The 142708-nt window shown below is 48.7% G+C and overlaps 1 protein-coding gene and 3 long non-coding RNA genes across 7 annotated transcripts; 2 read left to right on the top strand and 2 right to left on the bottom strand.

Annotated features, from left to right (window-relative positions):
- Positions 1-31074: 31074 nt before the first annotated feature.
- Positions 31075-32081, bottom strand: LOC149912476 (uncharacterized). Its single transcript, XR_016461412.1, has 3 exons — positions 32008-32081; positions 31613-31694; positions 31075-31132 (listed from the first exon to the last, which is right to left on the bottom strand). It is a non-coding gene; the product is annotated as an uncharacterized LOC149912476 (long non-coding RNA).
- A 28284-nt stretch (positions 32082-60365) lies between these two features.
- On the top strand, positions 60366-107687 carry LOC149912475 (rho GTPase-activating protein 32-like). The gene is made up of 5 exons (XM_090130828.1): positions 60366-60508; positions 60869-60976; positions 61338-61483; positions 61972-62176; positions 107684-107687. The coding sequence occupies exons 1-5, from the start codon at positions 60468-60470 to the stop codon at positions 107685-107687; spliced, it is 504 nt and encodes a 167-aa protein (XP_089986954.1). The 5' UTR covers positions 60366-60467.
- Positions 107688-113423: 5736 nt separating this feature from the next.
- Positions 113424-120510, bottom strand: LOC149912474 (uncharacterized). 4 transcript variants are annotated; one of them, XR_016462094.1, is made up of 6 exons: positions 120336-120510; positions 119259-119423; positions 119023-119126; positions 118110-118230; positions 116120-116210; positions 113424-113833 (listed from the first exon to the last, which is right to left on the bottom strand). It is a non-coding gene; the product is annotated as an uncharacterized LOC149912474 (long non-coding RNA). The 4 variants fall into 4 exon arrangements; XR_016462096.1 differs by lacking the exon at positions 119259-119423 and having other exon boundaries at positions 113425-113833; positions 120336-120509; XR_016462093.1 differs by lacking the exon at positions 120336-120510 and having other exon boundaries at positions 113426-113833; positions 119259-120318.
- A 10476-nt stretch (positions 120511-130986) lies between these two features.
- On the top strand, positions 130987-136572 carry LOC149912473 (uncharacterized). Its single transcript, XR_016461621.1, has 3 exons — positions 130987-131263; positions 133186-133276; positions 136202-136572. It is a non-coding gene; the product is annotated as an uncharacterized LOC149912473 (long non-coding RNA).
- The last annotated feature ends 6136 nt before the right edge of the window (positions 136573-142708 follow it).

The following is a 142708-nucleotide window of genomic DNA, read 5'->3' as shown; positions in this document are numbered from 1 at the left end:
TGCTGGCATCTGCATTGCTGCTGCCATGAGCATGGCAAAGCAGGTAAGGGATTGCTTTTCCTTGTGGGACAGCTGTTAAGCCATTCTGATTCACCCTTTTCATCCACAGCATACATATTTTTCCCACACTGCTGTTTCTATCCAGCAGTGTGCATATGTGCAGTGCTACAGAGGTTGGTGACCCTGCCTGTGGCAGGGAGTTGGAGATTCCTGATCCTTGAGGTTCCTTCCAACCCGGGCCATTCTGTGTGTTGCTGTTGGCACTCTTAAAGGAAAATCCTAGGCCCCAGGTTCTGGCAGTGTGGCAATCTGGCACGGACTCAGCTGTGAATGATCCAAACAGTTTGTTCCAGATTTTAACATCCCTTATATGCATTCACAAGTTTTCTGTCTTGACTTCCCCTTACAGCCGTTAGATGCCAGCAAAACATCCCACAAACACTCCTTACCTCTGTGCACACAGGCACCCATCCAACCAGAGCCATCAGTCATTCCCAGCCATGCGCTCTTCCTCCAATCATGGTCAGCATCACACGGCCGTCACGCAGCTCACTTGACTCAGTTTTTCTCTTCTTTCTGGAGGTGTCCTTGCTTCTCAGCCTTACCTTCTCGTGATGTTTATCTCGCTCTGCAGCTCCTGCTCTGAATAGGCTTTCTTGGATTCCCGCATGACAGGCACAAAATGCAGCCACAGCCCCTGCCACCAAGGTCAGCTCTTCAGCACACATTACCTGAGGAGCACTTGGCAACTCCTGCAACCTGAGCAGTGCCAGGAAGACTGTTTCACTTCTGCTTCTCCTGGCTCAGAAATTCATTTTCCTACCTAGAAAATGGAAAAAGAAAAGAAAGAAAAAAAATCCTGACATAAGCAGACACAATTGATACTATGGAATTCTGGAAGGCAAGGGATTTGCCCTCTATGATGAGAAGTTGAGTGCAAAGAACTCAGAAGAGCCATGAGCAGGTTGTGAACTTGTGGGTAAAATTAGGAAGTGCAGCAGTGCAGGGCTTCTGGAGGTGAGGGTCTGCTACAGCCGCCTGGAAAGAGAGCCTGTTGGTGGGAGCTGCTTACTGCAGCCAGCAGAAGCATCGCACTCACTGACTCTCATCCTGATGGGGGATTCCAGTCAGTCTGGGAAATCAGCATGGCTGGCTGCAAGCAATCTGACAGACTCCTGGAGTGCAGTGAGAATCACTCTGTGGTGCAGGCATTGGGCACAGCAAGCAGAAGGGAAGCATTGCTGGACATGGTGCACACCAGGGGTTACGACAGGAGGCGGTCAGGGCTGCAGTGACCATGCCCTCCTTGAGTTGGTGATCTCAAGGAATGCGGGCCTGGCAGGAAGCAAAGGCAGGAGCCTGAACTTCAGGAGAGCCAGCTGCAGGCTGTTCCAGGAATTCTTTCTCAGAAAAAAACTTGCTCAGGTTGCAGGCTGAGCTGCAGGAGAGGAAGGGGAGGAGGTGCCAGCACGGCTCTGCACGATGCTCTGCCACACTGGGCAGCTTGATCATGGCTCAGCAGTGGGATCAGACGAGGAGAAGGGGAGAAGGAAATCGAGGAAGGGAGGGAGCCATCAGACACAGTCAATAAGTGTCTGTGAAGTCTTGCAAACCAGAGATTCCCAGGTTGTTTCTGCTTTTGCAGCATTTGTGTGCTGCAGGGTGAGCAAAAGGTTCTGCTGCTTGATTCTTCTGCAGGAGCCGCCTAAAAGGGAAATGGCCACTGAGCTGCAGACCAAGCAGTACTGCCTGACGTTGGCCAGGGGGAGCTTCTCCTGCTGCAGTGTGCTGATGACAGGTCTGGAGATGATCTGCAGGGCCAGTTCGTAGATGGGAGCCAGGAAAGGACATGATGGGAGGAGGGAGGTGTTAAGCAACATCCAAGGCATCAAAATGCATCAGAAGGCCCTGAAAAGCATCACAAAGCCACAGCCAGGAAGCTTGGGAGTATCATGAGCAGCATCCAGGATGCGAGAGATTATTTGCTACCATGCCAAATGGTAGCAGAGCTCCCCCTGCAGACATCCCAAAGCCAGACAAAACAGGAACAAACCCGGAGCTGAGCTGCACGCACCCCACAGCCACAGCATTGCAAGCTGGGGTGCCTTGCTGTGTGCTGCATTCATCCCAGTCCGTGTGAATGAAGACTCTGGAGGCAGTCAAGGCGTTGATTGAGCACGAGTGTGCTTTTATTATTATATAAAGGACAGGAGGGTGTGAGAGGTCCACGGCGAAGATGGGACTCATCCTGTCTTGTCATGGAGAGAGTGGCTCAGAGCTCTCAGTGCTGCTGTCCGGTGCCTGGGACTGGAGGTCTGATTGAAAGTCCCCCTGCAAAAGGCTCTGCTCCTCTTCACTGATGCTGACCTGCTCCTGCATGGAGGTGCTGCTGTCGGGGCACTCACACTGTGCTTCAGATGGGCTGCACTGCAGAGACTCTGGGTTAAAATCCACACTTGTGACTGTGGTGTCTGGGAGGCTCAGGTCAGCAACTTCAGCAGAGCCAGGTGTAATGAGAGCATGGACTTCGATGAGCTCCTTCTCTCCATTAATGTTGTTAGATGGAAGGCTGCTATTAGAAATGCAGCAATTTGTGCTTCCTAAGAGCTCTCCACTGATGGAAGCACACAGAGCATCCTCGCTGCTTGCCCTGGATCTTATGGCTTGGCAAGGGCTCGATTCACCTAGAAAGGATACACAGGGGTTAGTGTCAAACTTTCACAAGCTGAATTACGACAGTGGTACTTGATCAGGGGTGAACTGAAGATGTTAGGCAGGGGCTGGAATGCCAGAAGGAGATACAAGTGCAGAGCAAACTTGAATTCTATGTTCCTGAAAAGCAGGGATTTGGAAGCTGCATTTGCACCCTTACCTGCCAGGACTACCACTGCTGTTTCTGAGGGCTGCCTGGCATTGCGCTGCAGTTGGCGTTTGCTGCCAGAGGATGGCTTCCTGAGGCTGAAGCAGCAACACCAACTGCTAGCTGGTGATTCCTCCTTCTTGCTGTGTGGATTTTGTCTGGAGAGAGAAAACAGCCAACGCTGTGAGTCGTGCGTGGTGAAGGGTGAGGGAAGAGCTGCACTGAGCTCTTGGCAGCAGTTGCTTGTTCCTAGCACTGCCTGGTTTCTGCAGGAAAACACAAAAACCCACCCAAACAATGATGCTAGGTGCTGGAAAAGAAAGTCCTCTTTACCTGTCAGATGGAAAGTCGATGACAGTGTGGAATTTGCCCTGCCCAGCTGCAGGGCTTTCTTCCACTTCAATGTCCCTGCTGCTCTCTGTTACCACAGAAGAGGTGCTGTGGCCTCGCCTCTGTGCCTGTGCCTCCTCCAGGCTGAGCAGCTTTGTGGCAGCAGAAGAGACCCCCACAGACTTGGGCCCTGGGAGAGAATTGTGCCCTGTCAGGGAAAAGCACAGGTAAGAGTGAGGATCAGGAAGCAGCAGCACAGCCACCACAGTTCTGGGGGAGGTGCTGTATTTTTCTCAGGCTTGCTTATCCGAGCCACTGGAAGAAGAGGAGCTCAAACTAACCATGTGGGCAGAGGTCTGTTTATGGCAAAGGACACGGTCATCATTAAGAGAGCTCACCCCTAGATAAAAGGGGCAGGGAACTGAGAAAGCTTCGCTGCAACGCTTGCATCAAGCTTCTCCTGCGTGCAAACATAATAATGACAGTTTCCTCCTTGTGAAGTTTGGGCTTGGACATTCTCAGCATCCAGCAACAGGATGCCATACCCTAATGGAAGCCCAGAGGTCTGCTGTCCCCTTGATGGTAAAAGAGTATCTCAGAGGTCCTGGAGAAGGCCTGCATTTGATCAAGGTGTCAGGTCAAGATCAAGCTAATGGAGGAAGACACTCACCTGCTGCATCTGCAATGTCTGCTCCGGATTTGGAGCCGAAGAGGACGTCGGTGTGGTTGATGATGAATTCCACCACATCCGACTGCGTCTGCAGCTCCATGCAGGCAGCTCTTCCGCTGGCGCAGGCAGACTCGTTCTGCTGTGATCTGTAGAAAAGGCAGATTTTAGAAGTCATTTCTCCAAGACCGTTTCCCCGAGTCTGAATTGTTGCAGCCAAAAGCTGTCAGCTGAGGCTCTGGAGACTTCCGCAGTGGGCAATCAGTGATGCCACTGCAGAAATTCCCCTGGATGATCAAGGACACGTCAGTCCCATCTCAACAAGACTGCAGAAATTGTCACCTAGACATTGTGCCCATGGGGATGGAGAACAGCCCAGGCTCCTGCACTTCTGTCAGCCACAGATTTTACAGGAGAAGAGCACATTTGATGGAGAAAAAGGGAGGACTGCTTTTCTTAACTGGAGAACAGAGGAAGTGTTGAAACAGAACCAGAAGTTTACCTTAAGAGGTTTGGAGCCCACACAATGGCTAGGTTCTTGGCATGCATGTTTGTTACCGTGGAGCTCCCAGCCAGACATGCCAAGTGTCTCATCAGGTACTCCAGTGTCCTGGAAAACAAGAGAAGCAAACGTTCAGCACCAACGAGCATGCCGTGCTGCAATTCAGAAAGCAAACCTCCATTCGTGCTACTTCTTGTGATAGCTACTGTCACCGAAGGTGAAGTAGATCCAACTTGACTGAGTGCCACGCTGCAGCACCAAGCCCCAGCACAGCACAGCCGCAGCCATCAGCTGCACCAAGCGTGCCCCCGTGCCCAGGAACTGACCCCATAAAGTAAGCCCATGGAGCCTTCAACCCTTCAGCATACACAGGCATCGTGTTGCCGGCGTGAGACAGAGCCTGGAACCGCATCGTTGCCCTCTGCAATGCAGCAGGGCTGAGCTCAGCAGGCTGAGGGCAGCACTGACCTGTAGTGAGGAGCGGGCAGCTGCTGGATGACGTCCTGCATTCTGAGCAGCCGCTCCTCCTCTGTAGCGGCACCAACAGCATCCTGGAGTAGTGCAGAAAGGGAGCGAGACACCAATCAGGCTAGTACACCACTGCGAGTAAACCTCGTGGGGCTGACAGCAAAAGGGCCTCAGAGCTGGGGCACTGCTGCAGCCATCTGCCAAGAGGCCCAGGAAGAGGGAAATGAAAGACGTGGCCTTGTGCTTACCGAGAACTTGCCGTACAGCTGGTGGGTGAGCAGAGGGTTCGGGAGCTCCCTGAAGTACATCTTGCAGAGGGAGCTCACGCTGTGAATGTCACGGACGGTGAGCTCAGGAATCTGCTCCGACTCAAATTCCTGCCTGGAGAGAGGGACGCAAACCCGGTTGAGCGAGAGGAAGGCAAGCCCAAAGCCACACCAGATGCACTCAGGCTGTGTCAGTCGCAGCACTCTTACCGCAGTCTCTGGATGTTGGACGCGACGCCGGACAGGCGGTATATCCCCTGCACCACGCCGTGCTGCTCAATGAACTCAGCGCAGCTCTGGAGGACCTGGGGGACTGAAGAACACGTGCCAGCCGTCAGTGGAGCTCCTGATTCAAGTCCTGCTGCAGGCTGTGCTTCACATCACATCCACTAAGCCCAGCCAGGCTTGGCTGAAGCAAATACAGATGTGCTTGTCTCTTAGGAGCATCCGCCTCACTTTATCCTTCAGCCATCAACTCCCATTACACGTGTCTCCACGGCTATCAGCCTGCCCCCTGCTAGATATGAGCTCCCTTTCATCTTCTTTAGATGCCCAGCAGAGGAAGATCTCAGGAATGGGCAGCTCCTTACCATCACGACCGGAGTGGAGAAGATGCTCTCCCAGGTCACCGCCAAACACCCTTTCCTTCTCCACCTCCCGCTCGGTCGGTTTCTTTGGGCGGGCCTTCACCAAGGAACGAAGGAAGGTGAGGATCTTGCTGCGTTTCTTGGGCACTGCACAACAAAAGGAAGAAACCAGGTCATTTCAGGTCTGGCTCCGTTGGACGAGGCCGAGCACAGCACATTCTACAGAGCACGTCAGAACGGGAAGAACATTACCAACCAGTACATACAAAAAGGGATTTTCCCCATCTCTGGAGGAGCCCAAGGCCAGGTTGGATGGGGCCCTGGGCAGCCTGATCTAGTCTCACATTAACTGTGGGGGCTGGGAGACCACCCTGAGGCGGGAGGGTTGGAGCATGATTTTCCATGAGGTCCCTTCCATCCCAAGCCATTCTATGAAGATTCTATAGTTTCCCCAAGTCCAATCATAAACACAGGAAGATTGGGCCAAATCTCTGCCCCATGGTGTGCATGAAAGATCATACATCCAGATGACAATGTGGGATGGATAAAGGAGGTATTAAACACGGAACCACCCCAAAAAAGACTCCCTTTTGCTTCCCCACACCATCAAATGTAACATCCCTACCTGGCTTTGGCACAGAGTTGATGAGTGCCTCAGGAATGTTCTTATTAATGAGTTCCACACACTCCCCTGGGAAAAATCCAACCTGTAACAAGAAGAAAAGCCAAATATTGCATGCAGCACTTCTCAGGTCTGAACTGTTAAACCAAAAGCCAGATAACATTTCCCTCGGAACGTGATTGCCTGACACGTTCTAAGACTATCCAGCAGAAAATGGCCATAGTTCACAGCATAAAGGTAACAATTTTTCAACATTTGCAGCCAAAGGCAAGGTCCTCTGACACCGATACAGGGAAACTGTTTATGTCCACTAGGCATCCTGTGCAGGCAGAGCAGCTCTAAGCTGAGATTCCTGCCTTTACTGAAGTTGCACTCTCCAGTCTGAAGCTTGTGCCTACCTGGAAGCCGAGCTTGCCTCTCCACCAGGGGGTCAGCTCCTTTGGTGGCATGTCGATGACACACACGATGTCTCCCACCTGCAAGAGATTGCAACGTCAATCCCAGCTTCAGCACGGCTGGGAGGAAAGCACAGCTCAAATGACTGCATTCTTCTGCACTGCCAAACATCGCCGAGCATGAGAGCACTTGCACCAGTGCTGCTCTGAAGGCATTTGCCACTGTAGAATTGAACAACAAGGAACGCCTTGAACTGCTTACCTCAAAGGAGAGTTCATCCGCTGCCTGGGCAACGTATCTCTTAATAGCATGGGCAGCAGCAATAGCTGGAACATTCACAGGTGCCACCTCATGGTCCAGCAGGGGCTTCCCCTTGTTCTCAGTCTGAAACAGAGAGCACAGGCCACGGTGAGGAGCTGGGAACCAACAAGGAGGATTTCAAGGTGAGGAGCACATCTGCAGAGAAAGCTGCAGGAAATGCACTCGGTCCTTATCGTGGGCACTTCAGAAGGAACTGCAAGTCTAATAACGGCTGTTTCTCTCCCTGGTGTGCTGCAGGCACACGCCAGCAAAGATGCATCTCTCCCCATCCAGACTAATCAGCAATGGCACTGACGCAGACAGGTGGCCTTGTCCATTTTGCCCCCTCCTTTCCTGCGCTCTTTGTGCAGGAAGGCTGACTGTTTAAGATGCTAGGAGACCGTGAAGAGGGAAACCAAAGCTACGGCTGCAGTTACAAGGTGCAAACAGTGCCATTGCAAGCACCAAGCAGCTCTCTTGAGCAGTCCAACCAACAGCGAGGCCAAACAGAGCAGAGAATGATTGTTGTTTCTGCAGCCATTTCAAGGGAAAAGTCAGTAGAGGACAAACACAACAGCCGAGATGGCTAAGGTACTTTTAAAAACTTGCCACGCTTGCACTACTGTCTTGCCACAGAGGAGCTCTCTTGGAAAGCAGGAGAGCACATCTGCGGCTCACTCTGCTGGCTGCAGTCAGGGAACAAAGACCAATCAGAGCTTCATACTCTACCTCTGTCCATGCCAGGTCAGGCCCACAGCTGATCTCGCTGCACGCCACAGCCATCAGCGTAGGTGTGACAAGCTGGAACTGAAAAGAAACACACTTTTATGTTCTCTGTTCACATCTCTGCTGTGCTCCCTACAGTTGTCGGGCACACTCACACAGCCCAAGCACGCCTGCTGGTGTCCCTGGTGATGCTGTGCAGCTCTGCACAAGCTGGGGCTGGGACTCTTTGCCTAAGGGATTGGTTTCCTGTAGACCAGCTGGTCACAGCACCACAGACAGCATCCTTCTGAGGGCTGAGCTGCAGAGCACGTGGAGAAAACCCACACGTGACCAGCGTCCCATCAAAGCTGGATGAGGCTGTGTTACTAAACACGGGGCGTCACGGGCTGCTAAAGCATGTGGGGGGACAAACCATGGCAGGTACCTGGCAAGAGATCAGAATGAGGGAGAGAAATATCACGAATCCGCAGCCGTTCCTTGTCACTTTGCTCTGATCTTCCACGAGCAAAAGCTGCAGCAGGGAAGCAGGCAGAGGGTGGAGAGAGGAGAGAGAAAGAGCAGGTCAGTTTGCTTCCACGGTTTAGCAAAGACTACGAGGGGAAAACCAAAATCTGCCCTCCCTCAACTTAAAAACTTAAGTTTTCAACTTAAAACCATTTCCCCTTGTCCTGCTGTTATCTACCCTTTCAAAGAGTTGGTTCCCTCCTCTTTTTAGGCTCCCTTTAGGTACTGAAGGCTGCCATGAGGTCACCCCACAGCCTTCTTTTCTCCAGGCTGAACAAGCCCAGCTCGCTCAGCCTGTCTTTGCAGGGGAGGTGCTCCAGTCCCCTGATCATCTTTGTGGCTCGCCTCTGGACCCTCTCCAACAGCTCCCTGTCTTTCTGGACACTGTACAGCAGCTGGGGCCTCACAAGAGCAGAGCAGGGGGGGACGATCACCTCCCTGTCCCTCATGGCCACCCCTCTGCTGATGGAGATAATGTGATCCTATGAGCTCCGCCAGCCAGCAGTTCTCAGCACTCACTGTCCCCCCGTCTCTCCCACACTGTCTCAGCTTACCTACAAGGTGCTGCACAGGACGGTGTGAAGACAAAGGGACGCAGTCGGTGCACAAGTGCAACAAGCGAGCTGCTCAGTCAGAGCTCCAGCGCTCCAATGAAGGGACGCAGCACGCACTGCTCCTCCCCTCATTCTAGCCCTTATGACATCACTGAGGGCCACCAGGCTGCTCCACCACGACGGACAGGGTGGGGAGGCAAGACCAGTCACAAGGGCAGAAGATTCCAACAGCCCAGCCCAACGTTCTGGAATCAGGGGCTGCTTGGAATTCTACCCCAGCCAAATCCTGGAGAAGCTGGCACGGGGTCGTCATGACCAAAGCGCAGGACCTGGCGCTTGCTCTTGTTGAGCCTCGCACAACTGGCCTCAGTGCATCCCTCTGGAGGGCCTTCCTGCCCTCAGCCAGATGGACGCTTCCTCCCAGCAGCGTACCTTGCAGTGCTGGGCCCATGTCAAATCCACACTAGAGTGGGTTTTGTTACATTCAAGGGCATGTTGCAGCACCCATCTATTTCACCTGGAAGGAAATAAAGCAGGAGATGGGAGAAACACAGAACTACTGCCAGACTGCTTTATCCCTTTCTCAGCCCAACTTCCCTTGCCTCATCCCCTACCCCAACTCCTGGATGATGCCCACGGGCTGATAGTTGGATCTCAAATCCATAGGACTCCTTTCACAGGACTCCATCAAAAAGGCTGTCACACTTGTTCCGTACACTCACACTGACCCAGCAGTGGTATCACAGTCACTTAACACACACACAACAACCAAACCCCGAGCATGCACATCCCTTCCTGCGTGACTGCAGCCCACAGCTCCCCTTCACACCTCCGTGGATCTCTGGTGTTTTACACTGATGCAGCCTCGCTGCAGCTCCGTGGCTGTCACACAAGGCCTGCAGGACCTCTTTCTCTGCAAACCCCGTCTGCAGGCATTGGTTCACGAGGTTCACCTCCTGCCCTCCTGAGCAAAAACAAGCACTAAGAACAAGAGCAAAGCACGCTGGACTCGACCTGGCTGGATCCCCAACCCTCAGTCCTGTCAGACGGACCCTGGTGTGGAGACTCATCCCCAAAGCCTGGCTGGACATCAGCACAGGCATCGTTCTTCAAACGCCCCATCCAAGCAGCAAGGGATCAAAGCGTTGGCACAGCTGAAACAGAAATGCTGTGTGAATTTCCTGTTAGCACTGAGCAGGAACAAATCTACCGCTGAGCAGCAGGATGTGAGACAAGCAGCAGAAGACACCCAACCTGCAGAACCAGCTCGTTTGGGGTCGGTCCAGATGTTTGTCTGCTCCCTTCCCTGGCCCAGGCCAAGCTTCTGAGCTGCTCCTCCTTTGTGCAGGGGGAAATGGTGCAGATGCCATGTGGTGGCTATGCACAGCATGCCTTTCGCTTGCTTTTCCTCTCTCCATCTTCCATCTTCCATTAAAAAACAGCATCTCAAACCTTTCCTTGCTAAAAAAAAAAATCACTTAGTTAAAAAAGAACTGGCAGACTTGCTTTTTAAACTACCTTACTTATGGAGCTTTATCCTTTAAAGCAGAAGCTCACCAATCAAGGAGCTACTTTAGACACCTCAGCCTGCAGAGAAAAGTGATTCCTCTGCGTCTGCAGACTTTGCACACATTTCCAGGTGCAGCAGTCAGCCCAGTTCTCAGCACAGCTTTACCAACCACAGAAATCCAGCTGATTTTTTCTCTCTTTTAAACACTGCACTGCTGCAAGAAGCAAGGATTAAAACCACAGAATCAAGAACTGGGCTTGGAAGGGACCTCCAGAGATCACTGAGTCCAACCCCTGCACAACGGGCTCCCTACAGCTGGCTGCACAGCTGGGCGTCCAGGCGGCTCTGGAACATCTCCAGAGAAGGAGAACCCACAGCCTCCCTGGGCAGCCTGTTCCATGCTCACCGTGAAGAAGTTCCTGCTCTTACAAAGAAGGAAAATAGGACACTTGTTGGGACGGAGGTCACAGAAATCTCCAACCAACAACCATTGCCCTCCAAAACTGTTAGATCTTTAGACGTATAAGAACGATGTAAGAGTTCTTTCTTACTGGTATCTGATACTGCGAGTTTAGGATATTTTCCTAAGAATAGTGATAAAAAAAGATATGATAAGGGGCTGCTGGATGCACATCCCCCTTTCAGTTTGTTCAGAAGCTGTTGCTGCTCAGGGCTCCATGTGAAATCATTCTCCTTTTGGGTCACTCAATAGAGAAGGTTTACAATCACACTAAGAAAGCTCTTGTTTCCTTTTTGCTGGTCGGTGAAGACATAGCAGTTATTTTGTTATCCACGGGAATCTGACAATGTACATCTTGCCGTTTTATTCCTGTTATCTCAATGTCCTGTCCATGCTTGATGTCCATAATGAAAACTGGCTTTTGGAGGGATTTGGATCCTTTTCTTCCCTTTCTCAGAAGCTTCTCCTGCTCTGTTGCCCACACGATGATGCCATCCATGTACTGCAGGTGTTCAGGAGCTCCCACTGTTGCAGCTCAGCCCGAATCAACCCATGACAAATGGCAGGGCTGTGTTTCCATCCCTCGGGCAGTCGATTCCAGGCGCACTGGATGCGCCTCCAAGTAAAAGCAAACTGTGTCCTGCACTCTGCTGCCAGAGGGACTGAGAAAAATGCTTGTAATGTATTCTTGAACAGCACTATTTCCTTTAAGATTTATATGTTTAGATATGAAAAGAGAATTTGGACAGTATTTCATGATGAGAGAATCTTATATGGCAAAACAGAATTACAAAAATCTGACAATACTGTAAAATGCCAGTGTAAGAATGTGGCTTTGATTTTTTTTTTTTTCTTTTTTTTTCTTCTTTTGTCTTTTTTGAAATGCTGAGTGTACCATTAATTCAAGACAAGAATTTTGTTTGTAAGTCGATCTCTATAACTGTTCTTGGCATCATTCTGTAGGATGAACTAGATACATGGAATTTGGCACTGGCTCCCCAGGGCAGTGGTTTGGCACTGAGCTGACAAAGGCCAAAGAGCATTTGCACAATGCTCTCAGACACTGGGCTTGACCCATAGGAGGTCCGGTGTGGAACCAGGAGGTGGAATACATGATCCTCGAGGTCCCTTCCAAATAAAGATATTCCATCATCCTCTAATACTTATATTCCCAAGTCCTGTACACAGTGCTCAGGTGCTTAATTGAAAGGTTCCATGAAACAGTGAGGTATCTATGTCCCTTTACCACTCAGTTATTCAATTTGCCACATGGATCTTTTATCCAGTCACATTAAAAAACCCCTCAAAGTATTTCCTTCAGTCTTCCATTCTGATAGAGCTTTCTGGAGCAAATAAAGAGTTGCAACTCAGAATGTCCACACCTCCCTTCCTGCACCCTGCATACTTTTTTCATTGTACTGTGATTACGTACCATTCTATTGTCACCCTCATTCTGTCATTATCTAGGCAGTTTACTGCCATTAAATTTTCCAGCAACAGATGCCCACAAGTACAGCCAGCCTGGACTTATTTCCAATACTTATCTTGGTCCTGATGTCCTTGTAGGAGCTGGGACATTTCTCCATCTCAGCAGCAGAGGGCAGGAGGGGTCCAAGGTGAGGGCACGCTCTCCTCTATTTTTCTGGCACTCAAAGACAAAGGGAACAAGAAAACCAGATGTGTTTCCCTGCCCATGGCAAACACCAGCCTTTCCATCCTTACAGTCCTTCCTGCCATCAGCAGAGACATTTTGCTTTCTTGTGCCACTTCATCCCTTTAGCATCTGGCATTCTAACAAAAAAGTACTTACAAGGAATTTTAATATTTTCATATTAAATGTCAGAATTGGAACCATTATGTTTACCAAATATTTAAAACGTTCAACCCAGTGAGAAGTGAATTGATGTTGTATTTAGCATTCAGATAAGAACTTGTAAAGGAAGTAAAAAGTGCTGCTTTCATAAACTACAGTCTCATTGTCAAGCCTTGCGCTGTCTCAGCAGATTATTACAGAATGTTCATTCAAGCAGGAATTAAGAGATGCGTCTGAATTGATAAGAACAACGAATAATTAAGAAAGCTTGACTGCAGTCTGCTTGAGGATTCCAGTCTGAAGTGTGTTCCACCTGATGACAACTGGGAATGTCTTTCTCTCACCATTAGAACCATTGCACCTCTGACTAAACACATAGCTAATCACCACTGAAAACCTAGGTGCAATTTCTGCAGTGCACAGACCAACTACGTGTTGATTAACATTCAGAGAGATTGTGCAGGTGTCCTTTTAGGAACTGGCCTACAGTATGCTAAGAGGGATGGATGTGGGGACATTAGGATCACGTGCCCTCTGCCTTTTAAGACAGCCCCAGCAGACCAGGTCAGCAGGCTGAAGAGCTGCGTGGGTCACCAGGGCTCAGAGACTTCACTCGGCCATCTGAAAGTGGAGGGACTTCAGCCCAAGCTGCCCTTTTCCATGCAGGCAAGGAGGCCAAGAGAAGGTGGATCGGCACGGTTCTGGTGCAGACAGGGGCTGCAGTGTGAGCAGGCCTACACAGACAAGGCTGTGCCCACACAGAGTGACAGCAGCTTTCGCTGTGAGCAGATTCCCAGGGGGCCTGAGCCATGGCAGTTCTTGATGGCAGCATGTTCCAATCAGCCCTGGAAGTCTTCTCTGGACGTCTGTCGCATTCTGGAATCCACACTGAGGACGCAGTCGCTGTGTCAGAGCAGCTGGCAGAGTCACGGGGAACCGTGACGTAGTTGGCCCAGGGAGCAACAACAAGGCCTGCACTGCTCAGCCAGCCCAGGCCAAAGGGGAGCACGAGAGAGAGCAGAGGAGAGAGGGGGGGAAAGAGGGCCAGGAAGGAAAGGCCTGTGCCTGAATGGACGTGTAGCAGCAGCTGCTGACAGCAAACTCGGTGATGGCAGGGGCACAGCAGAGCAGTGCAATGCTGGCAGCTTCCTGTGTCTTTCACACAGGCACTGCAGACATGGCCAGCACTGGGAGATCAGCAGAACTGCTGCACACCTCTGCCAGCCCAGGCCAGAGGAGTGCAGAACAGTGAGCTGCTGCTGAGGGGAGAGAGGATGGCCTGAGAGCTGACCTGAGAGGCAGGGCTGGCTGTGTTACAGCAGCCTCTGTGTCCTCCTCCTGTGTCTGTGAGGGCCAGAGGGCCAGAAGAGAACATGCCCAGCCAACGAAGCCCTGCTGTCCTCTGCTGCTCAGCTGGAGAGATGTTCCGCCTTCCTGAAGGACGCTGATCCAAAGGGAAGGAATCAAAGGAAGTCCAGGCTGGCTGTCCTTGTGGGCATCAGCTGCTGGCAGCTGCCTCTGTGCTGCCATGGGCAGGGCACAGCACACACAGTGTTTGCAGTTCCCTGTGTGACACTGGCCCTGGTGACCTGACAGCCATAGGGAGACAAGAGAAAGAGCTGCCTCCCTCTGCCAGATGAGGCAAAGGTGAGAATCCCAGAATCACAGCATGGCCCGGGTTGGAAAGGAGCTCAAGGTTCATGAATCTCCAACCCTTGGCTCTCCAAGGGTGCACAGGGGGCTTTGTTCTCCCTGTGGTGCAGCTTCAGTGCCAACTCACAGCTGAGCTGGTTGGCACACTGTGACAGCCTGCCGCTCTGAAGCTCTTGGGGCAGTGCTCAGTTCTTTCTGAAGTACTCTGGAAAATGCTGCTTCTCCTTCACCAAGTCTGTTTCCAGACAGACGTCTTTTTCTCCTCTGTACACACAAACAGTATCTTGTAACTCCCTGGCACAGTGCTCAGAAGTGATACTTCTGGAAGCACGTCAGAGAAAAGTGGCCTTGTCCCAGTGGACTTTCAGAGCAGATGAGAACAAGTCTTGGTTGACGGCTTTCTTCTGCTTCTGGAACTGCACAGGCAGGTTGTGTGTTGTCATACTTTATGCCAGAGTGCCAAACTGAAGCAGTTTCTGCAACCTCTTTTTTTCATACTTGTCACTCTTTGCTATTTCTGAGACCTTAACTTAGTCATTTTTAATGCGCTCTCATCTAAACTACTGTGTCCTCCAGTGTCAGTGTTGTATGAATCAGGACAGTGGGATTTCATCAGTGAAAGGATTCTGCTCTAATGACTGTCATTCTAAAGCTGATATTGTTTCTACCGCATCAGGCTTGCATTGAGCATCTTTGATCAACAGAGAAATCAGAAAAATTGCTTTTCCTATTGCAGTTTCCTTTTAACTAGTGATGAAAGCTGTCAGTTTATTTTTGGCACCAGAAATCCTGGGATGCAACCAGGTTAGATAAGAAGTGAAACTGAGTCAACAGTAAAGGAACATAGATGAGATAGCATCACACAGCTCTGGAAAAGATGTTCCAGCTCTGTGTCTACCTACACCTTCAGGAGATGAAAAGTACTGGCTTACTGAGGTGTCCTGGGTTGCAGGTTCTGTTAGTCTCCGTTTTTGGAAGAGCTGCTTGCAATAAATATCTGCAGGCTTTCACTGAAATTGTCCTCTGCTTTAATTTGTAATCTTAGTTTCACCAATGCTTTCCAATATTATTTTCGTATGAGTGCAGATACATGGGATAGGATTTAAAGTTTTTATGGTGCTGCTGTATAATTTTCTGTGGTCATCATAAGCCAATAAAAAAAATAAATGGTGATTAGGCAATCTATTTTCAACCTGTGGCACGTGTCAAAACAATGAAATTCCTTGCAGGAAGACAATATTGCTATACAATAATGTGGCTATCCAAAACTGTTAATTATACTTGATGAGCTGGAGATAATCCTGAAATGCGGGACTTTGATCTTAGCCAAGAAAAATAAACCGTATTATCATTCTTAAATTGGCAGCTGCTATCAAAAGCCTGTGTCTTATTTCCCTTTTAGTAACACTGGCTAAATCAGAGAAAGTGATAAAAGAATTTCATGATTGCAGCTTAGGGATTCTTTCCCACTTGACCAGAAGTAATCAATGTCCAAAAATGTCTGTAAATACTTTTTCTATCTTATTTTGCCAGATGAATTGATATTTGAGATGAATGGCAAAAACATTTTGCGTACATAGATAAGCAATGCAAATTTGCTGGATTGTTTTAGAGAAAAAAGCTCCGGTTATCTGATCGTTTCCATGCAGAAATAAGATTTACAGAAAAATTGTCATTATTATTATTCATGCATGAATAAGTTCAAAAAAGAGATGTGGGGGATGATGTTTCAATTCCAGCTGATTGTAGGAAGGACTGTCAGGATGGAAAGGCTAGTGTCTGCCATGGGCAAAGAAACACTTCTGATTTTCATGTTCCCTTTGTCTTTGAGTGCAAGAGGCCATGAGGAGAGAGTGCCCTAAACTTGGACCCTTTTTGACCATTGCAGCAGAGATGGAGAAGTGTTCAGCCTTCTAGAAGGACTTCAGGACAAAGATATGTAATGAAAATAAGTCCAGGCTGGCTGTCCTTGTGGGCATCAGCTGCTGGCATCTGCATTGCTGCTGCCATGAGCATGGCAAAGCAGGTAAATATTGATTTTCCTTATGTGACACAGGAGCTCTTGACTTGAAAGCTAGAGGGATGCAATAGAAAGAGCTGCAACCTCTGCCAGACATGGCTAACTTGAGTGGGATGTTGTTTCAATTAGTGCTGATGTCAGGAAGACTGTAAGGATGGAAAGGCTGGTGTTTGCCATGGGCTGGGAAACACATCTGGATTTCATTTTCTCTTTGTGTGCCAGAAAAAGAGCAGAGTGTGCCCTCACCTTGGACCCCTACTGCCCTCTGCTGCTCGGAGGGAGAATGGCCAAGCTTGTAGAAGGACATCAGGACAAAGATATGTAATGAAAATAAGTCCAGGCTGGCTGTCCTTGTGGGCATCAGCTGCTGGCATCAGCACTGCTGCTGCCATGAGCATGGCAAAGCAGGTAAAAGGTTTCTTTTCCTTGTGTGACACAGGATCTCTTGACTTGAAAGCTAGGGGGATGCAATAGAAAGAGCTGCAACCTCTGCCAGACATGGCAAAGGTGAGTGGGATGTTGTTTCAGTTGCTGCTAATGTCAGGAAGGACTGTAAGGATGGAAAGACTGGTGTTTGGCATGGGCAGGGAAACACATCTGGTTTTCATTTTCTCTTTCTCTTTGAGTGCCAGATAAACAGGGGAGAGTGTGCCCTCACCTTGGACCCATCCTGCCCTCTTCTGCTGAGATGGAGAAATGTTCCAGCTTCTAGAAGGACATCAGGACAAAGAGATGTAATGAAAATTAGTCCAGGCTGGCTGTCCTTGTGGGCATCAGCTGCTGGCATCTGCATTGCTGCTGCCATGAGCATGGCACAGCAGGTAAAAGATTGCTTTTCCTTGTGTGACACAGGAGCTCTTGACTTGAAAGCTAGAGGGATGCAATAGAAAGAGCTGCAACCTCTGCCAGACATGGCAAAGGTGAGTGGGATGTTGTTTCAATTAGTGCAGATGTCAGGAAGGACTGTAAGGATGGAACGGCTGGTGATTGCCATGGGCATGGAAGCACATCTGGTTTTCATTTTCTCTTTCTCTTTGAGTGCCAGATAAACAGGGGAGAGTGTGCCCTCACCTTGGAGCTCTCCTGCCCTCTGCTGCTCAGAGGGAGAATGGCCAAGCTTCGAGAAGGACATCAAGACAAAGATATGTAATGAAAATAAGTCCAGGCTGGCTGTCTTTGTGGGCATCAGCTGCTGGCATCTGCACTGCTGCTGCCATGAGCATGGCAAAGCAGGTAAAAGATTGCTTTTCCTTGTGTGACACAGGAGGTCTTGACTTGAAAGCTAGAGGGAAGCAATAGAAAGAGCTGCAACCTCTGTCTGACATGGCAAAGGTGAGTGGGATGTTGTTTCCATTGCTGCTGATGTCAGGAAGGACTGTCAGGATGGAAAGTCTGGTGTTTGCCATGGGCAGGGAAACACATCTATTTTCATTTTCTCTTTCTCTTTGAGTGCCAGATAAACAGGGGAGAGTGTGCCCTCACCTTGAACCCCTACTGCCCTCTGCTGCTCAGAGGGAGAATGGCCAAGCTTCTAGAAGGACATCAGGACAAAGATATGTAATGAAAATAAGTCCAGGCTGGCTGTCCTTGTGGGCATCAGCTGCTGGCATCAGCATTGCTGCTGCCATGAGCATGGCACAGCAGGTAAAAGATTGCTTTTCCTTGTGTGACACAGGAGCTCTTGACTTGACAGCTAGAGGGATGTAACAGAAAGAGCTGCAACGTCTGCCAGACATGGCAAAGGTGAGTGGGATGTTGTTTCCATTGCTGCTGATGTCAGGATGGACTGTAAGGATGGAAAGTCTGGTGTTTCCCATGGGCAGGGAAACACATCTGGTTTTCATTTTCTCTTTCTCTTTGAGTGCCAGATAAACAGGGGAGAGTGTGCCCTCACCTTGGAGCTCTCCTGCCCTCTGCTGCTCAGAGGGAGAATGGCCAAGCTTCTAGAAGGACATCAAGACAAAGATATGTAATGAAAATTAGTCCAGGCTGGCAGTCCTTGTGGGCATCAGCTGCTGGCATCTGCATTGCTGCTGCGATGAGCATGGCAAAGCAGGTAAAAGATTGCTTTTCCTTGAGTGACACAGGAGCTCTTGACTTGAAAGCTAGAGGGATGCAATAGAAAGAGCTGCAACCTCTGCCAGACATGGCAAAGGTGAGTGGGATGTTGTTTCCATTGCTGCTGATGTCAAGAAGTACTGTAAGGATGGAAAGGCTGGTGTTTGCCATGGGCAGGGAAACACATCTGGTTTTCATTTTCTCTTTCTCTTTGAGTGCCAGATAAACAGGGGAGAGTGTGCCCTCTCCTTGGACCCCTACTGCTCTCTGCTGCTCAGAGGGAGAATGGCCAAGCTTCTAGAAGGACATCAGGACAAAGATATGTAATGAAAATAAGTCCAGGCTGGCTGTCCTTGTGGGCATCAGCTGCCGGCATCTGCATTGCTGCTGCCAAGAGCATGGCACAGCAGGTAAAAGATTGCTTTTCCTTGTGTGACACAGGAGCTCTTGACTTGAAAGCTACAGGGATGCAATAGAAAGAGCTGCAACCTCTGCCAGACATGGCAAAGGTGAGTGGGATGCTGTTTCATTTGCTGATGATGTCTGGAAGGACTGTAAGTATGGATAGGCTGGTGATTGCCATGGGCTGGGAAACACATCTTGTTTTCATTTTCTCTTTCTCTTTGAGTGCCAGATAAAGAGCAGAGTGTGCCCTAACCTTGGAACACTCCTGCCCTCTTCTGCTGAGATGGAGAAATGTTCCAGCCTGTAGAAGGACATCAGGACATAGATATGTAATGAAAATAAGTCCAGGCTGGCTGTCCTTGTGGGCATCAGCTGCTGGCATCTGCATTGCTGCTGCCATGAGCATGGCAAAGCAGGTAAAAGATTGCTTTTCCTTGTGTGACACAGGAGCTCTTGACTTGAAAGCTACAGGGATGCAATAGAAAGAGCTGCAACCTCTGCCAGACATGGCAAAGGTGAGTGGGATGTTGTTTCAATTAGTGCTGAAGTCAGGAAGACTGTAAGGATGGAAAGGCTGGTGTTTGCCATGGGCTGGGAAACACATCTGGTTTTCATTTTCTCTTTCTCTTTGAGTGCCAGATAAACAGGGGAGAGTGTGCCCTCACCTTGGACCCATCCTGCCCTCTTCTGCTGAGATGGAGAAATGTTCCAGCTTCTAGAAGGACATCAGGACAAAGATATGTAATGGAAATAAGTCCAGGCTGGCTGTCCTTGTGGGCATCAGCTGCTGGCATCTGCATTGCTGCTGCCATGAGCATGGCACAGCAGGTAAAAGATTGCTTTTCCTTGTGTGACACAGGAGCTCTTCACTTGAAAGCTAGAGGGATGCAATAGAAAGAGCTGCAACCTCTGCCAGACATGGCTAACTTGAGTGGGATGTTGATTCAATTATTGCTGATGTCAGGAAGGACTGTAAGGATGGAAAGGCTGGTGTTTGCCATGGGCTGGGAAAAACATCTATTTTCATTTTCTCTTAATCTTTCAGTGCTAGGTAAATAGAGGAGAGTGTGCCCTCACCTTGGCCCCCTCCTGCCCTCTTCTGCTGAGATGGAGAAATGTTCCAGCTTCTAAAAGGACATCAGGACAAAGATATGTAATGAAAATAAGTCCAGGCTGGCTGCCCTTGTGGGCATCAGCTGATGGCATCTGCATTGCTGCTGCCATGAGCATGGCAAAGCAGGTAAAAGGTTGCTTTTCCTTGTGTGACACAGGAGATCTTGACTTGAAAGCTAGAGGGATGCAATAGAAAGAGCTGCAACCTCTGCCAGACATGGCAAAGGTGAGTGGGATGTTGTTTCAGTTGCTGCTAATGTCAGGAAGGACTGTAAGGATGGAAAGGCTGGTGTTTGCCATGGGCAGGGAAAAACATCTGGTTTTCATTTTCTCTTTCTCTTTGAGTGCCAGATAAACAGGGGAGAGTGTGCCCTCACCTTGGATCCATCCTGCCCTCTTCTCCTGAGATGGAGAAATGTTCCAGCTTGTAGAAGGACATCAGGACAAAGATATGTAATGAAAATAAGTCCAGGCTGGCTGTCCTTGTGGGCATCAGCTGCTTGTATCTGCACCGCTGCTGCCAAGAGCATGGCAAAGCAGGTAAAAGATTGCTTTTCCTTGAGTGACACAGGAGCTCTTGACTTGAAAGCTAGAGGGATGCAATAGAAAGAGCTGCAACCTCTGCCAGACATGCAAAGGTGAGTGGGATGTTGTTTCAATTAGTGCTGAAGTCAGGAAGACTGTAAGGATGGAAAGGCTGGTGTTTGCCATGGGCTGGGAAACACATCTGGTTTTCATTTTCTCTTTGAGTGCCAGAAAAACAGGAGAGTGTGCCCTCACCTTGGATCCCTCCTGCCCTCTTCTGCTGAGGTGGGGAAATGTTCCAGCTTCTAGAAGGACCTCAGGACAAAGATATGTAATGAAAATAAGTCCAGGCTGGCTGTCCCTGTGGGCATCAGCTGCAGGCATCTGCATTGCTGCTGCCATGAGCATGGCAAAGCAGGTAAATGGTTGCTTTTCCTTGTGTGACACAGGAGCTCTTGACTTGAAAGCTAGAGGGATGCAATAGAAAGAGCTGCAACCTCTGGCAGACATGGCAAAGGTGAGTGAGATGTTGTTTCAATTAGTGCTGATGTCAGGAAGACTGTAAGGATGTAAAGGCTGGTGTTTGCCATGGGCAGGGAAACACATCTTGTTTTCATTTTCTCTTTCTCTTTGAGTGCCAGATAAACAGGGGAGAGTGTGCCCTCACCTTGGAACTCTCCTGCCCTCTTCTGCTGAGGTGGGGAAATGTTCCAGCTTCTAGAAGGACATCAGGACAAAGATATGTAATGAAAATAAGTCCAGGCTGGCTGTCCTTGTGGGCATCAGCTGCTGGCATCTGCATTGCTGCTGCCAAGAGCATGGCACAGCAGGTAAAAGATTGCTTTTCCTTGTGTGACACAGGAGCTATTGACTTGAAAGCTACAGGGATGCAATAGAAAGAGCTGTAACCTCTGCCAGACATGGCAAAGGTGAGTGGGATGCTGTTTCATTTGCTGATGATGTCTGGAAGGACTGTAAGTATGGATAGGCTGGTGATTGCCATGGGCTGGGAAACACATCTTGTTTTCATTTTCTCTTTCTCTTTGAGTGCCAGATAAAGAGCAGAGTGTGCCCTAACCTTGGAACACTCCTGCCCTCTTCTGCTGAGATGGAGAAATGTTCCAGCTTCTAGAAGGACATCAGGACAAAGATATGTAATGAAAATAAGTCCAGGCTGGCTGTCCTTGTGGGCATCAGCTGCTGGCATCTGCATTGCTGCTGCCATGAGCATGGCACTGCAGGTAAAAGATTGCTTTTCCTTGTGTGACACAGGAGCTCTTGACTTGAAAGCTAGAGGGATGCAATAGAAAGAGCTGCAACCTCTGCCAGACATGGCAAAGGTGAGTGGGATGTTGTTTCAATTACTGCTGAAGTCAGAAAGACTGTAAGGATGGAAAGGCTGGTGTTTGCCATGGGCAGGGAAACACATCTGGTTTTCATTTTCTCTTTCTCTTTGAGTGCCAGATAAACAGGGGAGAGTGTGCCCTCACCTTGGACCCATCCTGCCCTCTTCTGCTGAGATGGAGAAATGTTCCAGCTTCTAGAAGGACATCAGGACAAAGATATGTAATGGAAATAAGTCCAGGCTGGCTGTCCTTGTGGGCATCAGCTGCTGGCATCTGCATTGCTGCTGCCATGAGCATGGCACAGCAGGTAAAAGATTGCTTTTCCTTGTGTGACACAGGAGCTCTTCACTTGAAAGATAGAGGGATGCAATAGAAAGAGCTGCAACCTCTGCCAGACATGGCAAGGGTGAGTGGGATGTTGTTTCAGTTAGTGCTGATGTCAGGAAGGACTGTAAGGACGGAAAGGCTGGTGTTTGCCATGGGCTGGGAAAAACATCTATTTTCATTTTCTCTTAATCTTTCAGTGCTAGGTAAATAGAGGTGAGTGTGCCCTCACCTTGGCCCCCTCCTGCCCTCTTCTGCTGAGATGGAGAAATGTTCCAGCTTCTAAAAGGACATCAGGACAAAGATATGTAATGAAAATAAGTCCAGGCTGGCTGCCCTTGTGGGCATCAGCTGATGGCATCTGCATTGCTGCTGCCATGAGCATGGCAAAGCAGGTAAAAGGTTGCTTTTCCTTGTGTGACACAGGAGCTCTTGACTTGAAAGCTAGAGGGATGCAATAGAAAGAGCTGCAACCTCTGCCTGACATGGCAAAGGTGAGTGGGATGTTGTTTCAGTTGCTGCTAATGTCAGGAAGGACTGTAAGGATGGAAAGGCTGGTGTTTGCCATGGGCAGGGAAAAACATCTGGTTTTCATTTTCTCTTTCTCTTTGAGTGCCAGATAAACAGGGGAGAGTGTGCCCTCACCTTGGACCCATCCTGCCCTCTTCTGCTGAGATGGAGAAATGTTCCAGCTTGTAGAAGGACATCAGGACAAAGATATGTAATGAAAATAAGTCCAGGCTGGCTGTCCTTGTGGGCATCAGCTGCTGGCATCTGCACTGCTGCTGCCAAGAGCATGGCAAAGCAGGTAAAAGATTGCTTTTCCTTGTGTGACACAGGAGCTCTTGACTTGAAAGCTAGAGGGATGCAATAGAAAGAGCTGCAACCTCTGCCAGACATGGCAAAGGTGAGTGGGATGTTGTTTCAATTAGTGCTGAAGTCAGGAAGACTGTAAGGATGGAAAGGCTGGTGTTTGCCATGGGCAGGGAAACACATCTGGTTTTCATTTTCTCTTTGTTTTTGTGTGCCAGAAAAAGAGGAGAGTGTGCGTGCTTTCTACCCCTCTTGCCCTCTTCTGCTGAGATGGAGAAATTTCCCAGGTTCTACAAGGACATCAGGACAAAGATATTTAGTGAAAATAAGTCCAGGCTGGCTGTCCTTGTGGGCATCAGCTGCTGTCTTCTGCATTGGTGTTGCCATGAGCATGTCACAGCAGGTAAGGGATTGCTTTTCCTTGTGGGACAGCTGTTAAGCCATTCTGATTCACCCTTTGCATCCACAGCATACAGTTTTTTCCCACACTGCTGTTTCTATCCAGCAGTATGCATATGTGCAGTGCTACAGATGTTGGTGGTCCTGCCTGTGGCAGGGGGTTGGAGATTCCTGATCCTTGAGGTCCCTTCCAACCCGGGCCATTCTGTGTGTGTGTGTGTGACTGGCTAAACACCAATTGTTGCTAGCTCAGCAGGTATACTGCTAATTATTGAACGTCTGACAGCTGCTTATCAACACTTGGCCACTATTTCTGGACACCTGCTCATCCCTGAAGAGAGAGAAGTTTGGAAGGAGGACAGAGGGGAGTCTCTTGATGCCTGCCTGTTGCATCCCAACCTGCCCACAGAGTGAGTCAGTTCGGCCTTGTGTGGAGGCCCTGGCTTCTTTGGAGTCTGTTTTTCTTTTGCTGAGCTTCTCCTGTCCAAACAGAATGGCCTTACAACATGCTTTCTGGTCCTTAATACTAAACCCATGCAATTTGTAACTATTACAGTTCTGTAAGTGAGAATTGATCACACGATTGAACAACTGTATTTCTAAAATATGTTATGAAATAACTTCTTTTTACTAATACTAATACTAATAAAGTCTTTCTACTTTTTCAAACTGTTTCTAAGGGCAAATTACAAAACACATCGTGCTGTACTGCTTCAGAGCAATCCCACATTTGATAGCCAGTGCAGAAACAACATTCCATCCTACAGCATTAGCTAGTTCAGAGGTACCAGACGTGTATCTGGATGTGGCTGTTGTGCATAACTGGGGCTGAGGGATCAGAAGTGACAGCTCCACTCTTGGAGACCACAGAACTAAAATGGAAAGATAAAATAGTTGCAGGGCAATTGTTCTCTGTGCCTGAAGCAGGGACCGATTTATGGGGGAGAGATTTAACAGTTAAATGAGGATTACAGCTGCAAGTCTGTGAAACAGATATCAGGTGTCAATGAATGTGTTATCAGCTGTGATGAAGAAGAAATGAATCCAAAGGTGTGGGCAGGGGAAGGAAATCGGGGTGGACTCACAATTTTCCCTTACAAAGAACTGCCCAAGGAGGGAGTGGAGCTGTGAAACAGCAACAATATCCCATAGCCTTAGAAGGGAGAGTGGGTCTAAAAGCTGTAACACAGACACTGGTTAAGGATGGTCTTCTGGAACCTTGTCTGTGGCCTTATAACACCCCAATCCTGTCGGCACGGAAGGCAGACGGCACGTATCGGCTGGTGCAAGATGTAAGGAAATGACTGAACCCGTTCTCAAAAGACAGCCTGTGGTTCCTAACCCCTATACCCTAATGAGTCAGATCCCACACGGACAGCAGTGGTTTGGTGTGAGAGACCTCACAGATGCTTTCCGGACAGCCTTTGGACTCAGAGAGAAATGGCTGCGTTTGTATGAGGACACACTGTAATCCTATCGTGATTCGTGATGATACTGTAGATACTGGAACTCCTGCTAATCCTTGTCTTTGCAGCATTTGAAGCAAGCAACTGGTGCTGCTGTCATGCAGAAAGCTCCCTTCCAACCACTCAGCAAGCATTTGGATGAGACAGCTTCCTGCTGGGAGCCCTCCGACATCACTGCTGCCTCCTCCAGAACCATACCTGCAGATGCTTCAGAGCTCTTCAGCATGGACTTCCTTCCTCCCATCAGCAGCTGCTCCTGCACTGACCTTCATTCACACTGGGATACCATCTGCTTCCAGCAGGAGCTGACCTGCGAGACAGAGAAAGGAAACGTGGGATGAGCACCAATGCAGAAGCACAAGGCTGTGTCACCACCACGTCTTGCAGCCTTGGGAAGTCAGCTGCAACTGCAGCCTTGGTCAGAATTACAACGGGCACCGTAAATTAAGTGTGACCTCTGAAGTTGTTGCCATGATCAGAAATAGACGCTGAAATCGCTCACATAACTGTCGGTGGTTCCCTCCAAATTCTTTTGCTTTGGGGAACAGATGGACTCGGAATGGAAGGACACGAGAAAAATGACATCTGTTTGAGCTCAGCAGACTTGAGAGGTGGGCCTGGGTGAACCTCATGAGGTTCAGCACAGCCAAGTGCAAGGTTTGGCATTTGGGCCGGAGGAATCCCAGGCATTCTTTTGTCATCGTGGTGGTTTCCAATAGACCCCAACAATGAGACATCAGGTCGCCGTGTGGGCTCCTGGGTGACACTGCCATTTCCCAGCCATTGCAGCCTAGGGGCAAATAAAGTAAAATACTTCAGAAAGATCTCACACTGATTGCATATTTTACTGTTCTTTTACACAAAACAGAAGGAGAGGGCAGCAGATGCATACAGCTGCATCAACACCCAGGCTGCTAAAGGAATGGAAAGACAGAAACATCAAATATCAATGCCTTATTCTAATGCAAGGAGGGAAGCTTCTATCAATGTTACTTTTTATCATTTAAAATGAGCAGTTGGCACTCTTAAAGGAAAATCCTAGGCCCCAGGTTCTGACAGTGTGGCAATCTGGACTCAGCTGTGACTGATCCAAACAGTCTGTTCCAGATTTTAACATCCCTTCTATGCATTCACAAGTTTTCTCTCTTGACTTCCCCTTACAGCCGTTAGATGCCAGCAAAACATCCCACAAACACTCCTTACCTCTGTGCACACAGGCACCCATCCAACCAGAGCCATCAGTCATTCCCAGCCATGCGCTCTTCCTCCAATCATGGTCAGCATCACACGGCCGTCACGCAGCTCACTTGACTCAGTTTTTCTCTTCTTTCTGGAGGTGTCCTTGCTTCTCAGCCTTACCTTCTCGTGATGTTTATCTCGCTCTGCAGCTCCTGCTCTGAATAGGCTTTCTTGGATTCCCGCATGACAGGCACAAAATGCAGCCACAGCCCCTGCCACCAAGGTCAGCTCTTCAGCACACATTACCTGAGGAGCACTTGGCAACTCATGCAACCTGAGCAGTGCCAGGAAGACTGTTTCACTTCTGCTTCTCCTGGCTCAGAAATTCATTTTCCTACCTAGAAAATGGAAAAAGAAAAGAAAGAAAAAAAATCCTGACATTAGCAGACACAATTGATACTATGGAATTCTGGAAGGCAAGGGATTTGCCCTCTACGATGAGAAGTTGAGTGCAAAGAACTCAGAAGAGCCATGAGCAGGTTGTGAACTTGTGGGTAAAATTAGGAAGTGCAGCAGTGCAGGGCTTCTGGAGGTGAGGGTCTGCTACAGCCGCCTGGAAAGAGAGCCTGTTGGTGGGAGCTGCTTACTGCAGCCAGCAGAAGCATCGCACTCACTGACTCTCATCCTGATGGGGGATTCCAGTCAGTCTGGGAAATCAGCATGGCTGGCTGCAAGCAATCTGACAGACTCCTGGAGTGCAGTGAGAATCACTCTGTGGTGCAGGCATTGGGCACAGCAAGCAGAAGGGAAGCATTGCTGGACATGGTGCACACCAGGGGTTACGACAGGAGGCGGTCAGGGCTGCAGTGACCATGCCCTCCTTGAGTTGGTGATCTCAAGGAATGCGGGCCTGGCAGGAAGCAAAGGCAGGAGCCTGAACTTCAGGAGAGCCAGCTGCAGGCTGTTCCAGGAATTCTTGGACGAGATCCTCTGGACAACTGTTTGTAGGGGCAAAGGGATGGAAAAGAGCTGGTCACTTTCTCAGAAAAAAACTTGCTCAGGTTGCAGGCTGAGCTGCAGGAGAGGAAGGGGAGGAGGTGCCAGCACGGCTCTGCACGATGCTCTGCCACACTGGGCAGCTTGATCATGGCTCAGCAGTGGGATCAGACGAGGAGAAGGGGAGAAGGAAATCAAGGATGGGAGGGAACCATCAGACACAGTCAATAAGTGTCTGTGAAGTCTTGCAAACCAGAGATTCCCAGGTTGTTTCTGCTTTTGCAGCATTTGTGTGGTGCAGGGTGAGCAAAAGGTTCTGCTGCTTGATTCTTCTGCAGGAGCCGCCTAAAAGGGAAATGGCCACTGAGCTGCAGACCAAGCAGTACTGCCTGACGTTGGCCAGGGGAGCTTCTCCTGCCGCAGTGTGCTGATGACAGGTCTGGAGATGATCTGCAGGGCCAGTTCATAGATGGGAGCCAGGAAAGGACATGATGGGAGGAGGGAGGTGTTAAGCAACATCCAAGGCATCAAAATGCATCAGAAGGCCCTGAAAAGCATCACAAAGCCACAGCCAGGAAGCTTGGGAGTATCATGAGCAGCATCCAGGATGCGAGAGATTATTTGCTACCATGCCAAATGGTAGCAGAGCTCCCCCTGCAGACATCCCAAAGCCAGACAAAACAGGAACAAACCCGGAGCTGTGCTGCATGCACCCCACAGCCACAGCATTGCAAGCTGGGGTGCCTTGCTGTGTGCTGCATTCATCCCAGTCCGTGTGAATGAAGACTCTGGAAGCAGTCAAGGCGTTGATTGAGCACGAGTGTGCTTTTATTATTATATAAAGGACAGGAGGGTGTGAGAGGTCCACGGTGAAGATGGGACTCATCCTGTCTTGTCATGGAGAGAGTGGCTCAGAGCTCTCAGTGCTGCTGTCCGGTGCCTGGGACTGGAGGCCTGATTGAAAGTCCCCCTGCAAGAGGCTCTGCTCCTCTTCACTGATGCTGACCTGCTCCTGCATGGAGGTGCTGCTGTCGGGGCACTCACACTGTGCTTCAGATGGGCTGCACTGCAGAGACTCTGGGTTAAAATCCACACTTGTGACTGTGGTGTCTGGGAGGCTCAGGTCAGCAACTTCAGCAGAGCCAGGTGTAATGAGAGCATGGACTTCGATGAGCTCCTTCTCTCCATTAATGTTGTTAGATGGAAGGCTGCTATTAGAACTGCAGCAATTTGTGCTTCCTAAGAGCTCTCCACTGATGGAAGCACACAGAGCATCCTCGCTACTTGCCCTGGATCTTATGGCTTGGCAAGGGCTCGATTCACCTAGAAAGGATACACAGGGGTTAGTGTCAAACTTTCACAAGCTGAATTACGACAGTGGTACTTGATCAGGGGTGAAGATTTAGGCACGGGATTGAACGCTAGAAAGAGATACATGTGCAGAGCAAGCTTGAATTGTATGTTCCTGAAAAGCAGGGATTTGGAAGCTGCATTTGCACCCTTACCTGCCAGGACTACCACTGCTGTTTCTGAGGGCTGCCTGGCATTGCGCTGCAGTTGGCGTTTGCTGCCAGAGGATGGCTTCCTGAGGCTGAAGCAGCAACACCAACTGCTAGCTGGTGATTCCTCAGTCTTGCTGGGTGGATTTTGTCTGGAGAGAGAAAACAGCCAATGCTGTGAGTCGTGCGTGGTGCAGGGTGAGGGAAGAGCAGCACTGAGCTCTTGGCAGCAGTTGCTTGTTCCTAGCACTGCCTGGTTTCTGCAGGAAAACACAAAAACCCACCCAAACAATGATGCTAGGTGCTGGAAAAGAAAGTCCTCTTTACCTGTCAGATGGAAAGTCAACGACGGTGTGGAATTTGCCCTGCCCAGCTGCAGGGCTTTCTTCCACTTCAATGTCCCTGCTGCTCTCTGTTACCACAGAAGAGGTGCTGTGGCCTCGCCTCTGTGCCTGTGCCTCCTCCAGGCTGAGCAGCTTTGTGGCAGCAGAAGAGACTCCCACAGACTTGGGCCCTGGGAGAGAATTGTGCCCTGTCAGGGAAAACCACAGGTAAGAGCGAGGATCAGAAAGCAGCAGCACAGCCACCACAGTTCTGGGGGAGGTGCTGTATTTTTCTCAGGCTTGCTTATCCGAGCCACTGGAAGAAGAGGAGCCCAAAATAACCATGTGGGAAGAGGTGTGTTTATGGCAAAGGACATGGTCATCATTAAAAGCAGCTTACTGTATCAAAATAGGCAAGGAAAAACCCAAGGAAATGGGGGCAGGGAACTGAGAAAGCTTCGCTGCCACACTTGCATCAAGCTTTTCCTGCGTGCAAACCATAATAATGACGGTTTCCTCCTTGTGAAGTTTGGGCTTGGACATTCTCAGCATCCAGCAACAGGATGCCATACCCTAATGGAAGTCCAGAGGTCTGCTGTCCCCTTGATGGTAAAAGAGTATCTCAAACATCCTGGAGAAGGCCTGCATTTGGTCAAGGTGTCAGGTCAAGATCAAGCTAATGGAGGAAGACACTCACCTGCTGCATCTGCAATGTCTGCTCCGGATTTGGAGCCGAAGAGGACGTCGGTGTGGTTGATGATGAATTCCACCACATCCGACTGCGTCTGCAGCTCCATGCAGGCAGCTCTTCCGCTGGCGCAGGCAGACTCGTTCTGCTGTGATCTGTAGAAAAGGCAGATTTTAGAAGTCATTTCTCCAAGACCGTTTCCCCGAGTCTGAATTGTTGCAGCCAAAAGCTGTCAGCTGAGGCTCTGGAGACTTCCGCAGTGGGCAATCAGTGATGCCACTGCAGAAATTCCCCTGGATGATCAAGGACACGTCAGTCCCATCTCAACAAGACTGCAGAAATTGTCACCTAGACATTGTGCCCGTGGGGATGGAGAACAGCTCAGGCTCCTGCTCTTCTGTCAGCCACAGATTTTACAGAAGAAGAGCACATTTGATGGAGAAAAAGGGAGCACTGTTTTTTTTTTTAATGGAGAACAGATGTAAGTGTTGTGTTGAAACAGAACCAGAAGTTTACCTTAAGAGGTTTGGAGCCCACACAATGGCTAGGTTCTTGGCATGCATGTTTGTTATACTGGAGCTCCCAGCCAGACACGCCAAGTGTCTCATCAGATACTCCAGAGTCCTGGAAAACAAGAGAGGCAAACGTTCAGCACCAACGAGCATGCCGTGCTGCAATTCAGAAAGACAAAGGCTGGAACCGCATCGTTGCCCTCTGCAATGCAGCAGGGCTGAGCTCAGCAGGCTGAGGGCAGCACTGACCTGTAGTGAGGAGCGGGCAGCTGCTGGATGACGTCCTGCATTCTGAGCAGCCGCTCCTCCTCTGTAGCGGCACCAACAGCATCCTGGAGTAGTGCAGAAAGGGAGCGAGACACCAATCAGGCTAGTACACCACTGCGAGTAAACCTCGTGGGGCTGACAGCAAAAGGGCCTCCGAGCTGGGGCACTGCTGCAGCCATCTGCCAAGAGGCCCAGGAAGAGGGAAATGAAAGACGTGGCCTTGTGCTTACCGAGAACTTGCCGTACAGCTGGTGGGTGAGCAGAGGGTTCGGGAGCTCCCTGAAGTACATCTTGCAGAGGGAGCTCACGCTGTGAATGTCACGGACGGTGAGCTCAGGAATCTGCTCCGACTCAAATTCCTGCCTGGAGAGAGGGACGCAAACCCGGTTGAGCGAGAGGAAGGCAAGCCCAAAGCCACACCAGATGCACTCAGGCTGTGTCAGTCGCAGCACTCTTACCGCAGTCTCTGGATGTTGGACGCGACGCCGGACAGGCGGTATATCCCCTGCACCACGCCGTGCTGCTCAATGAACTCAGCGCAGCTCTGGAGGACCTGGGGGACTGAAGAACACGTGCCAGCCGTCAGTGGAGCTCCTGATTCAATCGTGCTGCAGGCTGTGCTTCACATCCTATCCACTAAGCCCAGCCAGGCTTGGCTGAAGCAAATACAGATGTGCTTGTCTCTTAGGAGCATCCGCCTCACTTTATCCTTCAGCCATCAACTCCCATTACACGTGCCTCCACTGCTATCAGCCTGCCCCCTGCTAGATATGAGCTCCCTTTCATCTTCTTTAGATGCCCAGCAGAGGAAGATCTCAGGAATGGGCAGCTCCTTACCATCACGACCGGAGTGGAGAAGATGCTCTCCCAGGTCACCGCCAAACACCCTTTCCTTCTCCACCTCCCGCTTGGTCGGTTTCTTTGGGCGGGACTTCACCAAGGAACGAAGGAAGGTGAGGATCTTGCTGCGTTTCTTGGGCACTGCACAACAAAAGGAAGAAACCAGGTCATTTCAGGTCTGGCTCCGTTGGACGAGGCCGAGCACAGCACATTCTACAGGGCACGTCAGAACGGGAAGAACATTACCAACCAGTACATACAAAAAGGGATTTTCCCCATCTCTGGAGGAGCCCAAGGCCAGGCTGAATGGGGCCCTGGGCAGCCTGATCTAGTCTCACATTAAATGTGGGGGCTGGGAGACCATCCTGAGGCAGGAGGGTTGGAGCATGATGATCCCTGAGGTTCCTTTCCATCCCAAGCCATTCCATGAGTATTCTATAGTTTCCCCAAGTCCAGTCATAAACCCAGGAGGATTGGGCCAAATCTCTGCCCCATGGTGTGCATGAAGAATCATCAACCCAGAGGACAATGTGGGATGGATAAAGGAGGTACTAAACATGGAACATACCCCCAAAAAGACTTCATTTTGCTTTCCCACACCATCAAATGTAACATCCATACCTGGCTTTGGCACAGAATTGATGAGTGCCTCAGGAATGTTCTTATTAATGAGTTCCACACACTCCCCTGGGAAAAATCCAACCTGTAACAAGAAGAGAGGCCAACTATTGCATGCAGCACTTCTCAGGTCTGAACTGTTAAACCAAAAGCCACGTAACATTTCCCTCGGAACGTGCTTGCCTGACGTTCCATAAGACTATCCAGCAGAAAATGGCCATAGTTCACAGCATAAAGGTAATAATTTTTCAACATTAGCAGCCAAAGGCAAGGTCCCTTGACACCGACACAGGGAAACTGTTTATGTCCACTAGGCATCCTGTGCAGGCAGAGCAGCTCTAAGCTGAGATTCCTGCCTTTACTGAAGTTGCACTCTCCAGTCTGAAGCTTGTGCCTACCTGGAAGCCGAGCTTGCCTCTCCACCAGGGGGTCAGCTCCTTTGGTGGCATGTCGATGACACAGATGATGTCTCCCACCTGCAAGAGATTGCAACGTCAATCCCAGCTTCAGCACGGCTGGGAGGAAAGCACAGCTCAAATGACTGCATTCTTCTGCACTGCCAAACATCGCCGAGCGTGAGAGCACTTGCACCAGCGCAGCTGTGAAGGCATTTGCCACTGTAAAATAGAGCATGGAACGCCTTGAACTGCTTACCTCAAAGGAGAGTTCATCCGCTGCCTGGGCAATGTGTCTCTTAATAGCATGGGCAGCAGCAATAGCTGGAATGTTCACAGGTGCCACCTCATGGTCCAGCAGGGGCTTCCCCTTGTTCTCAGTCTGAAACAGAGAGCACAGGCCACGGTGAGGAGCTGGGAACCAACAAGGAGGATTTCAAGGTGAGGAGCACATCTGCAGAGAAAGCTGCAGGAAATGCACTCGGTCCTTATCGTGGGCACTTCAGAAGGAACTGCAAGTCTAATAACGGCTGTTTCTCTCCCTGGTGTGCTGCAGGCACACGCCAGCAAAGATGCATCTCTCCCCATCCAGACTAATCAGCAATGGCACTGACGCAGACAGGTGGCCTTGTCCATTTTGCCCCCTCCTTTCCTGCGCTCTTTGTGCAGGAAGGCTGACTGTTTAAGATGCTAGGAGACCGTGAAGAGGGAAACCAAAGCTACGGCTGCAGTTACAAGGTGCAAACAGTGCCATTGCAAGCACCAAGCAGCTCTCTTGAGCAGTCCAACCAACAGCGAGTCCAAACAGAGCAGAGAATGATTGTTGTTTCTGCAGCCATTTCAAGGGAAAAGTCAGTAGAGGACAAACACAACAGCCGAGATGGCTAAGGTACTTTTAAAAACTTGCCACGCTTGCACTACTGTCTTGCCACAGAGGAGCTCTCTTGGAAAGCAGGAGAGCACATCTGCGGCTCACTCTGCTGGCTGCAGTCAGGGAACAAAGACCAATCAGAGCTTCATACTCTACCTCTGTCCATGCCAGGTCAGGCCCACAGCTGATCTCGCTGCACGCCACGGCCATCAGCGTAGGTGTGACAAGCTGGAACTGAAAAGAAACGCACTTTTATGTTCTCTGTTCACATCTCTGCTGTGCTCCCTACAGCTGTCGGGCACACTCACACAGCCCAATTTCTGAGCCAGGAGAAGCAGAAGTGAAAGAGTCTTCCTGGCACTGCTCAGGTTGCAGGAGTTGCCAAGTGCTCCTCAGGTAATGTGTGCTGAAGAGCTGACCTTGGTGGCAGGGGCTGTGGCTGCATTTTGTGCCTGTCATGCGGGAATCCAAGAAAGCCTATTCAGAGCAGGAGCTGCAGAGCGAGATAAACATCACGAGAAGGTAAGGCTGAGAAGCAAGGACACCTCCAGAAAGAAGAGAAAAACTGAGTCAAGTGAGCTGCGTGACGGCCGTGTGATGCTGACCATGATTGGAGGAAGAGCGCATGGCTGGGAATGACTGATGGCTCTGGTTGGATGGGTGCCTGTGTGCACAGAGTTAAGGAGTGTTTGTGGGATGTTTTGCTGGCATCTAACGGCTGTAAGGGGAAGTCGAGAGAGAAAACTTGTGAATGCATAGAAGGGATGTTAAAATCTGGAACAGACTGATTGGATCATTCACAGCTGAGTCCGTGCCAGATTGCCACACTGCCAGAACCTGGGGCCTAGGATTTTCCTTTAAGAGTGCCAACTGCTTATTTTAAATGATAAAAAGTAACATTGAAAAAAGCTTCCCTCCTTGCATTAGAATAAGGCATTGATATTTGATGTTTCTGTCTTTCCATTCCTTTAGCAGCCTGGGTGTTGATGCAGCTGCATGCATCTGCTGCCCTCCCCTTCTGTTTTGTGTAAAAGAACAGTAAAATATGCAATCAGTGTGAGATCTTTCTGAAGTATTTTACTTTATTTGCCCCTAGGCTGCAATGGCTGGGCAATGGCAGTGTCACCCAGGAGCCCACATGGCGACCTGATGTCTCATTGTTGGGGTCTATTGGAAACCACCACGATGACAAAAGAATGCCTGGGATTCCTCCGGCCCAAATGCCAAACCTTGCACTTGGCTGTGCTGAACCTCATGAGGTTCACCCAGGCCCACCTCTCAAGTCTGCTGAGCTCAAACAGATGTCATTTTTCTCGTGTCCTTCCATTCCGAGTCCATCTGTTCCCCAAAGCAAAAGAATTTGGAGGGAACCACCGACAGTTATGTGAGCGATTTCAGCGTCTATTTCTGATCATGGCAACAACTTCAGAGGTCACACTTAATTTACGGTGCCCGTTGTAATTCTGACCAAGGCTGCAGTTGCAGCTGACTTCCCAAGGCTGCAAGACGTGGTGGTGACACAGCCATGTGCTTCTGCATTGGTGCTCATCCCACGTTTCCTTTCTCTGTCTCGCAGGTCAGCTCCTGCTGGAAGCAGATGGTATCCCAGTGTGAATGAAGGTCAGTGCAGGAGCAGCTGCTGATGGGAGGAAGGAAGTCCATGCTGAAGAGCTCTGAAGCATCTGCAGGTGACAGCAGCACCAGTTGCTTGCTTCAAATGCTGCAAAGACAAGGATTAGCACGAGTTCCAGTATCTACAGTATCATCACGAATCACAATAGGATTACAATGTGTCCTCATACAAACGCAGCCATTTCTCTCTGAGTCCAAAGGCTGTCCGGAAAGCATCTTTGAGGTCTCTCACACCAAACCACTGCTGTCCGTGTGGGATCTGACTCATTAGGGTATAGGGGTTAGGAACCACAGGCTGTCTTTTGAGAACGGGTTCAGTCATTTCCTTACATCTTGCACCAGCCGATACGTGCCGTCTGCCTTCCGTGCCGACAGGATTGGGGTGTTATAAGGCCACAGACAAGGTTCCAGAAGACCATCCTTAAGCACTGTCTGTGTTACAGCTTTTAGACCCACTCTCCCTTCTAAGGCTATGGGATATTGTTGCTGTTTCACAGCTCCACTCCCTCCTTGGGCAGTTATTTGTAAGGGAAAATTGTGAGTCCACCCCGATTTCCTTCCCCTGCCCACACCTTTGGATTCATTTCTTCTTCATCACAGCTGTTAACACATTCATTGACCCCTGATATCTGTTTCACAGACTTGCAGCTGTAATCCTCATTTAACTGTTAAATCTCTCCCCCATAAATCGGTCCCTGCTTCAGGCACACAGAACAATTGCCCTGCAACTATTTTATCTTTCCATTTTAGTTCTGTGGTCTCCAAGAGTGGAGCTGTCACTTCTGATCCCTCAGCCCCAGTTATGCACAACAGCCACATCCAGATACACGTCTGGTACCTCTGAACTAGCTAATGCTGTAGGATGGAATGTTGTTTCTGCACTGGCTATCAAATGTGGGATTGCTCTGAAGCAGTACAGCACCATGTGTTTTGTAATTTGCCCTTAGAAACAGTCTGAAAAAGTAGAAAGACTTTATTAGTATTAGTAAAAAGAAGTTATTTCATAACATATTTTAGAAATACAGTTGTTCAATCATGTGATCAATTCTCACTTACAGAACTGTAATAGTTACAAATTGCATGGGTATAGCATTAAGGACCAGAAAGCATGTTGTAAGGCCATTCTGTTTGGATAGGAGAAGCTCAGCAAAAGAAAAACAGACTCCAAAGAAGCCAGGGCCTCCACACAAGGCCGAAGTGACTCACTCTGTGGGCAGGTTGGGATGCAACAGGCAGGCATCAAGAGACTCCCCTCTGTCCTCCTTCCAAACTTCTCTCTCTTCAGGGATGAGCAGGTGTCCAGAAATAGTGGCCAAGTGTTGATAAGCAGCTGTCAGATGTTCAATAATTAGCAGTATACCTGCTGAGCTAGCAACAATTGGTGTTTAGCCAGTCACACACACACACATAGAATGGCCCGGGTTGGAAGGGACCTCAAGGATCAGGAATCTCCAACTCCCTGCCACAGGCAGGACCACCAACATCTGTAGCATTGCATATATGCACACTGCTGGATAGAAACAGCAGTGTGGGAAAAAACTGTATGCTGTGGATGCAAAGGGTGAATCAGAATGGCTTAACAGCTGTCCCACAAGGAAAAGCAATCCCTTACCTGCTGTGACATGCTCATGGCAACACCAATGCAGAAGCTAGCAGCTGATGCCCACAAGGACAGCCAGCCTGGACTTATTTTCACTACATATCTTTGTCCTGATGTCCTTGTAGAACCTGGGACATTTCTCCATCTCAGCAGAAGAGGGCAAGAGGGGTAGAAAGCATGCACACTCTCCTCTATTTTTCTGGCACTCAAAGAGAAAGAGAAAATGAAAATCAGCTGTGTTTCCCTGCCCATGGCAAACACCAGCCTTTCCATCCTTATAGTCCTTCATGTCATCAGCACTAATTGAAACAACATCCCACTCACCTTTGCCATGTCTGGCAGAGGTTGCAGCTCTTTCTATTGCATCCCTCTAGCTTTCAAGTCAAGAGCTCCTGTGTCACACAAGGAAAAGCAATCATTTACCTGCTGTGCCATGCTCATGGCAGCAGCAATGCAGATGCCAGCAGCTGATGCCCACAAGGACAGCCAGCCTGGACTTATTTTCATTACATAACTTTGTCCTGATTTCCTTCTAGAAGCTTGGACATTTCTCCCTCTGAGCAGCAGAGGGCAGGATGGGTCCAAGGTGAGGGCACACTCTGCTCTTTATCTGGCACTCAAAGAGAAAGAGAAAATGAAAACCAGATATTTTTCCCTGCCCATGGCAAATACCAGCCTTTCCATCCTTACAGTCCTTCCTGTCATCAGCACTAATTGAAACAACATCCCACTCACCTTTGCCATGTCTGGCAGAGGTTGCAGCTCTTTCTATTGCATCCCTCTAGCTTTCAAGTCAAGAGCTCCTGTGTCACACAAGGAAAAGCAATCTTTTACCTGCTGTGCCATGCCCATGGCAGCAGCAATGCAGATGCCAGCAGCTGATGCCCACAAGGACAGCCAGCCTGGACTTATTTTCATTACATATCTTTGTCCTGATGTCCTTCTAGAAGCTCTAACATTTCTCAGCAGCAGCAGAGGAGGGCAGGAGGGGTCCAAGATGAGGGCACACTCTGCTCTTTATCTGGCACTCAAAGAGAAATAGACAATGAAAACAAGATGTGTTTCCCAGCCCATGGCAAACACCAGCCTTTCCATCCTTACAGTCCTTCCTGACATCAGCACTAATTGAAACAAGATCCCACTCACCTTTGCCATGTCTGGCAGAGGTTGCAGCTCTTTCTATTGCATCCCTCTAGCTTTCAAGTCAAGAGCTCCTGTGTCACACAAGGAAAAGCAATCTTTTACCTGCTGTGCCATGCTCATGGCAGCAGCAATGCAGATGCCAGCAGCTGATGACCACAAGGACAGCCAGCCTGGACTTATTTTCATTACATATCTTTGTCCTGATGTCCTTCTAGAAGCTGGAACATTTCTCCATCTCAGCAGAAGAGGGCAGGAGGGGTCCAAGGTGAGGGCACACTCTGCTCTTTATCTGGCACTCAAAGAGAAAGAGAAAATGAAAACCAGATATGTTTCCCAGCCCATGGCAAACACCAGCCTTTCCATCCTTACAGTCCTTCCTGCAATCATCAGCAATGGAAACAACATCCCACTCACCTTTGCCATGTCTGGCAGAGGTTGCAGCTCTTTCTATTGCATCCCTCTAGCTTTCAAGTCAAGAGCTCCTGCGTCACACAAGGAAAAGCAATCTTTTACCTGCTGTGCCATGCTCATGGCAGCAGCAATGCAGATGCCAGCAGCTGATGCCCACAAGGACAGCCAGCCTGGACTTATTTTCATTAGATATCTTTGTCCTGATTTCCTTCTAGAAGCTCGGACATTTCTCCCTCTGAGCAGCAGAGGGCAGGAGGGGTCCAAGGTGAGGGCACACTCTGCTCTTTAACTGGCACTCAAAGAGAAAATGAAAACCAGATGTGTTTCCCTGCCTATGGCAAACACCAGACTTACCATCCTTACAGTCTTCCTGACTTCAGCAGCAACTGAAACAACATCCCACTCACCTTTGCCATGTCTGGCAGAGGTTGCAGCCCTTTCCATTGCATCCCTCTAGCTTTCAAGTCAAGAGCTCCCGTGTCACACAAGGAAAAGCAATCTTTTACCTGCTGTGCCATGCTCATGGCAGCAGCAATGCAGATGCCAGCAGCTGATGCCCACAAGGACAGCCAGCCTGGACTTGTTTTCATTACATATCCTTGTCCTGATGTCCTTCTAGAAGCTGGGACATTTCACCATCTCAGCAGCAGAGGGCAGGATGGGTCCAAGGTGAGGGCACACTCTGCTCTTTAACTGGCACTCAAAGAGAAAGAGAAAATGAAAACCAGCTGTGTTTCCCTGCCCATGGCAAACACCAGCCTTTCCATCCTTACAGTCCTTCCTGACATCAGCACTACTTGAAACAACATCCCACTCACCTTTGCCATGTCAGTCAGAGGTTGCAGCTCTGTCTATTGCATCCCTCTAGCTTTCAAGTCAAGAGCTCCTGTGTCACACAAGGAAAAGCAATCTTTTACCTTCTTTGCCATGCTCATGGCAGCAGCAATGCAGATGCCAGCAGCTGATGCCCACAAGGACAGCCAGCCTGGACTTATTTTCATTACATATCTTTGTCCTGATTTCCTTCTAGAAGCTTGGACATTTCTCCCTCTGAGCAGCAGAGGGCAGGAGGGGTCCATGGTGAGGGCACACTCTGCTCTTTATCTGGCACTCAAAGAGAAAGAGAAAATGAAAACCAGCTCTGTTTCCCTGCCCATGGCAAACACCAGCCTTTCCATCCTTACAGTCCTTCCTGACATCAACACTAATTGAAACAACATCCCACTCACCTTTGCCATGTCTGGCAGAGGTTGCAGCTCTTTCTATTGCATCCCTCTAGCTGTCAAGTCAAGAGCTCCTGTGTCACACAAGGAAAAGCAATCTTTTACCTGCTTTGCCATGCTCATGGCAGCAGCAATGCAGATGCCAGCAGCTGATGCCCACAAGGACAGCCAGCCTGGACTTATTTTCATTACACATCCTGGTTCTGATGTCCTTCTAGAAGCTGGAACATTTCTCCATCTCAGCAGAAGAGGGCAGGAGGGGTCCAAGGTGAGGGCACTCTCTCCTCTTTTTCTGGCACACAAAGACAAAGAGAAGATGAAAACCAGATGTCTTTCCCTGCCCATGGCAAACACCAGCCTTTCCATCCTTACAGTCCTTCCTGACATCAGCAGCAACTGAAACAACATCCCACTCACCTTTGCCATGTCTGGCAGAGGTTGCAGCTCTTTCTATTGCATCCCTCTAGCTTTCAAGTCAAGAGCTCCTGTGTCACACAAGGAAAAGCAATCTTTTACCTGCTGTGCCATGCTCATGGCAGCAGAAGTCCAGATGCCAGCAGCTGATGCCCACAAGGACAGCCAGCCTGGACTTATTTTCATTACATATCTTTGTCCTGATGTCCTTCTACAAGCTGGAACATTTCTCCCTCTGAGCAGCAGAGGGCAGGATGGGCCCAAGTTGAGGGCACACTCTGCTCTTTATCTGGCACTCAAAGAGTAAGAGAAATTTGAAAACCAGCTGTGTTTCCCTGACCATGGCAAACACCAGCCTTTCCATCCTTACAGTCCTTCCTGCAATCATCAGCAATGGAAACAACATCCCACTCACCTTTGCCATGTCTGGCAGAGGTTGCAGCTCTTTCTATTGCATCCCTCTAGCTTTCAAGTCAAGAGCTCCTGTCACACAAGGAAACGCAATTTTTACCTGCTGTGCCATGCTCATGGCAGCAGCAATGCAGATGCCAGCAGCTGATGCCCACAAGGACAGCCAGCCTGGACTTATTTTCATTACATATCCTTGTCCTGATATCCTTCTAGAAGCTGGGACATTTCACCATCTCAGCAGCAGAGGACAGGATGGGTCCAAGGTGAGGGCACACTCTGCTCTTTAACTGGCACTCAAAGAGAAAGAGAAAATGAAAACCAGATGTGTTTCCCTGCCCATGGCAAACACCAGCCTTTCCATCCTTACAGTCCTTCCTGACATCAGTAGCAACTGAAACAACATCCCACTCACCTTTGCCATGTCTGGCAGAGGTTGCAGCTCTTTCTATTGCATCCCTCCAGCTTTCAAGTCAAGAGCTCCTGTGTCACACAAGGAAAAGCAATCTTTTACCTGCTGTGCCATGCTCATGGCAGCAGCAATGCAGATGCCAGCAGCTGATGCCCACAAGGACAGCCAGCCTGGACTTATTTTCATTACACATCCTTGTTCTGATGTCCTTCTAGAAGCTGGAACATTTCTCCATCTCAGCAGAAGAGGGCAGGAGGGGTCCAAGGTTAGGGCACACTCTGCTCTTTATCTGGCACTCAAATAGAAAGAGAAAATGAAAACCAGATGTGTTTCCCAGCCCATGGCAAACACCAGCCTTTCCATCCCTACAGTCCTTCCTGCAATCATCAGCAATGGAAACAACATCCCACTCACCTTTGCCATGTCTGGCAGAGGTTGCAGCTCTTTCTATTGCATCCCTCTAGCTTTCAAGTCAAGAGCTCCTGTGTCACACAAGGAAAAGCAATCTTTTACCTGCTGTGCCATGCTCATGGCAGCAGCAATGCAGATGCCAGCAGCTGATGCCCACAAGGACAGCCAGCCTGGACTTATTTTCATTACATATCCTTGTCCTGATGTCCTTCTAGAAGCTGGAACATTTCTCCATCTCAGCAGAAGAGGGCAGGAGGGGTCCAAGATTAGGGCACACTCTCCTCTTTTTCTGGCACACAAAGACAAAGAGAAGATGAAAACCAGATGTCTTTCCCTGCCCATGGCAAACACCAGAATTTCCATCCTTACAGTCCTTCCTGACATCAGCACTAATTGAAACAACATCCCACTCACCTTTGCCATGTCTGGCAGAGGTTGCAGCTCTTTCTATAGCATCCCTCTAGCTTTCAAGTCAAGAGCTCCTGTGTCACACAAGGAAAAGCAATCTTTTACCTGCTGTGCCATGCTCATGGCAGCAGAAGTCCAGATGCCAGCAGCTGATGCCCACAAGTACAGCCAGCCTGGACTTGTTTTCATTACATATCTTTGTCCTGATTTCCTTCTAGAAGCTGGGACATTTCTCCATCTCAGCAGAAGAGGGCAAGAGGGGAAGAAAGCACGCACATTCTCCTCTATTTTTCTGGCACTCAAAGAGAAAGAGAAGATGAAAACCAGCATTGTTTCCCTGCCCATGGCAAACACCAGCCTTTCCATCCTTAAAGTCCTTCCTGACATCAGCAGCAACTGAAACAACATCCCACTCACCTTTGCCATGTCTGGCAGAGGTTGCAGCTCTTTCTATTGCATCCTTCTTGCTTTCAAGTCAACAGAGTCTATGTCACTCAAGGAAAAGCAATCTTTTACCTGCTGTGTCATGCTCATGGCAGCAGCAATGCAGATGCCAGCAGCTGATGCCCACAAGGACAGCCAGCCTGGACTTATTTTCATTACATATCTTTGTCCTGATGTCCTTCTAGAAGCTTGGCCATTCTCCCTCTGAGCAGCAGAGGGCAGTAGGTGTCCAAGGTGAGGGCACACTCTGCTCTTTTTCTGGCACACAAAGAGAAAATGAAAACCAGATGTGTTTCCCAGCCCATGGCAAACACCAGCCTTTCCATCCTTACAGTCCTTCCTGACTTCAGCACTAATTGAAACAACATCCCACTCACCTTTGCCATGTCTGGCAGAGGTTGCAGCTCTTTCTATTGCATCCCTCTAGCTTTCAAGTCAAGAGCTCCTGGGTCACTCAAGGAAAAGCAATCTTTTACCTGCTGTGCCATGCTCATAGCAGCAGAATTCCAGATGCCAGCAGCTGATGCCCACAAGGACAGCCAGCCTGGACTTATTTTCATTACATATCTTTGTCCTGATGTCCTTCTAGAAGCTGGGACAATTTTCCATCTCAGCAGAATAGGGCAGGAGAGTTCCAAGGTGAGGGCACACTCTCCCCTGTTTATCTGGCACTCAAAGAGAAAGAGAAACTGAAAACCAGATGTGTTTCCCTGCCCATGGCAAACACCAGCCTTTCCATCCTTACACTCCTTCCTGACATCAGCAGCAATGGAAACAACATCCCACTCACCTTTGCCATGTCTGGCAGAGGTTGCAGCTCTTTCTATTGCATCCCTCTTGCTTTCAAGTCAACAGAGACTGTATCACACAAGGAAAAGCAATCTTTTACCTGCTGTGCCATGCTCATGGCAGCAGCAGTGCAGATGCCAGCAGCTGATGCCCACACGGACAGCCAGCCTGGACTTATTTTCATTACATATCTTTGTCCTGATGTCCTTCTAGAAGCTGGAACATATCTCCATCTCAGCAGAAGAGGGCAGGAGGGTTCCAAGGTGAGGGCACACTCTGCTCTTTTTCTGGCACACAAAGAGAAAATGAAAACCAGCTGTGTTTCCCTGCCCATGGCAAACACCAGACTTTCGATCCTTACAGTCCATCCTGACATCAGCACTAATTGAAACCACATCCCACTCACCTTTGCCATGTCTGGCAGAGGTTGCAGCTCTTTCTATTGCATCCCTCTAGCTTTCAAGTCAAGAGCCCCTGTGTCACACAAGGAAAAGCAATCTTTTACCTGCTTTGCCATGCTCATGGCAGCAGCAGTGCAGATGCCAGCAGCTGATGCCCACACGGACAGCCAGCCTGGACTTATTTTCATTACATATCTTTGTCCTGATGTCCTTCTAGAAGCTGGAACATTTCTCCCTCTGAGCAGCAGAGGGCAGGACGGGTCCAAGTTGCAGGCACACTCTCCTCTTTTTCTGGCACAGAAAGAGAAAATGAAAATAGATGTGTTTCCCAGCCCATGGCAAACACCAGCCTTTCCATCCTTACAGTCTTCCTGTCATCAGCACTAATTGAAACAACATCCCACTCACCTTTGCCATGTCTGGCAGAGGTTGCAGCTCTTTCTATTGCATCCCTCTAGCTTTCAAGTCAAGAGCTCCTGTGTCACACAAGGAAAAGAAACCTTTTACCTGCTTTGCCATGCTCATGGCAGCAGCAATGCAGATGCCAGCAGCTGATGCCCACAAGGGCAGCCAGCCTGGACTTATTTTCATTACATATCTTTGTCCTGATGTCCTTCTAGAAGCTTGGACATTTCTCCCAATGAGCAGAAGAGGGCAGGATGGGTCCAAGGTGAGGGCACACTCTCCTCTTTTTCTGGCATACAACGAGAAAATGAAAAGCAGATGTGTTTCCCTGCCCATGGCAAACACCAGCCTTTCCATCCTTACAGTCCTCCTGACTTCAGCACTAATTGAAACAACATCCCACTCACCTTTGCCAAGTCTGGCAGAGGTTGCAGCTCTTTCTATTGCATCCCTCTAGCTTTCAAGTCAAGAGCTCCTGGGTCACTCAAGGAAAAGCAATCTTTTACCTGCTTTGCCATGCTCATGGCAGCAGCAGTGCAGATGCCAGCAGCTGATGCCCACAAGGACAGCCAGCCTGGACTTATTTTCATTACATATCTTTGTCCTGATGTCCTTCTAGAAGCTCTAACATTTCTCCATCTCAGCAGAAGAGGGCAGGATGGGTCGAAGGTGAGGGCACACACTCCCCTGTTTATCTGGCACTCAAAGAGAAAGAGAAAATGAAAACCAGATGTGTTTCCCTGCCCATGGCAAACACCAGCCTTTCCATCCTTACAGTCCTTCCTGACATCAGCACTAATTGAAACAACATCCCACTCACCTTTGCCATGTCTGGCAGAGGTTGCAGCTCTTTCTATAGCATCCCTCTAGCTTTCAAGTCAAGAGCTCCTGTGTCACACAAGGAAAAGCAATCTTTTACCTGCTGTGCCATGCTCATGGCAGCAGAAGTCCAGATGCCAGCAGCTGATGCCCACAAGTACAGCCAGCCTGGACTTGTTTTCATTACATATCCTTGTCCTGATTTCCTTCTAGAAGCTGGGACATTTCTCCATCTCAGCAGAAGAGGGCAAGAGGGGAAGAAAGCACGCACATTCTCCTCTATTTTTCTGGCACTCAAAGAGAAAGAGAAGATGAAAACCAGCATTGTTTCCCTGCCCATGGCAAACACCAGCCTTTCCATCCTTAAAGTCCTTCCTGACATCAGCAGCAACTGAAACAACATCCCACTCACCTTTGCCATGTCTGGCAGAGGTTGCAGCTCTTTCTATTGCATCCTTCTTGCTTTCAAGTCAACAGAGTCTATGTCACTCAAGGAAAAGCAATCTTTTACCTGCTGTGTCATGCTCATGGCAGCAGCAATGCAGATGCCAGCAGCTGATGCCCACAAGGACAGCCAGCCTGGACTTATTTTCATTACATATCTTTGTCCTGATGTCCTTCAAGAAGCTTGGCCATTCTCCCTCTGAGCAGCAGAGGGCAGTAGGTGTCCAAGGTGAGGGCACACTCTGCTCTTTTTCTGGCACACAAAGAGAAAATGAAAACCAGATGTGTTTCCAAGCCCATGGCAAACACCAGCCTTTCCATCCTTACAGTCCTTCCTGACTTCAGCACTAATTGAAACAACATCCCACTCACCTTTGCCATGTCTGGCAGAGGTTGCAGCTCTTTCTATTGCATCCCTCTAGCTTTCAAGTCAAGAGCTCCTGGGTCACTCAAGGAAAAGCAATCTTTTACCTGCTTTGCCATGCTCATGGCAGCAGCAATGCAGATGCCAGCAGCTGATGCCCACAAGGACAGCCAGCCTGGACTTATTTTCCTTACATATCTTTGTCCTGATGTCCTTCTAGAAGCTGGGACAATTTTCCATCTCAGCAGAATAGGGCAGGAGAGTTCCAAGGTGAGGGCACACTCTCCCCTGTTTATCTGGCACTCAAAGAGAAAGAGAAACTGAAAACCAGATGTGTTTCCCTGCCCATGGCAAACACCAGCCTTTCCATCCTTACACTCCTTCCTGACATCAGCAGCAATGGAAACAACATCCCACTCACCTTTGCCATGTCTGGCAGAGGTTGCAGCTCTTTCTATTGCATCCCTCTTGCTTTCAAGTCAACAGAGACTGTATCACACAAGGAAAAGCAATCTTTTACCTGCTGTGCCATGCTCATGGCAGCAGCAGTGCAGATGCCAGCAGCTGATGCCCACACGGACAGCCAGCCTGGACTTATTTTCATTACATATCTTTGTCCTGATGTCCTTCTAGAAGCTGGAACATATCTCCATCTCAGCAGAAGAGGGCAGGAGGGTTCCAAGGTGAGGGCACACTCTGCTCTTTTTCTGGCACACAAAGAGAAAATGAAAACCAGCTGTGTTTCCCTGCCCATGGCAAACACCAGACTTTCGATCCTTACAGTCCATCCTGACATCAGCACTAATTGAAACCACATCCCACTCACCTTTGCCATGTCTGGCAGAGGTTGCAGCTCTTTCTATTGCATCCCTCTAGCTTTCAAGTCAAGAGCCCCTGTGTCACACAAGGAAAAGCAATCTTTTACCTGCTTTGCCATGCTCATGGCAGCAGCAGTGCAGATGCCAGCAGCTGATGCCCACACGGACAGCCAGCCTGGACTTATTTTCATTACATATCTTTGTCCTGATGTCCTTCTAGAAGCTGGAACATTTCTCCCTCTGAGCAGCAGAGGGCAGGACGGGTCCAAGTTGCAGGCACACTCTCCTCTTTTTCTGGCACAGAAAGAGAAAATGAAAATAGATGTGTTTCCCAGCCCATGGCAAACACCAGCCTTTCCATCCTTACAGTCTTCCTGTCATCAGCACTAATTGAAACAACATCCCACTCACCTTTGCCATGTCTGGCAGAGGTTGCAGCTCTTTCTATTGCATCCCTCTAGCTTTCAAGTCAAGAGCTCCTGTGTCACACAAGGAAAAGAAACCTTTTACCTGCTTTGCCATGCTCATGGCAGCAGCAATGCAGATGCCAGCAGCTGATGCCCACAAGGGCAGCCAGCCTGGACTTATTTTCATTACATATCTTTGTCCTGATGTCCTTCTAGAAGCTTGGACATTTCTCCCAATGAGCAGAAGAGGGCAGGATGGGTCCAAGGTGAGGGCACACTCTCCTCTTTTTCTGGCATACAACGAGAAAATGAAAAGCAGATGTGTTTCCCAGCCCATGGCAAACACCAGCATTTCCATCCTTACAGTCCTCCTGACTTCAGCACTAATTGAAACAACATCCCACTCACCTTTGCCAAGTCTGGCAGAGGTTGCAGCTCTTTCTATTGCATCCCTCTAGCTTTCAAGTCAAGAGCTCCTGGGTCACTCAAGGAAAAGCAATCTTTTACCTGCTTTGCCATGCTCATGGCAGCAGCAGTGCAGATGCCAGCAGCTGATGCCCACAAGGACAGCCAGCCTGGACTTATTTTCATTACATATCTTTGTCCTGATGTCCTTCTAGAAGCTCTAACATTTCTCCATCTCAGCAGAAGAGGGCAGGATGGGTCGAAGGTGAGGGCACACACTCCCCTGTTTATCTGGCACTCAAAGAGAAAGAGAAAATGAAAACCAGATGTGTTTCCCTGCCCATGGCAAACACCAGCCTTTCCATCCTTACAGTCCTTCCTGACTTCAGCACTAATTGAAACAACATCCCACTCACCTTTGCCATGTCTGGCAGAGGTTGCAGCTCTTTCTATTGCATCCCTCTAGCTTTCAAGTCAAGAGCCCCTGTGTCACACAAGGAAAAGCAATCTTTTACCTGCTTTGCCATGCTCATGGCAGCAGCAGTGCAGATGCCAGCAGCTGATGCCCACACGGACAGCCAGCCTGGACTTATTTTCATTACATATCTTTGTCCTGATGTCCTTCTACAAGCTGGAACATTTCTCCCTCTGAGCAGCAGAGGGCAGGATGGGTCCAAGTTGCAGGCACACTCTCCTCTTTTTCTGGCACAGAAAGAGAAAATGAAAATAGATGTGTTTCCCTGCCCATGGCAAACACTAGACTTTCCATCCTTACAGTCTTCCTGACTTCAGCACTAATTGAAACAACATCCCACTCACCTTTGCCATGTCTGGCAGAGGTTGCAGCTCTTTCTATTGCATCCCTCTAGCTTTCAAGTCAAGAGCTCCTGTGTCACACAAGGAAAAGCAATCTTTTACCTGCTTTGCCATGCTCATGGCAGCAGCAATGCAGTTGCCAGCAGCTGATGCCCACAAGGACAGCTAGCCTGGACTTATTTTCATTACATATCTTTGTCCTGATGTCCTTCTAGAAGCTGGAACATTTCTCCCTCTGAGCAGCAGAGGGCAGGAGTGTTCCAAGGTTAGGGCACACTCTGCTCTTTATCTGGCACTCAAAGAGAAAGAGAAAATGAAAACAAGATGTGTTTCCCAGCCCATGGCAAACATCAGCCTTTCCATCCTTACAGTCTTCCTGAAATCAGCACTAATTGAAACAACATCCCACTCACCTTTGCCATGTCTGGCAGAGGTTGCAGCTCTTTCTATTGCATCCCTCTAGCTTTCAAGTCAAGAGCTCCTGTGTCACACAAGGAAAAGCAATCTTTTACCTGCTTTGCCATGCTCATGTCACAGAAGTCCAGATGCCAGCAGCTGATGCCCACAAGGACAGCCAGCCTGGACTTATTTTCATTACATATCTTTGTCCTGATGTCCTTCTAGAAGCTGGAACATTTCTCCATCTCAGCAGAAGAGGGCAGGATGGGTCCAAGGTGAGGGCACACTCTCCCCTGTTTATCTGGCACTCGAAGAGAAAGAGAAAATGAAAACCAGATGTGTTTCCCTGCCCATGGCAAACACCAGACATTCCATCCTTACAGTCCTTCCTGACATCAGTAGCAACTGAAACAACATCCCACTCACCTTTGCCATGTCTGGCAGAGGTTGCAGCTCTTTCTATTGCATCCCTTTAGCTTTCAAGACAAGAGCTCCTGTGTCACACAAGGAAAAGCAATCTTTTACCTGCTTTGCCATGCTCATGGCAGCAGCATTGGAGATGCCAGCAGCTGATGCCCAAAGGGACAGCCAGCCTGGACTTATTTTCATTACATATCTTGGTCCTGATGTCCTTCTACAAGCTGGAATATTTCTCCATCTCAACAGAAGCGGGCAGGAGGGATCCAAGGTTAGGGCACACTCTGCTCTTTATCTGGCACTCAAAGAGAAAGAGAAAATGAAAACCAGATGTGTTTCCCTGCCCATGGCAAACACCAGCCTTTCCATCCCTACAGTCCTTCCTGACATCAGCAGCAACTGAAACAACATCCCACTCACCTTTGCCATGTCTGGCAGAGGTTGCAGCTCTTTCTATTGCATCCCTCTAGCTTTCAAGTCAAGAGCTCCTGTGTCACACAAGGAAAAGCAATCTTTTACCTGCTGTGCCATGCTCTTGGCAGCAGCAATACAGATGCCAGCAGCTGATGCCCACAAGGGCAGCCAGCCTGGACTTATTTTCATTACATATCTTTGTCCTGATGTCCTTCTAGAAGCTGGAACATTTCTCCCTCTGAGCAGCAGAGGGCAGGAGAGTTCCAAGGTGAGGGCACACTCTCCCCTGTTTATCTGGCACTCAAAGAGAAAGTGAAAATGAAAACAAGATGTGTTTCCCAGCCCATGGCAAACACCAGCCTTTCCATCCTTACAATCCTTCCTGACATCAGTAGCAACTGAAACAACATCCCACTCACCTTTGCCATGTCAGGCAGAGGTTTCAGCTCTTTCTATTGCATCCCTCTAGCTTTCAAGTCAAGAGCTCCTGTGTCACACAAGGAAAAGCAATCTTTTACCTGCTTTGCCATGCTCATGGCAGCAGCAATGCAGATGCCAGCAGCTGACGCCCACAAGGGCAGCCAGCCTGGACTTATTTTCATTACATATCTTTGTCCTGATGTCCTTCTAGAAGCTTGGACATTTCTTCCTCTTAGCAGCAGAGGGCAGGAGAGTTCCAAGGTGAGGGCACACTCTCCTCTATTTACCTAGCACTGAAAGATTAAGAGAACAAGAAAATAGATGTTTTTCCCAGCCCATGGCAAACACCAGACATTCCATACTTACAGTCCTTCCTGACATCAGCAGAAATGGAAACAACATTCCACTCACCATTGCCATGTCAGGCAGAGGTTGCAGCTCTTTCTATTGCATCCCTCTAGCTTTCAAGACAAGAGCTCCTGTGTCACACAAGGAAAAGCAATCTTTTACCTGCTTTGCCATGCTCATGGCAGCAGCAATGCAGATGCCAGCAGCTGATGCCCACAAGGACAGCCAACCTGGACTTATTTTCATTACATATCTTTGTCCTGAAGTCCTTCTAGAAGGTTGAACACTTCTCCATCTCTGCTGCAATGGTCAAAAAGGGTCCAAGTTTAGGGTACACTCTCCTCATGGCCTCTTCCACTCAAAGACAAAGGGAACATGAAAACCAGAAGTGTTTCGTTTCCCATGCAGACACTAGCCTTTCCATCCTGACAGTCCTTCCTACTATCACCTGGAATTGAAACAACATCCCCCACATCTCTTTTTTGAACTTATTCATGCATGAATAATAATAATGAGAATTTTTCTGTAAATCTTATTTCTGCATGGAAACGATCTGATAACCAGAGCTTTTTTCTCTAAAACAACCCAGCGAATTTGCATTGCTTATCTATGTACGCAAAATGTTTTTGCCATTCATCTCAAATATCAATACATCTGGCAAAATAAGATAGAAAAAGTATTTACAGACATTTTTGGACATTGATTACTTCTGGTCAAGTGGGAAAGAATCCCTAAGCTGCAATCATGAAATTCTTTTATCACTTTCTCTGATTTAGCCAGTGTTACTAAAAGGGAAATAAGACACAGGCTTTTGATAGCAGCTGCCAATTTAAGAATGATAATAAGTTTTATTATTCTTGGCTAAGATCAAAGTCCCGCATTTCAGGATTATCTCCAGCTCATCAAGTATAATTAACAGTTTTGGATAGCCACATTATTATATAGCGATATTTTCTTCCTGCAAGGAATTTCATTGTTTTGACACGTGCCACAGGTTGTTAATAGATTGCCTAATTACCATTTATTTTCTTTATTTGCTTATGATGACTACAGAAAATTATGCAGCAAAAACATGAAAACTTTAAATCCTATCCCATGTATCTGCATTCATACGAAAATAATATTGGAAAGCATTGGTGAAACTAAGATTACAAATTAAAGCAGAGGACAATTTCAGTGAAAGCCTTCAAGTTTTACAGCTCTGCCCATTTCAAACCCCTGAAGACATCCACAAGTACAAGACAAGTATGAAAAAAAAAGAAGTTGCAGAAACTGCTTCAGTTTGGCACTCTGGCATAAAGTATGACAACACACAACCTGCCTGTGCAGTTCCAGAAGCAGAAGAAAGCCGTCAACCAAGACTTGTTCTCATCTGCTCTGAAAGTCCACTGGGACAAGGCCACTTTTCTCTGACGTGCTTCCAGAAGTATCACTTCTGAGCACTGTGCCAGGGAGTTACAAGATACTGTTTGTGTGTACAGAGGAGAAAAAGACGTCTGTCTGGAAACAGACTTGGTGAAGGAGAAGCAGCATTTTCCAGAGTACTTCAGAAAGAACTGAGCACTGCCCCAAGAGCTTCAGAGCGGCAGGCTGTCACAGTGTGCCAACCAGCTCAGCTGTGAGTTGGCACTGAAGCTGCACCACAGGGAGAACAAAGCCCCCTGTGCACCCTTGGAGAGCCAAGGGTTGGAGATTCATGAACCTTGAGCTCCTTTCCAACCCGGGCCATGCTGTGATTCTGGGATTCTCACCTTTGCCTCATCTGGCAGAGGGAGGCAGCTCTTTCTCTTGTCTCCCTATGGCTGTCAGGTCACCAGGGCCAGTGTCACACAGGGAACTGCAAACACTGTGTGTGCTGTGCCCTGCCCATGGCAGCACAGAGGCAGCTGCCAGCAGCTGATGCCCACAAGGACAGCCAGCCTGGACTTCCTTTGATTCCTTCCCTTTGGATCAGCGTCCTTCAGGAAGGCGGAACATCTCTCCAGCTGAGCAGCAGAGGACAGCAGGGCTTCGTTGTCTGGGCATGTTCTCTTCTGGCCCTCTGGCCCTCACAGACACAGGAGGAGGACACAGAGGCTGCTGTAACACAGCCAGCCCTGCCTCTCAGGTCAGCTCTCAGGCCATCCTCTCTCCCCTCAGCAGCAGCTCACTGTTCTGCACTCCTCTGGCCTGGGCTGGCAGAGGTGTGCAGCAGTTCTGCTGATCTCCCAGTGCTGGCCATGTCTGCAGTGCCTGTGTGAAAGACACAGGAAGCTGCCAGCATTGCACTGCTCTGCTGTGCCCCTGCCATCACCGAGTTTGCTGTCAGCAGCTGCTGCTACACGTCCATTCAGGCACAGGCCTTTCCTTCCTGGCCCTCTTTCCCCCCCTCTCTCCTCTGCTCTCTCTCGTGCTCCCCTTTGGCCTGGGCTGGCTGAGCAGTGCAGGCCTTGTTGTTGCTCCCTGGGCCAACTACGTCACGGTTCCCCGTGACTCTGCCAGCTGCTCTGACACAGCGACTGCGTCCTCAGTGTGGATTCCAGAATGCGACAGACGTCCAGAGAAGACTTCCAGGGCTGATTGGAACATGCTGCCATCAAGAACTGCCATGGCTCAGGCCCCCTGGGAATCTGCTCACAGCGAAAGCTGCTGTCACTCTGTGTGGGCACAGCCTTGTCTGTGTAGGCCTGCTCACACTGCAGCCCCTGTCTGCACCAGAACCGTGCCGATCCACCTTCTCTTGGCCTCCTTGCCTGCATGGAAAAGGGCAGCTTGGGCTGAAGTCCCTCAACTTTCAGATGGCCGAGTGAAGTCTCTGAGCCCTGGTGACCCACTCAGCTCTTCAGCCTGCTGACCTGCTCTGCTTGGGGTGCCTTAAAAGGCAGAGGGCACGTGATCCTAATGTCCCCACATCCATCCCTCTTAGCATACTGTAGGCCAGTTCCTAAAAGGACACCTGCACAATCTCTCTGAATGTTAATCAACACGTAGTTGGTCTGTGCACTGCAGAAATTGCACCTAGGTTTTCAGTGGTGATTAGCTATGTGTTTAGTCAGAGGTGCAATGATTCTAATGGTGAAAGAAAGACATTCCCAGTTGTCATCAGGTGGAACACACTTCAGACTGGAATCCTCAAGCAGACTGCAGTCAAGCTTTCTTAATTATTCGTTGTTGTTATCAATTCAGACGCATCTCTTAATTCCTGCTTGAATGAACATTCTGTAATAATCTGCTGAGACAGTGCAAGGCTTGACAATGAGACTATAGTTTATGAAAGCAGCACTTTTTACTTCCTTTACAAGTTCTTATCTGAATGCTAAATGCAACATCAATTCACTTCTCACTGGGTTGAACGTTTTAAATATTTGGTAAACATAATGGTTCTAATTCTGACATTTGATATGAAAATATTAAAATTCCTGTGTTAGAGTACTTTTTTGTTAGGATGCCAGATGCTAAAGGGATGAAGTGGCACAAGAAAGCAAAATGTCTCTGCTGATGGCAGGAAGGACTGTAAGGATGGAAAGGCTGGTGTTTGCCATGGGCAGGGAAACACATCTGGTTTTCTTGTTCCCTTTGTCTTTGAGTGCCAGAAAAATAGAGGAGAGCGTGCCCTCACCTTGGACCCCTCCTTCCCTCTGCTGCTGAGATGGAGAAACGTCCCACCTCCTACAAGGACATCAGGACAAAGGTAAGTATTGGAAATAAGTCCAGGCTGGCTGTACTTGTGGGCATCTGTTGCTGGAAAATTTAATGTCAGTAAACTGCCTAGATAATGACAGAATGAGGGTGACAATAGAATGGTACGTAATCACAGTGCAATGAAAAAAGTATGCAGGGTGCAGGAAGGGAGGTGTGGACATTCTGAGTTGCAACTCTTTATTTGCTCCAGAAAGCTCTATCAGAATGGAAGACTGAAGGAAATACTTTGAGGGGTTTTTTAATGTGACTGGATAAAAGATCCACGTGGCAAATTGAATAACTGAGTGGTAAAGGGACATAGATACCTCACTGTTTCATGGAACCTTTCAATTAAGCACCTGAGCACTGTGTACAGGACTTGGGAATATAAGTATTAGAGGATCATGGAATATCTGTATTTGGAAGGGACCTCGAGGATCATGTATTCCACCTCCTGGTTCCACACCGGACCTCCTATGGGTCAAGCCCTGTGTCTGAGAGCATTGTGCAAATGCTCTTTGGCCTTTGTCAGCTCAGTGCCAAACCACTGCCCTGGGGAGCCAGTGCCAAATTCCATGTATCTAGTTCATCCTACAGAATGATGCCAAGAACAGTTATAGAGATCGACTTACAAACAAAATTCTTGTCTTGAATTAATGGTACACTCACCATTTAAAAAAAAAAAAAGAAAAAAAAAAATCAAAGCCACATTCTTACGCTGGCATTTTACAGTATTGTCAGATTTTTGTAATTCTGTTTTGTCATATAGGATTCTCTCATCGTGAAATAATGACCAAGTTCTCTTTTCAGATCTAAACATACAAATGCTAAAGGCAGCAGTGCTGTTCAAGAGTACATTACCAGCTCAAACACTGCTTTGGCTATAAAACTGAAGGCAGTCAGGAATTTTATCAAGGAGTTAGCATGTAAGTGTAGATTTAAAAGCAACCTGTATTGTTACTTAGAGTTTGATATAGTGTAATCCAATGCACAGTACTTGTAACATGTGTTTTACAAAATGCTTTGCAATGTAGGCATCTATTAAGATAAATGCTGCAAGTTCTAATATGTCCATGACCTTTTCAAACTGTTCCTTACTCCTACACATCACTACGAGTAGTTCTTCTGTCAGGAAGGATCACATGAGTAATTAACCTGTGACCTTAAGTTTGGAATTAAATGCATACAGTGGAAGTAAGAGCTGTGGGTTATTTTGCTCTTTCAGTGTTGAACAGCCGAGGTGTTTTGTTTTGGAGGGTGGATGGTGATGGGACACGTGGGGAATGGCTTTAAACTGAGACGAGGGGTGTTGAGGTTTAGGTTGGATGTGAGGAGGAAGTTTTTCAGCCAGAGGGTGGTGAGGCACTGGAACAGGTTGCCCAGGGAGGCTGTGGATGCCCCATCCCTGCAGGCATGCAAGGCCAGGCTGGATGTGGCTCTGGGCAGCCTGGGCTGCTGGTTGGCAGGTTAGAAACCCAGCATGACTTTATTGCAGCCCTGGGTGCAGGGGGATCACTGCTCCTAGCATGCACACAGAAGAGCTGGAGCACACAGGTGATGTACATTCCACTTGTGAACATTCCTGCAATTCCAGAGAGCGTGCGCCTGTTCCAATCACTGCTGCACAGATTAAAAACTGATTGCAGATGAGCTGTTTTGGTATGGGATTCTTGCAAACGGTCTGCAGTGGCTGTGTGATTCCTCGGGGAGTTGCTCTCCAGCCCAAAGGTCATGTCCTAAGTCGACCAGATCCCGTTTGTGTCCAGAAATGGCTGACAACAGATCAGCTGCTGGTCAAGTTTCTAACATCACACTGGCCTTGCTCCAGTGTCTGTGTCATCAGCCCCAGCACATACGGTGCACCTCTTCAAGGCTTTGCAACACTGAGACTCTGCACTTGGGCTCCAGACATCCTGCTGCACCAAGAGGTTATTCTAGCTTTGGTATCTTGCAACTTTGTATATAACTACATCACTGTAATCATAAATGTCTAGGAGCATGGAGATGGAGAAATGAATCTTCCTGTAATTCTCTGTACTGCAGCCCCGTGGTTGTCAACACCTAATGCAATATTGAAATTTCAGTTGAGAAATTGAAAGCTAACCCTAAAAAAAAACATCTAAATTTGTTATTGAAATCACACTAAGGATCAATAAATCCAAATGCTTCTAGCATAACCACGATTACAGGCAGTGTTTAGACAAGCTCTTACAGGAAAACCATGAACACAAGGCTAAAGAGAGACTAAGTGATGCACTCTGCAGGAATACTCATGGAAGTCTTCACAGTGCAGGAGTCTGATCTGATTACAGATGCTGTGCTTTAAGTACCCCTTATCATATCTTTTTTTTCACTGTTGTGCAGGGGTTGGACTCAGTGATCTCTGGAGGCTGGAGATGCTGTTTGCTAATGGAAGATGGAGATAGGAAAAGCAAGTAAAAGGCATGCTGTGCATAGCCACCACATGGCATCTGCACCATTTCCCCCTGCACCAAGGAGGAGCAGCTCACAAGCTTGGCCTGGGCCAGGGAAGGGAGCAGACAAACATCTGGACCGACCCCAAACGAGCTGGTTCTGCAGGTTGGGTGTCTTCTGCTGCTTGTCTCACATCCTGCTGCTCAGCGGTAGATTTGTTCCTGCTCAGTGCTAACAGGAAACTCACACAGCATTTCTGTTTCAGCTGTGCCAACGCTTTGATCCCTTGCTGCTTGGATGGGGCGTTTGAAGAATGATGCCTGTGCTGATGTCCAGCCAGGCTTTGGGGATGAGTCTCCACACCAGGGTACGACTGACAGGACTGAGGGTTGGGGATCCAGCCAGGTCGAGTCCAGTGTGCTTTGCTCTTGTTCTTAGTGCTTGTTTTTGCTCAGGAGGGCAGGAGGTGAACCTCGTGAACCAATGCCTGCAGACGGGGTTTGCAGAGAAAGAGGTCCTGCAGGCCTTGTGTGACAGCCACGGAGCTGCAGCGAGGCTGCATCAGTGTAAAACACCAGAGATCCACGGAGGTGTGAAGGGGAGCTGTGGGCTGCAGTCACGCAGGAAGGGATGTGCATGCTCGGGGTTTGGTTGTTGTGTGTGTGTTAAGTGACTGTGATACCACTGCTGGGTCAGTGTGAGTGTACGGAACAAGTGTGACAGCCTTTTTGATGGAGCCCTGTGAAAGGAGTCCTATGGACTTGAGATCCAACTATCAGCCCGTGGGCATCATCCAGGAGTTGGGGTAGGGGATGAGGCAAGGGAAGTTGGGCTGAGAAAGGGATGAAGCAGTCTGGCAGCAGTTCTGTGTTTCTCCCATCTCCTGCTTTATTTCCTTCCAGGTGAAATAGATGGGTGCTGCAACATGCCCTTGAATGTAACAAAAGCCACTCTAGTGTGGATTTGACATGGGCCCAGCACTGCAAGGTACGCTGCTGGGAGGAAGCGTCCATCTGGCTGAGGGCAGGAAGGCCCTCCAGAGGGATGCACTGAGGCCAGTTGTGCGAGGCTCAACAAGAGCAAGCGCCAGGTCCTGCGCTTTGGTCATGACGACCCCGTGCCAGCTTCTCCAGGATTTGGCTGGGCTAGAATTCCAAGCAGCCCCTGATTCCAGAACGTTGGGCTGGGCTGTTGGAATCCTCTGCCCTTGTGACTGGTCTTGCCTCCCCACCCTGTCCGTCGTGGCGGAGCAGCCTGGTGGCCCTCAGTGATGTCATAAGGGCTAGAATGAGGGGAGGAGCAGTGCGTGCTGCGTCCCTTCATTGGAGCGCTGGAGCTCTGACTGAGCAGCTCGCTTGTTGCACTTGTGCACCGACTGCGTCCCTTTGTCTTCACACCGTCCTGTGCAGCACCTTGTAGGTAAGCTGAGACAGTGTGGGAGAGACGGGGGGACAGTGAGTGCTGAGAACTGCTGGCTGGCGGAGCTCATAGGATCACATTATCTCCATCAGCAGAGGGGTGGCCATGAGGGACAGGGAGGTGATCGTCCCCCCCTGCTCTGCTCTTGTGAGGCCCCAGCTGCAGTACAGTGTCCAGAAAGACAGGGAGCTGTTGGAGAGGGTCCAGAGGCGAGCCACAGAGATGATCAGGGGACAGGAGCACCTCCCCTGCCAAGACAGGCTGAGGGAGCTGGGCTTGTTCAGCCTGGAGAAAAGAAGGCTGTGGGGTGACCTCATGGCAGCCTTCAGTACCTAAAGGGAGCCTAAAAAGAGGAGGGGAATCAACTCTTTGAAAGGGTAGATAACTGCAGAACAAGGGGAAATGGTTTTAAGTTGAAAACTTAAGTTTTTAAGTTGAGGGAGGGCAGATTTTGGATTTTCCCTTGTAATCTTTGCTAAACCGTGGAAGCAAACTGACCTGCTCTTTCTCTCTCCTCTCTCCACCCTCTGCCTGCTTCCCTGGTGCAGCTTTTGCTCGTGGAAGATCAGAGCAAAGTGACAAGGAACGGCTGCGGATTTGTGAGATTTCTCTCCCTCGTTCTGATCTCTTGCCAGGTACCTGCCATGCTTTGTCCCCCCACATGCTTTAGCAGCCCGTGACGCCCCGTGTTTAGTAACACAGCCTCATCCAGCTTTGATGGGACGCTGGTCACGTGTGGGTTTTCTCCACGTGCTCTGCAGCTCAGCCCTCAGAAGGATGCTGTCTGTGGTGCTGTGACCAGCTGGTTTTATGGAAAGCAATCCCTTAGGCAAAGAGTCCCAGCCCCAGCTTGTGCAGAGCTGCACAGCATCACCAGGGACACCAGCAGGCGTGCTTGGGCTGTGTGAGTGTGCCCGACAGCTGTAGGGAGCACAGCAGAGATGTGAACAGAGAACATAAAAGTGTGTTTCTTTTCAGTTCCAGCTTGTCACACCTACGCTGATGGCTGTGGCGTGCAGCGAGATCAGCTGTGGGCCTGACCTGGCATGGACAGAGGTAGAGTATGAAGCTCTGATTGGTCTTTGTTCCCTGACTGCAGCCAGCAGAGTGAGCCGCAGATGTGCTCTCCTGCTTTCCAAGAGAGCTCCTCTGTGGCAAGACAGTAGTGCAAGAGTGGCAAGTTTATAAAAGTACCAGAGCCATCTCGGGTGTTGTGTTTGTCCTCTACTGACTTTTCCCTTGAAATGGCTGCAGAAACAACAATCATTCTCTGCTCTGTTTGGCCTCGCTGTTGGTTGGACTGCTCAAGAGAGCTGCTTGGTGCTTGCAGTGGCACTGTTTGCACCTTGTAACTGCAGCCGTAGCTTTGGTTTCCCTCTTCACGGTCTCCTAGCATCTGAAACAGCCAGCCTTCCTGCACAAAGAGCGCAGGAAAGGAGGGGGCAAAATGGACAAGGCCACCTGTCTGCGTCAGTGCCATTGCTGATTAGTCTGGGTGGGGAGAGATGCATCTTTGCATTGCCTGGCGTGTGCCTGCTGCACACCAGGGAGAGAAACAGCCGTTATTAGACTTGCAGTTCCTTCTGAAGTGCCCATGATAAGGACCGAGTGCATTTCCTGCAGCTTTCTCTGCAGATGTGCTCCTCACCTTGAAGTCCTCCTTGTTGGTTCCCAGCTCCTCACCGTGGCCTGTGCTCTCTGTTTCAGGCTGAGAACAAGGGGAAGCCCCTGCTAGACCATGAGGTGGTACCTGTGAATGTTCCAGCTATTGCTGCTGCCCATGCTATTAAGAGATACGTTGCCCAGGCAGCGGATGAACTCTCCTTTGAGGTAAGCAGTTCAAGGCGTTCCTTGTTGCTCAATTTTACAATGGCAAATGCCTTCAGAGCTGCACTGGTGCAAGTGCTCTCAGGCTCGGCGATGTTTGGCAGTGCAGAAGAATGCAGTCATTTGAGCTGTGCTTTCCTCCCAGCTGTGCTGAAGCTGGGATTGACGTTGCAATCTCTTGCAGGTGGGAGACATCGTGTGTGTCATCGACATGCCACCAAAGGAGCTGACCCCCTGGTGGAGAGGCAAGCTCGGCTTCCAGGTAGGCACAAGCTTCAGACTGGAGAGTGCAACTTCAGTAGAGGCAGGAATCTCAGCTTAGAGCTGCTCTGCCTGCACAGCATGCCTAATGGACGTAAACAGTTTCCCTGTGTCGGTGTCAGAGGACCTTGCCTTTGGCTGCAAATGTTGAAAAATTATTACCTTTATGCTGTGAACTATGGCCATTTTCTGCTGGATAGTCTTATGGAACGTCAGGCAAGCACGTTCCGAGGGAAATGTTACGTGGCTTTTGGTTTAACAGTTCAGATCTGAGAAGTGCTGCATGCAATAGTTGGTTTCTCTTTTCTTCTTGTTACAGGTGGGATTTTTCCCAGGGGAGTGTGTAGAACTCATTAATAAGAACATTCCTGAGGCACTCATCAACTCTGTGCCAAAGCCAGGTAGGGATGTTACATTTGATGGTGTGGGGAAGCAAAATGAAGTCTTTTTTGGGGTGTGTTCCATGTTTAGTACCTCCTTTATCCATGCCACATTGTCCTCTGGGTTGATGATTCTTTATGCACACCATGGGGCAGGGATTTGGCCCAATCCTCCTGTGTTTATGACTGGACTTGGGGAAACTATAGAACTCTCATGGAATGGCTTGGGATGGAAGGAACCTCATGGATCATCATGCTCCAACCCTCCCGCCTCAGGATGGTCTCCCAGCCCCCACAGTTTATGTGAGACTAGATCAGGCTGCCCAGGACCCCATCCAACCTGGCCTTGGGCTCCTCCAGAGATGGGGAAAATCCCTTTTTGTATGTACTGGTTGGTAATGTTCTTCCCGTTCTGACGTGCTCTGTAGAATGTGCTGTGCTCGGCCTCGTCCAACGGAGCCAGACCTGAAATGACCTGGTTTCTTCCTTTTGTTGTGCAGTGCCCAAGAAACGCAGCAAGATCCTCACCTTCCTTCGTTCCTTGGTGAAGGCCCGCCCAAAGAAACCAACCGAGCGGGAGGTGGAGAAGGAAAGGGTGTTTGGCGGTGACCTGGGAGAGCATCTTCTCCACTCCGGTCGTGATGGTAAGGAGCTGCCCATTCCTGAGATCTTCCTCTGCTGGGCATCTAAAGAAGATGAAAGGGAGCTCATATCTAGCAGGGGGCAGGCTGATAGCCGTGGAGACACGTGTAATGGGAGTTGATGGCTGAAGGATAAAGTGAGGCGGATGCTCCTAAGAGACAAGCACATCTGTATTTGCTTCAGCCAAGCCTGGCTGGGCTTAGTGGATGGGATGTGAAGCACAGCCTGCAGCACGATTGAATCAGGAGCTCCACTGACGGCTGGCACGTGTTCTTCAGTCCCCCAGGTCCTCCAGAGCTGCGCTGAGTTCATTGAGCAGCACGGCGTGGTGCAGGGGATATACCGCCTGTCCGGCGTCGCGTCCAACATCCAGAGACTGCGGTAAGAGTGCTGCGACTGACACAGCCTGAGTGCATCTGGTGTGGCTTTGGGCTTGCCTTCCTCTCGCTCAACCGGGTTTGCGTCCCTCTCTCCAGGCAGGAATTTGAGTCGGAGCAGATTCCAGAGCTCACCGTCCGCGACATTCACAGCGTGAGCTCCCTCTGCAAGATGTACTTCAGGGAGCTCCCGAACCCTCTGCTCACCCACCAGCTGTACGGCAAGTTCTCGGTAAGCACAAGGCCACGTCTTTCATTTCCCTCTTCCTGGGCCTCTTGGCAGATGGCTGCAGCAGTGCCCCAGCTCGGAGGCCCTTTTGCTGTCAGCCCCACGAGGTTTACTCGCAGTGGTGTACTAGCCTGATTGGTGTCTCGCTCCCTTTCTGCACTACTCCAGGATGCTGTTGGTGCCGCTACAGAGGAGGAGCGGCTGCTCAGAATGCAGGACGTCATCCAGCAGCTGCCCGCTCCTCACTACAGGTCAGTGCTGCCCTCAGCCTGCTGAGCTCAGCCCTACTGCATTGCAGAGGGCAACGATGCGGTTCCAGGCTCTGTCTCACGCCGGCAACACGATGCCTGTGTATGCTGAAGGGTTGAAGGCTCCATGGGCTTACTTTATGGGGTCAGTTCCTGGGCACGGGGGCACGCTTGGTGCAGCTGATGGCTGCGGCTGTGCTGTGCTGGGGCTTGGTGCTGCAGCGTGGCACTCAGTCAGGTTGGATCTACTTCATCTTCGGTGACAGTAGCAATCACAAGAAGTAGCATGAATGGAGGTTTGCTTTCTGAATTGCAGCACGGCATGCTCGTTGGTGCTGAACGTTTGCCTCTCTTGTTTTCCAGGACACTGGAGTTCCTGATGAGACACTTGGCGTGTCTGGCTGGGAGCTCCACCATCACAAACATGCATGCCAAGAACCTAGCCATTGTGTGGGCTCCAAACCTCTTAAGGTAAACTGCTGGTTCTGTTTCAACACAACGCTTACATCTGTTCTCCATTAAAAAAAAAAACAGTGCTCCCTTTTTCTCCATCAAATGTGCTCTTCTCCTGTAAAATCTTTGGCTGACAGAAGAGCAGGAGCCTGAGCTGTTCTCCATCCCCACGGGCACAATGTCTAGGTGACAATTTCTGCAGTCTTGTTGAGATGGGACTGACGTGTCCTTGATCATCCAGGGGAATTTCTGCAGTGGCATCACTGATTGCCCACTGCGGAAGTCTCCAGAGCCTCAGCTGACAGCTTTTGGCTGCAACAATTCAGACTCAGGGAAACGGTCTTGGAGAAATGACTTCTAAAATCTGCCTTTTCTACAGATCACAGCAGAACGAGTCTGCCTGCGCCAGCGGAAGAGCTGCCTGCATGGAGCTGCAGACGCAGTCGGATGTGGTGGAATTCATCATCAACCACACCGACGTCCTCTTCGGCTCCAAATCCGGAGCAGACATTGCAGATGCAGCAGGTGAGTGTCTTCCTCCATTAGCTTGATCTTGACCTGACACCTTGACCAAATGCAGGCCTTCTCCAGGATGTTTGAGATACTCTTTTACCATCAAGGGGACAGCAGACTTCTGGACTTCCATTAGGGTATGGCATCCTGTTGCTGGATGCTGAGAATGTCCAAGCCCAAACTTCACAAGGAGGAAACCGTCATTATTATGGTTTGCACGCAGGAAAAGCTTGATGCAAGTGTGGCAGCGAAGCTTTCTCAGTTCCCTGCCCCCATTTCCTTGGGTTTTTCCTTGCCTATTTTGATACAGTAAGCTGCTCTTAATGATGACCGTGTCCTTTGCCATAAACACACCTCTTCCCACATGGTTATTTTGAGCTCCTCTTCTTCCAGTGGCTCGGATAAGCAAGCCTGAGAAAAATACAGCACCTCCCCCAGAACTCTGGTGGCTGTGCTGCTGCTTTCTGATCCTCGCTCTTACCTGTGGTTTTCCCTGACAGGGCACAATTCTCTCCCAGGGCCCAAGTCTGTGGGGGTCTCTTCTGCTGCCACAAAGCTGCTCAGCCTGGAGGAGGCACAGGCACAGAGGCGAGGCCACAGCACCTCTTCTGTGGTAACAGAGAGCAGCAGGGACATTGAAGTGGAAGAAAGCCCTGCAGCTGGGCAGGGCAAATTCCACACAGTCATCGACTTTCCATCTGACAGGTAAAGAGGACTTTCTTTTCCACCACCTAGCATCATTGTTTGGGTGGGTTTTTGTGTTTTCCTGCAGAAACCAGGCAGTGCTAGGAACAAGCAACTGCTGCCAAGAGCTCAGTGCTGCTCTTCCCTCACCCTGCACCACGCACGACTCACAGCATTGGCTGTTCTCTCTCTCCAGACAAAATCCACCCAGCAAGACTGAGGAATCACCAGCTAGCAGTTGGTGTTGCTGCTTCAGCCTCAGGAAGCCATCCTCTGGCAGCAAACGCCAACTGCAGCGCAATGCCAGGCAGCCCTCAGAAACAGCAGTGGTAGTCCTGGCAGGTAAGGGTGCAAATGCAGCTTCCAAATCCCTGCTTTTCAGGAGCATAGAATTCAAGCTTGCTCTGCACATGTATCTCTTTCTAGCGTTCAATCCCGTGCCTAAATCTTCACCCCTGATCAAGTACCACTGTCGTAATTCAGCTTGTGAAAGTTTGACACTAACCCCTGTGTATCCTTTCTAGGTGAATCGAGCCCTTGCCAAGCCATAAGATCCAGGGCAAGTAGCGAGGATGCTCTGTGTGCTTCCATCAGTGGAGAGCTCATAGGAAGCACAAGTTGCTGCAGTTCTAATAGCAGCCTTCCATCTAACAACATTAATGGAGAGAAGGAGCTCATCGAAGTCCATGCTCTCATTACACCTGGCTCTGCTGAAGTTGCTGACCTGAGCCTCCCAGACACCACAGTCACAAGTGTGGATTTTAACCCAGAGTCTCTGCAGTGCAGCCCATCTGAAGCACAGTGTGAGTGCCCCGACAGCAGCACCTCCATGCAGGAGCAGGTCAGCATCAGTGAAGAGGAGCAGAGCCTCTTGCAGGGGGACTTTCAATCAGGCCTCCAGTCCCAGGCACCGGACAGCAGCACTGAGAGCTCTGAGCCACTCTCTCCATGACAAGACAGGATGAGTCCCATCTTCACCGTGGACCTCTCACACCCTCCTGTCCTTTATATAATAATAAAAGGAATCTTGTGCTCAACCAACGCCTTGACTGCCTCCAGAGTCTTCATTCACACGGACTGGGATGAATGCAGCACACAGCAAGGCACCCCAGCTTGCAATGCTGTGGCTGTGGGGTGCATGCAGCTCAGCTCCGGGTTTGTTCCTGTTTTGTCTGGCTTTGGGATGTCTGCAGGGGGAGCTCTGCTACCATTTGGCATGGTAGCAAATAATCTCTCGCATCCTGGATGCTGCTCATGATACTCCCAAGCTTCCTGGCTGTGGCTTTGTGATGCTTTTCAGGGCCTTCTGATGCATTTTGATGCCTTGGATGTTGCTTAACACCTCCCTCCTCCCATCATGTCCTTTCCTGGCTCCCATCTACGAACTGGCCCTGCAGATCATCTCCAGACCTGTCATCAGCACACTGCGGCAGGAGAAGCTCCCCCTGGCCAACGTCAGGCAGTACTGCTTGGTCTGCAGCTCAGTGGCCATTTCCCTTTTAGGCGGCTCCTGCAGAAGAATCAAGCAGCAGAACCTTTTGCTCACCCTGCAGCACACAAATGCTACAAAAGCAGAAACAACATGGGAATCTCTGGGTCTGCAAGACTTCACAGACACTCACCGGCTGTGTCTGATGGTTCCCTCCCATCCTTGATTTCCTTCTCCCCTTCTCCACGTCGAATCCCACTGCTGAGCCATGATCAACCTGCCCAGTGTGGCAGAGCATCGTGCAGAGCCGTGCTGGCACCTCCTCCCCTTCCTCTCCTGCAGCTCAGCGTGCAACCTGAGCAAGTTTTTTTCTGAGAAAGTGACCAGCTCTTTTCCATCCCTTTGCCCCTACAAACAGTTGTCCAGAGGATCTCGTCCAAGAATTCCTGGAACAGCCTGCAGCTGGCTCTCCTGAAGTTCAGGCTCCTGCCTTTGCTTCCTGCCAGGCCCGCATTCCTTGAGATCACCAACTCAAGGAGGGCATGGTCACTGCAGCCCTGACCGCCTCCTGTCGTAACCCCTGGTGTGCACCATGTCCAGCAATGCTTCCCTTCTGCTTGCTGTGCCCAATGCCTGCACCACAGAGTGATTCTCACTGCACTCCAGGAGTCTGTCAGATTGCTTGCAGCCAGCCATGCTGATTTCCCAGACTGACTGGAATCCCCCATCAGGATGAGAGTCAGTGAGTGCGATGCTTCTGCTGGCTGCAGTAAGCAGCTCCCACCAACAGGCTCTCTTTCCAGGCGGCTGTAGCAGACCCTCACCTCCAGAAGCCCTGCACTGCTGCACTTCCTAATTTTACCCACAAGTTCACAACCTGCTCATGGCTCTTCTTAGTTCTTTGCACTCAACTTCTCATCATAGAGGGCAAATCCCTTGCCTTCCAGAATTCCATAGTATCAATTGTGTCTGCTAATGTCAGGATTTTTTTTCTTTCTTTTCTTTTTCCATTTTCTAGGTAGGAAAATGAATTTCTGAGCCAGGAGAAGCAGAAGTGAAACAGTCTTCCTGGCACTGCTCAGGTTGCAGGAGTTGCCAAGTGCTCCTCAGGTAATGTGTGCTGAAGAGCTGACCTTGGTGGCAGGGGCTGTGGCTGCATTTTGTGCCTGTCATGCGGGAATCCAAGAAAGCCTATTCAGAGCAGGAGCTGCAGAGCGAGATAAACATCACGAGAAGGTAAGGCTGAGAAGCAAGGACACCTCCAGAAAGAAGAGAAAAACTGAGTCAAGTGAGCTGCGTGACGGCCGTGTGATGCTGACCATGATTGGAGGAAGAGCGCATGGCTGGGAATGACTGATGGCTCTGGTTGGATGGGTGCCTGTGTGCACAGAGTTAAGGAGTGTTTGTGGGATGTTTTGCTGGCATCTAACGGCTGTAAGGGGAAGTCAAGAGAGAAAACTTGTGAATGCATAGAAGGGATGTTAAAATCTGGAACAGACTGTTTGGATCAGTCACAGCTGAGTCCAGATTGCCACACTGTCAGAACCTGGGGCCTAGGATTTTCCTTTAAGAGTGCCAACTGCTCATTTTAAATGATAAAAAGTAACATTGATAGAAGCTTCCCTCCTTGCATTAGAATAAGGCATTGATATTTGATGTTTCTGTCTTTCCATTCCTTCAGCAGCCTGGGTGTTGATGCAGCTGTATGCATCTGCTGCCCTCTCCTTCTGTTTTGTGTAAAAGAACAGTAAAATATGCAATCAGTGTGAGATCTTTCTGAAGTATTTTACTTTATTTGCCCCTAGGCTGCAATGGCTGGGAAATGGCAGTGTCACCCAGGAGCCCACACGGCGACCTGATGTCTCATTGTTGGGGTCTATTGGAAACCACCACGATGACAAAAGAATGCCTGGGATTCCTCCGGCCCAAATGCCAAACCTTGCACTTGGCTGTGCTGAACCTCATGAGGTTCACCCAGGCCCACCTCTCAAGTCTGCTGAGCTCAAACAGATGTCCTTTTTCTCGTGTCCTTCCATTCCGAGTCCATCTGTTCCCCAAAGCAAAAGAATTTGGAGGGAACCACCGACAGTTATGTGAGCGATTTCAGCGTCTATTTCTGATCATGGCAACAACTTCAGAGGTCACACTTAATTTACGGTGCCCGTTGTAATTCTGACCAAGGCTGCAGTTGCAGCTGACTTCCCAAGGCTGCAAGACGTGGTGGTGACACAGCCTTGTGCTTCTGCATTGGTGCTCATCCCACGTTTCCTTTCTCTGTCTCGCAGGTCAGCTCCTGCTGGAAGCAGATGGTATCCCAGTGTGAATGAAGGTCAGTGCAGGAGCAGCTGCTGATGGGAGGAAGGAAGTCCATGCTGAAGAGCTCTGAAGCATCTGCAGGTATGGTTCTGGAGGAGGCAGCAGTGATGTCGGAGGGCTCCCAGCAGGAAGCTGTCTCATCCAAATGCTTGCTGAGTGGTTGGAAGGGAGCTTTCTGCATGACAGCAGCACCAGTTGCTTGCTTCAAATGCTGCAAAGACAAGGATTAGCACGAGTTCCAGTATCTACAGTATCATCACGAATCACGATAGGATTACAATGTGTCCTCATACAAACGCAGCCATTTCTCTCTGAGTCCAAAGGCTGTCCGGAAAGCATCTTTGAGGTCTCTCACACCAAACCACTGCTGTCCGTGTGGGATCTGACTCATTAGGGTATAGGGGTTAGGAACCACAGGCTGTCTTTTGAGAACGGGTTCAGTCATTTCCTTACATCTTGCACCAGCCGATACGTGCCGTCTGCCTTCCGTGCCGACAGGATTGGGGTGTTATAAGGCCACAGACAAGGTTCCAGAAGACCATCCTTAAGCACTGTCTGTGTTACAGCTTTTAGACCCACTCTCCCTTCTAAGGCTATGGGATATTGTTGCTGTTTCACAGCTCCACTCCCTCCTTGGGCAGTTATTTGTAAGGGAAAATTGTGAGTCCACCCCGATTTCCTTCCCCTGCCCACACCTTTGGATTCATTTCTTCTTCATCACAGCTGTTAACACATTCATTGACCCCTGATATCTGTTTCACAGACTTGCAGCTGTAATCCTCATTTAACTGTTAAATCTCTCCCCCATAAATCGGTCCCTGCTTCAGGCACACAGAACAATTGCCCTGCAACTATTTTATCTTTCCATTTTAGTTCTGTGGTCTCCAAGAGTGGAGCTGTCACTTCTGATCCCTCAGCCCCAGTTATGCACAACAGCCACATCCAGATACACGTCTGGTACCTCTGAACTAGCTAATGCTGTAGGATGGAATGTTGTTTCTGCACTGGCTATCAAATGTGGGATTGCTCTGAAGCAGTACAGCACCATGTGTTTTGTAATTTGCCCTTAGAAACAGTTTGAAAAAGTAGAAAGACTTTATTAGTATTAGTAAAAAGAAGTTATTTCATAACATATTTTAGAAATACAGTTGTTCAATCATGTGATCAATTCTCACTTACAGAACTGTAATAGTTACAAATTGCATGGGTATAGCATTAAGGACCAGAAAGCATGTTGTAAGGCCATTCTGTTTGGATAGGAGAAGCTCAGCAAAAGAAAAACAGACTCCAAAGAAGCCAGGGCCTCCACACAAGGCCGAAGTGACTCACTCTGTGGGCAGGTTGGGATGCAACAGGCAGGCATCAAGAGACTCCCCTCTGTCCTCCTTCCAAACTTCTCTCTCTTCAGGGATGAGCAGGTGTCCAGAAATAGTGGCCAAGTGTTGATAAGCAGCTGTCAGATGTTCAATAATTAGCAGTATACCTGCTGAGCTAGCAACAATTGGTGTTTAGCCAGACACACACACACACACAGAATGGCCCGGGTTGGAAGGGACCTCAAGGATCAGGAATCTCCAACTCCCTGCCACAGGCAGGACCACCAACATCTGTAGCATTGCATATATGCACACTGCTGGATAGAAACAGCAGTGTGGGAAAAAACTGTATGCTGTGGATGCAAAGGGTGAATCAGAATGGCTTAACAGCTGTCCCACAAGGAAAAGCAATCCCTTACCTGCTGTGACATGCTCATGGCAACACCAATGCAGAAGCTAGCAGCTGATGCCCACAAGGACAGCCAGCCTGGACTTATTTTCACTACATATCTTTGTCCTGATGTCCTTGTAGAACCTGGGACATTTCTCCATCTCAGCAGAAGAGGGCAAGAGGGGTAGAAAGCATGCACACTCTCCTCTATTTTTCTGGCACTCAAAGAGAAAGAGAAAATGAAAATCAGCTGTGTTTCCCTGCCCATGGCAAACACCAGCCTTTCCATCCTTATAGTCCTTCCTGTCATCAGCACTAATTGAAACAACATCCCACTCACCTTTGCCATGTCTGGCAGAGGTTGCAGCTCTTTCTATTGCATCCCTCTAGCTTTCAAGTCAAGAGCTCCTGTGTCACACAAGGAAAAGCAATCTTTTACCTGCTGTGCCATGCTCATGGCAGCAGCAATGCAGATGCCAGCAGCTGATGCCCACAAGGACAGCCAGCCTGGACTTATTTTCATTACATAACTTTGTCCTGATTTCCTTCTAGAAGCTTGGACATTTCTCCCTCTGAGCAGCAGAGGGCAGGATGGGTCCAAGGTGAGGGCACACTCTGCTCTTTATCTGGCACTCAAAGAGAAAGAGAAAATGAAAACCAGATATTTTTCCCTGCCCATGGCAAATACCAGCCTTTCCATCCTTACAGTCCTTCCTGTCATCAGCACTAATTGAAACAACATCCCACTCACCTTTGCCATGTCTGGCAGAGGTTGCAGCTCTTTCTATTGCATCCCTCTAGCTTTCAAGTCAAGAGCTCCTGTGTCACACAAGGAAAAGCAATCTTTTACCTGCTGTGCCATGCCCATGGCAGCAGCAATGCAGATGCCAGCAGCTGATGCCCACAAGGACAGCCAGCCTGGACTTATTTTCATTACACATCCTGGTTCTGATGTCCTTCTAGAAGCTGGAACATTTCTCCATCTCAGCAGAAGAGGGCAGGAGGGGTCCAAGGTGAGGGCACTCTCTCCTCTTTTTCTGGCACACAAAGACAAAGAGAAGATGAAAACCAGATGTCTTTCCCTGCCCATGGCAAACACCAGCCTTTCCATCCTTACAGTCCTTCCTGACATCAGCAGCAACTGAAACAACATCCCACTCACCTTTGCCATGTCTGGCAGAGGTTGCAGCTCTTTGTATTGCATCCCTCTAGCTTTCAAGTCAAGAGCTCCTGTGTCACACAAGGAAAAGCAATCTTTTACCTGCTGTGCCATGCTCATGGCAGCAGAAGTCCAGATGCCAGCAGCTGATGCCCACAAGGACAGCCAGCCTGGACTTATTTTCATTACATATCTTTGTCCTGATGTCCTTCTACAAGCTGGAACATTTCTCCCTCTGAGCAGCAGAGGGCAGGATGGGCCCAAGTTGAGGGCACACTCTGCTCTTTATCTGGCACTCAAAGAGTAAGAGAAATTTGAAAACCAGCTGTGTTTCCCTGACCATGGCAAACACCAGCCTTTCCATCCTTACAGTCCTTCCTGCAATCATCAGCAATGGAAACAACATCCCACTCACCTTTGCCATGTCTGGCAGAGGTTGCAGCTCTTGCTATTGCATCCCTCTAGCTTTCAAGTCAAGAGCTCCTGTCACACAAGGAAACGCAATTTTTACCTGCTGTGCCATGCTCATGGCAGCAGCAATGCAGATGCCAGCAGCTGATGCCCACAAGGACAGCCAGCCTGGACTTATTTTCATTACATATCCTTGTCCTGATATCCTTCTAGAAGCTGGGACATTTCTCCATCTCAGCAGCAGAGGACAGGATGGGTCCAAGGTGAGGGCACACTCTGCTCTTTAACTGGCACTCAAAGAGAAAGAGAAAATGAAAACCAGATGTGTTTCCCTGCCCATGGCAAACACCAGCCTTTCCATCCTTACAGTCCTTCCTGACATCAGTAGCAACTGAAACAACATCCCACTCACCTTTGCCATGTCTGGCAGAGGTTGCAGCTCTTTCTATTGCATCCCTCCAGCTTTCAAGTCAAGAGCTCCTGTGTCACACAAGGAAAAGCAATCTTTTACCTGCTGTGCCATGCTCATGGCAGCAGCAATGCAGATGCCAGCAGCTGATGCCCACAAGGACAGCCAGCCTGGACTTATTTTCATTACACATCCTTGTTCTGATGTCCTTCTAGAAGCTGGAACATTTCTCCATCTCAGCAGAAGAGGGCAGGAGGGGTCCAAGGTTAGGGCACACTCTGCTCTTTATCTGGCACTCAAATAGAAAGAGAAAATGAAAACCAGATGTGTTTCCCAGCCCATGGCAAACACCAGCCTTTCCATCCCTACAGTCCTTCCTGCAATCATCAGCAATGGAAACAACATCCCACTCACCTTTGCCATGTCTGGCAGAGGTTGCAGCTCTTTCTATTGCATCCCTCTAGCTTTCAAGTCAAGAGCTCCTGTGTCACACAAGGAAAAGCAATCTTTTACCTGCTGTGCCATGCTCATGGCAGCAGCAATGCAGATGCCAGCAGCTGATGCCCACAAGGACAGCCAGCCTGGACTTATTTTCATTACATATCCTTGTCCTGATGTCCTTCTAGAAGCTGGAACATTTCTCCATCTCAGCAGAAGAGGGCAGGAGGGGTCCAAGGTGAGGGCACACTCTCCTCTTTTTCTGGAACACAAAGAGAAAATGAAAACCAGATGTGTTTCCCTGCCTATGGCAAACACCAGAATTTTCCATCCTTACAGTCTTCCTGACTTCAGCAATAATTGAAACAACATCCCACTCACCTTTGCCATGTCTGGCAGAGGTTGCAGCCCTTTCCATTGCATCCCTCTAACTTTCAAGTCAAGAGCTCCTGTGTCACACAAGGAAAAGCAATCTTTTACCTGCTGTGCCATGCTCATGGCAGCAGCAATGCAGATGCCAGCAGCTGATGCCCACAAGTACAGCCAGCCTGGACTTCTTTTCATTACATATCTTTGTCCTGATTTCCTTCTAGCAGCTGGAACACTTCTCCATCTCAGTAGAAGAGGGCAGGAGGGGTCCAAGTTGAGGGCACACTCTGCTCTTTATCTGGCACTCAAAGAGAAAGAGAAAATGAAAACAAGATGTGTTTCCCAGCCCATGGCAAACACCAGCCTTTCCATCCTTACAGTCCTTCCTGACATCAGTAGCTACTGAAACAACATCCCACTCACCTTTGCCATGTCTGGCAGAGGTTGCAGCTCTTTCTATTGCATCCCTCCAGCTTTCAAGTCAAGAGCTCCTGTGTCACACAAGGAAAAGCAATCTTTTACCTGCTGTGCCATGCTCATGGCAGCAGCAATGCAGATGCCAGCAGCTGATGCCCACAAGGACAGCCAGCCTGGACTTATTTTCATTACATATCCTTGTCCTGATGTCCTTCTACAAGCTGGAACATTTCTCCATCTCAGCAGAAGAGGGCAGGAGGGGTCCAAGGTTAGGGCACACTCTGCTCTTTATCTGGCACTCAAAGAGAAAGAGAAAATGAAAACCAGATATGTTTCCCAGCCCATGGGAAACACCAGCCTTTCCATCCTTACAGTCCTTCCTGACATCATCAGCAATGGAAACAACATCCCACTCACCTTTGCCATGTCTGGCAGAGGTTGCAGCTCTTTCTATTGCATACCTCTAGCTTTCAAGTCAAGAGCTCCTGTGTCACACAAGGAAAAGCAACCTTTTACGTGCTTTGCCATGCTCATGGCAGCAGCAATGCAGATGCCAGCAGCTGATGCCCACAAGGACAGCCAGCCTGGACTTATTTTCATTACATATCTTTGTCCTGATTTCCTTCTAGAAGCTCGGACATTTCTCCCTCTGAGCAGCAGAGGGCAGTAGGGGTCCAAGGTGAGGGCACACTCTGCTCTTTAACTGGCACTCAAAGAGAAAATGAAAACCAGATGTGTTTCCCTGCCTATGGCAAACACGAGACTTTCCATCCTTACAGTCTTCCTGACTTCAGCAGCAACTGAAACAGCATCCCACTCACCTTTGCCATGTCTGGCAGAGGTTGCAGCCCTTTCCATTGCATCCCTCTAGCTTTCAAGTCAAGAGCTCCCGTGTCACACAAGGAAAAGCAATATTTTACCTTTTTGCCATGCTCATGGCAGCAGCAATGCAGATGCCAGCAGCTGATGCCCACAAGGACAGCCAGCCTGGACTTATTTTCATTACACATCTTTGTTCTGATGTCCTTCTAGAAGCTGGAACATTTCTCCATCTCAGCAGAAGAGGGCAGGAGGGGTCCAAGATTAGGGCACACTCTCCTCTTTTTCTGGCACACAAAGACAAAGAGAAGATGAAAACCAGATGTCTTTCCCTGCCCATGGCAAACACCAGAATTTCCATCCTTACAGTCCTTCCTGACATCAGCAGCAACTGAAACAACATCCCACTCACCTTTGCCATGTCTGGCAGAGGTTGCAGCTCTTTGTATTGCATCCCTCTAGCTTTCAAGTCAAGAGCTCCTGTGTCACACAAGGAAAAGCAATCTTTTACCTGCTGTGCCATGCTCATGGCAGCAGCAATGCAGATGCCAGCAGCTGATGCCCACAAGGACAGCCAGCCTGGACTTATTTTCATTACATATCCTTGTCCTGATGTCCTTCTAGAAGCTGGAACATTTCTCCATCTCAGCAGCAGAGGACAGGATGGGTCCAAGGTGAGGGCACACTCTGCTCTTTAACTGGCACTCAAAGAGAAAGAGAAAATGAAAACCAGATGTGTTTCCCTGCCCATGGCAAACACCAGCCTTTCCATCCTTACAGTCCTTCCTGACATCAGTAGCTACTGAAACAACATCCCACTCACCTTTGCCATGTCTGGCAGAGGTTGCAGCTCTTTCTATTGCATCCCTCCAGCTTTCAAGTCAAGAGCTCCTGTGTCACACAAGGAAAAGCAATCTTTTACCTGCTGTGCCATGCTCATGGCAGCAGCAATGCAGATGCCAGCAGCTGATGCCCACAAGGACAGCCAGCCTGGACTTATTTTCATTACATATCCTTGTCCTGATGTCCTTCTACAAGCTGGAACATTTCTCCATCTCAGCAGAAGAGGGCAGGAGGGGTCCAAGGTTAGGGCACACTCTGCTCTTTATCTGGCACTCAAAGAGAAAGAGAAAATGAAAACCAGATGTGTTTCCCAGCCCATGGCAAACACTAGCCTTTCCATCCCTACAGTCCTTCCTGCAATCATCAGCAATGGAAACAACATCCCACTCACCTTTGCCATGTCTGGCAGAGGTTGCAGCTCTTTCTATTGCATCCCTCCAGCTTTCAAGTCAAGAGCTCCTGTGTCACACAAGGAAAAGCAATCTTTTACCTGCTGTGCCATGCTCATGGCAGCAGAAGTCCAGATGCCAGCAGCTGATGCCCACAAGTACAGCCAGCCTGGACTTGTTTTCATTACATATCCTTGTCCTGATTTCCTTCTAGAAGCTGGGACATTTCACCATCTCAGCAGCAGAGGGCAGGATGGGTCCAAGGTGAGGGCACACTCTGCTCTTTAACTGGCACTCAAAGAGAAAGAGAAAATGAAAACCAGCTGTGTTTCCCTGCCCATGGCAAACACCAGCCTTTCCATCCTTATAGCCCTTCCTGACATCAGCACTAATTGAAACAACATCCCACTCACCTTTGCCATGTCTGGCAGAGGTTGCAGCTCTTTCTATTGCATCCCTCTAGCTTTCAAGTCAAGAGCTGCTGTGTCACACAAGGAAAAGCAATCTTTTACCTTCTTTGCCATGCTCATGGCAGCAGCAATGCAGATGCCGGCAGCTGATGCCCACAAGGGCAGCCAGCCTGGACTTCTTTTCATTACATATCTTTGTCCTGATGTCCTTCTAGAAGCTCTAATATTTCTCAGCAGCAGCAGAGGAGGGCAGGAGGGGTCCAAGGTGAGGGCACATTCTGCTCTTTATCTGGCACTCAAAGAGAAAGAGAAAATGAAAACCAGATGTGTTTCCCAGCCCATGGCAAACACCAGCCTTTCCATCCTTACAGTCCTTCCTGACATCAGCAGCAACTGAAACAACATCCCACTCAACTTTGCCATGTCTGGCAGAGGTTGCAGCTCTTTCTATTGCATCCCTCTAGCTTTCAAGTCAAGAGCTCCTGTGTCACACAAGGAAAAGCAATCTTTTACCTGCTGTGCCATGCTCATGGCAGCAGCAATGCAGATGCCAGCAGCTGATGCCCACAAGGATAGCCAGCCTGGACTTATTTTCATTACATATCTTTGTCCTGATGTCCTTCTAGAAGCTGGAACATTTCTCCATCTCAGCAGAAGAGGCCAGGAGGGGTCCAAGGTGAGGGCACACTCTGCTCTTTATCTGGCACTCAAAGAGAAAGAGAAAATGAAAACCAGATGTGTTTCCCAGCCCATGGCAAACACCAGCCTTTCCATCCTTACAGTCCTTCCTGCAATCATCAGCAATGGAAACAACATCCCACTCACCTTTGCCATGTCTGGCAGAGGTTGCAGCTCTTTCTATTGCATCCCTCTAGCTGTCAAGTCAAGACCTCCTGTGTCACACAAGGAAAAGCAATCTTTTACCTGCTGTGCAATGCTCATGGCAGCAGCAATGCAGATGCCAGCAGCTGATGCCCACAAGGACAGCCAGCCTGGACTTATTTTCATTACATATCCTTGTCCTGATGTCCTTCTAGAAGCTGGAAAATTTCTCCATCTCAGCAGAAGAGGGCAGGAGGGGTCCAAGGTGAGGGCACACTCTGCTCTTTATCTGGCACTCAAAGAGAAAGAGAAAATGACAACCAGATGTGTTTCCCTCCACATGGCAAACACCAGACTTTCCATCTGTACAGTCCTTCCTGACATCAGCAGCAACTGAAACAACATCCCACTCACCTTTGCCATGTCTGGCAGAGGTTGCAGCTCTTTCTATTGCATCCCTCTAGCTGTCAAGTCAAGACCTCCTGTGTCACACAAGGAAAAGCAATCTTTTACCTGCTGTGCAATGCTCATGGCAGCAGCAATGCAGATGCCAGCAGCTGATGCCCACAAGGACAGCCAGCCTGGACTTATTTTCATTACATATCCTTGTCCTGATGTCCTTCTAGAAGCTGGAAAATTTCTCCATCTCAGCAGAAGAGGGCAGGAGGGGTCCAAGGTGAGGGCACACTCTGCTCTTTATCTGGCACTCAAAGAGAAAGAGAAAATGACAACCAGATGTGTTTCCCTCCACATGGCAAACACCAGACTTTCCATCTGTACAGTCCTTCCTGACATCAGCAGCAACTGAAACAACATCCCACTCACCTTTGCCATGTCTGGCAGAGGTTGCAGCTCTTTCTATTGCATCCCTCTAGCTGTCAAGTCAAGACCTCCTGTGTCACACAAGGAAAAGCAATCTTTTACCTGCTGTGCCATGCTCATGGCAGCAGCAATGCAGATGCCAGCAGCTGATGCCCACAAGGACAGCCAGCCTGGACTTATTTTCATTACATATCCTTGTCCTGATGTCCTTCTACAAGCTGGAACATTTCTCCATCTCAGCAGAAGAGGGCAGGAGGGGTCCAAGATTAGGGCACACTCTCCTCTTTTTCTGGCACACAAAGGGAAAATGAAAACCAGATGTCTTTCCCTGCCCATGGCAAACACCAGCCTTTCCATCCTTACAGTCCTTCCTGACATCAGCAGCAACTGAAACAACATCCCACTCAACTTTGCCATGTCTGGCAGAGGTTGCAGCTCTTTCTATTGCATCCCTCTAGCTTTCAAGTCAAGAGCTCCTGTGTCACACAAGGAAAAGCAATCTTTTACCTGCTGTGCCATGCTCATGGCAGCAGCAATGCAGATGCCAGCAGCTGATGCCCACAAGGATAGCCAGCCTGGACTTATTTTCATTACATATCTTTGTCCTGATGTCCTTCTAGAAGCTGGAACATTTCTCCATCTCAGCAGAAGAGGCCAGGAGGGGTCCAAGGTGAGGGCACACTCTGCTCTTTATCTGGCACTCAAAGAGAAAGAGAAAATGAAAACCAGATGTGTTTCCCAGCCCATGGCAAACACCAGCCTTTCCATCCTTACAGTCCTTCCTGCAATCATCAGCAATGGAAACAACATCCCACTCACCTTTGCCATGTCTGGCAGAGGTTGCAGCTCTTTCTATTGCATCCCTCTAGCTGTCAAGTCAAGACCTCCTGTGTCACACAAGGAAAAGCAATCTTTTACCTGCTGTGCAATGCTCATGGCAGCAGCAATGCAGATGCCAGCAGCTGATGCCCACAAGGACAGCCAGCCTGGACTTATTTTCATTACATATCCTTGTCCTGATGTCCTTCTAGAAGCTGGAAAATTTCTCCATCTCAGCAGAAGAGGGCAGGAGGGGTCCAAGGTGAGGGCACACTCTGCTCTTTATCTGGCACTCAAAGAGAAAGAGAAAATGACAACCAGATGTGTTTCCCTCCACATGGCAAACACCAGACTTTCCATCTGTACAGTCCTTCCTGACATCAGCAGCAACTGAAACAACATCCCACTCACCTTTGCCATGTCTGGCAGAGGTTGCAGCTCTTTCTATTGCATCCCTCTAGCTGTCAAGTCAAGACCTCCTGTGTCACACAAGGAAAAGCAATCTTTTACCTGCTGTGCCATGCTCATGGCAGCAGCAATGCAGATGCCAGCAGCTGATGCCCACAAGAACAGCCAGCCTGGACTTATTTTCATTACATATCTTTGTCCTGATGTCTTTCTAGAAGCTTGGCCATTCTCCCTCTGAGCAGCAGAGGGCAGGAGAGCTCCAAGGTGAGGCCACACTGTCCCCTGTTTATCTGGCACTCAAAGAGAAAGAGAAAATGAAAACCAGATGTGTTTCCCTGCCCATGGCAAACATCAGCCTTTCAATCCTTACAGTACTTCCTGACATCAGCAGCAATGGAAACAACATCCCACTCACCTTTGCCATGTCTGGCAGAGGTTGCAGCTCTTTCTATTGCATCCCTCTAGCTTTCAAGTCAAGAGCTCCTGTGTCACACAAGGAAAAGCAATCTTTAACCTGCTTTGCCATGCTCATGGCAGCAGCAGTGCAGATGCCAGCAGCTGATGCCCACAAGGACAGCCAGCCTGGACCTATTTTCATTACATATCTTTGTTGTGATGTCCTTCTAGAAGCTGGAACATTTCTCCACCTTAGCAAAAGAGGGCAGGAGGGGTCCAAGGTGAGGGCACACTCTCCTCTTTTTCTGGCACACAAAGAGAAAATGAAAACCAGATGTGTTTCCCAGCCCATGGCAAACACCAGCCTTTCCATCCTTACAGTCTTCCTGACTTCAGCTCTAATTGAAACAACATCCCACTCACCTTTGCCATGTCTGGCAGAGGTTGCAGCTCTTTCTATTGCATCCCTCTAGCTTTCAAGTCAAGAGCTCCTGTGTCACACAAGGAAAAGCAATCTTTTACCTGCTGTGCCATGCTCTTGGCAGCAGCAATGCAGATGCCAGCAGCTGATGCTCACAAGGACAGCCAGCCTGGACTTATTTTCATTACATATCTTTGTCCTGATGTCCTTCTAGAAGCTGGAACATTTCTCCATCTCAGCAGAAGAGGGCAGGATGGGTCCAAGGTGAGGGCACACTCTCCCCTGTTTATCTGGCACTCAAAGAGAAAGAGAAAATGAAAACCAGACGTGTTTCCCAGCCCATGGCAAACACCAGCCTTTCCATCCTTACAGTCTTCCTGACTTCAGCACTAGTTGAAACAACATCCCACTCACCTTTGCCATGTCTGCCAGAGGTTGCAGCTCTTTCTATTGCATCCCTCTAGCTTTCAAGTCAAGAGCTCCTGTGTCACACAAGGAAAAGCAATCTTTTACCTGCTGTGCCATGCTCTTGGCAGCAGCAATGCAGATGGCAGCAGCTGATGCCCACAAGGACAGCCAGCCTGGACTTATTTTCATTACATATCTTTGTCCTGATGTCCTTCTAGAAGCTAGAACATTTCACCATCTCAGCAGAAGAGGGCAGGAGGGTTCCAAGGTGAGGGCACACCCTGCTCTTTATCTGGCACTCAAAGAGAAAGAGAAAATGAAAACCAGATGTGTTTCCCTGCCCATGGCAATCACCAGCCTTTCCATCCTTACAGTCTTCCTGTCATCACCACTAATTGAAACAACATCCCACTCACCTTTGCCATGTCTGGCAGAGGTTGCAGCTCTGTCTATTGCATCCCTCTAGCTTTCAAGTCAAGAGCTCCTGTGTCACACAAGGAAAAGCAACCTTTTACCTGCTTTGCCATGCTCATGGCAGCAGCAATGCAGATGCCAGCAGCTGATGCCCACAAGGGCAGCCAGCCTGGACTTATTTTCATTACATATCTTTGTCCTGATGTCCTTCTAGAAGCTTGCACATCTCTCCATCGCAGCAGAAGAGGGCAGGAGGGGTCCAAGATGAGGGCACACTCTCCTATTTTTCTGGCAAAAAAAGACAAAGAGAAGATGAAAACCAGATGTCTTTCCCTGCCCATGGCAAACAACAGCCTTTCCATCCTTACAGTCCTCCCTGACATCTGCACTAATTGAAACAACATCCCACTCACCTTTGCCATGTATGGCAGAGGTTGCAGATCTTTCTATTGCATCCCTCTAGCTTTCAAGTCAAGAGCTCCTGTGTCACTCAAGGAAAAGCAATCTTTTACCTGCTGTGCCATGCTCATGGCAGCAGCAATGCAGATGCCAGCAGCTGATGCCCAGAAGGACAGCCAGCCTGGACTTATTTTCATTACATATCTTTGTCCTGATGTCTTTCTAGAAGCTTGGCCATTCTCCCTCTGAGCAGCAGAGGGCAGGAGAGCTCCAAGGTGAGGCCACACTGTCCCCTGTTTATCTGGCACTCAAAGAGAAAGAGAAAATGAAAACCAGATGTGTTTCCCTGCCCATGGCAAACATCAGCCTTTCAATCCTTACAGTACTTCCTGACATCAGCAGCAATGGAAACAACATCCCACTCACCTTTGCCATGTCTGGCAGAGGTTGCAGCTCTTTCTATTGCATCCCTCTAGCTTTCAAGTCAAGAGCTCCTGTGTCACACAAGGAAAAGCAATCTTTTACCTGCTTTGCCATGCTCATGGCAGCAGCAGTGCAGATGCCAGCAGCTGATGCCCACAAGGACAGCCAGCCTGGACCTATTTTCATTACATATCTTTGTTGTGATGTCCTTCTAGAAGCTGGAACATTTCTCCACCTTAGCAAAAGAGGGCAGGAGGGGTCCAAGGTGAGGGCACACTCTCCTATTTTTCTGGAAAAAAAGACAAAGAGAAGATGAAAACCAGATGTCTTTCCCTGCCCATGGCAAACACCAACCTTTCCATCCTTACAGTCTTGCTGACATCAGCTCTAATTGAAACAACATCCCACTCAAGTTAGACCTGTCTGGCAGAAATTGCAGCTCTTTCTATTGCATCCCTGTAGCTTTCAAGTCAAGAACTCCTGTGTCACACAAGGAAAAGCAACCTTTTACCTGCTGTGCCATGCTCATGGCAGCAGCAATGCAGATGCCAGCAGCTGATGCCCACAAGGACAGCCAGCCTGGACTTATTTCCATTAAATATCTTTGTCCTGATGTCCTTCTAGAAGCTGGAACATTTCTCCATCTCAGCAGAAGAGGGCAGGATGGTTCCAACGTGAGGGCACACTCTCCCCTGTTTATCTGGCACTCAAAGAGAAAGAGAAAATGAAAACCAGACGTGTTTCCCAGCCCATGGCAAACACGATACTTTCCATCCTTACAGTCTTCCTGACTTCAGCACTAATTGAAACAACATCCCACTCACCTTTGCCATGTCTGCCAGAGGTTGCAGCTCTTTCTATTGCATCCCTGTAGCTTTCAAGTCAAGAGCTCCTGTGTCACACAAGGAAAAGCAATCTTTTACCTGCGGTGCCATGCTCTTGGCAGCAGCAATGCAGATGGCAGCAGCTGATGCCCACAAGGGCAGCCAGCCTGGACTTATTTTCATTACATATCTTTGTCCTGATGTCCTTCTAGAAGCTGGAACATCTCTCCATCGCAGCAGAAGAGGGCAGGAGGGTTCCAAGGTGAGGGCACACTCTCCCCTGTTTATCTGGCACTCAAAGAGAAAGAGAAAATGAAAACCAGATGTGTTTCTCCGCCCATGGCAAACACCAGACTTTCCATCCTTACAGTCCTTCCTGACATCAGCACTAATTGAAACCACATCCCACTCACCTTTGCCATGTCTGGCAGAGGTTGCAGCTCTTTCTATTGCATCCCTCTAGCTGTCAAGTCAAGAGCTCCTGTGTCACACAAGGAAAAGCAATCTTTTACCTGCTGTGCCATGCTCATGGCAGCAGCAATGCAGTTGCCAGCAGCTGATGCCCACAAGGCCAGCCAGCCTGGACTTATTTTCATTACATATCTTTGTCCTGATGTCCTTCTACAAGCTTGGCCATTCTCCCTCTGAGCAGCAGAGGGCAGGAGAGTTCCAAGGTGAGGGCACACTCTCCCCTGTTTATCTGGCACTCAAAGATAAAGAGAAAATGAAAACAAGATGTGTTTCCCAGCCCATGGCAAACACCATCCTTTCCATCCTTACAGTCTTCCTGACATCAGCACTAATTGAAACAACATCCCACTCACCTTTGCCATGTCAGGTAGAGGTTGCAGCTCTTTCTATTGCATCCCTCTAGCTTTCAAGTCAAGAGCTCGTGTGTCACACAAGGAAAAGCAATCTTTTACCTGCTGTGCCATGCTCATGGCAGCAGCAATGCAGTTGCCAGCAGCTGATGCCCACAAGGGCAGCCAGCCTGGACTTATTTTCATTACATATCTTTGTCCTGATGTCCTTCTAGAAGCTTGGACATTTCTCCCTCTGAGCAGCAGAGGGCAGGAGAGTTCCAAGGTGAGGGCACACTCTCCTCTATTTACCTAGCACTGAAAGATTAAGAGAAAATGAAAACCAGATGTTTTTCCCAGCCCATGGCAAACACCAGACTTTCCATCCTTACAGTCCTTCCTGACATCAGCACTAATTGAAACAACATCCCACTCACCTTTGCCATGTCTGGCAGAGGTTGCAGCTCTTTCTATTGCATCCCTCTAGCTTTCAAGTCAAGAGTTCCTGGGTCACACAAGGAAAAGCAACCTTTTACCTGCTTTGCCATGCTCATGGCAGCAGCAATGCAGATGCCTGCAGCTGATGCCCACAGGGACAGCCAGCCTGGACTTATTTCCATTACATATCTTTGTCCTGATGTCCTTCTACAAGCTGGAAGATTTCTCCATCTCAGCAGAAGATGGCTGGATGGCTTCAAGGTGAGGGCACACTCTCCCCTGTTTATCTGGCACTCAAAGAGAAAGAGAAAATGAAAACCAGATGTGTTTCCCTGCCCATGGCAAACACCAGCCTTTCCATCCTTACAGTCCTCCCTGACTTCAGCAGCAACTGAAACAACATCCCACTCACCTTTGCCATGTCGGGCAGAGGTTGCAGCTCTTTCTATTGCATCCCACTAGCTTTCAAGTCAAGAGCTCCTGTGTCACACAAGGAAAAGCAATCTTTTACCTGCTTTGCCATGCTCATGGCAGCAGCAATGGAGATGCCTGCAGCTGATACCCACAAGGACAGCCAGCCTGGACTTATTTTCATTACATATCTTTGTCCTGATGTCCTTCTAGAAGCTTGGACATTTCTCCCTCTGAGCAGCAGAGGGCAGGAGAGTTCCAAGGTGAGGGCACACTCTCCTCTATTTACCTAGCACTGAAAGATTAAGAGAAAATGAAAACCAGATGTGTTTCCCAGCCCATGGCAAACACCAGCCTTTCCATCCTTACAGTCCTTCCTGACATCAGCACTAATTGAAACAACATCCCACTCACCTTTGCCATGTCTGGCAGAGGTTGCAGCTCTTTCTATTGCATCCCTCTAGCTTTCAAGTCAAGAGCTCCTGGGTCACACAAGGAAAAGCAACCTTTTACCTGCTGTGCCATGCTCATGGCAGCAGCAATGCAGATGCCTGCAGCTGATGCCCACAGGGACAGCCAGCCTGGACTTATTTTCATTACATATCTTTGTCCTGATGTCCTTCTACAAGCTGGAACATTTCTCCATCTCAGCAGAAGATGGCTGGATGGCTTCAAGGTGAGGGCACACTCTCCCCTGTTTATCTGGCACTCAAAGAGAAAGAGAAAATGAAAACCAGATGTGTTTCCCTGCCCATGGCAAACACCAGACTTTCCATCCTTACAGTCCTCCCTGACTTCAGCAGCAACTGAAACAACATCCCACTCACCTTTGCCATGTCTGGCAGAGGTTGCAGCTCTTTCTATTGCATCCCTCTAGCTTTCAAGTCAAGAGCTCCTGTGTCACACAAGGAAAAGCAATCTTTTACCTGCTGTGCCATGCTCATGGCAGCAGCAATGCAGATGCCAGCAGCTGATGCCAACAAGGACAGCCAGCCTGGACTTATTTTCATTACATATCTTTGTCCTGATGTCCTTCTACAAGCTGGAACATTTCTCCATCTCAGCAGAAGAGGGCAGGAGTATTCCAAGATTAGGGCACACTCTGCTCTTTATCTGGCACTCAAAGAGAAAGAGAAAATGAAAACCAGATGTGTTTCCCTGCCCATGGCAAACACCAGCCTTTCCATCCTTACAGTCTTGCTGACATCAGCACTAATTGAAACAACATCCCACTCACCTTTGCCATGTCTGGCAGAGGTTGCAGCTCTTTCTATTGCATCCCTCTAGCTTTCAAGTCAAGAGCTCCTGTGTCACACAAGGAAAAGCAATCTTTTACCTGCTGTGCCATGCTCTTGGCAGCAGCAATGCAGATGCCAGCAGCTGATGCCCACAAGGACATCCAGCCTGGACTTATTTTCATTACATATCTTTGTCCTGATGTCCTTCTAGAAGCTCTAACATTTCTCAGCAGCAGCAGAGGAGGGCAGGAGGGGTCCAAGGTGAGGGCACACTCTCCCCTGTTTATCTGGCACTCAAAGAGAAAGAGAAAATGAAAACAAGATGTGTTTCCCTGCCCATGGCAAACACCAGCCTTTCCATCCTTAAAGTCTTCCTGACATCAGCACTAATTGAAACAACATCCCACTCACTTTTGCCATGTCTGGCAGAGGTTGCAGCTCTTTCTATTGCATCCCTCTAGCTTTCAAGTCAAGAGCTCCTGGGTCACACAAGGAAAAGCAACCTTTTACCTGCTTTGCCATGCTCATGGCAGCAGCAATGCAGATGCCAGCAGCTGATGCCCACAAGGACAGCCAGCCTGGACTTATTTTCATTACATATCTTTGTCCTGATGTCCTTCTACAGGCTGGAACATTTCTCCATCTCAGCAGAAGAGGGCAGGAGTATTCCAAGGTTAGGGCACACTCTGCTCTTTATCTGGCACTCAAAGAGAAAGAGAAAATGAAAACCAGATGTGTTTCCCTGCCCATGGCAAACACCAGTCTTTCCATCCTTACAGTCCTTCCTGACATCAGCAGCAACTGAAACAACATCCCACTCACCTTTGCCATGTCAGGTAGAGGTTGCAGCTCTTTCTATTGCATCCCTCTAGCTTTCAAGTCAAGAGCTCCTGTGTCACACAAGGAAAAGCAACCTTTTACCTGCTTTGCCATGCTCATGGCAGCAGCAATGCAGATGCCTGCAGCTGATGCCCACAGGCACAGCCAGCCTGGACTTATTTTCATTACATATCTTTGTCCTGATGTCCTTCTACAAGCTGGAAGATTTCTCCATCTCAGCAGAAGATGGCTGGATGGCTTCAAGGTGAGGGCACACTCTCCCCTGTTTATCTGGCACTCAAAGAGAAAGAGAAAATGAAAACCAGATGTGTTTCCCTGCCCATGGCAAACACCAGCCTTTCCATCCTTAAAGTCTTCCTGACATCAGCAGCAACTGAAACAACATCCCACTCACCTTTGCCATGTCTGCCAGAGGTTGCAGCTCTTTCTATTGTATCCCTCTAGCTTTCAAGTCAAGAGCTCCTGTGTCACACAAGGAAAAGCAATCTTTTACCTGCTGTGCCATGCTCATGGCAGCAGCAATGCAGATGCCAGCAGCTGATGCCCACAAGGACAGCCAGCCTGGACTTATTTTCATTACATATCTTTGTCCTGATGTCCTTCTACAAGCTGGAACATTTCTCCATCTCAGCAGAAGAGGGCAGGAGTATTCCAAGGTTAGGGCACACTCTGCTCTTTATCTGGCACTCAAAGAGAAAGAGAAAATGAAAACCAGATGTGTTTCCCTGCCCATGGCAAACACCAGCCTTTCCATCCTTACAGTCCTTCCTGACATCAGCACTAATTGAAACCACATCCCACTCACCTTTGCCATGTCTGGCAGAGGTTGCAGCTCTTTCTATTGCATCCCTCTAGCTGTCAAGTCAAGAGCTCCTGTGTCACACAAGGAAAAGCAATCTTTTACCTGCTGTGCCATGCTCATGGCAGCAGCAATGCAGTTGCCAGCAGCTGATGCCCACAAGGCCAGCCAGCCTGGACTTATTTTCATTACATATCTTTGTCCTGATGTCCTTCTACAAGCTTGGCCATTCTCCCTCTGAGCAGCAGAGGGCAGGAGAGTTCCAAGGTGAGGGCACACTCTCCCCTGTTTATCTGGCACTCAAAGAGAAAGAGAAAATGAAAACAAGATGTGTTTCCCAGCCCATGGCAAACACCATCCTTTCCATCCTTACAGTCTTCCTGACATCAGCACTAATTGAAACAACATCCCACTCACCTTTGCCATGTCAGGTAGAGGTTGCAGCTCTTTCTATTGCATCCCTCTAGCTTTCAAGTCAAGAGCTCGTGTGTCACACAAGGAAAAGCAATCTTTTACCTGCTGTGCCATGCTCATGGCAGCAGCAATGCAGTTGCCAGCAGCTGATGCCCACAAGGGCAGCCAGCCTGGACTTATTTTCATTACATATCTTTGTCCTGATGTCCTTCTAGAAGCTTGGACATTTCTCCCTCTGAGCAGCAGAGGGCAGGAGAGTTCCAAGGTGAGGGCACACTCTCCTCTATTTACCTAGCACTGAAAGATTAAGAGAAAATGAAAACCAGATGTTTTTCCCAGCCCATGGCAAACACCAGACTTTCCATCCTTACAGTCCTTCCTGACATCAGCACTAATTGAAACAACATCCCACTCACCTTTGCCATGTCTGGCAGAGGTTGCAGCTCTTTCTATTGCATCCCTCTAGCTTTCAAGTCAAGAGTTCCTGGGTCACACAAGGAAAAGCAACCTTTTACCTGCTTTGCCATGCTCATGGCAGCAGCAATGCAGATGCCTGCAGCTGATGCCCACAGGGACAGCCAGCCTGGACTTATTTCCATTACATATCTTTGTCCTGATGTCCTTCTACAAGCTGGAAGATTTCTCCATCTCAGCAGAAGATGGCTGGATGGCTTCAAGGTGAGGGCACACTCTCCCCTGTTTATCTGGCACTCAAAGAGAAAGAGAAAATGAAAACCAGATGTGTTTCCCTGCCCATGGCAAACACCAGCCTTTCCATCCTTACAGTCCTCCCTGACTTCAGCAGCAACTGAAACAACATCCCACTCACCTTTGCCATGTCGGGCAGAGGTTGCAGCTCTTTCTATTGCATCCCACTAGCTTTCAAGTCAAGAGCTCCTGTGTCACACAAGGAAAAGCAATCTTTTACCTGCTTTGCCATGCTCATGGCAGCAGCAATGGAGATGCCTGCAGCTGATACCCACAAGGACAGCCAGCCTGGACTTATTTTCATTACATATCTTTGTCCTGATGTCCTTCTAGAAGCTTGGACATTTCTCCCTCTGAGCAGCAGAGGGCAGGAGAGTTCCAAGGTGAGGGCACACTCTCCTCTATTTACCTAGCACTGAAAGATTAAGAGAAAATGAAAACCAGATGTGTTTCCCAGCCCATGGCAAACACCAGCCTTTCCATCCTTACAGTCCTTCCTGACATCAGCACTAATTGAAACAACATCCCACTCACCTTTGCCATGTCTGGCAGAGGTTGCAGCTCTTTCTATTGCATCCCTCTAGCTTTCAAGTCAAGAGCTCCTGGGTCACACAAGGAAAAGCAACCTTTTACCTGCTGTGCCATGCTCATGGCAGCAGCAATGCAGATGCCTGCAGCTGATGCCCACAGGGACAGCCAGCCTGGACTTATTTTCATTACATATCTTTGTCCTGATGTCCTTCTACAAGCTGGAACATTTCTCCATCTCAGCAGAAGATGGCTGGATGGCTTCAAGGTGAGGGCACACTCTCCCCTGTTTATCTGGCACTCAAAGAGAAAGAGAAAATGAAAACCAGATGTGTTTCCCTGCCCATGGCAAACACCAGACTTTCCATCCTTACAGTCCTCCCTGACTTCAGCAGCAACTGAAACAACATCCCACTCACCTTTGCCATGTCTGGCAGAGGTTGCAGCTCTTTCTATTGCATCCCTCTAGCTTTCAAGTCAAGAGCTCCTGTGTCACACAAGGAAAAGCAATCTTTTACCTGCTGTGCCATGCTCATGGCAGCAGCAATGCAGATGCCAGCAGCTGATGCCAACAAAGACAGCCAGCCTGGACTTATTTTCATTACATATCTTTGTCCTGATGTCCTTCTACAAGCTGGAACATTTCTCCATCTCAGCAGAAGAGGGCAGGAGTATTCCAAGATTAGGGCACACTCTGCTCTTTATCTGGCACTCAAAGAGAAAGAGAAAATGAAAACCAGATGTGTTTCCCTGCCCATGGCAAACACCAGCCTTTCCATCCTTACAGTCTTGCTGACATCAGCACTAATTGAAACAACATCCCACTCACCTTTGCCATGTCTGGCAGAGGTTGCAGCTCTTTCTATTGCATCCCTCTAGCTTTCAAGTCAAGAGCTCCTGTGTCACACAAGGAAAAGCAATCTTTTACCTGCTGTGCCATGCTCTTGGCAGCAGCAATGCAGATGCCAGCAGCTGATGCCCACAAGGACATCCAGCCTGGACTTATTTTCATTACATATCTTTGTCCTGATGTCCTTCTAGAAGCTCTAACATTTCTCAGCAGCAGCAGAGGAGGGCAGGAGGGGTCCAAGGTGAGGGCACACTCTCCCCTGTTTATCTGGCACTCAAAGAGAAAGAGAAAATGAAAACAAGATGTGTTTCCCTGCCCATGGCAAACACCAGCCTTTCCATCCTTAAAGTCTTCCTGACATCAGCACTAATTGAAACAACATCCCACTCACTTTTGCCATGTCTGGCAGAGGTTGCAGTTCTTTCTATTGCATCCCTCTAGCTTTCAAGTCAAGAGCTCCTGGGTCACACAAGGAAAAGCAACCTTTTACCTGCTTTGCCATGCTCATGGCAGCAGCAATGCAGATGCCAGCAGCTGATGCCCACAAGGACAGCCAGCCTGGACTTATTTTCATTACATATCTTTGTCCTGATGTCCTTCTACAGGCTGGAACATTTCTCCATCTCAGCAGAAGAGGGCAGGAGTATTCCAAGGTTAGGGCACACTCTGCTCTTTATCTGGCACTCAAAGAGAAAGAGAAAATGAAAACCAGATGTGTTTCCCTGCCCATGGCAAACACCAGTCTTTCCATCCTTACAGTCCTTCCTGACATCAGCAGCAACTGAAACAACATCCCACTCACCTTTGCCATGTCAGGTAGAGGTTGCAGCTCTTTCTATTGCATCCCTCTAGCTTTCAAGTCAAGAGCTCCTGTGTCACACAAGGAAAAGCAACCTTTTACCTGCTTTGCCATGCTCATGGCAGCAGCAATGCAGATGCCTGCAGCTGATGCCCACAGGCACAGCCAGCCTGGACTTATTTTCATTACATATCTTTGTCCTGATGTCCTTCTACAAGCTGGAAGATTTCTCCATCTCAGCAGAAGATGGCTGGATGGCTTCAAGGTGAGGGCACACTCTCCCCTGTTTATCTGGCACTCAAAGAGAAAGAGAAAATGAAAACCAGATGTGTTTCCCTGCCCATGGCAAACACCAGCCTTTCCATCCTTAAAGTCTTCCTGACATCAGCAGCAACTGAAACAACATCCCACTCACCTTTGCCATGTCTGCCAGAGGTTGCAGCTCTTTCTATTGTATCCCTCTAGCTTTCAAGTCAAGAGCTCCTGTGTCACACAAGGAAAAGCAATCTTTTACCTGCTGTGCCATGCTCATGGCAGCAGCAATGCAGATGCCAGCAGCTGATGCCCACAAGGACAGCCAGCCTGGACTTATTTTCATTACATATCTTTGTCCTGATGTCCTTCTACAAGCTGGAACATTTCTCCATCTCAGCAGAAGAGGGCAGGAGTATTCCAAGGTTAGGGCACACTCTGCTCTTTATCTGGCACTCAAAGAGAAAGAGAAAATGAAAACCAGATGTGTTTCCCTGCCCATGGCAAACACCAGCCTTTCCATCCTTACAGTCCTTCCTGACATCAGCACTAATTGAAACCACATCCCACTCACCTTTGCCATGTCTGGCAGAGGTTGCAGCTCTTTCTATTGCATCCCTCTAGCTGTCAAGTCAAGAGCTCCTGTGTCACACAAGGAAAAGCAATCTTTTACCTGCTGTGCCATGCTCATGGCAGCAGCAATGCAGTTGCCAGCAGCTGATGCCCACAAGGCCAGCCAGCCTGGACTTATTTTCATTACATATCTTTGTCCTGATGTCCTTCTACAAGCTTGGCCATTCTCCCTCTGAGCAGCAGAGGGCAGGAGAGTTCCAAGGTGAGGGCACACTCTCCCCTGTTTATCTGGCACTCAAAGAGAAAGAGAAAATGAAAACAAGATGTGTTTCCCAGCCCATGGCAAACACCATCCTTTCCATCCTTACAGTCTTCCTGACATCAGCACTAATTGAAACAACATCCCACTCACCTTTGCCATGTCAGGTAGAGGTTGCAGCTCTTTCTATTGCATCCCTCTAGCTTTCAAGTCAAGAGCTCGTGTGTCACACAAGGAAAAGCAATCTTTTACCTGCTGTGCCATGCTCATGGCAGCAGCAATGCAGTTGCCAGCAGCTGATGCCCACAAGGGCAGCCAGCCTGGACTTATTTTCATTACATATCTTTGTCCTGATGTCCTTCTAGAAGCTTGGACATTTCTCCCTCTGAGCAGCAGAGGGCAGGAGAGTTCCAAGGTGAGGGCACACTCTCCTCTATTTACCTAGCACTGAAAGATTAAGAGAAAATGAAAACCAGATGTTTTTCCCAGCCCATGGCAAACACCAGACTTTCCATCCTTACAGTCCTTCCTGACATCAGCACTAATTGAAACAACATCCCACTCACCTTTGCCATGTCTGGCAGAGGTTGCAGCTCTTTCTATTGCATCCCTCTAGCTTTCAAGTCAAGAGCTCCTGGGTCACACAAGGAAAAGCAACCTTTTACCTGCTTTGCCATGCTCATGGCAGCAGCAATGCAGATGCCTGCAGCTGATGCCCACAGGGACAGCCAGCCTGGACTTATTTTCATTACATATCTTTGTCCTGATGTCCTTCTACAAGCTGGAAGATTTCTCCATCTCAGCAGAAGATGGCTGGATGGCTTCAAGGTGAGGGCACACTCTCCCCTGTTTATCTGGCACTCAAAGAGAAAGAGAAAATGAAAACCAGATGTGTTTCCCTGCCCATGGCAAACACCAGCCTTTCCATCCTTACAGTCCTCCCTGACTTCAGCAGCAACTGAAACAACATCCCACTCACCTTTGCCATGTCGGGCAGAGGTTGCAGCTCTTTCTATTGCATCCCACTAGCTTTCAAGTCAAGAGCTCCTGTGTCACACAAGGAAAAGCAATCTTTTACCTGCTTTGCCATGCTCATGGCAGCAGCAATGGAGATGCCTGCAGCTGATACCCACAAGGACAGCCAGCCTGGACTTATTTTCATTACATATCTTTGTCCTGATGTCCTTCTAGAAGCTTGGACATTTCTCCCTCTGAGCAGCAGAGGGCAGGAGAGTTCCAAGGTGAGGGCACACTCTCCTCTATTTACCTAGCACTGAAAGATTAAGAGAAAATGAAAACCAGATGTTTTTCCCTGCCCATGGCAAACACCAGACTTTCCATCCTTACAGTCCTTCCTGACATCAGCACTAATTGAAACAACATCCCACTCACCTTTGCCATGTCTGGCAGAGGTTGCAGCTCTTTCTATTGCATCCCTCTAGCTTTCAAGTCAAGAGCTCCTGGGTCACACAAGGAAAAGCAACCTTTTACCTGCTGTGCCATGCTCATGGCAGCAGCAATGCAGATGCCTGCAGCTGATGCCCACAGGGACAGCCAGCCTGGACTTATTTTCATTACATATCTTTGTCCTGATGTCCTTCTACAAGCTGGAAGATTTCTCCATCTCAGCAGAAGATGGCTGGATGGCTTCAAGGTGAGGGCACACTCTCCCCTGTTTATCTGGCACTCAAAGAGAAAGAGAAAATGAAAACCAGATGTGTTTCCCTGCCCATGGCAAACACCAGACTTTCCATCCTTACAGTCCTCCCTGACTTCAGCAGCAACTGAAACAACATCCCACTCACCTTTGCCATGTCTGGCAGAGGTTGCAGCTCTTTCTATTGCATCCCTCTAGCTTTCAAGTCAAGAGCTCCTGTGTCACACAAGGAAAAGCAATCTTTTACCTGCTGTGCCATGCTCATGGCAGCAGCAATGCAGATGCCAGCAGCTGATGCCAACAAGGACAGCCAGCCTGGACTTATTTTCATTACATATCTTTGTCCTGATGTCCTTCTACAAGCTGGAACATTTCTCCATCTCAGCAGAAGAGGGCAGGAGTATTCCAAGATTAGGGCACACTCTGCTCTTTATCTGGCACTCAAAGAGAAAGAGAAAATGAAAACCAGATGTGTTTCCCTGCCCATGGCAAACACCAGCCTTTCCATCCTTACAGTCTTGCTGACATCAGCACTAATTGAAACAACATCCCACTCACCTTTGCCATGTCTGGCAGAGGTTGCAGCTCTTTCTATTGCATCCCTCTAGCTTTCAAGTCAAGAGCTCCTGTGTCACACAAGGAAAAGCAACCTTTTACCTGCTTTGCCATGCTCATGGCAGCAGCAATGCAGATGCCTGCAGCTGATGCCCACAGGCACAGCCAGCCTGGACTTATTTTCATTACATATCTTTGTCCTGATGTCCTTCTACAAGCTGGAAGATTTCTCCATCTCAGCAGAAGATGGCTGGATGGCTTCAAGGTGAGGGCACACTCTCCCCTGTTTATCTGGCACTCAAAGAGAAAGAGAAAATGAAAACCAGATGTGTTTCCCAGCCCATGGCAAACACCAGACTTTCCATCCTTACAGTCCTCCCTGACTTCAGCAGCAACTGAAACAACATCCCACTCACCTTTGCCATGTCTGGCAGAGGTTGCAGCTCTTTCTATTGCATCCCTCTAGCTTTCAAGTCAAGAGCTCCTGTGTCACACAAGGAAAAGCAATCTTTTACCTGCTGTGCCATGCTCATGGCAGCAGCAATGCAGATGCCAGCAGCTGATGCCAACAAGGACAGCCAGCCTGGACTTATTTTCATTACATATCTTTGTCCTGATGTCCTTCTACAAGCTGGAACATTTCTCCATCTCAGCAGAAGAGGGCAGGAGTATTCCAAGATTAGGGCACACTCTGCTCTTTATCTGGCACTCAAAGAGAAAGAGAAAATGAAAACCAGATGTGTTTCCCTGCCCATGGCAAACACCAGCCTTTCCATCCTTACAGTCTTGCTGACATCAGCACTAATTGAAACAACATCCCACTCACCTTTGCCATGTCTGGCAGAGGTTGCAGCTCTTTCTATTGCATCCCTCTAGCTTTCAAGTCAAGAGCTCCTGTGTCACACAAGGAAAAGCAACCTTTTACCTGCTTTGCCATGCTCATGGCAGCAGCAATGCAGATGCCTGCAGCTGATGCCCACAGGCACAGCCAGCCTGGACTTATTTTCATTACATATCTTTGTCCTGATGTCCTTCTACAAGCTGGAAGATTTCTCCATCTCAGCAGAAGATGGCTGGATGGCTTCAAGGTGAGGGCACACTCTCCCCTGTTTATCTGGCACTCAAAGAGAAAGAGAAAATGAAAACAAGATGTGTTTCCCTGCCCATGGCAAACACCAGCCTTTCCATCCTTAAAGTCTTCCTGACATCAGCAGCAACTGAAACAACATCCCACTCACCTTTGCCATGTCTGCCAGAGGTTGCAGCTCTTTCTATTGTATCCCTCTAGCTTTCAAGTCAAGAGCTCCTGTGTCACACAAGGAAAAGCAATCTTTTACCTGCTGTGCCATGCTCATGGCAGCAGCAATGCAGATGCCAGCAGCTGATGCCAACAAGGACAGCCAGCCTGGACTTATTTTCATTACATATCTTTGTCCTGATGTCCTTCTACAAGCTGGAACATTTCTCCATCTCAGCAGAAGAGGGCAGGAGTATTCCAAGATTAGGGCACACTCTGCTCTTTATCTGGCACTCAAAGAGAAAGAGAAAATGAAAACCAGATGTGTTTCCCTGCCCATGGCAAACACCAGCCTTTCCATCCTTACAGTCTTGCTGACATCAGCACTAATTGAAACAACATCCCACTCACCTTTGCCATGTCTGGCAGAGGTTGCAGCTCTTTCTATTGCATCCCTCTAGCTTTCAAGTCAAGAGCTCCTGTGTCACACAAGGAAAAGCAATCTTTTACCTGCTGTGCCATGCTCTTGGCAGCAGCAATGCAGATGCCAGCAGCTGATGCCCACAAGGACAGCCAGCCTGGACTTATTTTCATTACATATCTTTGTCCTGATGTCCTTCTGCAAGCTGGAAGATTTCTCCATCTCAGCAGAAGATGGCTGGATGGCTTCAAGGTGAGGGCACACTCTCCCCTGTTTATCTGGCACTCAAAGAGAAAGAGAAAATGAAAACCAGATGTGTTTCCCTGCCCATGGCAAACACCAGCCTTTCCATCCTTAAAGTCTTCCTGACATCAGCAGCAACTGAAACAACATCCCACTCACCTTTGCCATGTCAGGCAGAGGTTGCAGCTCTTTCTATTGTATCCCTCTAGCTTTCAAGTCAAGAGCTCCTGGGTCACACAAGGAAAAGCAATCTTTTACCTGCTGTGCCATGCTCATGGCAGCAGCAATGCAGATGCCTGCAGCTGATGCCCACAGGCACAGCCAGCCTGGACTTATTTTCATTACATATCTTTGTCCTGATGTCCTTCTACAAGCTGGAAGATTTCTCCATCTCAGCAGAAGATGGCTGGATGGCTTCAAGGTGAGGGCACACTCTCCCCTGTTTATCTGGCACTCAAAGAGAAAGAGAAAATGAAAACCAGATGTGTTTCCCTGCCCATGGCAAACACCAGACTTTCCATCCATACAGTCCTTCCTGACATCAGCAGCAATGGAAACAACATCCCACTCACCTTTGCCATGTCTGGCAGAGGTTGCAGCTCTTTCTATTGCATCCCTCTAGCTTTCAAGTCAAGAGCTCCTGTGTCACACAAGGAAAAGCAATCTTTTACCTGCTGTGCCATGCTCTTGGCAGCAGCAATGCAGATGCCAGCAGCTGATGCCCACAAGGACAGCCAGCCTGGACTTATTTTCATTACATATCTTTGTCCTGATGTCCTTCTACAAGCTGGAACATTTCTCCGTCGCAGCAGAAGAGGGCAGGAGAGTTCCTAGGTGAGGGCACACTCTTTTCTATTTATCTAGCATTGAAGGATTAAGACAAAATGAAAAGCAAATGTTTTTCCCTGCCCATGGCAAACACCAGACTTTCCATCCTTACAGTCCTTCCTGCCATCAGCACTAATTGAAACAACATCCCACTCACCTTTTCCTAATCTGGCAGGGAGGTGATGCTCTTTCTAATATACCCCTCTTGCTTTGAATTCACCAGTGCTTGTGTCACACAAGGAAATGCAACATTCCAGCTGTTCTGCCATTCCCATAGCAACAACTATGCAGATGCGAGCAGCTGATGCCCACAAGGACAGCCAGCCTGGACTTATTTTCATTACATATCTTTGTCCTGAATTCCTTCTAGAAGGTTGAACACTTCTCCATCTCTGCTGCAATGGTCAAAAAGGGTCCAAGTTTAGGGCACTCTCTCCTCATGGCCTCTTCCACTCAAAGACAAAGGGAACATGAAAACCAGAAGTGTTTCTTTGCCCATGGCAGACACTAGCCTTTCCATCCTGACAGTCCTTCCTACAATCACCTGGAATTGAAACAACATCCCCCACATCTCTTTTTTGAACTTATTCATGCATGAATAATAATAATGAGAATTTTTCTGTAAATCTTATTTCTGCATGGAAACGATCTGATAACCAGAGCTTTTTTCTCTAAAACAATCCAGCGAATTTGCATTGCTTATCTATGTACGCAAAATGTTTTTGCCATTCATCTCAAATATCAATACATCTGGCAAAATTGTATAGAAAAAGTATTTACAGACATTTTTGGACATAGATTACTTCTGGTCAAGTGGGAAAGAATCCCTAAGCAGCAATCATGAAATTCTTTTATCACTTTCTCTGATTTAGCCAGTGTTACTAAAAGGGAAATAAGACACAGGCTTTTGATAGCAGCTGCCAATTTAAGAATGATAATATCTTTTGTTATTCTTGGCTAAGATCAAAGTCCTGCATTTCAGGATTATCTCCAGCTCATCAAGTATAATTAACAGTTTTGGATAGCCACATTATTATATAGCAATATTGTCTTCCTGCAAGGAATTTCATTGTTTTGACACGTGCCACAGGTTGTTAATAGATTGCCTGATTACCATTTATTTTTTATATTGGCTTATGATGACCACAGAAAACTATACAGCAGCACCATAAAAACTTTAAATCCTATCAGATGTATCTGCATTCATACGAAAATAATATTGGAAAGCATTGGTGAAACTAAGATTACAAAATAAAGCAGGGGACAATTTCAGTGAAAGCCTGCAGGTTTCACAGCTCTGCCCATTTCAACCCCCTGAAGACATCCACGGGTTTCCTGCTGTGGGACACAGGCACTCACCTGCAGCTCAGCACTGCCTGCTCATGCCTGCGCACACCTTCAGGCTGGAACCAAGGAAATCCTCAGCAAAGACATCAGTACACTTTTGTTATGATGACTTTCATAAAGAAGCATCAAATATTTCTTCACGAGAAATACTGCAAGTCCCTTTGACACTAGCCCTTATTTTAAATGTTTAGATTTGTGCTTCATTCAGGCGTGCTGTCACTCCCAAAAAGATTTTTATTCTTTTTCATTCTGAGGAACACAGTGATTTCTGCCTTGTTTACTGACTGTAGGCACAGCAATACTCCTGCACCTTCAGGGAAACAGCAAATCCATCTCTTTCACACCCTACTTCTATCAAGCTCATTCACCTTACAAGGTATTTATTGCAAGCAGCTCTTCCAAAAATGGAGATTAACAGAACCTGCAACCCAGGACACCTCAGTAAGCCAGTACTTTTCCTCTCCTGAAGATGTAGGTAGACACAGAGCTGGAACATCTTTTCCAGAGCTGTGTGATGCTATCTCATCTATGTTCCTTTACTGTGCACTCAGTTTCACTTCTTATCTAACCTGGTTGCATCCCAGGATTTCTGGTGCCAAAAATAAACTGACAGCTTTCATCACTAGTTAAAAGGAAACTGCAATAGGAAAAGCAATTTTTCTGATTTCTCTGTTGATGAGAGATGCTTCATGCAAGCCTGATGCGGTAGAAACAATATCAGCTTTAGAATGACAGTCATTAGAGCAGAATCCTTTCACTGATGAAATCCCACAGTCCTGATTCATACAACACTGACACTGGAGGACACAGTAGTTTAGATGAGAGCGCATTAAAAATGACTAAGTTAAGGTCTCAGAAATAGCAAAGAGTGACAAGTATGAAAAAAAGAGGTTGCAGAAACTGCTTCAGTTTGGCACTCTGGCATAAAGTATGACAACACACAACCTGCCTGTGCAGTTCCAGAAGCAGAAGAAAGCCGTCAACCAAGACTTGTTCTCATCTGCTCTGAAAGTCCACTGGGACAAGGCCACTTTTCTCTGACGTGCTTCCAGAAGTATCACTTCTGAGCACTGTGCCAGGGAGTTACAAGATACTGTTTGTGTGTACAGAGGAGAAAAAGACGTCTGTCTGGAAACAGACTTGGTGAAGGAGAAGCAGCATTTTCCAGAGTACTTCAGAAAGAACTGAGCACTGCCCCAAGAGCTTCAGAGCGGCACGCTGTCACAGTGTGCCAACCAGCTCAGCTGTGAGTTGGCACTGAAGCTGCACCACAGGGAGAACAAAGCCCCCTGTGCACCCTTGGAGAGCCAAGGGTTGGAGATTCATGAACCTTGAGCTCCTTTCCAAGCCGGGCCATGCTGTGATTCTGGGATTCTCACCTTTGCCTCATCTGGCAGAGGGAGGCAGCTCTTTCTCTTGTCTCCCTATGGCTGTCAGGTCACCAGGGCCAGTGTCACACAGGGAACTGCAAACACTGTGTGTGCTGTGCCCTGCCCATGGCAGCACAGAGGCAGCTGCCAGCAGCTGATGCCCACAAGGACAGCCAGCCTGGACTTCCTTTGATTCCTTCCCTTTGGATCAGCGTCCTTCAGGAAGGCGGAACATCTCTCCAGCTGAGCAGCAGAGGACAGCAGGGCTTCGTTGTCTGGGCATGTTCTCTTCTGGCCCTCTGGCCCTCACAGACACAGGAGGAGGACACAGAGGCTGCTGTAACACAGCCAGCCCTGCCTCTCAGGTCAGCTCTCAGGCCATCCTCTCTCCCCTCAGCAGCAGCTCACTGTTCTGCACTCCTCTGGCCTGGGCTGGCAGAGGTGTGCAGCAGTTCTGCTGATCTCCCAGTGCTGGCCATGTCTGCAGTGCCTGTGTGAAAGACACAGGAAGCTGCCAGCATTGCACTGCTCTGCTGTGCCCCTGCCATCACCGAGTTTGCTGTCAGCAGCTGCTGCTACACGTCCATTCAGGCACAGGCCTTTCCTTCCTGGCCCTCTTTCCCCCCCTCTCTCCTCTGCTCTCTCTCGTGCTCCCCTTTGGCCTGGGCTGGCTGAGCAGTGCAGGCCTTGTTGTTGCTCCCTGGGCCAACTACGTCACGGTTCCCCGTGACTCTGCCAGCTGCTCTGACACAGCGACTGCGTCCTCAGTGTGGATTCCAGAATGCGACAGACGTCCAGAGAAGACTTCCAGGGCTGATTGGAACATGCTGCCATCAAGAACTGCCATGGCTCAGGCCCCCTGGGAATCTGCTCACAGCGAAAGCTGCTGTCACTCTGTGTGGGCACAGCCTTGTCTGTGTAGGCCTGCTCACACTGCAGCCCCTGTCTGCACCAGAACCGTGCCGATCCACCTTCTCTTGGCCTCCTTGCCTGCATGGAAAAGGGCAGCTTGGGCTGAAGTCCCTCAACTTTCAGATGGCCGAGTGAAGTCTCTGAGCCCTGGTGACCCAGCAGGGACAGAGAGGTGATTGTTCCCCTCTACTCTGCTCTTGTGAGGCCCCATCTGGAATACTGCATCCAGGTCTGGAGCCCCCAGTACAAGAAAGACAGGGAGCTGCTGGAGAGGGTCCAGAGGAGGGCCACGAAGATGATCAGGGGACAGGAGCACCTCCCCTGTGATGACAGGCTGAGGCAGCTGGGCTTGTTCAGCCTGGAGAAAAGAAGGCTGCGGGGTGACCTCATTGCAGCCTTTCAGTACCTAAAGGGAACCTACAAACAGGAGGGAAATCAACTCTTTGAAAGGGTGACAGCAGGACAAGGGGAAATGGTTTTAAGCTGAGGGAAGGGAGATTTAGGTTGGACATCAGGGGAAATTCTTTACGGAGAGAGTGGTGAGTTACTGGAACAGGATGCCCAGGGAGGTTGTGGATGCCCCGTCCCTGGAGGTGTTCAAGGCCAGATTGGATGGGGCCCTGGGCAGCCTGGTCTAGCTTTAGGTGGAATGGTTGGTGGCCCTGCGTGTGGCAGGGGGGTTGGAGATTCATGATCCTTGAAGTCCCTTCCAACCCTGGCAATTCTGTGATTCTGTGATTCTGTGACCCACTCAGTTCTTCAGCCGGCTGACCTGGTCTGCTGGGGCTGTCTTAAAAGGCAGAGGGCACATTATCCTAATGTCCCCACATACATCCCTCTTAGCATACTGTAGTCCAGTTCCTAAAAGGACACCTGCACAATCTCTCTGAATGTTAATCAACAGGTAGTTAGTTTTCACTGGTGATTCGCTATGTGTTTAGTCAGAGGTGCAATGATTCTAATTGTGAGAGAAAGAAATTCCCAGTTGTCATCTGGTGGAACTCACTTCAGACTGGAATTGTACTTGTGGGCATCTGTTGCTGGAAAATTTAATGGGAGTAAACTGCCTAGATAATGACAGAATGAGGGTGACAATAGAATGGTACGTAATCACAGTACAGTGGAAAAAGTATGCAGGGTGCAGGAAGGGAGGTGTGGACATTCTGAGTTGCAACTCTTTATTTGCTCCAGAAAGCTCTATCAGAATGGAAGACTGAAGGAAATACTTTGAGTGTTTTTTTAATGTGACTGGAAAAAAGATCCACGTGGCAAATTGAATAACTGGGTGGTAAAGGGACATAGATACCTCACTGTTTCATGGAACCTTTCAATTAAGCACCTGAGCACTGTGTACAGGACTTGGGAATATAAGTATTAGAGGATGATGGAATATCTTTATTTGGAAGGGACCTCGAGGATCATGTATTCCACCTCCTGGTTCCACACCGGACCTCCTATGGGTCAAGCCCTGTGTCTGAGAGCATTGTGCAAATGCTCTTTGGCCTTTGTCAGCTCAGTGCCAAACCACTGCCCTGGGGAGCCAGTGCCAAATTCCATGTATCTAGTTCATCCTACAGAATGATGCCAAGAACAGTTATAGAGATCGACTTACAAACAAAATTCTTGTCTTGAATTAATGGTACACTCACCATTTATAAAAAAAAAAAAAAAAAAAAAAAAAAAAGAAAGAAAGAAAAAGAAAAAGAAAAAAGAAGAAAAAAAAAGAAAAAAAAATCAAAGCCACATTCTTACGCTGGCATTTTACAGTATTGTCAGATTTTTGTAATTCTGTTTTGTCATATAAGATTCTCTCATCATGAAATAATGACCAAATTCTCTTTTCAGATCTAAACATACAAATGCTAAAGGCAGCAGTGCTGTTCAAGAGTACATTACCAGCTCAAACACTGCTTTGGCTATAAAACTGAAGGTAGTAAGCAATTTTATCAAGGAGTTAGAAGAAAACATGTAAGTGTAGATTTAAAAGCAACCTGTATTGTTACTTAGAGTTTGATATAGTGTAATCCAATGCACAGTACTTGTAACGCGTGTTTTACAAAATGCTTTGCAATGTAGGCATCTATTAAGATAAATGCTGCAAGTTCTCATATGTCCATGACCTTTTCAAACTGTTCCTTACTCCTACACATCACTACGAGTAGTTCTTCTGTCAGGAAGGATCACATGAGTAATTAACCTGTGACCTTAAGTTTGGAATTAACTGCATACAGTGGAAGTAAGAGCTGTGGGTTATTTTGCTCTTTCAGTGTTGAACAGCCGAGGTGTTTTGTTTTGGAGGGTGGACAGTGATGGGACAAGTGGGGAATGGCTTTAAACTGAGACGGGGGCTGTTGAGGTTTAGGTTGGATGTGAGGAGGAAGTTTTTCAGCCAGAGGGTGGTGAGGCACTGGAACAGGTTGCCCAGGGAGGCTGTGGATGCCCCATCCCTGCAGGCATCCAAGGCCAGGCTGGATGTGGCTCTGGGCAGCCTGGGCTGCTGGTTGGCAGGCTAGAAAGCCCACAGGACTTTATTGCAGCCCTGGGTGCAGGGGGATCACTGCTCCTAGCATGCACACAGAAGAGCTGGAGCACACAGGTGATGTACATTCCACTTGTGAACATTCCTGCAATTGCAGAGAGCGTGCGCCTGTTCCAATCACTGCTGCACAGATTAAAAACTGATTGCAGATGAGCTGTTTTGGTATGGGGTTCTTGCCAACGGTCTGCAGTGGCTGTGTGATTCCTCGGGGAGTTGCTCTCCAGCCCAAAGGTCATGTCCTAAGTCGACCAGATCCCGTTTGTGTCCAGAAATGGCTGACAACAGATCAGCTGCTGGTCAAGTTTCTAACATCACACTGGCCTTGCTCCAGTGTCTGTGTCATCAGCCCCAGCACATACGGTGCACCTCTTCAAGGCTTTGCAACACTGAGACTCTGCACTTGGGCTCCAGACATCCTGCTGCACCAAGAGGTTATTCTAGCTTTGGTATCTTGCAACTTTGTATATAACTACATCACTGTAACCATAAATGTCTAGGAGCATGGAGATGGAGAAATTAATCTTCCTGTAATTCTCTGTACTGCAGCCCCGTGGTTGTCAACACCTAATGCAATATTGAAATTTCAGTTGAGAAATTGAAAGCTGTCCCTAACAAAAAAACATCTGCATTTGTTATTGAAATCACACTAAGGATCAAGAAATCCAAATGCTTCCAGCATAACCACGATTACAGGCAGTGTTTAGACAAGCTCTTACAGGAAAACCATGAACACAAGGCTAAAGAGAGACTAAGTGATGCACTCTGCAGGAATACTCAGGGAAGTCTTCACAGTGCAGGAGTCTGATCTGATTACAGATGCTGTGCTTTAAGTACCCCTTATCATATCTTTTTTTTCACTGTTGTGCAGGGGTTGGACTCAGTGATCTCTGGAGGCTGGAGATGCTGTTTGCTAATGGAAGATGGAGAGAGGAAAAGCAAGTAAAAGGCATGCTGTGCATAGCCACCACATGGCATCTGCACCATTTCCCCCTGCACCAAGGAGGAGCAGCTCACAAGCTTGGCCTGGGCCAGGGAAGGGAGCAGACAAACATCTGGACCGACCCCAAACGAGCTGGTTCTGCAGGTTGGGTGTCTTCTGCTGCTTGTCTCACATCCTGCTGCTCAGCGGTAGATTTGTTCCTGCTCAGTGCTAACAGGAAACTCACACAGCATTTCTGTTTCAGCTGTGCCAACGCTTTGATCCCTTGCTGCTTGGATGGGGCGTTTGAAGAAGGATGCCTGTGCTGATGTCCAGCCAGGCTTTGGGGATGAGTCTCCACACCAGGGTCCGTCTGACAGGACTGAGGGTTGGGGATCCAGCCAGGTCGAGTCCAGTGTGCTTTGCTCTTGTTCTTAGTGCTTGTTTTTGCTCAGGAGGGCAGGAGGTGAACCTCGTGAACCAATGCCTGCAGACGGGGTTTGCAGAGAAAGAGGTCCTGCAGGCCTTGTGTGACAGCCACGGAGCTGCAGCGAGGCTGCATCCGTGTAAAACACCAGAGATCCACGGAGGTGTGAAGGGGAGCTGTGGGCTGCAGTCACGCAGGAAGGGATGTGCATGCTCGGGGTTTGGTTGTTGTGTGTGTGTTAAGTGACTGTGATACCACTGCTGGGTCAGTGTGAGTGTACGGAACAAGTGTGACAGCCTTTTTGATGGAGCCCTGTGAAAGGAGTCCTATGGATTTGAGATCCAACTATCAGCCCGTGGGCATCATCCAGGAGTTGGGGTAGGGGATGAGGCAAGGGAAGTTGGGCTAAGAAAGGGATAAAGCAGTCTGGCAGTAGTTCTGTGTTTCTCCCATCTCCTGCTTTATTTCCTTCCAGGTGAAATAGATGGGTGCTGCAACATGCCCTTGAATGTAACAAAACCCACTCTAGTGTGGATTTGACATGGGCCCAGCACTGCAAGGTACGCTGCTGGGAGGAAGCGTCCATCTGGCTGAGGGCAGGAAGGCCCTCCAGAGGGATGCACTGAGGCCAGTTGTGCGAGGCTCAACAAGAGCAAGCGCCAGGTCCTGCGCTTTGGTCATGACGACCCCGTGCCAGCTTCTCCAGGATTTGGCTGGGGTAGAATTCCAAGCAGCCCCTGATTCCAGAACGTTGGGCTGGGCTGTTGGAATCTTCTGCCCTTGTGACTGGTCTTGCCTCCCCACCCTGTCCGTCGTGGTGGAGCAGCCTGGTGGCCCTCAGTGATGTCATAAGGGCTAGAATGAGGGGAGGAGCAGTGCGTGCTGCGTCCCTTCATTGGAGCGCTGGAGCTCTGACTGAGCAGCTCGCTTGTTGCACTTGTGCACCGACTGCGTCCCTTTGTCTTCACACCGTCCTGTGCAGCACCTTGTAGGTAAGCTGAGACAGTGTGGGAGAGACGGGGGGACAGTGAGTGCTGAGAACTGCTGGCTGGCGGAGCTCATAGGATCACATTATCTCCATCAGCAGAGGGGTGGCCATGAGGGACAGGGAGGTGATCGTCCCCCCCTGCTCTGCTCTTGTGAGGCCCCAGCTGCAGTACAGTGTCCAGAAAGACAGGGAGCTGTTGGAGAGGGTCCAGAGGCGAGCCACAGAGATGATCAGGGGACTGGAGCACCTCCCCTGCAAAGACAGGCTGAGGGAGCTGGGCTTGTTCAGCCTGGAGAAAAGAAGGCAGTGGGGTGACCTCATGGCAGCCTTCAGTACCTAAAGGGAGCCTAAAAAGAGGAGGGGAATCAACTCTTTGAAAGGGTAGATATCAGCAGGTCAAGGGGAAATGGTTTTAAGTTGAAAACTTAAGTTTTTAAGTTGAGGGAGGGCAGATTTTGGTTTTTCCCTTGTAGTCTTTGCTAAACCGTGGAAGCAAACTGACCTGCTCTTTCTCTCTCCTCTCTCCACCCTCTGCCTGCTTCCCTGCTGCAGCTTTTGCTCGTGGAAGATCAGAGCAAAGTGACAAGGAAAGGCTGCGGATTTGTGAGATTTCTCTCCCTCGTTCTGATCTCTTGCCAGGTACCTGCCATGCTTTGTCCCCCCACATGCTTTAGCAGCCCGTGACGCCCCGTGTTTAGTAACACAGCCTCATCCAGCTTTGATGGGACGCTGGTCACGTGTGGGTTTTCTCCACGTGCTCTGCAGCTCAGCCCTCAGAAGGATGCTGTCTGTGGTGCTGTGACCAGCTGGTCTACAGGAAACCAATCCCTTAGGCAAAGAGTCCCAGCCCCAGCTTGTGCAGAGCTGCACAGCATCACCAGGGACACCAGCAGGCGTGCTTGGGCTGTGTGAGTGTGCCCGACAGCTGTAGGGAGCACAGCAGAGATGTGAACAGAGAAAATAAAAGTGTGTTTCTTTTCAGTTCCAGCTTGTCACACCTACGCTGATGGCTGTGGCGTGCAGCGAGATCAGCTGTGGGCCTGACCTGGCATGGACAGAGGTAGAGTATGAAGCTCTGATTGGTCTTTGTTCCCTGACTGCAGCCAGCAGAGTGAGCCGCAGATGTGCTCTCCTGCTTTCCAAGAGAGCTCCTCTGTGGCAAGACAGTAGTGCAAGAGTGGCAAGTTTATAAAAGTACCAGAGCCATCTCGGGTGTTGTGTTTGTCCTCTACTGACTTTTCCCTTGAAATGGCTGCAGAAACAACAATCATTCTCTGCTCTGTTTGGCCTCGCTGTTGGTTGGACTGCTCAAGAGAGCTGCTTGGTGCTTGCAATGGCACTGTTTGCACCTTGTAACTGCAGCCGTAGCTTTGGTTTCCCTCTTCACGGTCTCCTAGCATCTTAAACAGCCAGCCTTCCTGCACAAAGAGCGCAGGAAAGGATGTGGCAAAATACACAAGGCCACCTGTCTGCGTCAGTGCCATTGCTGATTAGTCTGGATGGGGAGAGATGCATCTTTGCATTGCCTGGCGTGTGCCTGCTGCACACCAGGGAGAGAAACAGCCGTTATTAGACTTGCAGTTCCTTCTGAAGTGCCCATGATAAGGACCGAGTGCATTTCCTGCAGCTTTCTCTGCAGATGTGCTCCTCACCTTGAAATCCTCCTTGTTGGTTCCCAGCTCCTCACCGTGGCCTGTGCTCTCTGTTTCAGGCTGAGAACAAGGGGAAGCCCCTGCTAGACCATGAGGTGGCACCTGTGAATGTTCCAGCTATTGCTGCTGCCCATGCTATTAAGAGATACGTTGCCCAGGCAGCGGATGAACTCTCCTTTGAGGTAAGCAGTTCAAGGCGTTCCTTGTTGCTCAATTTTACAATGGCAAATGCCTTCAGAGCTGCACTGGTGCAAGTGCTCTCAAGCTCGGCGATGTTTGGCAGTGCAGAAGAATGCAGACATTTGAGCTGTGCTTTCCTCCCAGCTGTGCTGAAGCTGGGATTGACGTTGCAATCTCTTGCAGGTCGGAGACATCGTGTGTGTCATCGACATGCCACCAAAGGAGCTGACCCCCTGGTGGAGAGGCAAGCTCGGCTTCCAGGTAGGCACAAGCTTCAGACTGGAGAGTGCAACTGCAGTAAAGGCAGGAATCTTAGCTTACAGCTGCTCTGCATGCACAGGATGCCTAATGGACGTAAACAGTTTCCCTGTGTCGGTGTCAGGGGACCTTGCCTTTGGCTGCAAATGTTGAAAAATTATTACCTTTATGCTGTGAACTATGGCCATTTTCTGCTGGATAGTCTTATGGAACGTCAGGCAAGCACGTTCCGAGGGAAATGTTATGTGGCTTTTGGTTTAACAGTTCAGACCTGAGAAGTGCTGCATGCAATAGTTGGCTTCTCTTCTTGTTACAGGTGGGATTTTTCCCAGGGGAGTGTGTGGAACTCATTAATAAGAACATTCCTGAGGCACTCATCAACTCAGTGCCAAAGCCAGGTAGGGATGTTACATTTGATGGTGTGGGGAAGCAAAATGAAGTCTTTTTGGGGGTGCGTTCCATGTTTAGTACCTCCTTTATCCATGCCACATTGTCCTCTGGGTTGATGATTCTTCATGCACACCATGGGGCAGGGATTTGGCCCAATCCTCCTGTGTTTATGATTGGACTTGGGGAAACTATAGAATCTTCACAGAATGGCTTGGGATGGAAGGGATTTCGGAGATCATCAAGCTCCAACCCTCCCGCCTCAGGATGGTCTCCCAGCCCCCACAGTTAATGTGAGACTAGATCAGGCTGCCCAGGGCCCCATCCAACCTGGCCTTGGGCTCCTCCAGAGATGGGGAAAATCCCTTTTTGTATGTACTGGTTGGTAATGTTCTTCCCGTTCTGACGTGCTCTGTAGAATGTGCTGTGCTCAGCCTCGTCCAACGGAGCCAAACCTGAAATGACCTGGTTTCTTCCTTTTGTTGTGCAGTGCCCAAGAAACGCAGCAAGATCCTCACCTTCCTTCGTTCCTTGGTGAAGGCCCGCCCAAAGAAACCGACCGAGCGGGAGGTGGAGAAGGAAAGGGTGTTTGGCCGTGACCTGGGAGAGCATCTTCTCCACTCCGGCCGTGATGGTAAGGAGCTGCCCATTCCTGAGATCTTCCTCTGCTGGGCATCTAAAGAAGATGAAAGGGAGCTCATATCTAGCAGGGGGCAGGCTGATAGCAGTGGAGGCACGTGTAATGGGAGTTGATGGCTGAAGGATAAAGTGAGGCGGATGCTCCTAAGAGACAAGCACATCTGTATTTGCTTCAGCCAAGCCTGGCTGGGCTTAGTGGATGGGATGTGAAGCACAGCCTGCAGCACGATTGAATCAGGAGCTCCACTGACGGCTGGCACGTGTTCTTCAGTCCCCCAGGTCCTCCAGAGCTGCGCTGAGTTCATTGAGCAGCACGGCGTGGTGCAGGGGATATACCGCCTGTCCGGCGTCGCGTCCAACATCCAGAGACTGCGGTAAGAGTGCTGCGACTGACACAGCCTGAGTGCATCTGGTGTGGCTTTGGGCTTGCCTTCCTCTCGCTCAACCGGGTTTGCATCCCTCTCTCCAGGCAGGAATTTGAGTCGGAGCAGATTCCTGAGCTCACCGTCCGGGACATTCACAGCGTGAGCTCCCTCTGCAAGATGTACTTCAGGGAGCTCCCAAACCCTCTGCTCACCCACCAGCTGTACGGCAAGTTCTCGGTAAGCACAAGGCCACGTCTTTCATTTCCCTCTTCCTGGGCCTCTTGGCAGATGGCTGCAGCAGTGCCCCAGCTCGGAGGCCCTTTTGCTGTCAGCCCCACGAGGTTTACTCGCAGTGGTGTACTAGCCTGATTGGTGTCTCGCTCCCTTTCTGCACTACTCCAGGATGCTGTTGGTGCCGCTACAGAGGAGGAGCGGCTGCTCAGAATGCAGGACGTCATCCAGCAGCTGCCCGCTCCTCACTACAGGTCAGTGCTGCCCTCAGCCTGCTGAGCTCAGCCCTGCTGCATTGCAGAGGGCAGCGATGCGGTTCCAGCCTTTGTCTTTCTGAATTGCAGCACGGCATGCTCGTTGGTGCTGAACGTTTGCCTCTCTTGTTTTCCAGGACACTGGAGTTCCTGATGAGACACTTGGCGTGTCTGGCTGGGAGCTCCAGCATTACAAATATGCATGCCAAGAACCTAGCCATTGTGTGGGCTCCAAACCTCTTAAGGTAAACTTCTGGTTCTGTTTCAACGCTTCCTCTGTTCTCCAGTTAAGAAAAACAGTCCTCCCTTTTTCTCCATCAAATGTGCTCTTCTGTAAAATCTGTGGCTGACAGAAGCGCAGGAGCCTGGGCTGTTCTCCATCCCCACGGGCACAATGTCTAGGTGACAATTTCTGCAGTCTTGTTGAGATGGGACTGACATGTCCTTGATCATCCAGGGGAATTTCTGCAGTGGCATCACTGATTGCCCACTGCGGAAGTCTCCAGAGCCTCAGCTGACAGCTTTTGGCTGCAACAATTCAGACTCGGGGAAACGGTCTTGGAGAAATGACTTCTAAAATCTGCCTTTTCTACAGATCACAGCAGAACGAGTCTGCCTGCGCCAGCGGAAGAGCTGCCTGCATGGAGCTGCAGATGCAGTCGGATGTGGTGGAATTCATCATCAACCACACAGACGTCCTCTTCTGCTCCAAATCCGGAGCAGACATTGCAGATGCAGCAGGTGAGTGTCTTCCTCCATTAGCTTGATCTTGACCTGACACCTTGATCAAATGCAGGCCTTCTCCAGGACCTTTGAGATACTCTTTTACCATCAAGGGGACAGCAGACCTGAGGGCTTTCATTATGGTGTGGCATCCTGTTGCTGGATGCTGAGAATGTCCAAGCCCAAACTTCACAAGGAGGAAACCGTCATTATTATGGTTTGCACGCAGGAAAAGCTTGATGCAAGTGTGGCAGCGAAGCTTTCTCAGTTCCCTGCCCCCATTTCCTTGGGTTTTTCCTTGCCTATTTTGATACAGTAAGCTGCTCTTAATGATGACCATGTCCATTGCCATAAACACACCTCTGCCCACATGGTTATTTTGGGCTCCTCTTCTTCCAGTGGCTCGGATAAGCAAGCCTGAGAAAAATACAGCACCTCCCCCAGAACCGTGGTGGCTGTGCTGCTGCTTTCTGATCCTCACTCTTACCTGTGGTTTTCCCTGACAGGGCACAATTCTGTCCCAGGGCCCAAGTCTGTGGGGGTCTCTTCTGCTGCCACAAAGCTGCTCAGCCTGGAGGAGGCACAGGCACAGTGGCGAGGCCACAGCAGCTCTCCCCCTGTGACAGAGAGCAGCAGGGACATTGAAGTGGAAGAAAGCCCTGCAGCTGGGCAGGGCAAATTCCACACTGTCATCGACTTTCCATCTGAAAGGTAAAGAGGACTTTCTTTTCCAGCACCTAGCATCATTGTTTGGGTGGGTTTTTCTGTTTTTCTGCAGAAACCAGGCAGTGCTAGGAACAAGCAACTGCTGCCAAGAGCTCAGTGCAGCTCTTCCCTCACCCTGCACCACGCACGACTCACCGCATTGGCTGTTTTCTCTCTCCAGGCAAAATCCACCCAGCAAAACTGAGGAATCACCAGCTAGCAGTTGGTGTTGCTGCTTCAGCCTCAGAAAGCCATCCTCTGGCAGCAAACGCCAACTGCAGCGCAATGCCAGGCAGACCTCAGAAACAGCAGTGGTAGTCCTGGCAGGTAAGGGTGCAAATGCAGCTTCCAAATCCCTGCTTTTCAGGAACATCGAATTCAACCTTGCCGTGCACTTGTATCTCCTTCTGGCATTCCAGCCCCTGCCTAGCATCTTCACCCCTGATCAAGAACCACTGTCGTAATTCCGCTTGTGAAAGTTTGACACTAATCCCTGTGTATCCTTTCTAGGTGAATCGAGCCCTTGCCAACCCATAAGATCCAGGGCTAGCAGCAAGGATGCTCTCTGTGCTTCGATCAGTGGAGGGCTCTTAGGAAGCACAAACTGCTGCAGTTCCAACAGCAGCCTTCCATCTGACATCATTAATGGAGAGAAGGAGCTCATCGAAGTCCATGCTCTCATTACACCTGGCTCTGCTGAAGTTGCTGACCTGAGCCTCCCAGACACCACAGTCACAAGTGTGGATTTTAACCCAGAGTCTCTGCAGTACAGCCCATCCCAAGAGCAGTGTGAGTTCCCCGACAGCAGCACCTCCATGCAGGAGCAGGTCAGTGTCAGGGAGGAGGAGCAGAGCCTCTTGCAGGAGGACTTTCAATCAGGCCTCCAGTCCCAGGCACCGGACAGCAGCACTGAGAGCTCTGAGCCACTCTCTCCATGACAAGACAGGATGAGTCCCATCTTCACCATGGACCTCTCACATCCTCCTGTCCTTTATACAATAATAAAAGCACACTTGTGCTCAATCAACGCCTTGACTGCCTCCAGTGCCTTCATTCAAACAGATTGGGATGAATGCAGCACACAGCAAGGCACCTCAGCTTGCAATGCTGTGGCCGTGGGGTGCGTGCAGCACAGCTCCAGGTTTGTTCCTGTTTTGTCTGGCTTTGGGATGTCTGCAGGGGGAGCTCTGCTACCATTTGGCATGGTAGCAAATAATCTCTCGCATCCTGGATGCTGCTCATGATACTCCCAAGCTTCCTGGCTGTGGCTTTGTGATGCTTTTCAGGGCTTTCTGATGCATTTTCATGCCTTGGCCGCTCCTTAACACCTCTCTCCTCCCATCATGTCCTTTCCTGGCTCCCTCCTACGAACTGGCCCTGCAGATCATCTCCAGACCTGTCATCAGCACACTGCGGCAGGAGAAGCTCCCCCTGGCCAACGTCAGGCAGTACTGCTTGGTCTGCAGCTCAGTGGCCATTTCCCTTTTAGGCGGCTCCTGCAGAAGAATCAAGCAGCAGAACCTTTTGCTCACCCTGCAGCACACAAATGCTACAAAAGCAGAAACAACATGGGAATCTCTGGGTCTGCAAGACTTCACAGACACTCACCGGCTGTGTCTGATGGTTCCCTCCCATCCTTGATTTCCTTCTCCCCTTCTCCACGTCGAATCCCACTGCTGAGCCATGATCAACCTGCCCAGTGTGGCAGAGCATCGTGCACAGCCGTGCTGGCACCTCCTCCCCTTCCTCTCCTGCAGCTCAGCGTGCAACCTGAGCAAGTTTTTTTCTGAGAAAGTGACCAGCTCTTTTCCATCCCTTTGCCCCTACAAACAGTTGTCCAGAGGATCTCGTCCAAGAATTCCTGGAACAGCCTGCAGCTGGCTCTCCTGAAGTTCAGGCTCCTGCCTTTGCTTCCTGCCAGGCCCGCATTCCTTGAGATCACCAACTCAAGGAGGGCATGGTCACTGCAGCCCTGACCGCCTCCTGTCGTAACCCCTGGTGTGCACCATGTCCAGCAATGCTTCCCTTCTGCTTGCTGTGCCCAATGCCTGCACCACAGAGTGATTCTCACTGCACTCCAGGAGTCTGTCAGATTGCTTGCAGCCAGCCATGCTGATTTCCCAGACTGACTGGAATCCCCCATCAGGATGAGAGTCAGTGAGTGCGATGCTTCTGCTGGCTGCAGTAAGCAGCTCCCACCAACAGGCTCTCTTTCCAGGCGGCTGTAGCAGACCCTCACCTCCAGAAGCCCTGCACTGCTGCACTTCCTAATTTTACCCACAAGTTCACAACCTGCTCATGGCTCTTCTTAGTTCTTTGCACTCAACTTCTCATCATAGAGGGCAAATCCCTTGCCTTCCAGAATTCCATAGTATCAATTGTGTCTGCTAATGTCAGGATTTTTTTTCTTTATTTTCTTTTTCCATTTTCTAGGTAGGAAAATGAATTTCTGAGCCAGGAGAAGCAGAAGTGAAACAGTCTTCCTGGCACTGCTCAGGTTGCAGGAGTTGCCAAGTGCTCCTCAGGTAATGTGTGCTGAAGAGCTGACCTTGGTGGCAGGGGCTGTGGCTGCATTTTGTGCCTGTCATGCGGGAATCCAAGAAAGCCTATTCAGAGCAGGAGCTGCAGAGCGAGATAAACATCACGAGAAGGTAAGGCTGAGAAGCAAGGACACCTCCAGAAAGAAGAGAAAAACTGAGTCAAGTGAGCTGCGTGACGGCCGTGTGATGCTGACCATGATTGGAGGAAGAGCGCATGGCTGGGAATGACTGATGGCTCTGGTTGGATGGGTGCCTGTGTGCACAGAGGTAAGGAGTGTTTGTGGGATGTTTTGCTGGCATCTAACGGCTGTAAGGGGAAGTCAAGAGAGAAAACTTGTGAATGCATAGAAGGGATGTTAAAATCTGGAACAGACTGTTTGGATCAGTCACAGCTGAGTCCGTGCCAGATTGCCACACTGCCAGAACCTGGGGCCTAGGATTTTCCTTTAAGAGTGCCAACTGCTTATTTTAAGTGATAAAAAGTAACATTGAAAAAAGCTTCCCTCCTTGCATTAGAATAAGGCATTGATATTTGATGTTTCTGTCTTTCCATTCCTTTAGCAGCCTGGGTGTTGATGCAGCTGCATGCATCTGCTGCCCTCCCCTTCTGTTTTGTGTAAAAGAACAGTAAAATATGCAATCAGTGTGAGATCTTTCTGAAGTATTTTACTTTATTTGCCCCTAGGCTGCAATGGCTGGGCAATGGCAGTGTCACCCAGGAGCCCACATGGCGACCTGATGTCTCATTGTTGGGGTCTATTGGAAACCACCACGATGACAAAAGAATGCCTGGGATTCCTCCGGCCCAAATGCCAAACCTTGCACTTGGCTGTGCTGAACCTCATGAGGTTCACCCAGGCCCACCTCTCAAGTCTGCTGAGCTCAAACAGATGTCATTTTTCTCGTGTCCTTCCATTCCGAGTCCATCTGTTCCCCAAAGCAAAAGAATTTGGAGGGAACCACCGACAGTTATGTGAGCGATTTCAGCGTCTATTTCTGATCATGGCAACAACTTCAGAGGTCACACTTAATTTACGGTGCCCGTTGTAATTCTGACCAAGGCTGCAGTTGCAGCTGACTTCCCAAGGCTGCAAGACATGGTGGTGACACAGCCTTGTGCTTCTGCATTGGTGCTCATCCCACGTTTCCTTTCTCTGTCTCGCAGGTCAGCTCCTGCTGGAAGCAGATGGTATCCCAGTGTGAATGAAGGTCAGTGCAGGAGCAGCTGCTGATGGGAGGAAGGAAGTCCATGCTGAAGAGCTCTGAAGCATCTGCAGGTATGGTTCTGGAGGAGGCAGCAGTGATGTCGGAGGGCTCCCCAGCAGGAAGCTGTCTCATCCAAATGCTTGCTGAGTGGTTGGAAGGGAGCTTTCTGCATGACAGCAGCACCAGCTGCTTGCTTCAAACGCTGCAAAGACAAGGATTAGCACGAGTTCCAGTATCTACAGTATCATCACGAATCACGATAGGATTACAATGTGTCCTCATACAAACGCAGCCATTTCTCTCTGAGTCCAAAGGCTGCCCGGAAAGCATCTTTGAGGTCTCTCACACCAAACCACTGCTGTCCGTGTGGGATCTGACTCATTAGGGTATAGGGGTTAGGAACCACAGGCTGTCTTTTGAGAACGGGTTCAGTCATTTCCTTACATCTTGCACCAGCCGATACGTGCCGTCTGCCTTCCGTGCCGACAGGATTGGGGTGTTATAAGGCCACAGACAAGGTTCCAGAAGACCATCCTTAACCACTGTCTGTGTTACAGCTTTTAGACCCACTCTCCCTTCTAAGGCTATGGGATATTGTTGCTGTTTCACAGCTCCACTCCCTCCTTGGTCAGTTCTTTGTAAGGGAAAATTGTGAGTCCACCCCGATTTCCTTCCCCTGTCCACAGCTTTGGATTCATTTCTTCTTCATCACAGCTGTTAACACATTCATTGACCCCTGATATCTGTTTCACAGACTTGCAGCTGTAATCCTCATTTAACTGTTAAATCTCTCCCCGATACATCGGTCCCTGCTTCAGGCACAGAGAACAATTGCCCTGCAACTATTTTATCTTTCCATTTTAGTTCTGTGGTCTCCAAGAGTGGAGCTGTCATTTCTGATCCCTCAGCCCCAGTTATGCACAACAGCCACATCCAGATACACGTCTGGTACCTCTGAACTAGCTAATGCTGTAGGATGGAATGTTGTTTCTGCACTGGCTATCAAATTTGGGATTGCTCTGAAGCAGTACAGCACCATGTGTTTTGTAATTTGCCCTTAGAAACAGTTTGAAAAAGTAGAAAGACTTTATTAGTATTAGTAAAAAGAAGTTATTTCATAACATATTTTAGAAATACAGTTGTTCCATCATGTGATCAATTCTCACTTACAGAACTGTAATAGTTACAAATTGCATGGGTTTAGTATTAAGGACCAGAAAGCATGTTGTAAGGCCATTCTGTTTGGATAGGAGAAGCTCAGCAAAAGAAAAACAGACTCCAAAGAAGCCAGGGCCTCCACACAAGGCCGAATTGACTCACTCTGTGGGCAGGTTGGGATGCAACAGGCAGGCATCAAGAGACTCCCCTCTGTCCTCCTTCCAAACTTCTCTCTCTTCAGGGATGAGCAGGTGTCCAGAAATAGTGGCCAAGCGTTGATAAGCAGCTGTCAGGCGTTCAATAATTAGCAGTATACCTGCTGAGCTAGCAACAATTGGTGTTTAGCCAGTCACACACACACACACAGAATAGCCCGGGTTGGAAGGGACCTCAAGGATCAGGAATCTGCAACCCCCTACCACAGGCAGGGCCACCAACCTCTGTACCACTGCACATATGCACATTTCTGGATAGAAACAGCAGTGTGGGAAAAAACTGTATGCTGTGGATGCAAAGGGTGAATCAGAATGGCTTAACAGCTCACATTATGAATGTATTTTCACCTTCACATTACCCATACAATGTCTGAGAAGGAGCTGTGTGTGAGATTTTTTTTTATGCTCCCTTTCTTTCACCAGCCCTCATGTGAAGTGCCTAGCTGATGGCAGCCCTGCTTAGCCTCAGAGAAAGGTGACCCCAGCCAGCATTTCTGTGCTTTGTTTCCTGTGTCAGCAATAACTCTGAGTAACTAATGCATTCAGGAAAACCAGGGTCTGTTCGTGGACCATTTGCAAACATAAAGAGATGCAAAAACCCAATGGATAACTGAGCTGTTATGAATGATTATCCCCACCTCTTCTGTTTGCAGCTCAGTGACTGTGGGCAGCCAGTCGAGCCAATGCACACTCCAGAAACATCAGACAAGGCACTTCTGACCTCGTTCTTCCTGTGACCTTACAGCACTGCCCTGCAGAATGAATGTGTGCCTGCAGAGATCTCTCTTGGCATGACTTCAAGAGCAGCTCAGTCAGTAGTTCACAACTTCACACCCATCTGGCTGTTAGATCTACGAGGGAACTGTTGATGTCAGAGCTAGAACATTGCCAAGCTGCAACAAAAGCTGCATGGCACAAGTGCCTATGGGACCTTTTTCATGGCCTGATGGAAATCACTGCAGTTGTTTTCTCTTCCATTTGCTCAAGTAATGTTACAGTACTTGTGGTGCCACCACAGCCAGAAGCACTGCTGAGGAAGAAGGTCCATTGCTCAACTATACTGTTAGACACAGCTTACGAACTAAGGTTCTACCTCCACAGCATATTGCAAAAAAGACCCTCTTGGTCCTTCCTTTTCAAAAGCAGTGGGAAAGACAGAGCATCAGTTAGCACAAAGTTAATCCGGGGTTAAAGGCAAGGTAATATAAAGGGGTTTCTGCCCTGTAGTATGACTGTATTGCTCCCTCTCAGTTTAAAGCCTGGTAGCCATCCAGAAGTACACTGCATTGACAGAGTATTTGATAGGAAAAACAAAAAGGAAAAAAAAGAAAAAGAAAAAGAAAAAGAAAGAAGGGGAAGATATAAGAATGAATGTGGTTTATGGGTCAATTTATGCGGTATCATGAGGGCTGATGCACAAAATCTGTGTTTGGACATCTCTCCACATTCCTGTTCCATTGGTGCCACAGAAGAAATGCTCCCGAGGGATTTGGCATAACAACGTATGATCTTCCATGTCAGTGTAGGAAGGTCTTTTCATTCTGTGGGAGCAAAGAGAAAGAAAAGCTATGAGAAGAATAGCATCTCTACTGTGCTGGAATCCTTGTTCCCAGTTTGACCAAACACTGAGTCATAATGAAAAGAATAAAATGTGACAAGAAATTCTACATTTGTCCCTGTATTCAGACCTTGAAAGTCATATTGATGCTCGTGCTTTCCTTGGTACAGTAATTAAGGATGTGCACTGACTCTCAGCCCCAAGATGAAGAGGTGTATTCTAAACATTTCCTTATTTTTCCCACTGGGCCCATTGCTCTAACTTAAAATACATCCTCAAAGCACTTTTAACTCTCGTGGATGTTTCCAGCCAGCTTCCCAGTCTATGACATTTAGGGATGTGATCCGATCTGAACCTTTACGTAAACCTTTTGAGACTTGCCCATCACTGCTTCCATTGCTGTTTCTGAAAAATAACCTCAAGGCTATGTAATTAATCGTTCCTTGTTTTAATCTCCAAACCCAGGTAGATTAATGCCTACGCTGACCACAGATCAGTGACTTCTGGAGTCTTCTGCAGAGCAGCACATCTGTAGTTACAAGTTCTGAGTTTCCTTAGGAGGAAAGAAAGAAAGAAAGAATGAATGAACAAAAGAAGGAAAGAACAAACATATTCTCAGGAGGAACTTTTCAGGGACCAATTCACAAGCAAAGGACAACATGCTGTTCTCAGCAACCAAACAATGTACTTTACGCTGCCACAGGGATTGATAACACGCTACAGCTAGAGCATAATTAAAGGGCTCCATCACTGCTAGGCCAAAAGCTGACCCGCTTTAAATCCTTACAGTATGGCGAGAAATGCTCTGACAACTTTTTCAAACTTGAAGAAACTGCTCCTGCTGGGCAGCCCAGTCAGCACTAGTATCCTCCCAGGTAACAAGCAAGAGCTATAGACTGGAGCTGAGCTGCTGGCAAGAAAAAGCATAGCTTGTCATATCAAGACTGCTAAGAGAGGTAAAGGGTGTGACTGCCTCCTCCAGCTGCTCCGGCCTGAGACCACTCCTGAGCAGCCACTGGCTGGCAGCCCAAAGGCTGGGGACCCAGGATCTGTGCTCAGGCTGGAGGACACTGCTGCCACTCTCTCATTTGCAGAATCAACCAGAAATGAAACTCCCTAGCAGATAACCTTGCTGCAATAAACACCCTCACACACTTACATCCCCCCACCAGTAACTGTGACTGACCAGGCAGCTTCCCATTACAGCCTTGCTTATCATTTGCTGGTCAGGTCTGTATCTCTCTATGCTCCTGCTTATGTCCTCCTCCCTTTCCTATTTCCCCTGTTACACTGTAAAACAGTCTTCGACCAAATATCCTTCAGGGAGCAGACACTCTCTTTCCATACCCCCTCACAAAGGCCTTTAGAAACATTCAAGAATGACCAATGACTCATCCTGCTTCACATTCAGTTATGCTTGGCTGCATCTTTCCAATGGCTTCTTGACTCAGTGACTCCACTTGACCTACAAGTCAGCCCTGTGCAAACTTACATCACTTCTGAACACAGCACTGTTCCTTGCTTCACCTCTAAGGCTGGATGTGGCTCTGGGCAGCCTGGTCTCCCTTACACACATCTCCCTTACCCCTGCCATCAGCATCCCACTTGAAACACTTCCCCACCTGTATCAGCATTTCCTCATTTCCTGGCTGCTGTGCCAGGACCTGCAGACTCCACAAGAACAGGAGAACTCCGCAGACGACAGTGATTCCGTTCTCCGCCCCAGAGCCTCCAGTGCTCAGCATCACACTGGGTGTTGTAAGAGCGGAGTGCTGACCGTCACGTCTCAAGCCAAGAGCTTCAGACTGAGCTGCAGTGCCAACGCACTGACACTGCCAGCCAACCTGATGGGGCCACGAGGAGGAGGAACTGCAAGCCAACAGGACCACAACCACCTGAATTTCAAGCAAACAAGAACCAACACTTGCACTTCTTAGCTCCAAAAACGAAACTAACAATTGCAAAGGAACCTGATGCAGCCATCTGACAATCTGACATGCCCTGGAAATCAGTCTGCAGCACCTTCAACTGCCCTACACCAACTTCCAGCTTCTGCTTGCCGCTCCCTAAAGGAAGCAAGCAGCCAAAAGCAGGAATTTGTCGGGCTGGCTTCACCTGGCAATGAGCAGTCCTTAGTGAATGAGAATGGAAAAAGCCAACTGGATGTTACCATCTCATCTGTTCCTCCCAGGGTTTTACTGTCTCCTCACATCTATCAGAGGAGCCTGTGTGAGATAAAAGAACACTACAAAAACCAGTCAGCATGTACCTGTCACGGTGGATCAGAAGGGAGTTCAGGAGGGCTCCATCCCCTCTGATGCAGTCAAGGCAAAGTAAGGAGAACACCTCAGATGCCATTCCTGTATCAAGACAAAAAGAAGAAACAAAAACAAGCACGAGCTCTCAAAATCTCAGACCAAAAGCTACTAACAAATGGCCAGAGCAAGCAAGGCACAAATGAAACTGGCTCCACAGTATTTCCAGCAATGGCCAAAATCAGAAGCCTAAAACTGCATCTGAGAAAGAACAAGGTTGTACAATCTCTTCTAACACTCAAAAGCATACAGCCCAGGGATTCCCTGTACTGTAAGTTGCATGATGAATGCTCTTCTTCAGAAGCAGCTTCCCTTTTTGCTGCCAGCTGTGATCATACAAAGGGCTGAAGGCTGTATACCAGAGGGATGAAGATTCCCCAGAGGTCACGAAATGTGACTGACCCTACAGAAATCAGAAGTGTTCAAAGATACAGCCCGGCCTCTGCTGTCTGACCATACCTAACCATGATTTCCATCTCACTGTGCAATCTCTCAGAGGCAAACAGCACAAGCAGAGCCCTGCACAAGGCGCCAGCAGCAATACTAGAGGTCACCTGGCTTTGGTGGACGTTGAGGAACTGAGTGTGTTCACTACCAGGGGACTGAATGGATTCACCCCGCTGTGTGACAAGGCGGCCTGAACAAGAAATTTAAAGTGCAAAGGAATAACAGCATCAACAGCACGAGCCCAAATTTCATCTTAGGTGAAGATGAATCTTTTGCAAAATGGCATAAAATGTAAATACTGGAAATTTAAGAGTTTGCTTTCCCACTTTCAGAGACATTTCCTTCCTCTACAATACTTGCTGTGAACACTGCTACACCACTGTGCTCATCTCCAGAATTTCAGCTAACGGTTTTGTTCACGATGCCTGGTGGCAAAGCAAACACAACCACATTCAACTGTTCTCATACTGCAGGCTGTTACACTTCTAGAATTAGAAACAGAGAACCACAAGGCAGAACGAGAAACATCCAGTGATTATCTCACACAACACTTACCTCAAAGTTACTCATTGTCCCTGCTTTATCTTCAATCCTACACTTCTGACACTTGCAAATTTGCCAGCAGTTAACATGAAAAATGGCACAGAATACAGTCACAGCTAAAACTCAGTCATTATTAGAGGAATGGCTACAAAACACTAACAGCCCAGGGAAATGCAAGAGCAGCATGCACTCCCTCCAGAAATGCTCCCACACATCAGCAGGTCAGGAACCTCACACCAGGCATACTTTCCAAGTATTCAAGGAATCCTCAATGCATTTCTGAACTGAAAGAATTGCAACTGGAGCACTTGCAAATTTTCAGGGTCAGCAATAGCCTTTACAACAGCAGCTACTCTGCAGTGCTGAGATTGCCTCCCTAAGATATCTCTCACTGAGCAAGGAACACCAATCTTCTCTTACACAGAAGAGTCTTCTTTCAGTGCTGACAAGGATTACCTCATATTCATCAAAAGGCTCCAGAGCCTGCACTCTGTGTTGCTCATCTTCTGGAACACAGCAGGTGAAACACTCGCTCACATCTAAAACAGAAATCCCTCCAGATGATTCCTTCTGGAAGAAAAGACTCACTTCCCACAACACAACAAAGACCCTCCATGAAGCATCTGCATGGGGGGTCTTTAAAACTGCCCAGCTGGAAAGAAGCAGCAGCTCAAAGTCCGATGAGATGTCTTGCCTAAACATTTCTACAGAACACCTAAGATGAAAAGCCTCAGAGGAACCCATACGTTGCCTTATCCCACACCAGCAAACAGGCTGCTTCTTGGCGAGGGACCTTCAGATGACTAGCCACATCAGCAGAGCAGGCAGCAGCTCTGCCTCGGCCCTTTTTGCTTCAACCCAGCTGGCCCAGCTGGCCACTTCTACAATTACCTGCAGTTACCCCTTCTGCAGGTGTCTCAGTTTCCCATGGCTCTGAGGGCTGCAGGTACTCACTTTTCCAAAAAACTCTTCTGCTGTGCTTCACAATCAGGCTTGGAGACAAAGAACAAAGTGCAGAGTCCAGCTGGCTGAAATGCTGTTGCATGACACGTCCAAAGGGGTCCTCTGGGTGCATCTGCTCATAGAGCAGAAAGCATGCATGAGAGAAATGCTCTGCTGCCCACTGATTCAAGGCTCCTGACCTGTCGGGAGACGGACGTACGGATAATTAAATACCCGTGGGACCACCTCTTGTAGGACAGGTGCAGCTTCAGGCATGCTATTAAGGCATCCTGACACATAACATACAAAAGAGAAACCTGTACTGGGGATCTATGGAAGTCTCATCCATTCATAGAGAGAGTCTGGGATGAGAAGACCCCAAAATTTTAAAAACAAACAAACCAACCCACAGTACTTCAGGTTCTTCTTCTTTGTATTTTCCTAACCTCCCTTTTAGGTTCACAGTACAGATGAGATTGGAGAAACCTCTGGACGCCATCTGCTCCAACCTCCTACACCAGCAGAACCACCCAGAGCTGCCTACCCAGGACCATGGCCAAGTAGAGTCATAGCACGGCCTGGGTTGCAAAGGACCTCAAAGATCATCTGGTTCCAACCCCCTGCTGTGTGCAGGTCGCCAACCAGCAGCCCAGCCTTCCCAGAGCCACATCCAGCCTGGCCTTGGATGCCTGCAGGGATGGGGCATCCACAGCCTCCCTGGGCAACCTGTTCCAGTGCCTCACCACCCTCTGGCTGAAAAACTTCCTCCTCACATCCAACCTAAACCTCAACACCCCCTGTCTCAGTGCAAAGCCATTCCCCCTTGCCCTATCACTCTCCACCCCCACAAACAGCTCTGGAAGATCTGCAAGGAGGGAGACTCCACAGCCTGTCTGGGCAAGCTGTGACAGTGCCCATCACTCACACAGTCCAGAAGCGTTTGCAGATGTTCAGACAGAAGCTCCTGTGTTCCAGCTGTGCACACTGCCTCCTGTTATGATGCTGTGGGAATCAACTGCTCCCTCATACCTACAATGCAAGGAGCTGTTTGGAGCCTGCACAGAATCCACGAGGCTTTAGTTTTAAGACACAAGGCTCCCATGACTTGCAATGAAGCCTCTGCTTCTCATTTCACAGACCAGCTAACCAAGGACAGCTCACCTGAGCTGCTGTTTGCCATGGAGGTGAGCACCACCTCTGCTATGGAAAGGGTGGGGACATCACTGTCCAGTCCTGCTTCATCTACAGCTACGCTCAGCTTTGGCAGCTCTGATAAATCCACTCCCAGCCACCTGTGATCCTTTCCACAAAAGGCGGTGGTGACTCCTGTGGGACAAAAGCAATGCTAACTCACTGCAGTGGCTGTGCAGGACTGAGACCAAGACCAGGAAAATCAGTACCACCAGCAATCACTCACAAGGCCCAACTCAGTTCTTCTGTGAAATGAACAAGAAAATCCCAAAACTGGATGAACCATAATAGGGTAGCATCCAGAAGCATCAGGAAAAGACCCAATAAACTCAGAACTGAAACTCCATTATTCCTAGCATAAATTTCAACTACTGACTTCCAAGAGTTGTATTTACTATACGAACACAACTTTGTCACCTTTACTTTAACAACATTCTTATATCACTGCTCTCATTTACAGACATTTCAATTCAAGGTAAGAAAATGCCACTGCTTTGACAAAATAGTTTCTCTCACATCTACCAAATCATTATCAGATTTGTTTGTGGGTTTGGTGGGGGGGTGGGTTTGTGTATTTTGTGTTTTTTAATCTCAAAAAAAAGATTTCATTTCCGTAAGATGGCTTTGGATTCTGAACCATGAGAACTCCCTGCAAACACGAGCACTAGTCCTGCAGAGCACTGTTCTCACAAACAGGTCCCAGCTTATGATCTGCAAGCATTATGCAGGCATGCTTCTCATGACTACCATCACTCATAAGCTGCTTCACTCTCTTCTGCCAAAATCAGACTGTAAATAACTAGGCAGTAAAGTAGGTCTGTATGGGCGCTGCTCTGTTGCCTCTACGCCAGAGAAATCCAGCACCTGTCCCTGTCCTGAGATTTGTTCATCTGCACGCTTCTCAAAGGCAGCCATCACCAAAAACTGAGTGGCCTCCAGCAGTCGCCCATCCCAGTGTTTCCTCTTATGTTCTTCTAACATCTCAGTCATCTCACCACTTCTTCTGGACACAGAGAACAGGATATTCCCACCTCCTCTGACACCCACCTTTGGCTTCAAGTGCTTGGAAGGTTATTGGTACGGACAGAATCCTTTTCCACAGGGTGCTGTAGGTCGATAAAATGTGGACAGATTCAACAGGAAACCAAACCAGCACCCCTACCCCCCCCTTCCTTCCTTCCTACCGCCTTCCTTCCCTCCCCCCTTATTTCCCCCTTCCTTCCTTCCCCTTTCCTTCCTTGCCCCCCCTTCCTTCCCCCTTCCTTCCTTCCTCCCTTATTTTCCTTTCCCTTCTTCCCCCCCTTCCTTCCCCACCTTCTTTCACCTCCCTCCTTCCGCTCCCCCTTCCTCCCCCTTCCTTCCTTTCCCCTTCCTTCCCCCCCGCTTCCTTCCTTCCCCCTTCCTTCCCCCGTCCTTCCCCCCCTTCCTAAGCCCCCATCCTTCTCCCTTCTTTCCTTGCCCCCCCATCCTTCCCCCTTCTTTTCTTGCCCCCACTTCCTTTTTGCCCCCCCTTCCTTCTGCCTTCCTTCCTTCCACCTTCCTTCCTTCCCCCCCTTCCACCTTCCTTTCCCCTCCTTCCTTCCTCCCCGTTCTTCCCCACCCGTTCCTTCCCCCTTCCTTCCTTCCTTGCCCCCCCCTTTCTCCCCCTTCCTTCCTCCTTCCTTCCTTTCTCCCCCCCTCCTTCTGCCTTCCTTCCTCCCCCCCTCCTTCTGCCTTCCTTCCTCCCCCTTCTTCCCACCCCGTTCCTTCCCCCTTCCTTCCTTCCTTGCCCCACCCTCCTTCCGCCTTCTTTCCTTCCCCTTTCCTTCCCCCCCCTCCTTCCCCTCTCCTTTCCTTCCCCTTTCCTTCCCCCCCCTCCTTCCCCTCTCCTTTCCCTTTCCTTCCCCTTTCCTTCCCCCCCTTCCTTCCCCTTTCTTTCCCCCCCCTTTCCCCTTCCTTCGCCCCCCCTTCCTTCCTCCCTTCTTCCAGCCCCCCCCGTTCCTCCCCCTTCTTCTCCCTCCCCCCCCCCCGGTCCTTCCCCCTTCCTTCCCCCCCCCTCCTTCCCCTTCCTCTCCTCTCCTCCGTGTCCGTGACGGGGGCACAGCCCCGGGAAAAGGACAAACAACCGCAGGGCTCGCAACGCTTTGCCGCGAGCCGGCCGGCCCCGGGCCGCGTGCGCTCCGGGAGAGGGGGAAGGGCAGAGAGCGAGCAGATCGTTGGAAGCGAGAGAAAACGCGACGGCAGCGAGCCGAGGAGGAACGGCGACTCGCCGCACGAACCCGATCCGGCAAAGCGAGAGACGCGAGAGCGTCCGGAATGCCGGGCAAAGCGCGGCAGTGCGAGGGAAAGCGCCGCTCTGCTCCGCGGCGAGCTGAGACGGCTGAGCCGGGCCGGAGGGAGAGGGGCAGCCGCTCGGGTCCTGTGCGGAGCTGCACCCCGCTGCCTCTGCCCGCCAGCTCCTCGGGGGGGCCGCCCCTTCCCCAGCCCCCGCCGTCCCCCCCACGCCGTCCCCCCCCTTCTTTCCTCCTCCTCCTCCCCCCCGATTCTATCCCACCCCCCCCCGCCCCCCCCGCCCTGTCTAGGAAATGTCACATAAAATATTACTTTCATACTTCAGCTTTTCCAGCCTGGGTTTCCTCATTGTTCAGGTTAACGTAGACCTTGTCAGCAATCTGTATCAGTGGCCGTATGTTCAGTTTTTATGATTACAGATCATGTGGAACACCCTTTTTATTCAATAAAAATGCACAGATTACTTTTTAGTCCTCACAGCAGTGTGTTTAGCTCCAAGTTAAACTCAGGGAACTGGGATTGCTTAGTCTGGAGAAGAGGAGGCTCGGGGGAGACCTCGCTGCCCTCCTCAGCTGCCTGAAGGGAAGTTCTGGAGAGCTGGGGGCCGGCCTCTTCTGCCACGTCAGCAGGGATAGGACCAGAGACAGTGGCCTGAAGTCGCCCCAGGAGAAGTTCAGATTGAACACGAGGAGAAATTTCTGCTCAGAAATAGTGGTGAGGCATTGGCACAGGCTGCCAGGGAGGTGGTGCAGTCACAGTCCTGGGGGTGTTCAGGAAAGGTGGAGATGTGGCACTGAGGGATGTGGTTTAGTGGGCATGGTGGAGATGAGACAATGGCTGGACCAGATGATCTTAGAGGTCTTTCCAACAGCTTCAGAAAACCTGTTAGTGTACTAGAACGAGGTTTTTAGGCACTTTTTCCTTCCTAATAGAATTACAGCTCTTTCCCCATACAGAAAGCTTCCCAGCTGCCATTTTTCAGGGCTGTGAGTATGGTCTCCACTGCCCTGACAACACCCTGGCCATCAGCCACTCTCATGAGAGCTGCCTGGTGCTGTAGGGTTGCTTTACTTTCTTGGTGTTTCCCTGGCAAAGGAAACCCCTAAAAGTCCCTTACACCTCCAGATCAGCTGCTCTGTCCTGGCATGTATGTCCTGTGATGTCCTGTGATGTATGCCCTCCTGCCCACATCAGCAATCAGTGAAGGCAGTCAGGCTTGTCAAATATGATGTGCTCTTAGTAAAACCTTGCTGAGTGCAGTTCCTGAGTGCATTCTTGTCCTTTGCATCTCTGAAGAAGTGTTATAATCAAGTGCAAGCTGTGATGCTCCTATTGTCTGACTGACAAGCTTATAGCCTACAGCGTTTGATTCCCGATTTGATGGCCTCTCACTGTTTTAATTGTGTTCAAATGTATTTCTCTAAATGCAAATCTGATGGCAGCAGCATTTATGGAGCAGTTTATTAGGAAGATACAAACCAGGCATATAATGGAAAGGGAGACGGATTGAAGAAAGTATTTGAGATCTACCTGCAAGAGAGGAGCAACAGACACAAAGCCCTGAGTCACTTGACATAATGACAGATTACCAATGGCTGCTCAGCTTGCCACGAGCTACACTTTGTGCTTATTGTTTAGTTTTTCAGCACATGAATGGCTGTTTACCTGCAGTCCTTCACAAAGAAGGAATCTGAAAAACTCTTCCTGTGGTTGTCAAGGATCTGCAATGATAACTGGGTTCCAAGGTATTTCTAAGCCAACTTTAGAGTCACGTCTGTGTGGTTTCTGCCTGCTTTAAGGGAGTGCATAGCTTTGAGTGCAAACTTATCTTGTGGAAACATCATTTGGAGACAGGAGAATATGTTACTCCTAAATAAGTGAAATGAAGAAACGTCAGGCTCAGGCCATGATCTCTGCAGATAAAGGGAACATTCACAGCTAGTGGAGGTGTTGTGTAAATCAAGCTCAGTATGACTATGAGGTTAACTACAGGAACTGTACAAATACTGCAGAGAAATATCTGAAAAATCAGGTGGAATACTGGATATTGGAAATATTGGATGAGAAATGCCAGATTTAAAGTTTAAAAGCTAAAGAAAAATACTAAGCATTTAAAGAAAGAAATCAAATGATGGAAGGCAGGGAAGAGAAGTTCTGGAGGTGACAAAGAATTTATATAACCAGCCTTTTACCCCTCATAGTCTGCAACTTCTGCTTCTTGTGCATTAAGTTAGAATGTGCCACTGTCATCTCATACTTTCCCAAAGCTTTCCCCACATCCCATATGAATAAAAAGCGAGGTGTGAGGAATACCCCAAAGTTCTCCATTCTTGGTGAACTGGGAGAGGACAAATCTGTGCTTTGTAGGAGATTTTGCCTGAGGGCGCAAAGCAGTCATCACAACAGAACACATCTCAGTGTAGGAGTAATGAGAAGCAGTTTCTGCTCTGAAGCCAGGAATGCTGTGGGAGGCTGTGGAAAGAAGGCTAATTGTCCTGCTCCAGCATCAGAGCCAACAGTTTTATCTACGTGCAATTGGGAACAAGGGGCTGAGAAGAGTTCAGCCAACTAAAACATACCTTTGCATCTTCAGATTTTCTCATTAGCAATCCTCTAAAAAAATGCATATGATGAACCTTTCTGCAAGGAAGAAGACAAGGCAGTGGAAAAGATGTGCCTCTATGGAGGTGCATCATTGGCTGCACCTTGAATGTTGTTCTTCCCATCTCAAAAGCCATCGAGAAGGATGTGAGTAGGTTCAGAGGAGGACTCTAGGGATGATCAGATTGTAGAACAACTTTCATACGAAAAACAGTAAGTAACCAAAGGCAATTCAGGCCAGAAAGCAGACAACCAAGAGTATGACTGGCAGAGTTTAACAGGGAACCACTGATCTCTGATTCTTCCATTGTAAGACCAGAGGACATGGAATTGCACCAGCAAAGAAAAGTTTCAGAGCAAATGAACAAAGGCATGCAATGCACAGCTCAGCTGTAGAACACTCTCACAGGAGATGATGGAAGGTACAGTCTTACATAGGTTCCCAAATCCCTTCATGCCTTCTGGCACTGGCCACAACTCCTGCATCTCTGTGACTCTGATGAAATTTGGTTGCATTGCTACCCTTTTTGCTCACATCTAGCAAATAGCATTCTTCAAAACACCTCTGTTCTGTAGTCACTGAGGTTTGTGTGACTGCACTCACTTCCATCAGTTTATAATATTTGATTCTAGTTGTCATTTTGGTCAGGAATGGCACATGCTGAGAGGTTCTTTTGGATGGCTGGTGATAATTCATTGTTGTTAATGACCAACAAAAAGTTTTATATTTAGCCACACAGTCAAGACAGATTTAATTCTTACCGTGCACTATTTTGGGATAACTGTAGCATATAGATTCCTATTAAAACTGAGGGTTGTGTGAGAACCTCTGCATTTCATTTTGCCTTAATCTAACCAGAGGCATCCCCAAATCTGGCCATCCCTTCCACTCTCACACACAGATGTGATAGCTGCCTGCAGAGCTGTGAGGTTAACCAAGGATAATGCAAAGCATGTGCAAAGAACTAAGAGGAATACAGCCTGTCCACAAGAACACCAAGGTATAAACCAAAATTAGGGATCACTGCATTTCCTAGGGAAGCAGAACCGAGTGTGTGAATCTCACCTACCAGCACTGCCTGTGGAGGGCAAAGAGGGGATCTGCCCATTGGCTGCTCCCAGGGTCAGAGCTGTTCTCCTACTTGCCTGCAAAGCTACCTTCCCTCATCTTCCCCCTGTCCTTATCCATGTTCATACTATTTGCTGTTCCACAGGTGAAGCTGGAGTCACTCCAGTGATTACATGGCTTTGTTCTGATTGGTGTAAACTTTCCTCACATGGCTTTAAAAGGTACGGGTTAAAAACATTTGGTGTGCATGCTCAGTGAGAGGCTGCCACCCCTTGGAGGCTGGTAGCTTTCGGGATGGAGATGTGTTTTGATGTTATAATGAGCAGAATTCCCCAAAGGCATTTTGTAAAAAACGTGAGTCTTCGGCTCTGAGAGAGGCAGGGAAGCACTTTGGCACCACCAGGTCCTCATCCCAGCATCCTTATTCTGTTTGTAGTCCTGATGTTGCTGACTCCTCAAGTTGCCCGGGGAGCTGCAACAGATCACAGAACTCTGATGCAGTCCCTGCTCTGCTGCACCCTCCATGCCACCTGGTGGCACACAGGCTGCGCTCTGCTTCTGTACCCTTATGAACAGCCTGCACCTTCATTTCCAGTGAGCAAAGCTCAGTGAATTAAAGTCTCCCTTCTTTGAGCCAATTCTGCACTAACAGCATGAATTGAACGCCTGCTGTTACCTTGCATCAGAGCACCAGCCCATCTATTAGCTTCACTCACGTTCTGACAGGTGTGAGAAAAAGCAATCACAGTGCAACAAACCCTCCTGCATTGCGTGTGTTTTCTAGGTACTGGTCAGTAGTGGCAGCATCTGGTTCAGCTTCTCAGTTACACCTGAAAGATATGGAAACATTTATGTTCAGATATAGAACATCTGATCTGTTTACATTCAGTTTTTGTTTCAGGTCAGAAGGGTTACTCTGCCAATTCCTGCAAAAGAAGAAAGAATTATTGATGGGGAGCAGAGTGCTTTTGCAGGCCCTTTCTGGGCTGCCTTAATGTCCAAAACATATTTTCAATAATAGACCTTTAGAGCATTACTTTAGGCATGAATTGAAGCAGTGGATTTCAGAAGACACACATTTCCAGTCACAAGCCAGATAAGTATCTGTGTTTTGTGATTACAGAACTCTGCCAAATGCAGAACAATGCTTTTACCAGGTGTGTTACTCCTCCATCCACATTTTAACCATGTAAGCCAATGTTAGTGTTTTTGGTTTGTTTGTTTGTTGTTGTTTTTTCCCCTATTTTATAGCACTCTGGAGACATTCATGACAGTGAAATCTTTAAAACATGCAGAATTTCAGCAAATAACCACAACACTTCTTTGTAATTCTTCTGGTTTCTTTTCTTTCCCAGAAGCTTCAGAATACTGATTTCTGTGTGACAGAGTTATCCTCCTACCATTTCAGCCTCTACATCATTTGTTTGCCAAACAGAAAACAAGAATTCCTAATTGCTGGTTGGATTTCTTTTTCTCCCAAAGGTTTTACAAAGGTTGTAAATGGCACGCATGCAAATTTAAAACATCTGCAATTATTCACTTTCATTTTTTTCCTTTGCATAACATCTTTTCCTATGTTCTGACATCATGTATTGCTTTCTAGAGTAGTATCATTCTTCCTACCTTGCTAATCTTTCCTTATGTGACTGAGTTATCACGTCCTGCTGCTCCACCTCCAGAGCTTTCTATAAAGGAGCTCTGTGAACAGTTCTACAAATCGAGTCCTAAACAGAGATCTGCAGACTGTGTCACAAAGTATGTGATGAAAGCATCTGTAAATGCACTCTTTGAACACATACTGCTTCAGCACAACCAAATGAGCATCAGAATATTGGCTTTGAGAGCTGCTGCTACTCAGATACATATATGTATATAAAATATATGAGGGCTGCTCCAAAAGTAACGCCTCCTGTTTGCTGATGCAGGCCCATGATATCAGAGGTGCCTGTTGGTGATATGGCAGCAGAGGCTGAACCTTCCTACAAATACTCCATTACATTCTGTTGTCGTGCCAGCAGATGGCAGCAGAGCTGCAGTTTCCATCGAAATCAGTAGCAGGCATTACTTTTGGAGCAACGTGTGCGTGACATTCAGCATTTTGGTCACTTATCTACTTATCTGTTGGTAAAACATGTGAGTGTTTCAAAAACCTGTCTAAAGACAGAGCTAGCTATGCCAAGGATGAATACACAGCTGGAAAGCCTATTTCTTCCTCCATTAGTTTTGGGCTTGTTATGATACATCCTTCATGAGACAAGTGCTCACAGCAGAGTTCTGGCAGTGTCTGTTTCTCCATTTTCTCTCTGTTTCCTAGTACCCAGAGCAGCTGTTTTCTCAAATCAGTACATTTGGACTACATGTTGTCTTCCATCTGACCACTATGCACTGAACAATCAAGACTTAACCAAGAGGAAATCAGCTTCTCCATGCTCGTGCATGACCTGAGATTTGAGCTGTCCTTTTCAAGACATTCACAGATGTCACTTACAGTCAGGATTCTGGTGCAGACCTGCTTAAACAGCAAAGCAAGGTGTGCTTAAATGCCTGCTTATCAATGCCTCTAATAGAATGCATTCCTACATTTAAATATGCACAAAAATGGTTATGGATTTTTAATTGTATATATTCACGTCTATTTCATGGATTTATTATATATAATTATATATAATTTATGTGATTTATATAATTATTTAATTAATGTATATATAATATATGCATATATGCATTAATTCTCTCCTCCTTCTACTGACCAGGGATAACTACGTACTGGAAAATACTCACAAGTCTGCCAGCAGACTGCTGCTCACAAGGTCACATCCAACCCCGCAGTTCAGGTGGACAATGCAGTCGTGACAGCAGCAGCAGAGGAGCTGCTAAGGTGGAAACTCGACCAGCAGTCACATTTCAGCTTGGATCCATCTCTAGAAGAGAGACACCAGTGATACTATCAACACAGAATTAATGCATGGGCAGTCACTGCAATGGTCTGTGATGGCAGCTGAGCTCCAGGTGTGAAAGGTTTATCTATTGCATTTCTTTATTAATTATTATGTGAATATTACTTACAGGTTTTGAATTGCAGATTTTGGTTTCAGCTGTTCAGAAGGTCAGTGCTCCCAAACACTGAACCTACAAGCACAAGCTGTGAGATGGTTTTGATACCTCCTATGGGCTCTCTGTACATGGAAACAAACCAACAAATGGGCCCTGCAGGTAAACACAAACCTGCTTTTAGCACCATCCATCCCTGTGCCGAACATCAGAGGGGATCTGCTCTGTGTCCCACATGCAGAAAGGCAGTCTCTTGTAGGCATCTGGAGAACTAGATGCTCCAGGAAATCCATCCATTCCTTCTTTCTGCAGTTCTTTTGGCTTAAAAATGGTCTTTCCAACACAACAGCTGGGTAACTTGTGTCGCTATTTCATTCATTTTGCCCTTCCTTTTGCTCTCCTTTTCGTGCTGAGTCAAAATTCCCAGCAGAATTAACTTTCTGTTTCTAATGATCAGTGAGAAATTAGCTGGTAACACATCTGAGGAGCTGCCAATCTGGGTTTGTCCAGCTAGCTCAGCACAGGTGATACCAGCAAGCAAGCAATGACATAAAAATACTCAGCATGAAGTGCCTCTTGCAAAGAGTTGCCAGAGCATTTCAGATCAGCACAGACTGTTGGGAAGTTTCTATCAGTGCTGTACTATTTCATCAAGGATTAATGTAAGTGCAGTGCCATCATTGCCCTCCATTTACTGAAGGTGCCTCCACACATTCTGGTTGTTGGCAGACACTCAAAGATGTGGAAGGTTTGATAGGTAAAAGAGCAGCTCCCTCCTTTTCCGTGACAGCTCTTTGTTCATTAAACATTTGTATGTGATGTCTTATACTTTTCAGACAGTCAAGAGAAAGTCAAAAGGGTTTTTTTTCATTTTCAGAATATAGAGGCTGTTGGTGGGTTTTTTTGTTGTTTTGTTTTGTTTTGTTTTATTTTCCCATAACTAAATGTCTTAAAGAAACGCAAATAGTTTGAAGACCATTCTTCCCAGAATGCATCTTCCAGTTGAGAGGAATAACATTTCTTACTTAGCCTGGAGCTTGAAAGGATGGATAAGGGAACTGGCAGCTCTACACTTTCTTATTTAAAAAAAAACATATAGCTGAAAGGAATCATGTAGTACGTAATGCAGCTATCAATATATCTGGGTGCTTTTTTTTTTTTTTTTTGGTCATTTATTGATCTTTCTTGTATTTCAGATTGATCTAGCAATCCACCAGCTTTGCAGAATTATGCCTACCCCGCAAGCCAGAAATGCTTCAAACCCATCAGAAGACATCTGTAAATACCTTGGCACAGCCCTTCTCCAGATCAGCCCAGTGAGGGCTGAAATAACTCATGATTCCAGCTGACAACGTGCTGCTTTCTAACAGACGTTTTGCAGGAAGGGTTCTTTCCTTTGTCATTTGGCACAAACCTTTCCCTGCAGAAATTTTAAAGTAAATTTCACTGCCGGAAAGATGTGGAGATCATCAACACTGCGTTGCCTCGTTCTCCCAAAACATGCTGACATGACTAAAAGGTCACAGCACTTCTATGGTACATTGCTTCATCAACACATCTGCAAACGCTTCTGGACTGTGTGAGTGATCACAGAATCACAGAATCACTAAGGTTGGAAAAGACCTACAAGATCATCCAGTCCAACCATCCACCCATCACCAGTGGTTCTCACTAAACCATATCCCTCAACAGAACATCCAAACGTTCCTTGAACACCTCCAGGGAAGGGGACTCCACCACCTCCCTGGGCAGCCCGTTCCAGTGCCTGACCACCCTTTCAGAGAAGTAGTATTTCCTAACATCCAGCCTGGTGCAGCTTGAAGCCATTCCCTCCAGTCCTATCACCAGTTACACGAGAGAAGAGGCCGACCCCCAGCTCACTACAACCTCCCTTCAGGTAGTTATAGAGAGCAATAAGGTCTGCCCTGAGCCTCCTCTTCTCCAGATTGAGAATCTCCAGACTGAACAATCCCAGCTCCCTCAGCCACTCCTCATAAGGCCTGTGCTCCAGACCCCCCACCAGCTTTGTCGCCCTTCTTTGAACGCGCTCCAGGGCCTCGATGTCTTTCTTGCAGTGATGGGCACTGTCACAGCTTGCCTAGACAGGCTGTGGAGTCTCCCTCCTTGCAGATCTTCCAGAGCTGTTTGTGGGGGTGGAGAGTGATAGGGCAAGGGGGAATGGCTTTGCACTGAGACAGGGGGTGTTGAGGTTTAGGTTGGATGTGAGGAGGAAGTTTTTCAGCCAGAGGGTGGTGAGGCACTGGAACAGGTTGCCCAGGGAGGCTGTGGATGCCCCATCCCTGCAGGCATCCAAGGCCAGGCTGGATGTGGCTCTGGGCAGCCTGGGCTGCTGGTTGGCGACCTGCACACAGCAGGGGGTTGGAACCAGATGATCTTTGAGGTCCTTTGCAACCCAGGCCGTGCTATGACTCCACTTGGCCATGGTCCTGGGTAGGCAGCTCTGGGTGGTTCTGCTGGTGTAGGAGGTTGGAGCAGATGGTGTCCAGAGGTTTCTCCAATCTCATCTGTACTGTGAACCTAAAAGGGAGGTTAGGAAAATACAAAGAAGAAGAACCTGAAGTACTGTGGGTTGGTTTGTTTGTTTTTAAAATTTTGGGGTCTCCTCATCCCAGACTCTCTCTATGAATGGATGAGACTTCCATAGATTCCCAGTACAGGTTTCTGTTTTGTATGTTATCTGTCAGGATGCCTGAATAGCATGCCTTAAGCTGCACCTGTCCTATAAGAGGTGGTCCCACGGGTATTTAATTATCCGTACGTCCGTCTCCCGACAGGTCAGGAGCCTTGATTCAGTGGGCAGCAGAGCATTTCTCTCATGCATGCTTTCTGCTCTATGAGCAGATGCACCCAGAGGACCCCTTTGGACGTGTCATGCAACAGCATTTCAGCCAGCTGGACTCTGCACTTTGTTCTTTGTCTCCAAGCCTGATTGTGAAGCACAGCAGAAGAGCTTTTTGGAAAAGTGAGTACCTGCAGCCCTCAGAACCATGGGAAACTGAGACACCTGCAGAAGGGGTAACTGCAGGTAATTGTAGAAGTCGCCAGCTGGGCCAGCTGGGTTGAAGCAAAAAGGGCCGAGGCAGAGCTGCTGCCTGCTCTGCTGATGTGGCTAGTCATCTGAAGGTCCCTCGCCAAGAAGCAGCCTGTTTGCTGGTGTGGGATAAGGCAACGTATGGGTTCCTCTGAGGCTTTTCATCTTAGGTATTCTGTAGAAATGTTTAGGCAAGACATCTCATCAGACTTTGAGCTGCTGCTTCTTTCCAGCTGGGCAGTTTTAAAGACCCCCCATGCAGATGCTTCATGGAGGGTCTTTGTTGTGTTGTGGGAAGTGAGTCTTTTCTTCCAGAAGGAATCATCTTGAGGGATTTCTGTTTTAGGGCTGGACTGAGTGCAGCGTCACGGATGTGAGTGAGTGTTTCACCTGCTGTGTTCCAGAAGATGAGCAACACAGAGTGCAGGCTCTGGAGCCTTTTGATGAGTATGAGGTAATCCTTGTCAGCACTGAAAGAAGACTCTTCTGTGTAAGAGAAGATTGGTGTTCCTTGCTCAGTGAGAGATATCTTAGGGAAGCAATCTCAGCACTGCAGAGTAGCTGCTGTTGTAAAGGCTATTGCTGACCCTGACAATTTGCAAGTGCTCCAGTTGCAATTCTTTCAGTGCAGAAATGCATTGAGGATTCCTTGAATACTTGGAAAGTATGCCTGGTGTGAGGTTCCTGACCTGCAGATGTGTGGGAGCATTTCTGGAGGGAGTGCATGCTGCTCTTGCATTTCCCTGGGCTGTTAGTGTTTTGTAGCCATTCCTGTAATAATGACTGAGTTTTAGCTGTGACTGTATTCTGTGCCATTTTTCATGTTAACTGCTGGCAAATTTGCAAGTGTCAGAAATGTAGGATTGAAGATAAAGCAGGGACAATGAGTAACTTTGAGGTAAGTGTTGTGTGAGATAATCACTGGATGTTTCTCGTTCTGCCTTGTGGTTCTCTGTTTCTAATTCTAGAAGTGTAACAGCCTGCAGTATGAGAACAGTTGAATGTGGTTGTGTTTGCTTTGCCACCAGGCATCGTGAACAAAACCGTTAGCTGAAATTCTGGAGATGAGCACAGCGGTGTAGCAGTGTTCACAGCAAGTGTTGTAGAGGAAGGAAATGTCTCTGAAAGTGGGAAAGCAAACTCTTAAATGTCCAGTATTTACATTTTATGCCATTTTGCAAAAGATTCATCTTCACCTAAGATGAAATTTGGGCTTGTTGTTGATGCTGTTATTCCTTTGCACTTTAAATTTCTTGTTCAGGCCGCCTTGTCACACAGCGGGGTGAATCCATTCAGTCCCCTGGTAGTGAACACACTCAGTTCCTCAACGTCCACCAAAGCCAGGTGACCTCTAGTATTGCTGCTGGCGCCTTGTGCAGGGCTCTGCTTGTGCTGTTTGCCTCTGAGAGATTGCACAGTGAGATGGAAATCATGGTTAGGTATGGTCAGACAGCAGAGGCCGGGCTGTATCTTTGAACACTTCTGATTTCTGTAGGGTCAGTCACATTTCGTGACCTCTGGGGAATCTTCATCCCTCTGGTATACAGCCTTCAGCCCTTTGTATGATCACAGCTGGCAGCAAAAAGGGAAGCTGCTTCTGAAGAAGAGCATTCATCATGCAACTTACAGTACAGGGAATCCCTGGGCTGTATGCTTCTGAGTGTTAGAAGAGATTGTACAACCTTGTTCTTTCTCAGATGCAGTTTTAGGCTTCTGATTTTGGTCATTGCTGGAAATACTGTGGAGCCAGTTTCATTTGTGCCTTGCTTGCTCTGGCCATTTGTTAGTAGCTTTTGGTCTGAGATTTTGAGAGCTCGTGCTTGTTTTTGTTTCTTCTTTTTGTCTTGATACAGGAATGGCATCTGAGGTGTTCTCCTTACATTGCCTTGACTGCATCAGAGGGGATGGAGCCCTCCTGGACTCCCTTCTGATCCACCGTGACAGGTACATGCTGACTGGTTTTTGTAGTGTTCTTTTATCTCACACAGGCTCCTCTGACAGATGTGAGGAGGCAGTAAAACCCTGGGAGGAACAGATGAGATGGTAATATCCAGTTGGCTTTTTCCATTCTCATTCACTAAGGACTGCTCATTGCCAGGTGAAGCCAGCCCGACAAATTCCTGCTTTTGGCTGCTTGCTTCCTTTAGGGAGCGGCAAGCAGAAGCTGGAAGTTGGTGTAGGGCAGTTGAAGGTGCTGCAGACTGATTTCCAGGGCATGTCAGATTGTCAGAGGGCTGCATCAGGTTCCTTTGCAATTGTTAGTTTCATTTTTGGAGCTAAGAATTGCGAGTGTTGGTTCTTGTTTGCTTGAAATTCAGGTGGTTGTGGTCCTGGTTGGCTTGCAGTTCCTCCTCCTCGTGGCCCCATCAGGTTGGCTGGCAGTGTCAGTGCGTTGGCACTGCAGCTCAGTCTGAAGCTCTTGGCTTGAGACGTGACGGTCAGCACTCCGCTCTTACAACACCCAGTGTGATGCTGAGCACTGGAGGCTCTGGGGCGGAGAACGGAATCACTGTCGTCTGCGGAGTTCTCCTGTTCTTGTGGAGTCTGCAGGTCCTGGCACAGCAGCTGTGTGAAAGAGGAAATGCTGATACAGGTGGGGAAGTGTTTCAAGTGGGATGCTGATGGCAGGGGTAAGGGAGATGTGTTTGTGCTGGCAGTGAAATGTCTGTCAGTGAGTGATGTCACCGTGCGATTGCACTGGCAGGCAGAGAGATGTGAAGGTTGGAACGTCTCAGGAGAAAGAACAGTGTGACCTGTGGTATCTTCTGTCTCTGGAGATGAGCGACTGCAGCATACTGTGCCGTGTCTCTCAGACAGCCCAGCCCTGGTGGTAGGAGGACGAAGATCCCCATCAAATGCAGCTTTGGCAGTGTTGTGGCTGAGGTTCCCAGAAGAATGGCTGTTGGGTAGAGAGACTCCAGCATAAGAAGCGATGCAGCCAGATATCGGTGTTCCTCCTCCAGCAGGGGGATTCTGTGATTTATGGCACTCTGGGAAGTGCCTACGGTGCCCTCCATCAACAAGGGGACTTGGAGAGAAATCTTGGGTGCCCGAGAAATTGAGTGTCCCCAGGAAGCCTGCAGGTTTCACAAGTAGGCTGCTAGGAGCTGGGAGTGCTTCAGAGTGTGCTCAGGTCCAGTGCAATGTCCCTGGAAGCTTCTAGGGCACGCTGTGCCAGCTGAAGAGCAGCCAAGTAACCACTGAGGAGCTCTGGGAGTGCTCTTAATGTTCCCCGGAATGCAGTGAGAGCATTTTGCAAGCATCTTAGGGCACCCAGGGACTCCAGGGTGCCCTACAAAACAGCAGGTAGCACTGGGAAGCCTCCAGTGTGTACTGGGAGGACACTGGAGCACCCTAGCAGACAATAAGAGGCTTTGGGAGAGCTCTAGTGTGCAGCAGGGTATCTTGGGAGTCCTTTAGGGCACAAGGGGAGGCCTTTGGGGCATCCCAGAGCACTGAGATACTCCAGGTTGGTAGTTTCAGGGTGATGTACTGGACGGGACCCCCACACTGACTTAGGTAAAAATGATACACTGGGCTTCTTGAGTAGCTGAAGGATGTTTTGCTTATCAGCAGAGCCAGGGTGTGTTTTGCTTAGCAGTAGCTGGTTTTGTGAAAGCAAGTGTTGTTCAGACAAGCATGCTAAACATCAGACCATGTCTGTTTTGCTGAGCGCTGCTGGAAATATCCAGGTGATGCATCAGGATGGTATCTCTGATAAAAGCAGATTTATTTGCGGTTGCAGAGCTGGGCATCCTGCAAGCAGAAGGGCACCTGCAGAAACAGCGTCACATCTTTTATGCCCTGTTACCCGATGCTTCTCCTTCCCTCCCCGGTTCCTCATTGGCTGAGCACTTCAGGTTCACAGTTTTCCCTCTGCTCAACTCAACACATGGATGCTATGAAGTGTAACTGAGGATGTAATGAGTGCTGCCCTGATAAACCTCTGCCATATTTTTTGGGTGCTCTTCACAGTGATGGTTTTCTTGTGGAGAAAATCATTGGTGGCAATTCAACAGCTTACCTTTGTTTCTTCAAGTTTGAAAAAGTTGTCAGAGCATTTCTCTCCATATTGTAAGGATTTAAAGCGGGTCAGCTTTTGGCCTAGCAGTGATGGAGCCCTTTAAATATGCTCTAGCTGTAGCGTGTTATCAATCCCTGTGGCAGCGTAAAGTACATTGTTTGGTTGCTGAGAACAGCATGTTTTCCTTTGCTTGTGAATTGGTCCCTGAAAAGTTCCTCCTGAGAATATGTTTGTTCCTTCCTTCTTTTGTTCATTCTTTCTTTCTTTCCTTCTAAGGAAACTCAGAACTTGTAATTACAGATGTGCTGCTCTGCAGAAGACTCCAGAAATCACTGATCTGTGGTCAGCGTAGGCATTAATCTACCTGGGTTTGGAGATTAAAACAAGGAACGATTAATCACATAGCCTTGAGGTTATTTTTCAGAAACAGCAATGGAAGCAGTGATGGGCAAGTCTCAAAAGGTTTACGTAAAGGTTCAGATCGGATCACATCCCTAAATGTCATAGACTGGGAAGCTGGCTGGAAACATCCATGAGAGGAAAAGTGCTTTGAGGATGTATTTTAAGTTAGAGCAATGGGCCCAGTGGGAAAAATAAGGAAATGTTTAGAAAACACCTCTTCATCTTGGGGCTGAGAGTCAGTGCACATCCTTAATTACTCTGTGAAGGAAAGCAGGAGCATTTAGATGACTTCCAAAGTCTGAATACAGAGACAAATGTAGAATTTCTTGTCACATTTTATTCTTTTCATAATGACTTAGTGTTTGGTCAAACTGGGAACAAGGATTCCAGCACAGTAGAGATGCTATTCTTCTCATAGCTTTTCTTTCTCTTTGCTCCCACAGAATGAAAAGACCTTCCTACACTGACATGGAAGATCATACGTTGTTATGCCAAATCCCTCGGGAGCATTTCTTCTGTGGCACCAATGGAACAGGAATGTGGAGAGATGTCCAAACACAGATTTTGTGCATCAGCCCTCATGATACCGCATAAATTGACCCATAAACCACATTCATTCTTATATCTTCCCCTTCTTTCTTTTTCTTTTTTTCTTTTTCTTTTTTGTTTTTGTTTCTCTTATCAAATACTCTGTCAGTGCAGTGTACTTCTGGATGGCTACCAGGCTTTAAACTGAGAGGGAGCAATACAGTCATACTACGGGGCAGAAACCCCTTTATATTACCTTGCCTTTAACCCCGGCTTAACTTTGTGCTAACTGAGGCTCTGTCTTTCCCACTGCTTTTGAAAAGGAAGGACCAAGAGGGTGCACAAAAATCTGTCTTTTTTCCAGTATGCTATGGAGATAGAACCTTAGTTGGTAAGCTTTTGGGAGCTGTGTCTAAGAGTATAGTTGAGCAATGGACCTTCTTCCTCAGCAGTGCTTCTGGCTGTGGTGGCACCAAAAGTACTGTGACATTACTTGAGCAAATGGGAAGAGAAAACAACTGCAGTGATTTCTATCAGGGCCATGAAAAAGGTCCCATAGGCACTTCTGCCATGCAGCTTTTGTTGCAGCTTGGCAATAATTCATAACAAGTCAGTTATCCATTGGGTTTTTGCATCTCTTTATGTTTGCAAATGGTCCACGAACAGACCCTGGTTTTCCTGAATGCATTAGTTACTCAGAGTTATTGCTGACACAGGACACAAAGCACAGAAATGCTGGCTGGGGTCACCTTTCTCTGAGGCTGAGCAGGGCTGCCATCAGCTAGGCACTTCACATGAGGGCTGGTGAAAGAAAGGGAGCATAAAAAAAAATCTGACACACAGCTCCTTCTAAGACATTGTATGGGTAATGTGAAGGTGAAAATACATTCATAATGTGAGCTGTTAAGCCATTCTGATTCACCCTTTGCATCCACAGCATACAGTTTTTTCCCACACTGCTGTTTCTATCCAGCAGTGTGCATATGTGCAGTGCTACAGAGGTTGGTGGCCCTGCCTGTGGCAGGGGGTTGGAGATTCCTGATCCTTGAGGTCCCTTCTAACCCGGGCCATTCTGTGTGTGTGTGTGTGACTAAATAAACACCCATTGTTGCTAGCTCAGCAGGTATACTGCTAATTATTGAACGTCTGACAGCTGCTTATCAACACTTGGCCACTATTTCTGGACACCTGCTCATCCCTGAAGAGAGAGAAGTTTGGAAGGAGGACAGAGGGGAGTCTCTTGATGCCTGCCTGTTGCATCCCAACCTGCCCACAGAGTGAGTCAGTTCGGCCTTGTGTGGAGGCCCTGGCTTCTTTGGAGTCTGTTTTTCTTTTGCTGAGCTTCTCCTATCCAAACAGAATGGCCTTACAACATGCTTTCTGGTACTTAATGCTATACCCATGCAATTTGTAACTATTACAGTTCTGTAAGTGAGAATTGATCACATGATTGAACAACTGTATTTCTAAAATATGTTATGAAATAACTTATTTTTACTAATACTAATAAAGTCTTTCTACTTTTACCAACTGTTTCTAAGGGCAAATTACAAAACACATTGTGCTGTACTGCTTCAGAGCAATCCCACATTTGATAGCCAGTGCAGAAACAACATTCCATCCTACAGCATTAGCTAGTTCAGAGGTACCAGACGTGTATCTGGATGTATGTGGCTGTTGTGCATAACTTCCTGGACACCCAGCAGCAGCCAGGTGAAAGGAAAGTTGGGTTCCAGAGCACTGCAGGAAACGTGGTGTTCTACTGCTGCACACATGCAGAAAAGGACACACACACAACAAAGCACTGTTCCTTCCCCCATGGCACGGTGAGGAGTGCCTTCTCGTGCTCTTTTCCTGCTACTTCCATGGCACGGTGCACAACTGTGGCATTTGGTCCTCCAGGGAGGAGCAGGCAAGGAGGACACTGCAGAAAGAGCATCTCTTTGCTCTAAGCTGTCAGTGCCATTCCAGGGTTAACAGGAATAGGGCATGTCAATGCCCCACTCATAGTGGAGAGGGGAGAGATTTTAAAAGGGAAATGAAATCTTCAGTGGAAGATCCTATTGGATTAGCAGAGCAGTGTGATCAATTCTTGGGGCCAGATTTTTACCCATGGGACGAGATGATGTCCATCCTGAGTATGTTGTTTAACAGGGAGGAAAGAGGAATGATTCGACAAGCTGCCATGCAGGAATTGCAGAAAATGCATCCTCAGGGTCCCGAGGCTGTCCCTGCTGGAGTGTTACAGCCATGAGCAGGCTTGGGAGGGGGGCTGAGGGATCAGAAATGACAGCTCCACTCTTGGAGACCACAGAACTAAAATGGAAAGAGAAAATAGTTGCAGGTCAATTGTTCTCTGTGCCTGAAGCAGGGACCGATTTATGGGGGAGAGATTTAACAGTTAAATGAGGATTACAGCTGCAAGTCTGTGAAACAGATATCAGGTGTCAATGAATGTGCTAACAGCTGATGATGAAGAAGAAATGAATCCAAAGCTGTGGGCAGGGGAAGGAAATCGGGGTGGACTCACAATTTTCCCTTACAAAGAACTGCCCAAGGAGGGAGTGGAGCTGTGAAACAGCAACAATATCCCACAGCCTTAGAAGGGAGAGTGGGTCTAAAAGCTGTAACACAGACACTGGTTGTCTTCTGGAACCTTGTCTGTGGCCTTATAACACCCCAATCCTGTCGGCACGGAAGGCAGACGGCACGTATCGGCTGGTGCAAGATGTAAGGAAATGACTGAACCCGTTCTCAAAAGACAGCCTGTGGTTCCTAACCCCTATACCCTAATGAGTCAGATCCCACACGGACAGCAGTGGTTTGGTGTGAGAGACCTCAAAGATGCTTTCCGGACAGCCTCTGGACTCAGAGAGAAATGGCTGCGTTTGTATGAGGACACATTGTAATCCTATCGTGATTCGTGATGATACTGTAGATACTGGAACTCGTGCTAATCCTCGTCTTTGCAGCATTTGAAGCAAGCAGCTGGTGCTGCTGTCATGCAGAAAGCTCCCTTCCAACCACTCAGCAAGCATTTGGATAAGACAGCTTCCTGCTGGGGAGCCCTCCGACATCACTGCTGCCTCCTCCAGAACCATACCTGCAGATGCTTCAGAGCTCTTCAGCATGGACTTCCTTCCTCCCATCAGCAGCTGCTCCTGCACTGACCTTCATTCACACTGGGATACCATCTGCTTCCAGCAGGAGCTGACCTGCGAGACAGAGAAAGGAAACGTGGGATGAGCACCAATGCAGAAGCACAAGGCTGTGTCACCACCACGTCTTGCAGCCTTGGGAAGTCAGCTGCAACTGCAGCCTTGGTCAGAATTACAACGGGCACCGTAAATTAAGTGTGACCTCTGAAGTTGTTGCCATGATCAGAAATAGACGCTGAAATCGCTCACATAACTGTCGGTGGTTCCCTCCAAATTCTTTTGCTTTGGGGAACAGATGGACTCGGAATGGAAGGACACGAGAAAAATGACATCTGTTTGAGCTCAGCAGACTTGAGAGGTGGGCCTGGGTGAACCTCATGAGGTTCAGCACAGCCAAGTGCAAGGTTTGGCATTTGGGCCGGGGGAATCCCAGGCATTCTTTTGTCATCGTGGTGGTTTCCAATAGACCCCAACAATGAGACATCAGGTCGCCGTGTGGGCTCCTGGGTGACACTGCCATTTCCCAGCCATTGCAGCCTAGGGGCAAATAAAGTAAAATACTTCAGAAAGATCTCACACTGATTGCATATTTTACTGTTCTTTTACACAAAACAGAAGGGGAGGGCAGCAGATGCATGCAGCTGCATCAACACCCAGGCTGCTAAAGGAATGGAAAGACAGAAACATCAAATATCAATGCCTTATTCTAATGCAAGGAGGGAAGCTTTTTTCAATGTTACTTTTTATCATTTAAAATAAGCAGTTGGCACTCTTAAAGGAAAATCCTAGGCCCCAGGTTCTGACAGTGTGGCAATCTGGCACGGACTCAGCTGTGAATGATCCAATCAGTCTGTTCCAGATTTTAACATCCCTTCTATGCATTCACAAGTTTTCTCTCTTGACTTCCCCTTACAGCCGTTAGATGCCAGCAAAACATCCCACAAACACTCCTTAACTCTGTGCACACAGGCACCCATCCAACCAGAGCCATCAGTCATTCCCAGCCATGCGCTCTTCCTCCAATCATGGTCAGCATCACACGGCCGTCACGCAGCTCACTTGACTCAGTTTTTCTCTTCTTTCTGGAGGTGTCCTTGCTTCTCAGCCTTACCTTCTCGTGATGTTTATCTCGCTCTGCAGCTCCTGCTCTGAATAGGCTTTCTTGGATTCCCGCATGACAGGCACAAAATGCAGCCACAGCCCCTGCCACCAAGGTCAGCTCTTCAGCACACATTACCTGAGGAGCACTTGGCAACTCCTGCAACCTGAGCAGTGCCAGGAAGACTGTTTCACTTCTGCTTCTCCTGGCTCAGAAATTCATTTTCCTACCTAGAAAATGGAAAAAGAAAAGAAAGAAAAAAAATCCTGACATAAAGCAGACACAATTGATACTATGGAATTCTGGAAGGCAAGGGATTTGCCCCCTATGATGAGAAGTTGACTGCAAAGAACTAAGAAGAGCCATGACCAGGTTGTGAACTTGTGCGTAAAATCAGGAACTGCAGCAGTGCAGGGCTTCTGGAGGTGAGGGTCTGCTACAGCCGCCTGGAAAGAGAGCCTGTTGGTGGGAGCTGCTTACTGCAGCCAGCAGAAGCATCGCACTCACTGACTCTCATCCTGATGGGGGATTCCAGTCAGTCTGGGAAATCAGCATGGCTGGCTGCAAGCAATCTGACAGACTCCTGGAGTGCAGTGAGAATCACTCTGTGGTGCAGGCATTGGGCACAGCAAGCAGAAGGGAAGCATTGCTGGACATGGTGCACACCAGGGGTTACGACAGGAGGCGGTCAGGGCTGCAGTGACCATGCCCTCCTTGAGTTGGTGATCTCAAGGAATGCGGGCCTGGCAGGAAGCAAAGGCAGGAGCCTGAACTTCAGGAGAGCCAGCTGCAGGCTGTTCCAGGAATTCTTGGACGAGATCCTCTGGACAACTGTTTGTAGGGGCAAAGGGATGGAAAAGAGCTGGTCACTTTTTCAGGAAAACTTGCTCAGGTTGCACGCTGAGCTGCAGGAGAGGAAGGGGAGGAGGTGCCAGCACGGCTGTGCACGATGCTCTGCCACACTGGGCAGCTTGATCATGGCTCAGCAGTGGGATCAGACGAGGAGAAAGGCAGAAGGAAATCAAGGATGGGAGGGAGCCATCAAACACAGTCGGTGAGTGTCTGTGAATTCTTGCAGACCCAGAGATTCCCAGGTTGTTTCTGCTCTTGCAGCATTTGTGTGCTGCAGGGTGAGCAAAAGGTTCTGCTGCTTGATTCTTCTGCAGGAGCCGCCTGAAAGGGAAATGGCCACTGAGCTGCAGACCAAGCAGTACTGCCTGACGTTGGCCAGGGGGAGCTTCTCCTGCCGCAGTGTGCTGATGACAGGTCTGGAGATGATCTGCACGGCCAGCTCGTAGATGGGAGCCAGGAAAGGACATGATGGGAGGAGGGAGGTGTTAAGCAACAGCCAAGGCATCAAAATGCATCAGAAGGCCCTGAAAAGCATCACAAAGCCACAGCCAGGAAGCTTGGGAGTATCATGAGCAGCATCCAGGATGCGAGAGATTATTTGCTACCATGCCAAATGGTAGCAGAGCTCCCCCTGCAGACATCCCAAAGCCAGACAAAACAGGAACAAACCCGGAGCTGAGCTGCATGCACCCCACAGCCACAGCATTGCAAGCTGGGGTGCCTTGCTGTGTGCTGCATTCATCCCAGTCCGTGTGAATGAAGACTCTGGAGGCAGTCAAGGCGTTGATTGAGCACGAGTGTGCTTTTATTATTATATAAAGGACAGGAGGGTGTGAGAGGTCCACGGTGAAGATGGGACTCATCCTGTCTTGTCATGGAGAGAGTGGCTCAGAGCTCTCAGTGCTGCTGTCCGGTGCCTGGGACTGGAGGCCTGATTGACAGTCCCCCTGCAAGAGGCTCTGCTCCTCCACACTGATGCTGACCTGTTCCTGCATGGAGGTGCTGCTGTTGGGGCACTCACACTGCTCTTGGGATGGCCTGCACTGCAGAGACTCCTGGTTACAATCCAGGCTGCTGACTGTGGTTTCTGGCAGGCCCAGGTCAGCATTTTCAGCAGAGCCAGGTGTAATGAGGGCATGAACTTGAATGAGCTCCTTCTCTCCATCACTGTTGTCATGTGTAAGGCTGCTGTTGGAACTGCAGCGATTCGTGCTCCCTATGAGCTCTCCACTGATGGAAGCACACAGAGCATCCTCGCTACTTGCCCTGGATCTTGTGGGTTGGCAAGGGCTCGATTCACCTAGAAAGGATAC

The sequence above is a fragment of the Phasianus colchicus genome, chromosome Z (assembly GCF_987193195.1).
Source record: "Phasianus colchicus chromosome Z, bPhaCol1.hap1.1, whole genome shotgun sequence".
Taxonomy (NCBI): domain Eukaryota; kingdom Metazoa; phylum Chordata; class Aves; order Galliformes; family Phasianidae; genus Phasianus; species Phasianus colchicus.
The sequence above is the reverse complement of the archived record's forward strand: the minus strand, read 5'-3'. Positions and strand labels throughout refer to the sequence as shown.

What these genes read in the sequence shown, in the direction of transcription:
- LOC149912475 (XM_090130828.1), top strand. Translation starts at nt 60,468, where the DNA reads ATGCAGGACGTCATCCAGCAGCTGCCCGCTCCTCACTACAG. An exon ending in TGGGCTCCAAACCTCTTAAG is followed by an intron (nt 60,977 to 61,337) that starts GTAAACTGCTGG and finishes CCTTTTCTACAG; the next exon opens with ATCACAGCAGAACGAGTCTG. An exon ending in AGACATTGCAGATGCAGCAG is followed by an intron (nt 61,484 to 61,971) that starts GTGAGTGTCTTC and finishes TTTCCCTGACAG; the next exon opens with GGCACAATTCTCTCCCAGGG.